General features: G+C 37.0%; 2 protein-coding genes across 4 annotated transcripts; both read right to left on the bottom strand.

Moving 5' to 3' along the window:
• Window positions 1-22,338: 22,338 nt before the first annotated feature.
• LOC114650489 (SAM domain-containing protein SAMSN-1-like) lies at window positions 22,339-107,949 on the bottom strand. 3 transcript variants are annotated; one of them, XM_051927080.1, is made up of 13 exons: window positions 107,859-107,949; window positions 105,289-105,383; window positions 103,868-103,883; window positions 95,807-95,875; window positions 87,185-87,317; window positions 85,265-85,638; window positions 71,133-71,213; window positions 65,713-65,868; window positions 50,311-50,446; window positions 43,782-43,933; window positions 42,682-42,888; window positions 30,708-30,858; window positions 22,339-24,234 (listed from the first exon to the last, which is right to left on the bottom strand). In XM_051927080.1, the coding sequence occupies exons 2-13, from the start codon at window positions 105,345-105,347 to the stop codon at window positions 24,053-24,055; spliced, it is 1,716 nt and encodes a 571-aa protein (XP_051783040.1). In that variant the 5' UTR covers window positions 105,348-105,383; window positions 107,859-107,949; the 3' UTR covers window positions 22,339-24,052. The 3 variants fall into 3 exon arrangements, with proteins under 3 accessions (XP_051783040.1, XP_051783039.1, XP_051783041.1); XM_051927079.1 differs by lacking the exon at window positions 103,868-103,883 and having other exon boundaries at window positions 107,859-107,943; XM_051927081.1 differs by lacking the exons at window positions 95,807-95,875; window positions 103,868-103,883 and having other exon boundaries at window positions 107,859-107,943.
• LOC127527555 (putative uncharacterized protein ENSP00000383407) lies at window positions 107,699-125,869 on the bottom strand. Its single transcript, XM_051926637.1, has 6 exons — window positions 125,599-125,869; window positions 122,926-123,069; window positions 116,375-116,421; window positions 109,175-109,215; window positions 107,859-107,936; window positions 107,699-107,712 (listed from the first exon to the last, which is right to left on the bottom strand). The coding sequence occupies exons 1-6, from the start codon at window positions 125,620-125,622 to the stop codon at window positions 107,699-107,701; spliced, it is 348 nt and encodes a 115-aa protein (XP_051782597.1). The 5' UTR covers window positions 125,623-125,869.
• Window positions 125,870-141,410: the final 15,541 nt, after the last annotated feature.

Below are 141,410 nucleotides of genomic sequence, written 5' to 3'. Positions count from 1 at the left end.
CTTCTTCTGATATGTGTGTTTCCTTTAATAATAATAATAATAATAATAATAATACATTTTATTTATATAGCACCTTTCCCATGCTCAAGGCACTTACAGAATATAATAAAGAACGGCAGCGTATACAGTATATAGCATTGTACAAACCAAATAAATAAATAAAGAAGATTAAGACAGTGAATTCTGAAAAAAAAAAGAAACAGACAACATAATTGATGGTCTAGCACACACACACAGGTTACATTAGCATCTTGACAGAGAAGTAAACTGAGAGAAGGGTAATAAAGTCAAATAGAGCTAAAAGCCTTCCTGAACAGATGAGTTTTGAGTTGTTTTTTAAAAGAATTCATGGAGTCAGCTGACCTGATTAATTTTGGTAGGTCATTCCAGAGTCTGGGCGCTATACAGCTGAAGGCCCTGTCACCCATGGAGTGTAGATTAGTGAGGGGCACAACAAGATTGCCAGAATCAGAGGACCTTAGTGGGCAGGCAGACACATAGTGATGGAGAAGGTCATTGATGTAGTTTGGCGCGAGGTTATTTAAGGTTTTCTAGGTTATTAGTAGGATTTTATATTCGATTCTGTAAGACACAGGGAGCCAGTGGAGACGGAGCAGGATGGGTGTTATGTGCTCGCTGCTGCTGGTTCGAGTAAGGACTCTTGCAGCTGAGTTTTGAATAAGCTGGAACTGTGATATAAGATTAGAAGGGGCACCTGCCAGTAGGGAATTACAATAATCGATGCGGGATGTGATAAAAGCATGGACAAGTTTCTCAGCGTTAGAAAAGGAGAGGAAGGAGCGAACACGGGATATGTTACGGAGGTGAAAGTAAGAAAGTTTCTTAATGTGATTTATGTGGGTGGAATAAGAGAGGGAGGAATCAAAAATGACACAAAGATTTTTTACATTAGAGGCAGGTCTGATGAGATCACCGCCAAGATAGACTGGGAAGGAGCTCATTTTATTAAGTTGCATTTTAGTCCCAATTTGCAGGAGTTCAGTTTTATTGCAATTTAATTTTAAAGAGTTCTGCTCCCTCCAGGTTTTAATTTCACTAAGGCAGGTTGTGAGCTGAGAAAGTTCTGATGAAGTTCCACTTTTAACATTGAAGTAGAGTTGAGTATCATCTGCATAAAAATGATAACCCAGTCCATAGCTACGGATAATATGGCCAAGGGGAAGCATGTAAATACAGAAAAGCAGAGGACCGAGGACAGAGCCTTGAGGGACTCCTTGTGTGACTGGCGCTGAGCTGGATCTGCTCTTGCCAAGACTAACAAACTCTTGCCTATCAGTCAGATAGGACTTGAACCACTGGAGGGCAGTGCCAGAGATACCCAGCATGTTCTCCATTCTGGACAGTAGAATGTCATGTCTTACAGTGTCAAATGTTGCACTGAGGTCTAATAGAATTAATATGCTGGTTTGTCCAGAGTCTGCTGCCATAAGCAAATCATTGGTTACCCGTAGCAGAGCAGTTTCACAGCTGTGCCGCGCCCTGAAACCAGACTGAAAGGGTTCCATCAAATTATTAGAGGTTAGGTAATTGGTGAGTTGGGAAGCTACAACACACTTAAAAACTTTTGACAGGAAAGGTAAGTGGGAAATAGGCCGGAAATTGTTAAGATTGTCAGCATCAAGACCAGACTTTTTTAACATTGGGGTTACAGAAGCAATTTTAAAAGTGAGCGGCACAGAGCCAGTGTCAACAGATGAGTTTATTATTGTTGTAACAGTCGGGATTATGGCATGAAGGCAGGATTTAAGTAGTGTGGTGGGGATGGGGTCCAGTACACAAGTAGTCGGCCTCATCTTACAAAGCAGGTTATTAACAGACACAGATGTGACTGGTGAGAACTTAGAGAAGGAGCTGGATGGAGTGGGAAAACAGGGAGAGATATAAACAGATGATGTATTTATGTTAGTTGAATTATTTAGATCGTTAATTTTGTTACGGAAAAAGTGGAGGAATTCCTCACAGACTTCAGTAGAAGAGGTAGTTGGGCCAGATGCTGGTTCAAGTAGTTTATTAACTACAGAGAACAGAACCCTTGGGTTATCATGGCCACTTTCTATTATTCTGCCATAATGGGTGTTCTTGGCAGCAGTTAGTGCTTCTCTGTAAGCTCTTTGGTGGTCAGAGAAAGCCTGGATGTGCACGGTGAGGCCAGTCTTACGTGACATTCTCTCAATGTGTTGGCCAGCTGCTTTCATAGATCGCAATTCAGAGTTATACCAAGGAGCTGAATGTTTAAAGGAAACCTCCTTATGTTTTAAAGGAGCTGTTTTATCTAATGCTGAATGAAGGGCTGAATTATAGTGGTCAACAAGACTATCTAGTGTTGGTGGAATAGGTGAAGACAGTAAAAGATCAGAAATGGATCCAGAAAGGATAGAGGGACAGATATTTTTAAGGTTTCTGTAAGAAATTTGTCGTTTACAGGTAAGAGGAGGGAAAGACAGTGAAACAGCGAAAAATACTGCTTTATGGTCAGAGAGTCCCAAATCAGTGCTGTAAATGTTGGCAACAGATAGTCCAGAAGTGCAGATCAGATCCAATATATGACAGCCAGAGTGGGTTGGAAAATCAACATGTTGTGTCAAGTCAAAACAGTCCAGTAAGGATAGGAATTCATTCCTCAGTTTAGATGTGGGGATGTCAATATGGATGTTGAAATCACCAAGAAGGATAATTCTCTGAGAGTAAGAGCTTAGGTGGGTCAAAAGTTCAATCAGATTGGATAAGAAGGATGCATTGTATTTTGGGGGACGATAAAGAACAAATTTTGTGAAATACTCACAGGTATTTTGTGGGTTTGAGGAAGAATGCATATAATGAGATGACAAGTTGTACCAAAGGACTACAATATGTTTGTGTGTAATATTTTATAATCTAGATAGATAGAGAGAATGATAGATCTGATTCAGCTTGAGCAGTTTTCTTTCCAGTGGTGGCTAGGGTTACACTGCCACCTGCTGGCCTTATTAATTAAAATACATAGCTATAAATATGCAAACCATATCACAGACCTTTGCTTCTATTTAAATAATTTTGTGTAGAACAGGGCTTGTTGCAAGTCTGCTTGTCTTCTTAAAAAATGATACATTTTCCTACTAAATATCAGTTTCCACCATGAGTATGATATGAGTGCAGTGTTTATGCTTAAATTGCTTGGTTGCTATTACAGGACTATGCATAAAACTGTGCCAAAATGCGTAAAAATAAGCGTGAAAACAATTTTAACAAGAACTCTGGAAGTTACCCAACATCACTTGGCAGTTTATGGTTAATCTAACTTTTACAGAATATTGCCAAGTTGAGATCTGAAGGTGCTCAAAGTCATACTGTCTATTACAGTACTTGGTAACTTATTCAGTGTGTTATAACAAAAAGAAAATGTACATAAATAGATTAAACTTAGCAGATCCTGTAGGTCATACCCTAAAAAGAATGTGGGTCATTGGTTAGTGCAGGGACTTGCAGGTTCAAACATACTTTATGACTCCAAGCCTTTCAATTAAGAAAAAAATTCAGAACCAATTGTATCAAAATCCTGATTTTTTTAGGCATTTTAAGTAACGGTGCCTGCTAACCGAATACAAATATAATCTGTTGGTTGGCACCTAATCTAACACTATTATTTTGGACAACTTCCCCCATCCATGGATCTTCCATGTCTTTGACTTGCTTCAAATTCAAGAAGTGTTTTTGTTTAATTGTTCCTTTAAATATGTATTTGATGTTCACTTCCATGTCATCTCTGGAGTTACAGGTCAGTCAGATGTACAAAACTCTGAAAACACCTGGCCACTGCACTATATTGCAGCTTCTAATTCCATAACACCTTGTTTAAAAGCAACAAGCAGTAAGAACTGCTTTTAAGTTATCTGAGCTTTTCTAAATAGTACAGGTCCTTAGCACTTTCTAATCTACTGCTGTCTATTGGCCTAGGAAGACATGATCAAGATTTCTGCAACAGACCCCAGGACCTTTCTGTTTTGACTCATTCCCTACATACATATAGTTATAATACCCAAACATATCTGGGAGTCATCTAGTCTGGTCTGTTAATGACATTCTCCTCTTCCTGACCTGTTCAATCTGAATTGTGACCCTGTTGACACTTTGGTTTCCTAGCAAACAACAGGTTATTTCCTTTACTTGTCTTACCTCTTTTTCTTTTTAACATGTGACATGGGAATCAAGTATAAAGTGGTGGAAAACTTCTAACAAGCTATTCACTTGTCTTTTTTATTATAAAGTTGTTAATTAAACTGATAATTTAAAGTCAAGCTTTCACTGAAAAAAAATTAATGAGAATACATGTAATATCTTAGCTATAACTAAAATATTCCGTAGATTCAATTTGATTTTGAAGACTTTTTTTCTTTTTATTTTCTGCATCAAGATGTTTTCAGTTACCTCCTTTAAAAACTAATTTAAATGATCTGTATGGCAGACTATTAAAATTTAAAAAATGATCATTGTCAGTTCAAGGGTTTACTTACACCACTTTTCCACTTTGGAAAATGCATATACTGCTACCAAACATTCTGCATTTCCACTACCCCCGAGTAGATACAAACCAAAAGTGAGAGTCCTACCTGTAACCACACGATCATTCAGGAAGTGGTCCCCGGAGGCTGAGAATGCTCTGAGACAATGTTTTGGAACTACAGACTGGGATATCCTGCAGGGATCACATAGTGAGAACATTGAGGAGGTTGTTGACTGCACTACTGACTACATCAACTTCTGTATGGACATTGTAGTTCCAGTAAGAACTGTACACTGCTATGCTAACAACAAGCCATGGATTACAAGTGACATCAAGGGCCTTTTGAACCAGAAGAAAAGAGCCTTTAAAGACAGTGATCAGCATGAGCTCAAGCGCGTGCAGAAGGAACTCCGAGTCCAGCTCAGGGCGGCGAAGGAGCAGTACAGGAGAAAGCTGGAGCAGAAGTTGCAGAACAACAGCATGAAGGAAGTGTGGGATGGGATGAAGATCATCACTGGCTGCAGCTCGAAGCGGAGTACCACCATCGAGAGAGACGTGAAGAGAGCAAACCAAATGAACATCTTCTTTAACAGGTTTGACCACCCTAACCCACTCTCACTCTCCACCCATCCTTCTGCTGATACCAACATAGGAGAGACATCCCCACCCACAATTACAGCAGCGCAAGTGAGCAGAGAGCTGAGGAGACTTCGTGCCAGCAAAGCAGCAGGTCCAGATGGAGTATCGCCACGACTGCTGAAGGTCTGTGCATCAGAGCTAGGGGGTCCTCTACAGCGCATCTTCAACCTGAGCCTGGAACAGGGGAAAGTCCCGAGGCTTTGGAAAACATCTTGCATCACCCCAGTCCCAAAGGTATCACGTCCTGGTGAGCTGAATAACTTCCGGCCTGTCGCTCTAACATCACATGTGATGAAGACCATGGAGCGGCTGCTGCTTCACCACCTGAGGCCACAGGTCCAACACGCCCTCGACCCTCTGCAGTTCGCATACCAGGAGAAGGTGGGAGCGGAAGATGCCATCATCTATATGCTACATCGATCCCTCTCCCACTTGGACAGAGGCAGTGGCGCTGTAAGAATTATGTTTCTAGACTTCTCTAGCGCCTTCAACACCATCCAACCTCTGCTCCTTAGGGACAAGCTGACAGAGATGGGAGTAGATTCATACCTGGTGGCATGGATCGTGGACTATCTTACAAACAGACCTCAGTATGTGCGTCTCGGGAATTGCAGATCTGACATTGTGGTCAGCAACACAGGAGCGCCGCAGGGGACTGTACTTTCTCTGGTCCTGTTCAGCCTATATACATCGGACTTCCAATATAACTCGGAGTCCTGCCACATGCAAAAGTTTGCTGACGACACTGCTATCGTGGGCTGCATCAGGAGTGGGCAGGAGGAGGAGTATAGAAACCTCATCAAGGACTTTGTTAAATGGTGCGACTTAAACCACCTACAACTGAACACCAGCAAAACCAAGGAACTGGTGGTGGATTTTAGGAGACCCAGGCCCCTCATGGACCCCGTGATCATCAGAGGTGACTGTGTGCAGAGGGTGAAGACTTATAAATACCTGGGAGTGCAGCTGGACGATAAATTGGACTGGACTGCCAATACTGATTCTCTGTGCAAGAAAGGACAGAGCCGCCTGTACTTCCTTAGAAGACTGGCATCCTTCAACATCTGCAGTAAGATGCTGCAGATGTTCTATCAGATGGTTGTGGTGAGTGCCCTCTTCTACGCAGTGGTGTGCTGGGGAGGCAGCATTAAGAAGAAGGATGCCTCACGCCTGGACAAACTGGTGAGGAAGGCAGGCTCTATTGTTGGCATAGAGCTGGACGGTTTGACATCCGTAGCAGAGCAACAGGCACTCAGCAGGCTCCTATCAATTATGGAGAATCCACTACATCCATTAAACAGTGTCATCTCCAGACAGAGGAGCAGTTTCAGCGACAGACTGCTGTCACTGTCCTGCTCCACTGACAGACTGAGAAGATCATTCCTCCCCCAAACTAGGCGACTCTTCAATTCCACCAGAGGGGGTAAACGTTGAACATTATTCAAGTTATTGTCTGTTTTTTACCTGCATTTTTTATTACTCTTTAATTTAATATTTTTTGCTGCTGGAGTATGTGAATTTCCCCCGGGATTAATAAAGTATCTATCTATCTATCTATCTATCTATCTATCTATCTATCTATCTATCTATCTATCTATCTATCTATCTATCTATCTATCTATCTATCTATCTATCTATCTATCTATCTATCTATCTATCTATCTATCTATCTATCTATCTATCTAGATGGTGCTGTACAAATCCCTACTGATTCACACGTATCTGACATTCTGTTGAAACAGAGTGGCTGAATTTCAAGAGAAAGCTGCACAGTTGGTTTAGGTACTCAGCACAAAACTTGAGATATGGTGGATTAAACATGAAGAAATCAATTCACCTGAAGTTCCTGGCCAATAATGTACTCCACTTTTGTTTGTCCAAATTGTTTCCATGGGAAACGTCTGTGAACTCTGCAATAAGCATGAGATCCATGAAAAAAATATGTTCTCACAATTTCATCTATTGCCAGTCCAACAACACACATATGCACAAAACACATGAAAGGGAGAGAAGAAGCACTTAGTTTGACTTTTGATGCACATTTAACTCTTTAAAAAATAGCTACAACATCAACGTACAGGGAGACAGTACATCATCAGAACAAGAGGCTTAGTATGATAGGGTTAAGAGAGGAGTTCACTGTCTGTTCTGCCAGCTCTCCAGGTGGCGTGGTGTTATGAGTCCAGCTGAAATGGATGCAAAGGATACAAAGGATACATTTTTGGAAAAGAAATATCATTCTTCAAAGTATGGTTTTTAACATGGGGAATCTAATGGGATGTATTAAATTTTCCAAGGAGGTTGCGTTAACAATGTATTATTTAAGAACGTTATTTTAATATTACTGTGATGGCATTTTGTTTGGTTATGGATGCCAATATTTTGTGGCTCTATTGCTAGATGCAACATGAGCTTGCTAAGGCCGTTTCCCCAGAAGTTGCAATTGCTGTTGTTATCTCTATGACAGTATAAAACACTGACATTTTGAATAAAGCACTGTTCAGCTTTGTTGACATTTAAAAGAAAGCTTTTCAAGTTTTCCTTTGAAAATTCTCTTTTGGAAATCTGCATATCTTTCTACTATAGGTTAGTCTTTACCCTGTGTTTTCGGTTGCTTTCAGTTCCCTTGCTGGTCCTCTCTCCTTTCCTTGTAACCCTTTCGGTGTAATAACACTTGGTTTGGAGAAATGGTCCAATGGCTGGATTGCTTGATCGATTCCAACAAGACATTACTCAGATGTTAACCCATTGTGGAAAATAGAAGGACAGCAAGCAGCACATTGTTTTAGCAGCACTTTTTGTAATCATATTCAAGTACAAGAATTGGTTCAATAAACTATATAATACCATGTTCATCTCAATTCACCTCATTTCCTTTCTTCTCTTTGTAACCAGAGCATTCTATTACTTGGTTATATAAAAGAGTCTTGTGTGGGACCTTCAGCCTTTATCTTCTTTTATAGTTTGTCCATGTATGTTTACATTTGAAAGAGTCCTTGTCTTATAGTTTATACGTTCTAGATTCTATTTCTATAAATATAAAGTGATAATTTGTCCACCCGTCCAGTGTCTGTGCACCCACCCAGGCATAATGTTGTCTGGTGTCCATGAGAGTGCAGGAATTTATGAACAAAGACAAGTGGCCAGCCTAAAATAGTAAACTGTGCATCATGTCCACAACACGGCTAAAATGTGTAATGAAGAAAGGCAACATGAACCACAAAGAAAGAGGGACATAAGGTTTAGAAAGTCTGATAAAAAGACAAAATTTACAAAGAAAGACTAATGTAATGCATATCTGTATAACACAATTGAAACAGACTGACTTACCATTAAGCTTATTTTAATAAACATGCATTTCGCTAGGCTAGTTATTAATAGTACTCGATTGTCTACTTTTATGTGTTTGTGTAAATGTTTTCCTAGTCTGTGTGTAAATAAATAGTAAAAAATAACCATTTATAGCAGAACTCATATACATGAATTTTTGAATGTATGACTGTAGCTGTATTCACTGTAAAAGTACTGGAAGAGGGTTAGGGAAATTTTTTGTGTGTATTTCTGAATGTGCTATTCTATTTAACCAAGATAACTTTTACTTATCCCTTCCAGCACATTCACAATGAAGATGATGAGATCATATGATATTTATTCTTTAATTGTATATAAGAAGTTCCTATTCAATAATAAGATATTTGTCAAAGACTATATCTAGATATTTGGGGATTTTTATATCTGTAAAGACATAGGGTGTGTTATGGATTGTATTATTTATCTGACTGTTGGTTGGTGCAAGCTGAAGTATTTCATTGTTGTATTATACAAATTATTCTAGTTTTATAAATTAAAGTTCTTCCTGATTTACTCTGTCTCATAGAGTGAACCAAGCTGTTCATATACAAGCTCCTTCAGTTCTGTTATAAGAATGGACACCCATCTTGGATTATTAGAGTGGTGATCATGACTAATATTTAATACAATTTCCTTAACAAAGTGTTTTTAGCATTCATTTTTTGTGATAGTGATCAATATGAAAGATATCATATAAGTTCAGGTAATATTACTTTTTATTTTTTATACTATTCATGATCTTGATTTTTTTTAACCAATGACTTTTTAAAGTGCCTTCCACCATTTTATGATTGTACTGACCCTTCTCTATATTTACAATCAGATTATTCTGGTACTGTTTTCCAAAGATTCTTCTTGTGATACTGAGGAGAACTGCAAAAATCATGGCTCACTATAACAAAACAATAATCCTTTAATATTTAAAGAATTTATTTGCTGAAATAAAGGCAAAAAGCAAATGTGATGCAAAAAGGCAAACCTCAGGGCCAACAAAACCAGTTCATAATACAAAATCACATCAAAAGAGAAGATGATGCACATATAAAGATATTTTCCAAAAAATAAAATCCAGATTCTGTAATTCCATTAACAACATCAATACTCTTTTGCTTGCCTCATTCATTAAGTTATCCCACTTTAAGTGTATGTGTCTTTTCTGTAATTTATGGCATATTTTTTGTCACATTTTATTTAGCGGCAATTTCATGCATAGTTCTCTCATTTGTGTGTTAAATGTCTCATCATTTTTTCAGTGGCCTAGTTATCTACATAATAGATTGCTCAGTACAAGAATGAGCAAAGATGTGGCACTTTTATTTTCCCTCCCTCCTTTTTGCTGTTTAGGCCAGGCATGTCAAACTCACTACCATTGGTGAGCCGCTTTGACTGCCATACATGCATCAGTGGGCTGCACTGTAACAAATACTATTATACAAAGTTACTGTAGCTTTCTTTCCGATACTGAAAACTTAAAAAAATGTAACACTTAAAGTTTAAAGTTTAAAGAAAAGCAGTTTATTTCCATATAACCTCTTAGCTAGGTCCTTATATTATTATATTATATTCATTATATTATATTCATTGCTTATATAGGAGTCTTACAGTGTGAGATCTATTTCTTTTGTCCCAACACTTGGCATCTCTTGTTAGTAACCAGTTCGTTAATATCAGGCTTGAAATCTTGTGCAGCTGCAACTTTTATGAGGGATGAAAGGTGCTCGATGGTAAGTCTTGAGCAATGTGGGGTTTTGGTAGCTTTCATTAACGAAAACAATTGCTCATAAAAGTAAGTGCTTCCGAACATAGACAGTACTCTCGATGCCAACTTACGGATCTGCACATACGAGGGTAGCAGGTAAGCATACAAGCCTGGCACACCAACTTCATTGTATTTTGCCTTCAGAATAGAATCTGACTGCACTTCAATCAATTCCATTTGGACCTTCTCAGGCACATTCTCAACGTTGTAAGAGTATGGTGACGTAAACAGTACAAAGTCCTGTTCGTGTGAACTGAAATCACAAAAACGCTCATTGAATTCATTGCTCAGTAATTCAAGTTGGAAAACAAATCCTCCAAAAATCAAATTTTACTTTACTATGTTTACTTCAAAGTTTATATTGTAAAAAAAAGCCAATATGCAAAAAGCCCCCTGACCTACACTAATTTTACAAACTCAAAATCACAAAAATTTGTTAATAAACAACTCACCAACTTCTCGCGTCCACTTCAGATCTTCAGCTGTAGTCTGCACTAACTGTTCATTACAATACTAGCACAAATTACATAAAACTAGAGCAAAAAAATGTGAAAATATGCAAGCTATTACTACTCGTGATGGTCAGTTCTGCCCAGTGGCCAGTCTCAGCAGCCTAGCCAGTAGTGTAGCCTGCCAGGGGTGGCTCTAGGCTCGTGGCAGCCCTGAGCAGAGAAAGAATCGATGGCTCCTTCGCCCACCAATGTCAATATGGTATCTTATGCACGGCGGATGGCCACGTCTGTTGCGGACACTGCATAGCCGCCTCGTGCTCATGACAGACTTCTATATGCGCGTGTCCACAACTTGAAAACCAAGTGGCGGCCCATGATATTCTCATTACGGCAGAATGTTATAATACTACATATAGCTTACTGCTCCGACTCGAGCGACATTAGTAAATACAGCGTACTAATTAACAAGAAACACAATGTTTTTCGGCCACATTGCCGTCAGCTGTGTCGTTATTTTCTTTTTCTGTTTTATATCTATAATAATAAAAGGCAAAGCCCTCACTGACTGACTCACTCACTGACTGACTGACTGACTGACTCATCACTAATTCTCCAACTTCCCGTGTAGGTGGAAGGCTAAAATTTGGCAGGCTCATTCCTTACAGCTTACTTACAAAAGTTAGGCAGGTTTCATTTCGAAATTCAAAGCGTAATGGTCATAACTGGAACATATTTTTTGTCCATACACTGTAATGGAGGAGGCGGAGTCACGTATCGCGTCATCACGCCTCCTACGTAATCACGTGAACTAAAAACAAGGAAGAGATTTACAGCACGAGTCACACGCGGGAACGAAGGTAAATGACGTTAATTTTTGACTGTCTTTTAATACTGTGTAAGCATACATATTAACACATGTGCAATTAAACGTGTGCATTTACGGGATGATTTCTCAGGCTTAAAAGCTCACCTTTTATCAAACGCGGGAACAAAGGTAACTGACGTTGTTCACTGTCTTTTAATACTGTGTAACCATACATATTAACACATGTGCAATTAAACGTGTGCATTTACGGGGTGATTTCTCAGGCTTAAAAGCTTGCCTTTTACTAAAAAGGTAAATGCAAAACTATTTTCAATCAGTTTATTGAAACGCTCCCGTTAAGGATTGCAATAACATATTCGCGAGATAAAAGAACGAAGTAGGGGGAAATGGAGGAACAGCCGCAAACAGCGAAGAGCAAAAAATTAATTAAACAATTGAGAACGGAGTGAGTTAAGCATACAAGCATGTTCATAAGGGAAACAAACCACGGTGTAAAACGTAAGTTTAAATAAAGTTTATAGAAACGCTCCCGCTGCGGATTGCAATAACATATTCGCGAGATAAAAGTTTAATGAGAAGACACGAGGTATAAACGAACCACACGCCGTGGCGCAACGTTAGGGGCAACAGTTTCAACCATTCTATGATCTGCTTCTCGCAACTGAAAGACGGCACATGGCGGATGTTAGCCGACTTGCTGACCGCAACGTTAGGGGCTTCAAGTATGGCGCTGACGCCACATCTCAGTGCCAACACTTTGCAGACTGTACTTAAAAGACACGCCCTCCTCACTGGACAGTTAAAAACACCAATCAAACTAACAATGACATCAAGTATTACCCAATCAAAAGTAGGAAAGGAGGCATCTTCATAAAATGCGTGTGGGATGATTTGCATGAGACGCTGCTTTAAAAAAAAAATGATTAAAAAAATACGGGATAAATCCCGTCCAGTATTGATTCAAAACGGGACGCGTAATTTCATTGTCAAACGCGGCACGATTCCGTATTTTAAAGGACGGGTGGCAACCCTACAGTGCCAGGTAACCACCCATACAATCAGATTGTGATTCAGACTAGGAATGCAATGAATGTAATTACCCCGATCTACATACAAGGCGAAAGTCTTGCAACATTCAAAGATGATGGTTTGGGATAATTAGTACTTATTAAGTACACCATGGAACATAAAAGAGCTTATGAAGCCTTGAACCGAAAAAAGCAACATCTCAGAGATCGTACAAAAAAAAAAGGAGGTAATGTCGTTTTACTCGCTGTAGATTTTACTGAAACATTACCAGTTATTCCACGAGGGAGACCAGCAGATGAACTCAACGCTTCTTTAAAATCCATGCTTCTCCCACGGTCGGTTATATGTCGCGTGTTCTCGGGTAGGTACACCAAAAAATGTATACATTCAAGCATGTAATGGGCAAAGAAAAAATGAGGTATACCCGAAGGCACTGCAGTAGTACTCAATGTAACTTTACTTCTTAAATGTTAATGTTTTACTGTTTAATAATTTATACGCTTCTTATATATTGTTCAAATTCTTTTATCAAAATACCAGTGACAGCGCAATGCACGATAACATGGAGTGAATACACCATACGCATCTGCCCACGGCCACCCTGGTGTGCGCAGATAGGAGTTGATTCTAAAATAAAATAAACATAAAAAGAGTAATACGATCATCACCCATAAAGCGGATAGCAGACGTGACGTATTATATGTGTACCACATTTCAAGTCAATAGGTGAAACAGTTTGCAAGCTACAGGTGATTTAAATATCCTGGACAGACCAACGAAAAGCCATGGTAGCAAATTATACAAGAAGATTTTACTGTTTAATTATTTATATTTATATGAAATGTGCTTCTTATATATTACTTCATATTCTCATATGATAATGATGTTAATGTTGTTTATATTGATTTCTATGTTATTGTAAGTGCATCTATGTGTGTATATGTATGTATGTATGTATCTATGTGTATGTATATATATATATATATATATATATATATATATATATATATATATATATATATATAATATATATATAAAAAATATATGTGTATATGTATATATAATATATCTGTATATGTGTGTATATGTGTGTGTATATGTGTATATGTATATATATATGACAGCAACACTCATAACAATGACAACACAATTACATTGACAATCATGTTACGTTATTTTTAAAATGTTTCCTTTACTTTTTCATAACCTCTTTAACACACTACTTCTCCGCTGCGAAGCGCGGGTATTTTGCTAGTTCAATATATATTGGCGTGGCGGCCCTGTGCAGGTGTACAGTTTGCACATGCCTAAGGCTGCCCCTGCTACCGTAATGCCATGGGAAAACGCGCTTTTGTCAAAAGGCAGAAGTAAGAAAAGTCAATATGTAACGCCGAAGATGCAGAATGATTCAATCACAAACAATAGTAATCATTTTGTAGAAGTTTAGTGCTAACTAGGATCTGTCATGTGGGCCGCACAGATTTCTGTTGTTGGGCCGCATGCGGCCCGGGGGCCGTGTGTTTGACATGCCTGGTTTAGGCCACAATTCAGTACACCAGAGAAACAAACAGAAGGACACTTTTGACGTGCTTGTGTCCATCTTCCTTTCTAATCTTTCCTTGCAACTCGCGAAGCCTTACACACTTCCAGGGCTCCTCCACTTCTGACTAACTTCCCACTCAAAGCCAGTGCCATTGTCCCAAGCAGTCCCCTATATTCATCCGCTGATATTCAGCTGTGATTGGCAGCAATTCTGGAAGTACTTATGGAGTCCACTGAGAAGAACTCAGAATGCATTGGCTTAAAGCAGTGTGATATGGGCAGAAGAAAATGCTATGGAGGTGAAGTGTCTGCACATTACTGCAAGATAGTGTTAGCATGACAAACTCAAAAACAATCAGAGATTACGTTTCCATCCTAATTCTTAAATGGTATTGTCAATTGGGAAAATGTCAATGAACCACTCCCTCCATTTGGATATGTCACTCTTTAAATATACATATATTTTTAGGCATATGCATCTGGGAGTCCCTTGACTGAGGTGAGCAATACCACTCCGGGGCAAGAGGGAGTGTCAAACTCTGATCCTGGAGGGCTGCAGGTTTTTATTCAAACCATCTTTTTAATTAATTTGTTACTAATTAATTTTTTTGCCTTAATTTTAATTAACTTGACTCAGGGCCTTAGTTTTTTGTTTTTGCTTAATTAGTAGCCAAACATTAACAAGACAAAAAAACGAACATCCACGTGACCAACTCACCTGTGCCCATCACACAATATCTGAAAATAGAGGAAGGTGGTGGTCTCAGTAAGGTTAATCTCTCAGGTCACCAAAATGCCATGGAATTAAATAACAGGTTTAATTAACAGTAAGAATCAGCTTCTCATTAAGAAATTGGTTGGAGTTTGAAGCTCCAATTTAGCTGGTCATCTGTTGGATCGTTTCATGTGTTATTTCTGTTTGGCTGTCATTAAATGAAGAAAACAATCAATTCAGAGGACTGAATCCTTAAAAACAGGGCTATTACAATGAAGGGAAAAGAAGTGAATTAGCAGTGAAAACTGGTCATTGATTAGGAAAAGGGTTAGAATTAAAACCTGCAGCCACTGCGGCCCTACAGGCCTTTAGTCTGACACCTGTGGCCTAGAGAATATGCTCAGTGAGGGCATTCCTGACCAACAATGACATTCAGAACAAGACTCACCTCTTACAGACAAACTGCCATGTAAAACAACAGAGTGTAAAGGTGCTGTTTTCATGCAGACCGGGACCTGAGCCAGAGACATATACAATAGAAAGAGAACAGTGAATGAGAAATTAGGGTTAGAGAGAGACTGAGAAACTGACCTCAGCTGTGCGTTTAAGCACCAATTTTGTTTCTTTATTTTTTGTTTGATTAAACAGGGTTCTCCCTGCTTCCAATTGCTTTCTTGCCATCAGCCACAAAGAAAACTGCAGAAACATTGCAGTAGAGTCAAGCCACTGCTCCCTGGCACTGAAACGTCTCACTGTAAAATGCCATCCTTTTTGCTTGCCATGAGAGTTTACTGTTATTTTTATTTTATTTAGGATTTAATTCTAAAGAAGCACTGAGTGTACATTACAGAGCTGCAGACCACACATCTGAGCAGTTTTATTATTGTGGCTGGACATCTTAATAATGCAAACTTGAACACAGTTCTTCCCAACTTTTATCAGCATATGAATTTTCTAACCAGGGAAGAGAAGAAACTGGACCTTGTGTTTACAAACTCTTGTGATGCCTACAAAGTCATTCCCTGTCTATATCTTTTTTGTTTTTCTATTTCTGTTTCCATTATGCTACTGTCTGTATACAGAACACTGCTTAAATGGTCCAAAGCAATTCTCGGGCAAATCCAGGAGTAGCCAGGGGCTATTTCAGCCATGTAGGAATGTTTTGATTACACTGACTGGGCCATGTTTAAAGCAGCTGCTACCTATGGCCATCAGATCAACTTAGAGGAGTATGCATCATCAATTACTAGCTACATTAACAAGTGCATAGATGATGTGACTTTCTCAAACACCAACTGAATGTGCAAATCAGAAACCATGCATGACATTGGAGGTATGTGCACTGTTAAAAGCCTGTAATGCTGCCTTCAGACCAGGTGACAAGGTAGCCCCTCAGGACAGTGAGGGCAAACCTATCATGGCTTCAAAGCAGCTAAATGAGAATATGGTCAGAAAATCAACAGCCACTTTCAGGTGGTCACTTTCAGAGACACACAGCACACGTGACAAGAAATCCATGCCATCACAAACTATAAGATCACACCACCTGTTTGCAGTGGAGATGCCTGCTTTCCAGAAGTTCTAAATAAATTCAATACATGGTTTGATGCCCTGAGTGACATACCTGCAAGGAAGTTAATCCCTTCTCAGGAAAAACGGTGCTTGTCCACTTTTGAAGTAAGAAGAACTTTGTTGTGAAATATAAACCCATGGAAAGCAGCTGGACCGGACAACATACCTGGCTGAGTGCTCAGGAAACTTGCAAGCCAGCTGACAGATATCTTTACAGACATTTCTCTGAGGTAGACAGTCATCCCTAAGTGCTTCAAAACCACCACCATCATACCCATACCAAAGAAGTCCTCCATCTCTTGCCTCAATGAATATCACCCTATAGAACTCAAAGTGCTCTCAAAGTGATTCAAGAGGCTAGTTTAGGGCCAGTTGAAAAACAGACTTCCCACATCACATGACCCTCTCCAGTTTGCATATTGCTTAAACCATTCCACTGAAGATGCAATATCGACTACTCTTTATCTGGCCCTGTCTCATGTGGATAGAAAAGACACTTAATGCTAGGATGTTTTTCATTGACTTTAGTTCAGCTTTTAATGCCATCATCCCTCAGAAGCCCATAGGAAAGATGGGTCTGCTAAGTTACGTCACTATGCTATGCAACTGAATCCTGGACTTCCTGACAGAGAGACCCCTAACAGTCTGGGTCAGAAACATCATCTCTAGTACCATCAAGCTGAGAACTGGTTCCCCCACTTCAGTCAAGTTCTGTCCACTCTGCTGATTTTACGGCTGCGTACAGCTCTAACACCAGTATTAAGTTTGCAGATGAAAAATGGTGGTGGATCTAATCAGAAATGGGGATGAGCCAGCTTAGGGAATGGAGATATGATGATTGGCAGCCTGGTGTAAGTGCAACAATCTGTCTCTTAATGTGGACAATACAAAAGATATGATCCTTGACCCCACTGCACATCAGAATTGCAGTAGAATTGGTCAAGAGCACCAAATTCCTTGATGTGCAACAGGCAGCTGACCTTACTTGGTTAATTAACACCACCCCCATAGCCATCTATCTATCTATCTATCTATCTATCTATCTATCTATCTATCTATCTATCTATCTATCTATCTATCTATCTATATCTAGTATAATATGATTCTGTATCTGTCTTGCCCTTGTCCTGTGTTTACGTATATGTTGCACCACTGTTCTGGGGAATGTTATTTCATGCTACTGCATGCTGCAATACTGTGTATGGATAGTATGACAATGAAGCCACTTGACCTGGGTTGACTTGACTTATGAATCTTATTCAGTGGTGGCTGTGTTTTACTCTTCTTTACTTTAGATAGATAGATAGATTTCAGACTTTTATTAAAGATAATAATCAGCCATGCTTTCTCAGTCAAGAAACCTGCTATTTCTGGCCTCAAATTCATTTTTATACTTATCTTAACATATAAGTTGCTTTGACACTCCTGCTGTACTAATGGACAACACCTAATGACACTTTGCCCTTTGCACTTTGTCTGGACACCCTTCAGTCAAGCCAACTCTTTATTGAGTTTTATCCATCTATGCCCCATATTCATTATGCTAATGATTACCACCTCTAAACCATGCAGTCTTATTACTTACTACTCCTCAACCCCGTCTTTGGGATCGGCTTTCAGGGTGTCAGTTCATTGGTACAGTGGTTACATGGAAGACTCAATGCATTTCAGTGCCTAACAGTATTTTAACTATCTGACAGTTTAATGCCATTCAGTGCTTAACAGTGCTTAAACTGTTGTATATTGGCGCGATTACAGTATACTTACAAATAATATAAGATGCAAAATCACAAAGTAAAACAAGTACCTAATTAAATAAGTGCTTAATCATACATTCTAATTTCTATAATACTGTACTATATTCTGATTTTCTATTATGTGATTATATATAAATATCCAGCAAATATTCATGTAGGTATATGTCCATACCTTACATTTATCTATATTGTTCTATATATTGTCATGAACACCAAGTGTGGGCTGGTGTTAAGGCTGCGATGGCTGAAGTTTCCTTACCCAGCTGGGTGGCCAGTTTAAAGGAAGGACAGGGAGACACCACTATTTGCTCCCCCAGTACAATATGTGGCAGTCCCCCTGGGCTACAGTGCTTCCATGGATACCCACAGGGCAGGTGCTGGGAATAGCAGTCCCATTAGATAGCCCTGCTGGGTGCCATGGGTACCACCAGGAGGAGCTGTAGGGCCAGATTGTCCTACTTTAAGGAACTTCTGCCTGACCCAGAAGTGCTTTCAGTGTGTAGTGCTATAACACCGGAAGTACTCCCAGGTGTGGCATAAAAGGGCTCTGATGCCACATTTCAGGGAATGAAAGTTGGGAGGCCGATGATTGCAGCTCACCTAGAGGAGTGGAAAGAGAAGAGGAAGAAAGAGAGGGAGCAAAGACAATTTTTTCTTGGTTGATTCTATTAATGATACAAAGAAATCTTGCAAAGATATTATGAAAATAAAATTCACTTACTTGAACCTGGGATTTGTGTTGGTGTGTTGGAGTGGCTCAGTGGCGCCCCCTACAGGTCACAATATACAGAAAGCTCTGTTTAAGGGTCCTTCATTGTACTTTATATGTTCATTACTGACCTTTAAAGGAAGAGAGACTCAAACAGGCTAAATAAATAAAGGGTATTGTGATGTGCCAACCTGCCAAGCCCAGAGATTACAGGTTGAAGGCACTGTGCAGATTTCTAATTTGGGGTTCATTCCAGAGGCCATTGAAGCAGAGGGGTGATGGCAGGAGCAAAAAGTGAAAGTGCCCTCAGGCATATCTAAAACATGTACTGTAATGGGTTCTCCACTCCTCAGCTTGTCACAACATTGTTATAAAGATTCACATTATTATTTAGTCGAAAACTTAATTATTTTCTGCAATGCAATCAAATAAAAAAGTAAATTCTACCAAATGGATGACTTAAAATGCACTAAAATGCATAGGATCAATATCAGTTCTAATTTAAGTTATACAAGTTAGTTCAAAAATAAGCATAAATAGTACATTTTTTATTTGAAAAAGCATTGCAAATTAACATTAATCACCCTTCTAGCTGCTGAAATCATTTTAAGGGTTGGGAACAACCTTAGACATGGCACCAAATCATCTCAGGGCACATGCATCCACATTCATTTAAACTGGGCTCTTTTAAATCATCGATCAACCTAACAGTCACATCTTTAAAACTCCACACTGTCCTGACAACACAGTGGCATACAGGTGGTGAGCAGCCTGGGAATTGAAACAAGGCCTTAGTAGCAGTGTGGCAGTAGAGCTAGCTACCACACCAACCTTATGTTTTGTATGTATTATGTATTTGATGTATTGAATGAACCCTGTTAATCCAGCATGGCTGAGAACAAAGTTGGAAGTTATAGACAAACCTGAAAAATGTAATATTTGACCCAACTGGAAAGCAGACTAAAGTAGTTCCTCATTCTGAAAGCCAGTTAATTGGTAACTTTTTTTATGCAATTTTAAAAGGAAGTCTCATAATGAAACAGGAAGTGGCTTGCTTCAGCCAACACCTTACTAATTTACACAACCTTCTAGCAAAAACCACCATGTCACATTTGTTTTGGTGGCAGAGCCTACTGTTTATACAGGAGCATGCTTAGGATTATTTAGACAGGATCAGTCCCAGAGTCCAGTATAATATGTTAAGTAGAAATTAATTATAGACAAACAGCTGTTGACCTGGTGGCAGTTCAGTTGTTTCATTATTCAATTTGCAAATTTTATCATTGTTTACCCATTGATCTGTGGCACAGGGGTGACAATTGCAGGGAAATGGGTTTTGATTTCTGGACTGGCTACTTTATGGAGTCTGCACATTCATCCCATTCATGCAATCATAATAGATTACAGCTCCATGTGAGTCAGTTATGGAAAGAGTGAGTTGAATAATGTATGTAATGATGGATTTTTCTCAGCATCTACCATTTACTGTATACAGGTGCATGGATAATGTGAACCATTTGGGCTGAATGCATTCTTTCCTTTTATGTCACAAAGAGCAAGGGGGGGATCGGGCTTCTAAATTATAACACAAAGGTGTGATCAGATAGAATCAGGTTATCCACAGAGAACATACAGTAAAAGCCGTGAAAGATGAGCTCCAGGGTGGACATCAAATGGACATTGCAATATTATCCTGAAATCCATGTATCACCAGAATTATTTCATACACCTGTCAGCCACAGCATTAAAACCACCTGTCCAATATTCTGTTGATCCCCCATGTGCCTCCAAAACAGCTCTGACCTGTCCCGGCATGGACTGCACAAGATCTCAGAAGATGACCTGTGATATCTGGCACCAAGACATTACTAGCAAAACCTTTAAGTCTTATAAGTTGTGAGGTGGGGCCTCCATGAATTGGACTTGTTTTCCCAGCACATTCCACAGAAGCTCAATCTGATCGAGATGTAGGGAATTTGGAGGCTGACTCAACACCTTGAACTCTTTGCCATGTTCCGCAAACCATTCCTGAACAATTTTTGCAGTGTGGCAGGGTACATTATTCTGCTGAAAGAGGCCAATGCCATCAGGGAATACTGTTGCCATGAAGGGATGTACATGTTCTGCAACAATCTTTCAATAGGTGGTACGTGTCAAGGTAACATCCACATGAATGCCAGAACCCACGGTTTCCCAGTAGAACATTATCCAGAGCATCACACTGCCTCTGCCAACTTGCCTTCTTCCCATAGTGCATCCTGGTGTCATCTCCTCCCCAGGTAAACAACAAATATGCACCCGGCCATCTACCATGATCTAAAAGAATGATTTACCAGAACATGCCACCTTCTTCCATTGCTCCATTGTCCAGTTCTGACCCTCACATGTTCATTGTAGACAATTTCAGCAGTGAACATGAGCACTCTAATCGGTCTACAGCTGCACAGCCCCATACACAGCAAGCTACAATGCATTGTGTGTTCCAACAGCTTTTCCTCATGGCCAGCATTTTCAGCAATTTCTGCTACAGGAGCTCTTTGGTGGGACTGGACCAGACAGGCTCTGGCTTTGCTTCCAACACGCATCAGTGAGCCTTGGACACCCATGACCCTGTCACAGTTTCACTAGTTGTCCTTTTTTAGACCACTTTTTGTAGGTACTAACCACTACATACTGGGAAGATATTACAAGACATGCTGTTTTGGAGATGCTCTGACCCATTTGTCTAGTCATAGACCCTTGTCAAAGATGCTCAGATCCTTACACTTGCCCATATTTCCTGTTTCCAACACATTACATTCAAGGACTGACTGTTAACTTGCTACCAAAAATATACAAAAAATGTCTCCCTGACTAGAAAAGTCTGCAGAGTTTATATGAACTAACAACTATATTTTATTGTTTCTTAAGTATAATACATTTTGTTAGTAATGGTTTTCATTCATTCTGAGGTTTTGGAATCTGAGGGTTTTAAATATGTCCACAAATTTACAGTGATTTTAAATAGGTCTTACTTTTTATTTTCTGCCTTGTCTTTTTGGTTGACTCTGCCTGGAATGTGTTTTGGGGTTTCCATGTGACAGTGATTGCCACAAGGGATAATCTCTTTATAGCTTCCTGTTCATATGTGGCAGCAATTGGTGTGTTGGCATTACTTGGTGGACAAGCATACTATACATTTGTTCTTCTCATTATTTAGCTTTCTAACAGGTAGGCCTGGTGTCAGGAGTTTTCTTTTGGTTTTGACCTTGCTTTTTGACTTTGACTTTTGTGTTTGCATCATCCTTTGAGTTTCTCAGTCTCTCATTTCTTGGTCTTTCCTTCCATTGCTCACAATAATCATCAGGCAAATCCAACTTGCTTCATACGTTCATGCCAAGGCCTTTTATAGGGCACTCCATTACAAAGTGCTTTATATATTCTACAGTAGCCATAGTGATCTAGATGAATACTGATCCTCATCCATCCCCATTCACCTACTATAAATATAATTTTTACACTTTATTAAAAATACGGTTACAGATATTATATACTGTATATCTAAAAATTGTACATAACACAACCACTATATACATTAAATGATCATGAAGAGATGTTTACACACAAAAAGGCCCATAATATGTCTTTAACACATTAACAGAAAAATATCTATGAAACTTATATATAACATATATTGATATATATAAAACAGACAAACTCTACTCAAGAAATAACATTAATAAATAAAGACAAATAAGAATGACAAAAAAAAAAATCAAAATTCCACCGTATTTAACAGGAAGTCAGAGTTTAGGAATACTATAATATATAGACTTCAAATACATTACACCATAACCAAATGCCACTTGCCAGAAATCAACATACCATGTGCACCGTGAGCTGATTTTACTGGAAACAACATGACACAGGCAGAAAGTGTGTGATGAAAATAATAAGGCTGATAAATATGAACTGTCTAAAGTTGTTCATGCATTGACACTTGTGTTCCTAGGTGAGCACATGACATGAAGAAAAGGCTATGTAAATGATACTAATTAATACAACAATAAATATGAAGGAAGCAGAAAGGACACATAAATGAAGGCTAAGTCACACACTTGCAAAACAATGGTTATACATTAATGATGAAGAAAATTGCAAATTAGAAATAGTATTAGAGGGCAAACATTTTGATTTAGAATTTACATCTATTATTTGCAACTATGTTTTTTACACTGTACATCTGGCTCTCCAACTGTTTAGTATGGTTCAGATTTGCAGGTACTGCTCTAAAATACATATCTGGCACAACAGAACAAATATGATATTACAGTACATTCAGCCTCAAAGGATTTCCACTCCTTTCTTTGTCTGCTAGTTCTCTTTCTGAGCCATCTAGTGCCATTCATTTGCTGAACTTGATTATTTCATAACAGTGGGTAGAAAGTAGCATCTGGTTACGGTAAACAGCAGCTCTGGACAGGAGGCCTGTCCATCACTGGGCACACACATAAACATACATGCATGCTCACTGACACAAGGCCAATTTGGAGATAACAGGCACTCTAAACCGTACGTATTTGGGATGACAGAGGAATTCGAAGTACCTGTGGAAAATCTCTTTGGACATTAGTCTTCTATGAAAATCACAGCAAAATTATAAAAGTTTCCAAGATGGACTTAAAATTCTTTCATTATATTAGCATAGATTTTACTGCTAGGATTTCTGTATTTTTTAAACCTTAAATAAATTAATACTTTTAGTAAAATAGTTACAAATAGTTTCTGCTCCAAACTATGCCTCGAAGCCATACAAAGATTCTCTAATCAGGATCAAGCCACATGCGTTGAGGGAAACATGTCTAAAATTTATAGAGTGAGATGGAAATCCAATCAGTTCTGTCGAAAAAGAATTCCTAAAAAGTTACACTTACAAAAGATACCTTACTTCTTAACTCTCCACAAATTTCACCCTGATACACCTTCAGTTTGCATTTTAAAACAAACTACTAAACTTAGGTATTTTTAATATGGATGGTTTTAAAAGGGAACAGAGATGTCAAAATCTCCAACTGAAAGATAAAGGAGGTTTGTTAAAGAATTATTTTACAAATCCATCCATGCAAATCTGAATCTAGTCCCTTCATTTGCAAATTCTGCTAAAATAAATACTCATGTCACTTTCTATCCATATTGCTCTTAAAATATAGTAAGTCTTCTTTTAATACTCTGCTGTTATCTGTGGTAGGTTGTCAGCTTCTGTGTCTTCTTTGCCTGTGTCTGAGCATTCTGTAGTAACATAACAGCCTGAATCCCTTGGACATTCGTTTGTGTGCAATTGGTCTCCTTTAAAAGTTTCTGAGGTTGTCTGAGGACTTAGATGGTGTCCACTCTCAAGGTCATCTATAAAACATAAAAAATAAACGCATTTCAGCAAGCCACATGTAACACTTGCATAGAAGAGTGGAGTGTTAACTATTTGGTTCTTAAAAATGACAAAATAATGTACAGAATAATGAGTAGAGCAGCTTAGTATTTCCCAGTTCTTCATTCGTCCAGATCTGAGCTGATAGTATTTAGAAGTTAATCTGCAAGAAATAGCTGCTAGTCTATCACAGGTGTACTCGAAAACAACAGTCATGTCAAGGGAAATTTATTTATATAGCACTTTTCACTCAGCCGTACCAGCACAGGCTCTGACCCCTCAGGACTGTATACTGTGTATTGATGAGCTTTCAAGGCTTAATTTCCATGACTCAAAGCAAATGGTCAGCCAGCATCAGCATGACCATGTCTGCTAGTATGCATTTTTTGCATTGCAGACTCAATTCTGCAGTAAGAAAGCATCACAATTCCTTCATTACAGATGCATTTTATTCTGTATTTTCATGTTACAGTATCTTTTATTAGTTCAAACATGACTCAAACAGGTTCAGACATCAGTAGCTTCAGGTTTTGATTTCAACCAACCTTTTATACAAAAATGATTTTTGAATAAAAATTTGCTTTATTAAGCATAAGGGAATATGTGTACATTTTCTAAAGTCTTTTTGGGGGAGGTAAGCCTTTGGTGAAGAGATTAATATCAAATGGATGATTCCATTTTCTTTCATTACTCGTTTTCAACATTTCCTAAAGCTTTGTACCTGTTGATAACCTCTTGCTGTGAGAAGAAAATTTTAGTTTACTAAAAATAAACTAATAGATGTTAGGTTTCCTGTTTATGACATTTCAGATGGAGAGGGCAGATAAAATCCTCTTCTCTTTCTAAAGAATGTATGTAGCCTGCCTCGTGAGAAAAAAAAAAATTGTGCACTTTATAGATCTTTTAAATGTTCCTGCACTAAAGAGGTCTGATTTTCTGGACCTACTTTTTCCACTACAAGGTCACAGGAAGTTACAGCCTAGAATCTTGTTTGCATGGAATTCTGGTCATCATAGCCTGAGCACAGCTACAGGCTGGTTTTGAGCAGCCAATAAATCTAATTTACTTGACTTTGGGATGATGGAATAAAATAAACAGCCAAATGAACATTTGGAGGGGGGTTGTACTGTAAATGTTCCACACAGATGGCATTAAGGCTGGAAATCAGACACAATTTCTGGAAAATGCAAATTAAAGGCTATATCACATTACAAAACTTTTCCAGTGTCTTTCAGTCATAGCCTTCATTTGTTTAATCTTAGGAAGCCGGAGGCAGTCAGTCAACAAAGTGCTTCTGTAAAGCCAGTTGCATAATGTGACATGCGCAGCGACTCACTCCAACTAGTTTGCAATTTTCCTTGATAAAATCAAACCTTTGATTTTTGTCTTGGGGCCAGGCTCTGTGTCTATGACAGCTGACAACCAATGAATGCTCATCTGGTAGTGAAATTCATGTAATGCAGTGGCGAATAATAAGGAACAAGGGAGCTTTGGATCTCACAAGCAGAAGAGAAGCTTGTCTCTCTGATGTCTTGTGTTTTACACACCTGATAGAATGGAAAAAGGAAAAACGACTGAGACTGCGACTGAACTCATTGTACCTGTTAACCCTTCATACAGCACTGGCTCCATCAGGTAGCGAGGGTCATCTTAACATATGGGCACAATAGGCTTTGGCTGGGGGCCCTAGGAGCATAAGCGCCCACAATGTTTCTGATGCCTATGTATGTTTCTGTTTTGCTATTAAAGTATGGGCACCAGAGCACTACTTTGCCCAGGAGCCTATGATGCTGTTAAGATGGTGCTGCTTGAGGTAGCACGCTATTAGCTGTCAGAAAAAGGGGGAAAGCACGGTTGTACTGGAAGGTCATCATTCAGTCAGTAAATGTGACATGGCCAGTGATTTTTACTCAGTTAAACTGACATGGTCCGGTGATGAGATCAGAAACTGCAGTCTGAATATATGACATACCCCATGACCAGGTGACATCAGCTTTTAAGGAGCTCAACACACTGTACCACAGTGCTGCCTCCAGTTTCTATATGAAGTTTTACTTTTAAACAGAAATGTTCAGTTTACAAATGTAAAAATTCTCTAAATGAAAAAAATTTTCAAGAATAGTTTAGGAAAGCGGAAAATAAAATATAACATTCACATAAGTTTCATTTATAACGAATAGCAGTTTTCTTTCAAGAGTGGAATATTGACCTTTAATATCTTACTTATGCGAATGGCATGGTATTTCATTTTTCTTACATAGGTACATTTGCAAAATATAGTATTTTTCAAAAATAAGTCTTTATATATGGAATGAGAATCTAGGAATGGCTCCGGGAGACTTCCTTGAACTGGTTGTGGCCCTCTGATCCCTGGATTGTGTGGATACCAAAAATGGATGGGAGGATTTCATCCCAAAGAAGCTTTGTTGGAAATCCTGGTTATATTTAGATTATCATACAGCATAGCTTCTATAAATCCTGTGACATTTTGACATATGGAATAAAAATGTGAAAGAGTAAAAATCAGACTAAGCCAGTATTCTCATTATGCACTGCAGAAGATAATCGAGCAAATGCATTTTTTTCAATTCACTCTCTGACAGAAATTATTTGGAAAGCAAGTATGAGTAATTCTGGAGTGACTATGTGTAATGTGTATGTGTGTATGTGTATGTTCTGTAGTCGACTAGTGCCTGGCCCTAAGTTGGTTAAAGATGCCTACTGCATGATATATTCATGATAAAGGTGGACTTGCAGGACAGCCACATAGAAGCTCACATTGTCTTTTTTTTGTTTGACAATTTGTGTTTAGTGAGCATTAAAACAGCAAACAGAGCCATGTGAGCAGGAAATTAGTTGACTCCCCTAATAGTAAACAGTATAGCAGGGAGCTGTTGGATATACAGGACTACTGTATGTTCTGAAGTGTGCTAAGCAGTGAGGCTCCAATGAGCCAGGATTAATAAGACTAGGGAAATGAAAATGTTTAGATAAAACCAATGAGATTCAAAGAATTTGTAGGACCACTGAAAGAGAGAAAGAAGTGTAAAAGATTCATGAAATATCACATTCTGAAACCTGTTTAATACAATTTAGGATTGTGGCGGGCCAATGCTGCTCCCAGTAGCATAAGGCAGAAAATATAGGAATCAGTGCTGGACACTGAACCATTACTGGGTTCACTCTTGTGCACACTCACATGGGACCAATTAAGAATGGGGAGTGTGGGGGGAGTATTTGGAGACAAATTCACACAAACACAGGGAGAACATGCAAACTCTACACAGATGGCCACCAGGTGTGGGATTCAAACCCAGGACACTTGATCTGGCAGCATTAACCAGTGCATCACCTTGGCAGGAAAGCAGTAAAATGAAAAGGGAAACCAGACAGAAGTTAAATATTGAAAGAAACAAATACATGAAAGAAAAAACTTGAAAGAAGTCTAAAACTATTTCAGGTTAGTTGGCAGTCAGCTTAACCAATTTATATGCCACATCCTACCGATACTGGTTAACTTCAAAATTAATTTTGCCTTACACTCACAAGTTTGGTCATTCTAAAAGTTTGTTTGGCACTATAATATTTATTAAACCTATTAAATGTTGCAGAATGTTTATAAATGAAATAGCTATTTTTGCGCATCACTCTGGACTTTCTCATACACCTTAATAATTGTTTTAATAATTGTTTGCATTTATATAGCGCTTTTCTCACTACTCAAAGCGCTCAGCAATTGCAGGTTAAGGACCTTGCTGAAGGGCCCAACAGAGCAGAATCCCTTTTGGCATTTACGGGATTTGAACCAGCAATCTTCCGATTGCCAGTGCAGATCCCTAACCTCAGAGCCACCACTCCGCCCTTCTAGTCCACATGACAATAGAATGAGACAAACTGCACTGTAAGGTCATATTCAATGACAATCACACTTGCAGAAATTTAAAATTGTTATTTAACCTGTGGGCAGCAATGTATGACTATGGTTAGTGCTACTTCAAAACAGACATGGAGTGCTGGCTTCAAATCCTACATACAATTTCATCAGTAGCTCTGAAATATGGAGGATTTGTATTATTTTTTTGATCCTGACCCAGCTGCTGTCTGTGCAGAGTTGTTACATTCTCCTGTGTGGGTTTTTCCTCCATGTACTCTGCTTTAACTTCCACATTCCCAAAGTTATATATGTTAGTTTAACTGGCAGCACTAAAATGACCCCATGTATCAGTGTATTTGTTAATGTGCAATGCCATGTACTGGAGTCCCATCCAGTACTGACACCTGCTCTACTCCTGATGCTGTCAGAATAAGCTATGGCCTATCATGATTAAGATTAAATGTTGTTCCTATTATATTATACATGTTGTTTATCTTGAGAGGATGGGATGAAATTGTATGTAAAAGAAACCAGTTCAAACACAGTAAGAATGTGCAAACAGTGCACAGATGCCTGGATTAAAACATGTACACTATAGGTCAAAAGTTTTAGAACATCTCATTTGTACTTCAAATGTAATCACATGAAATGCAATGAATGGCCTAAAATGGTGAAAAGGTACACAGTAAGATGCCAGAGGTTTCAATTTAAAGTTTAAGTTAGCAAAAATTGAGAAAAAGGAAATATAAGAATATTAACAAATGGCCTTCTTCAGGGAACAACTAATAGGTTACAACTTTCAGATGTTCTGCAGCAATTAAAGTAAATTAAGCCTTGTAAGTTGAAGCAAACAATTTGCACAAGTGTCCTAAATTCTGTTGATTACTTCTAAACCCTCTGTCTATCTCGAAGCAGAGTTACTACACCCTCTGAAGTACTTCTTGGATGATATTCCAGTGATAATGACAAGAAAATGTCAATTAGCAAATTAAATATGACAGAGCATTATTACCCTTAGAAGTGTACGCCTTTCATTTAGGGAAAAAGCACAAAAAAAAATCAAAGTGTCAGTGAGTACAATGTCTTTCACAATCAAAGGTAATTGGAAACTGGAAGAAACTCTGATAGGAAGAGCTCTGGCAGACCCAAAGTCACAACTCAATCAGAAGACAAGTTTCTGAGGGTAACCAGCTTATGTGATAGGTGCGTCACAGCACATGACTTTCAGTCACAGACCTTATTTATATAATCTTAGATAGCTGGGGGCAGTCGTGGTATGTTGATATGACCAGCAGTCATTTAATTTGACAAACCCAGCTACTCATTTCATCCAGTCTGCATTTTGTCCTGGAAAAATTTGTGTTAAGTCACAGGAGTGAGCTCTATGTGTGCGAGAGGTGAGAATCAATGAGCGCCCACCATGATGTACAACATATATAATGCAGTTAATAGGAATAAGGAACATGGGTATTTTTGACTTTGAAGACAGAAGAGGGACTTATCTCTCTGATGTCTTGTATTTTACATATCATGACAGAATGGAAAAAAGCAAAAAAGGGCCAAGATTGCAGATAAACTTGTCACACCTCTAAACCCTTTGCACAACCAGTGGTTTAGGTAGCATATTATTGAATGTCAGGAAAAGGGTTGATTTTCTGATAAAACTGGTTGTATAATCAGACACTCTCAGGTGACAAGATTGTCACATCAATTTTGACATCACCTGTGATGAGAAGTTGTTTATTGTGACATTGGAATTAGACAATTCAATCTAAAGGGGCTCATTATCAACATTTGGTGTTAACTCCTGCTTGTGTATTTGACTATTTACCTCAAAAACAAAAATGGGAATCCTGAAAGGCATTCCGTTTTTGTAGATTTCATTACAGTTAAACAGTTGATTACTCATTAATATTCTTATATCCATCCATTTGCTGAAATTACATTTTGGAACACAGGAGCCAGAGCCTATTTTGGCAACCTTGGGTGTAAGACAGGAAAGAATATTAAGCACACAAAATTGATACTTTCCATGCCAGCTTTGCAAATGTTGCACAATCATAATGTGAGTGAGTGTGTTTATGCCCTGTGATAGGCAGGTGTCCTCTTTAGGGCTGCTGGGATACGTGATGGTCTGTTGCCACCCTGCATTGAATTATGGTGATTTGAGAATGTATGTGCTTTATGCATATTTATGTGAGTGATTATGTATCTATGTTTATTGTGCACAGCATCCATCACTTTATTAATTCACCTATAGTCGCAAAGTACAACTTCTACAATGGAAAAGTGGTACCTTTGAAGTGGTGTCATTTTACTGAAACTAACTTAAAAAGAAATAACTTCATCAATCATGTTTTCAGTATGACACTTTAATAGGAAGTGGCTTTCAAAAGGATATAAAAATAAACTTTCTAACAGACAGATAGCAGGAAGGTTGGGTAACATGCTCAGAGTGCATCTAAACATTAAACTGAGTTCTTTACTTCATCTTTAAAATCATCAACAAAATCACTATAAGCCTTAGCACTGCATCCTACATCAGACATTAACTGTTTTACTCATACTTTTACTTACTTTCAATATCCCCTAGAACTTCAATTGCAGCTAGAAGTCTGGCTCGATGATCTGGATCCAAAATATTCAGTTCTATCAAATGATTCTCCCTTAAATCTTTTAAATCTTCTAGTGTCTGATAGCCATTCAGCAGGAGAGATGATTCATATTCCTGTGGAGATTAAAAATCGATTACAATTTGGGAAGTGATTTTTTTAAATTTCATTGTTTTACAGTGAATATAATTTATTATTAACTCAGTAAGTTAAAACAACACCAAATCTTGTGTGTCTTAACCTTGTGAGGGATCTTGCAATTTGCTACTTGCTGCAAAATAGCATTTGATGTTTTTATTTAAAATGTTAACTTTAGTAGACTTTCTACCTAATGCTAATTAAACATGTAAACAGGATATTTTTCAGATGTGTATTTGCAGTTACTGTATACTGTAGTTAATCAGGAATACCTTAGTATTTAGTACAAAAGGAATACAGTACAGAGTACTATCAATTGGGAATCAATTATTTTAGTTTAACTTTGAAGAATCAGATCTTAAGACATTTGCGTCATTGATAGCAGGACAGTTTATATATATATATATATATATATATATATATATATATATATATATATATATATATATATACTGTATATATTATGGACCACTGAAGCGCATACAGCCGCCCTAACCCAACACAGACAGACACAGAGCCACATGTTCAACACAGCACACACTTATTTTCAGCAGGGGAAATGCTTCTTCCTCGCTCCCTAAAGTACAGCAGCTTAAAGTATAGTCAACACTGTTCTTTTCTTTCCTTTTCTCGCCTCCACTCCTCCTCCAGCAAGCTTTGTCCTTTTTCACCCAACTCTGGCTCTCTGAATGGAGTGAGGCTGCTTCTTTTAAGATGGTCCTGGTGGGATCTTGGGTTGCAAACCTTGGGCCTCAGAACAAATGTAAACGAACTGCTGCATTTGAAGATATCGAAAAAACAGTTTTTATGTGGTTTAGTGATGCTCGTTCAAGCAACATTCCTATTAGTGGGACACTTATACAAGAAAAAGGAAAGTCACTATCTATCTCCTTGGGCCACGAAGATTTCACTGACAGCTGGGGTTGGCTAATTTGCTTTTGGGATCGTTTTGGAATATAAAATTGGAAATTACAGCCAAAGAAATCTGTGGAGAAGAATCTGCAGTTCCATTTGAAAAAGCAAATGAATGGCATGCAGGTAAAATCAGGAAAATCATATCTGCTTATGATGAGACTGGAATCTTCTACCATATGCTACAACATCGCACTTTAGCACTCAAAGGTTATCCATGCCAAGGACGAAAAAAATCTAAACAAAGGTTGACAGCTCTACTTTACCGCAATTCAGCTGGTAGCCACAAAGTTATTACTCTCATCAACGACAAGTTGACCAATCCTTGATGTTTGAAGAGCATTACATTCCTTCCCTGTGAGTATAAAGCAAACCAGCGAGCTTGGATGACTCAAGACATTTTGGGAAACTGGCTGCGACAACTTGACAAAGATATGAAGAAGAAGTAAAGGAAGATTCTGCTTCCAATTGATAACTGTGGTGCCCACAGCATATTTCCACATTTAGATAATGTTCGCATTGAGTTCTTCCCACCCAATTGCACGTCAGTACTTCAGCCATCGGATTTGGGCATCTTTCACACCCTAAAAGTGAATTATTGAAAGGAAATGCTGAGAAAAATTCTCATCAGCATAACTTGTAGACAGGAAGAGATGAAAATTAATGTGAAAGAAGCTATGTGAATGATTGCAAACACCTGGATGAAAGTTAAAGAAAGCACTATAGTGACAAATACAGAATCTCATTACTACGAAATTTTCATTACAATGAAATATTGTTTAGATCCCTGGCACTTTGTTGAATTTGACCTGTACATCACAAGAATGACGAAAAGACATTATAAAGGTTTGGGGCAGCCACCCATATAATATATCCTGACTGCAAAAAGGTATTTTTTAAGAGATGTTTACAAGACAAAGTCCAAAACAGAACTGATTAAATGAAGTCAAGATATACGTACAGTATATATATGCTGTCAAATGAACAAACCACATGCCGTGGCACAACGTTAGAGGCTTTGCCTCTGGTGCTGACATTCGAGGTTCGATTCCCCCAGAGGGGGTGCAGTGAGTGTGTATGCCTGATGAGCTCAGAATTAGGGCGAAACACGTGTCACATACTCTTTGCATTATTTGACAGTAAAACTATTTCAACCATATATATATATATATATATATATATATATATATATATATATATATATATATATATATATACAGTGGAACCTCTAGATACGAGTTTAATTCGTTCCAGCACTGAGCTTGTATAGCGAATTTCTCGTATCTAGAACAAACTTCCCCATTGAAAATAATGGAAATCCAGTTAATCCGTTCTGCACCCCAAATATATTAACATAAAAATCAATTTTCCTAACAAATAACACTGATAAATTATATATACTGTAGTCTACCTTTAATAAATAACACTGGTAAATAATATAACTGATTATTAAAAGAATCAAAACAGGTGTCCAAAGTGCAGTAGAGCATTCAATAAATCTTTAAATAAATAATCCTTAAAACAGTTGTGAAGTGGAGGTTTAAAATACACAAGAATAACAATCCTTTAACACGAGGTTAAAACGTCAAAAGGATGCCGTCTTTAAAAAACAGATGACAATCCCCGGTGCTTCTTCTCTGTTAGCGTCTCACCTGCGGGCTCTGCAACAGGCGAGACACTCTTAATGCAGCTGACCTTCTCTACACCGTCCTGCTTCAGCTGTTTGGCTCGCCTGTTCAGCTCACTGTTCAGCTACACGCGAGCCTGCACTCACTCGCCCGCCTGCCTGCCTGCGCGCGCGCACTCTCTCTCTCTCTCTCTCTCTCTCTCTCTCTATCTCTCTCTCTCTCCTCTCTTTTCTTTTACTTTTTCTCCCCCTTAACCGGCTCGCGCTTCTCTATATATGCGGGGAGGACATGGCAGCTGCAGCCCATCAGCCACAGGAACAATCATGGATGTGGGCAGTTTCCCACCTGTGCACTTAAGTGAGAAACGCAGACACCGCAGATCGCGGCTCGCAACTGCTACCACGCCCCCTTGCTAAGCCGCGAGCTATACCCACAGCCTGGCTCGTGGCTCGTTACGCGAGCCAATGCTCGTATTTAGATCTGAATTTTTCGCTCATACTTTCCTCGTATTTTGAATTTCTCGTATACAGAGGTGATCGTATCTTGAGGTTCCACTGTATATATATATATATATATATATATATATATATATATATATATATATATATATATATATATACTGTACTTCGGTTTGAAAATATACAAATGAAAATATACAGATAGACCAGTTTGAATGAATATATAAATACCAATATGTATGCGTGTGCATTTCTGAATGCTTATGTGTAAAAAGAATAAAACTAGCCATTAAACTAGAAGTTAATAAAATTGTCTCATGCGCTGGTGCAGTGGGCCCTGGGTTCCTCCTGGTGCAGGACAATGCCTAGCCTCACGTGGCCAGGGTGTGTAGGCAGTTCCTGGATGATGAAAGCGTTGATGCCATTAACTGTTCCCTTGACCTGAATCCAATTAAGAACCTCTGGGACATTATGTATCGTTGCATCCAATGCTGCCAAGTAGTGCCACAGACTGTCCAGGCTCACTAATGCCCTGATCCAGGTCTGGGAGGAGATCCCCCAGGTCACCATCCACCGTCTCATCAGAAGCATGCCCAGATGTTGTCAGGAATGCATACAGTCAACATGGGGGCCATACACACTACTTTATCACATTATGAGTTACCATGATGAAATTCATACAAGTTGGATCAGCCTGTGATTTCAATTTTTTACTTTGATTTTTAGTGTGATGTTGAATCCAGCCCTCAATGGATTGGTCATTTTTGGTTTCCTTTGACTGTTGTTACATCATTTTGTTTTCAACAAATTACACAGTATCACTCAGTAAAAATTTCCACTTGAATAGTTCATTCATTGAGATCTGATGTGTGATTTAAGTGTTCCTTTAATATTTTTCAGCAGTGTATTTTCGAACCAAGCTTTTTTTCTTGAACGGCCAGCTCATATTTTATATAAAACATGTAACTTGCATGCAAGGTCTATTTAATCCATTGATTTTCTTTTATGAAGTCACTTTTCCATTCAATAAAAGAATCACAGCCTACTCTAGTAAAAACATACATAATTCTGGAACTAAGTATGGATGGGTTGTTAGCACACTGTGCTAATTTACAATTGTCAAATGTATCTTTGATATATAGAAAGAAACTGGAGCAGTCTAACAAAGCTCATATATACATGGACATACCATTCATATTTCATATGGACAATAATTATTCTACATCACAAAGACAATGCAATTCTTTTTTCACACTTGACCTAAGTAAAGCAAACCTATAATACCTAACTAAACTGAGGGCTGTGGGGCCAAAGAAGTGGCCCAAAAGAAGATAAGTCAAAAGAAGATGAACACTGGTGTGACATGAGGTAAATTTGTAACAGGAAGTGGCATTTATTCTTCAGGCAGATGATATAAACTCTGAGCTTTAGCTTCTGGAGTTACTTTACTGGTGAAAAAATCAGCAGCCACTGTATTTATAACGTGCAACAGAAATTCATACCTTTTGTACAAAAAATGACTTGTATGGAGACAAGAAATACATAGGAGAAAATATCAAATCTAATGCAGCAAATATTGCAAAGAAATCAAAACAATACAATCAGAAGATAGTCGTTGTTACACTGACAGCAGGCTCATCTACAGCATCTGTTTAACACCCAATAGATTTACATTTACTATACTATTGAGAACACTGGTGAAAGGAGGTCTATGTTCAGCATACACTGGCTTTCCATTAGGTTTCTAAGGATATCTTGAGTACCAATGACATGAGACAGTGACACTTTCTCATTAAACACCTGTTCATTGAGGTAGGTTAGCTCAGCTCTAGAGACCTAGAAAGTGTATGTATGGCAATATTGGTGAAGTTGGATACCCTGTTGAATATATCTAAGAAATCAAAGATGACAGTACATTCCTTGTGATTGCTGTGCATTCCTCTGTTTGAAGTAGTTCCTTAAGGTAATCAATGGCTGAGACTGTTCAAAACAAATCCAACTGTCTTTTTAGCACTGCTCCAGATTAGGGTTTTTGTTATTTGTAAAAATGTTTCAGATTCTACACATTGATTAATATCTCCTATAATGGGTTAAAAGAGCAGTATAACAAATATTGATGTCAATTTATTAATGCAATATTCCAGACCCAGAATATTTAACTTTGTGCATGTTCTCAATTTGGTGGGACATGAAAGATAGTATTATAAGAGTATAAGGTCTTTGGCAGATGTAGGACATATTTCAAGGTTTACCTGACTTATGGTTTTGGATTATGTCTCACCAGCTCAACTGCAGTACAGTGTTTCTTGATGAGCTAGTTCTCCTCAGTAACAACAATGAAAAGTTGGTCATTACAATCTGAGAAGAGAAGGACTGTTTGCTTATTTTGTGAAAGGTTGCTAAAACTTAAATCCTAACACTTAATTTATCATGAGCATCCAATCATGTATTCATTTTCTGACCCTGCTTTTTTAAAGATTACAGGAAAAGTTTAAAGTTAAATAAATATAAAAATGAAATTGAGAGGGCGGCACGGTGGCGCAGTGGTAGCACTGCTGCCTCGCAGTTAGGAGGCCCGGGTTCGCTTCCCGGGTCCTCCCTGCATGGAGTTTGCATGTTCTCCCCGTGTCCGTGTCGGTTTCCTCCGGGCGCTCCAGTTTCCTCCCACAGTCCAAAAACATGCAGGTTAGGTGGATTGGCGATTCTAAATTGGCCCTAGTGTGTGCTTGGTGTGTGGGTGTGTTTGTGTGTGTCCTGTGGTGGGTTGGCACCCTGCCCAGGATTGGTTCCTGCCTTGTGCCCTGTGTTGGCTGGGATTGGCTCCGGCAGACCCCCGTGACCCTGTGTTCGGATTCAGTGGGTTGGAAAATGGATGGATGGATGGATGAAATTGAGACACCCAAATGTTTTTTGCATGATTTGTCCTAAAAGCTTTTCATATCAAGTCCCTTTACTGAATATATTTATTATCATTTTATTATATTATCATCTTATTGTATACGCTTACTTATACTTTACTAGGGGGTTTGCTCCCTGCTCACTTTGCTCGCCAACCCCTCTGGTCTGCGCTACACAGCAGCTACTTCGTATCTCTGCCGCTCGCGTTGTGAAGAGGGGGGCTGAACACACCCCAAGGAGATGCGGACGCTCCTCCGAAACCCCCTCTTAAACAGTGATACAATGGGAAACAAATACAGTTTTTTTTTACCTTCTCTTTGTTCGATCAGCTGCTGGCTTGCTGCTGCTGCCATGCTGCATGGTCTGAATCTCGTGCGGCTCTTTGAACATTTAAAAGCCTGTACAGCAGCTGTCCTACTCTTTGTCTTTTATTTCCGGCCCCTGGTGTGGTTAAATCTCTTGGTTCAAAGTCTCGTCTCGTGGGACGCGAGTTCTTGATATTTTTTAGTTTAGAATTTAAAAACAGAATAAGAATCTGAAAATCTAACACCATCACATTAAAGTTCGATAAATTCTGAAAAGAATGAATACCAAACATATATACAGTATGTCTGCGGTGGGTTGGCACCCTGCCCGGGATTGGTTCCTGCCTTGTGCCCTGTGTCGGCTGGGATTGGCTCCAGCAGACCCCCATGACACTGTGTTCGGATTCAGCGGGTTGGAAAATGGATGGATGGATGGATATACAGTATGTAGGTTTTAAAATAAGCCCGATTTAAAGTTTGATAAAAAACGTGACACAAAAACATCACATAAAATCGTTGCACTAATAGGCTTAGGATTTTATATATAGAGAGAATAAATAATACATACTACTGAACCTGTGGATGAACAATGTTAGTGCAGAGTTTGAAGGTTTCTGCCACATTTGTGCAAGTTTTCCTTCCACGTAACCCAAGAAATACATGTAACAGTAAGTTAACCAATGGTTCAAAATTGGCCTGTGTTTGTGAGTCTTGGTGGGCATAAATGGTCCTTGGGATGCACTGATGTCTTGCCCAGAGTTTGTTCCTGCTTTGTGCCCACTGATGCCATTATAGGCTCTGGTCTTCACATGTCTGGATTGTACTAATCAGGGTTGAAAATGTTATGTTTTATATTACTGACTTTGAATATTACATCCTGCATTTTTGAGTAAAAGTAGTATATGTTGTGCTTAATGATTTTAACACTTTGCATTTACTATAGAGCATGCTGTAATAAAAAACTTTTGAATTTGAATTTTTTAGGAATTTTTTTAAAGAATTTTGAAGAACTAACTGAAGATAACATTCTCATTACAGTCTGGATCAGCTGTAGGCTTGCAGATTATCTACAGTCCAACCACACAAAACATTTTTAGAGACTAATCAATCATAATAATATTTATGACACTGAATAATTTATTGATACCTTTATACTTTAGAAATTACAATGCTGTACCAATTTGCTGGCGCAAATTACACCTCTATAACCATAGTTTAAACACCCTATCTCTAGAATGATAGAAAGATGCATCCGGAGGATGTTGACAGGCTGCACATCTGTGTAACCAATAAAAGGCATACGGCGTCATGACACCTGACCAACAGACCACAGTTTCCACTTGAACAAGATGTTTTAGCTGTTGTGGAAAAGCTGCTTCTAAGCAAAAAAGTACCTACCTTTTTTTCTGTGATGTAACTGTAGGATAGCAGTTGGCGTTAAAGTGCCCACTTTACAATCATATGTAATGTTTTTCCTGTTTCTCTTGTCTCTGCACTAATTTTATTTTACATCGTTGATGAAAGAATTAAGACACAAAGCAATGTACAATAAATCCAAAAGGTAACTAGATGTCAAAAATGAGTGAGGGGTGTTTAGGCAAGGTTAGCTCAATAGCTACACAACCAAGTGACTTAACTAATCTGTCATAAACGGTGTGTTGGAGGAAATGAGCATATGTGCCACAGTATTAAACTAAATACTAATTATTTTACTATAATTTAATCTAAGAGATATAAATATGTAAGAGCACAAGGTATAATAAAGCTTTAATAAAGTTTAATAGTTTTACATTGAACAATGTGCAAATAGTAGCCTTGAGTAATCACAGTGTAATTAAAATATTCTGTATTACATATCAGAGGGTAAGGTCGTAAATACCCCACATTTACTTGTTTACGTTTTGCCGAGGTTGTGTACACTATATGGCAAAATCTATGTGGACACCCCTGAAATTATTGGGTTCAGATGATTCAGCCGTGCCCATTGTTAACAGGTGCAAAAAAATCAATTACATAGCCATACAGTCTCCATTGACAGACATTAGCAGTGCAATGGGTCATACTGAAGAGCTCAGTGACTTTAAATGTGGCATTTTCATAGGATGCCACCTTCACCACAAGTGACTAGTTTAAATTTCAGCTTGGTTACATGTGCCAAATTGTGAAGTGAAAGCATCAAGGAACAACAGCTCAGGATCAAAGTGGTAGACCATGCAAACTCAAAGAGTAAGGCCACCGACTGCTGAAGCGCACAGCATGTAAGAATTACCTATCCTCTGTTGAATCACTAACAACAGACTTCTAAATTGCCTCTGGAAACAACATCAGCACAAAAACTGTGCATTGGTAGCATCATGAAATGGTTTCCATGGACAAGGAGCTGCACATAAGCCTAAGATCACTATGTGCAATGCCAAGAGTCAACTGGAGTGTAAAGCATGCTGCTGTTGGGCTCTAGAACAGTGGAAACATGTTCAATAGAGTGACAAATCATGCTTCGCTACTTGGTGGTCCGATGGATGGATCTGGGCTTGGCAGATCCCAGGAGAATTCCACATTTCAGACTGCACAGTGCCTTCTGTAAAGTTGGGTGGAGGTGGCCTAATGATATGGGGCTGTTTTTCAGGGTTTGGGCTAGGCACATTGATTATAATGAAGGGAACTATTAATGTTACAGCATACAAAGGCATTTTAGACAACTGTGCACTTCCAACATTGTGGCAACAGTTTGGGGAATGGACCTTTTCTGTTACATCACGACTGTGCCTCTATGCACAAAGCCACGTCAATAAGCACATGGCTAGGCAAGTTTGGTGTGGAGGCCTGCACAGAGCCAACATACGGTATATACTGTACACCATCATCACAGTTAAGATTAATCAGAGATCTTTTACCAGATGTATCTATGTTGAAAGATTTGATACTTGATGAAGCATCTGTAAATTTCTTCTCCTCATGAGGAAGTATACCTATCATAGGTTATGGCATTTATTGCAAAATCAATGCCATATATTTTAAGTCAATTTTTCCTATGAAAATTGATTTAAAAGACATGGACATTATATCTTAGATAATGTTTCACCTTATGATTTATGTTTATGAACACATCTTCTAATGTAAGATGAAAATGTGGACTTAGAGTGGTTTCTAATTATAACCTTTAATTTCATATTAAATTCTTATATTAAATTCTGTACTTAAATCCTCTAATATTTTTTATTTAAACTGAATAACGTTTAATTATATATGATTTTATAAACTGGAATTTAATATCCTGGTTAGCTATATTTTACTGTAAGGAACTGTAATAATGAGGAGAGTATGGACTATTTGATTAATTCTTGAGCTAGCTGTAAACTCAATTGACAACTATGAATGCCAAAAGTATTATAATGCTGTGTTAATGTCCAATATGGATTCTTTTGTTCTTTACAGGGCTATTTTAGATGGCTCACTGTCCTTTAAAAGGATGGCTCATAATTGCTGCATAAGATGTCATTTTGTTTGTGACATTGCAGGCTTCTCGTTTTTATTAGGCGCACCTGCTGCTTGCTATGAAGCTGTTCTTTTGCATAATGAAATGCCAGCTCATACTACAGGTGACTCATCCCTGGCTAATGCTACTTCTCAGTGCCTTCATAGTATATCAGTATGTAAGTCTAGCATTATTTAAGTAAAAGTTTTCTCAAATCAGGACATGTATTATTTTGCCTGGTGGCTACAAGCTGGGCCACCATCTTTATTCTTTTTGAAGGTTATTGCAAGATTCATACAGTCATCACAAAACACATTTATTTCTGGTTGACTGGTATTTCCGGTTTATGCTATTTTGAAATGACTGACCCACCCATAATGATGACATTACTCATTATTTTGTACTTCTCTGTTAACAAAACCATTTATTTAATGAGTTACTTACTTATCAGTAGATGTCCAGTAAAAGACTGCAGCCATACACTCCTTAAGTATAACAGTATCTAAACATTTATTGCAATTCTCAGAGAATGAGACCTTAGCTAAAACATCAATGTAAATCACATATCTAATACCTACAAAATATCTTATGAAACTAGCTTGAAAGAAAGCAGCTACTCTCATCGCAGCTGCAAGGAGCAAGAACACTGAAACATTATATGAAAGTCCTCCCAGTACGTGTGGATTATCTCTGTATATATAAAATCCAACGTCTGTCAGTCTGTCCGCATTTCACAAGAGAGCCACTTAACAGATTTAGATTGGGTTTTTTTCTATAATTTGCTTGGACATTCTGGTTGATTTTGTGACTTCTGTCATCGCGCTAAGAATTACAGTTCGCTTGCAGGAGCAGTATATTCATACTAATATAAACTGACAGAGGCTGCGGGCCGAGGGGAGGGGGAAGCGTGACGTCAGGAGTGGGGAGCCGGTATACCTCTATGTTTTGTGTGTAACTTGCCTCCACTTAGATAGCGATACCTTTTTGCTATTGATTTTTAACGTTTGTCCTGTTTCACTACTCATGCGGCCAGAGCCGCGGGGTATGGCTAGTACAGTATAATTAACACTATTAATACAGTGTTATTAACAGATCTATACTACACCAGGGGTTCCCAGCCTTTTTTGTTGGCATAACATCTATAGAAGTTGAAATGTTTCAAAGTACCACCATTTTTTAAGTCTTAAATTGTTTAATGCTGAACACATACTGCCAAAAGCCAAACGTGATGTTTATATACCGAAAAAACATCCATATATTGTATTTGGGGGAAGTTAGAAAGGTACTACATCTACTTTTTTAGTGTGTCTATGTCTTTTAATTTTTTCTCATGTACATTTATTACTTCACTATGAAATGCTGGTTGGAGCTGTGGCCAGAAGAAGAGCTGACCCGGATAGCTTTGAATTTTCCCGCTTTGACAAAGCAAGAGGGAAGGAGTGTCGTGACATGATCCAGAGGGAGGTAAGAACAGCTATCAAGGAGGAAAAGACCAGAATTAAAACAGCCAGGAGTCTGGACAAGATGGGAGTATAGGAGCAACAGTCTTCTTTGATAAATTCTACAAGCAAATTGAATCATTTTATGCTTGGTTTTAATCCATATACTTACAACATTAAGGTCTTGTTTTGTTTTAGGCAAAATATTCATTTGAAACTTATTTTCAAGTAAAATAACTTTTAAATAGGCAGCACAGTGGCGCAGTGGATAGCACTGCTGCCTCGCAGTTAGGAGGCCCGGGTTCGCTTCCCGGGTCCTCCCTGCGTGGAGTTTGCATGTTCTCCCCATGTCTGATTGGTTTCCTCCAGGTGCTCTGGTTTCCCTCCCACAGTCCAAAGACATGCAGGTTAGTTGCATTGGCGATTCTGAATGTCCCTAGTGTGTGTGAGGTGTGTGTGTGTGCACACCCTGTGTTGGGCTGGCGCCCTGGCTGGGGTTTGTTTCCTGCCTTGCGCCCTGTGTTGGCAGGGATTGGCTCCAGCAAACCCCCGTGACCCTGTGTTAGGATATAGCGGGTTGGATAAAGGATGGATGGATAACTTTTAAAAATATTTTACTGAGGCATATATAGATTGAAATGTGGTAAATACAGAGGGATATTTTCTTTAAATGTCATAAAATTTACCTGTAATTCTAAACGCTTCAGTAGTTCCTGTAGAGTTTTTGGTCTTGGCCTTTTACTTCTCCTGTGTGGTCTCAGTTTTCTGGGTTCAAAATGCTCTTCTGTGAGAACATCCACATAAATAAATTTAAAACACCCAACTTTGTTGTGAAGCATGCCAGTCCATGTTCCCATTGGAGGTTTACTGATTATTTCAATGATATCACCTTTCTGCAAATAAAGGAAGAAACGTTATCTTGAAAAACTTTAAATGGGAAATACATCAAGTGTAGTTGATGAAGAAAGTAATATAGATATATATAAATATATTTTTAATGTTCAAGGTATGGCTGTCAAACACTGAGAAATTAGTCACTTAGGCAGAACAAGACCTTGGTCCTATTCCCACTCATTCACATATCCACAAGGGTTAATTTTGGGTTCACCAGTCAATTGAATCAGCATCTCTTTGAGATATGGGAGAAAAATTGGATTACCTGAAAAAAAAACATTCAGATATTCTGGAGAATGTGAAAACTCCACACAGACATTAGAAGTCAGACTTAAACCCAGGATTAGTTAAGGAGGCAGATATAGTCATTGCGCCGTATTAGGGCTAGTGATTATATTAATTTGGTAGATGAGTTTACTTAAGGCTACCTAAAAATAACTTATGTTGCAATTTTTTTTCAAAAACATATATTTTTTTTTACCACCGAAGGTCATGTTGATGAAGGGACTTGCTCAGGGTGACAGATGAATAGGAGAAAAGAATTGAAGAAGTAGTTTCATGAATTAGGGCATAAGTTCAAGTTGGATGTCGTTGTCACATGTGCAGCATATAACATGTAACATATTGCTATTGCCTTGTGCCATGAAAATATAAACGTTACTATTCAAACTTGGACCTTAGCTGGAAACCGCTGGATTCTTTTTTTCCCAAATGGCACTTTACAAAGGAAATTGAGAGACAAAGGCAAGCATCTAAGATTCAAAACCTGAGTTACTAGGCCACATTTCTATAGAAATGTGACAGATATCTATCAGTAATGCTTTTTTTTCATTTTCAAAATATAATATTTTTCCCAAAGATCAGCCCAGTATTAGGTGGCCACCCTTCATACCTTAAGTTTGAGAGAATCTGTGTCATATGGGCTGGGAATGAAGTCAGTATGAACTTTGGCTCTTCCACAGAAAGGACCAGAATACGGAACATCTTCATCCAGTCTAAGACTGTCCCTGTTACTTGACCCATCAGAACCACTGGTAACACCACCTAGATACAAAAATATTAGATTAAATTACCGGTAAATAGACTTTATTAATCCCAAGGGGAAATTTACAATGTGAATGAACAAAAAAAAAAACTATGAAAACTGAAGTAGTAAGTAAAATAAAGTAGCAAACATTAAATACTGTATGTAGTAAATATTACTTAACAACAGTAGCTGCAGTGTATTCCTTATAGCTAATTATATTGTAAATCAGCAAAGACACCCAGAAAAAAAAGAAATCAGCCAAGCACCTGTTTTTGGATGGGTCTTGTTTTTTATTAAACCATATACTGTTCACCCTTGCATTTGTCCATTCTGACTTTTTTCTTCCTCTACTTCTTTGTACTTTTTCACATATGTCAATTATGTTATTTTGACTTTTCTTAACATGATTTGACAGATGCCGGCTGGCACCATTACCCAGCCAGGATGCCTCCAAGGTGGAAAGACAGCTGGAGAGGACTTCCACGGGATACTCTCTTCCTTGAAATGTTAGTTGGCAGCCCCCTTGTGTTGCAACGCGGTCTCGGATTCCTGCAGGGCTGTGTGGGAATTACTATTTGCCAGCACAGCCCTGTTGGGATCCATGGATGCTGCAAGGGGGAGCTGTGGGAACTGCAGGAGCTGCAGAGCCCTACTTTGTGCCTCAGCCAAACCTGGGAGCAATTCCAGACCTCCTTAATGAACCACATGGAGTGCTCCTGAGTGTGGCTTAAAAAGGGGCCAGAGTTGGAGGATAATGCTGATGAGGCTCACCTGTGAAGGACAAAAGGCTCTGAAGGAAATGGATGGAATTTCACTGTATTAGTGACTTGCTGGTACCAGTCCTTGGAGACTGCTTTGGATCTGGGTGGCTTTCTATGAATAAAGGCTCTTGTTGGACTAGCTGGTGTACTTGCCTATTTGTGTCGGACTGGGGCGACAGTTGTGCCCTGGGTCATCACAATGTGTTCTTCTGAAAATTGTTTTTTGATTGCAAATCCCTTCTTTTTTGTGTGCAAACACTCTAACATACCCTAAAACACTCCAGTCTTGTACATTGGCTTTTATGAATTGTGACAGGATGAACTATACACATTCATCAACAATTAAGTAGCACTTAAGCAACTTATTTTAGTTGAACAAGTGTATCTTGCACATATCATAGGATGAAAAACAAAGACCACATACACAAAGCAATTAAACACTTTGTGCAATTAAAAGCAATTAATTCAGGTCTAAGTCTAGTCTAACTCTCTTCGTGTTTCTGTGTTCTTTAGTAATACATACAACACTCTACACTGCCAGCTGGAGGGTGTAGGATTCAAGGAGTGTGGAGTCTTACTGGGCCAACCCCAGCCCAGAAAACAATTCCCAGGCTGAAACTGAAGTATTTCAGAGCTGGGGCTTTAAAGTCCAGACAAGCTTGGAGTCTGGAGAGGAGTGAGAGGCAAAGGCTTGTCTGTCAGGAGGATGAGAGGTTGGTGGTATTTGTTTGGTTGTTGGAGTGGAACACTGGAACAGCTGCCACATGAGTTAGCCAGAGACATTCATTTGTATTAATGGGCTTAGGTTTTATTGTTTTGTTTCTGCTGTATGTTCTGTTTCTGTTTCCCTTACACATAGCTATCTATACTTATCAGTGCTGGCAAATAAATTACCTTATTTCATTACACTTCAGCCTCTCCAATGTTATTCTGGGTTCAGTTTGCTCTGTACCTGCTCCCCAAAAGTCAGCTTTTTGTTAATTTTTATTCAAAACTGTAATAATTCTGGATCTTATTACTTGTGAGACTAATGAACTGAATATTACTTTATAATAGTGAATTAATAATTTACTGTTTGATTACTTATGATTGGATTAAGACAGCCAATATAGTTTTAAAATAGCAACAATTTTGTTAAGGCCAGAACGAGTTGCACATTGTACCATACACCTAAAATAGTCTGCTTTATGAAGAACTGCACAATTATAACCAATAGTGCAAATGTTACAAATTGCTTGTGGTAAATTAAGAATAAATTGAGCCACTAATTAAATTTTTTCCTTGAGACAGATCATTGTCATTTTTTAGATTGGCAAAGTCTCTTTAGGAAAATACTCAAAAGAACTCTTGCCACGCTCAAAGCAGGGTTATTATCAAAACACTTTCACATTTTTAAAGGTTAGTTCTAGAACCCATTTGTCAGGAGCAAGCTTGTGGAATTTACAAAGTTAAATATGTATTAGCAAAGCAGGTTTTGGAAGGAATCTGCAATCTTTATGAAAGGACTTACTAAGATCAGAAATAATAAAAACCAGTATTTAAACAAATCAGCACCCTAAACACTCCTGGTGTAGCTCTTGAGAAGCAGCAGACAAACTGACGGACAGAAAAGAATGAGAAGTCAGCTGACACTTATATGGCGGAATAGCTACACATATTTGAAAGCTGTGGCAGCTGCCCATTGGCTATGAGCTAACAAGCAATGCAGATAAGCCCAGAATGAAGAACTGCAATGCAGATACCAAGGACAGGGACTAGCAACTTCATAAACACAATACTTAGCAGCTGCCAAATTGTATAAGGTCCAGGAGACTGATGTGAATACAAAATTATTGCTGCCTGGTCACATGCTATCACATGAAAATAAATTGTCTATAGCTGAGTACTCATGGGTCCTCTGAGTACACCTGTTTTCCTTCTACATTTCACAAGATGTACAGTTTCGGTTAACTGGTAATTCCAAATTATGAGTTAATTGTGGATGTGTTTGTGAGTGGCACATAAAATTGATTTTTGCCCTTCCAGGAATCCTTCCTGCTTTACACCCAGTGCTCTTGGGATATGCACTATTACCTGCAACCCTTAACTGGTAGGGTTTGCTAATGTTATGTTATATTAATATGTAAATATTCTTAATTATTCAATATTTATTACAGGCAGCAACTGCAGATAATATAGCTGCATGTGTTTTGGTATATTTTTCCTTTCTTCTTAAAACTGCTCAGATTCATCATAATTGCATGGAGGTTGTTGATGACCCAATATTTTCTCACGTTTGTTATTTATTCTTAATTGTTTTATAAAGTACCCTTTATACTTCCCCATTTTAAAATACTGACATTTTTCTTTAAAAAACAATCCCTTGTGGCTTGGACACTGTGTTTTGGGTAATACTGTGATTGAAAGTCTAGTCTTTCGAAGTTTTAGGTCTCTTGGCAACTGAAGTAAGTTCTCCTGCTAACTTCCCTGTATTGTGTTCATTTTCCCTTCCACTTTCCTAACTCTTACTGGCTTCCACATGGAGAAGTATTCTCATTGCATAAAACTGGAAAAACCACGCACCCTTTGTTTTCAATGTTTCAAATGTTACCATCAGATTGTAGGTTTAGATTACCAAGATTTAAGAACAGTATATTTAAGAACCCTTTTATTTCTCAGCGCAATAAGCATTTTAAATTCTAGCAGGTTCCCTGATGAATTATTACATTATGCTGTTAGAATTTCAATATATAGATTTGAACCCTTTTGTCTTGTTTTTCTGATTTTAACCAGTAATCTGACCTTTTGTATGTCCTTAAATATAATGTTTGCCTATTGCTTTGCAATATTTCATCTCTTGGCCTGGTGTGTTTACATCTTTCCAGCAAGATCCTCCATTACAAAGAAGCAGGAAAAGGGGAGCAGCCTTAAAAAAAAGCACAAAAAGCCCTTACTTTTCTCACTTCTAGTTTAAGCTTAATTGAACAGCCATACCCACTAAGATGCTTAGCTTCATATTTAAAAGTCAGTCTTTCAAGCCTATCTAGGCCCAGTAACTATCAGGGATGTAGAAAAGTAGAAAACCATCTGATCAAACAATGACAATTAAAATTCCTATAATATTCAAAAATGTCCTAAAGAGTTCAAAAAAAGATGTCAATACACGAATTAGTATTAAAATGTACAGTGGAAATAGATTTGTTACCAAGGCAAACCTAATATTAAATAAATCCAATAACCCACAAAGCAGGAAACAGAGATTGATAACAGGGGTCAAATGCCAGGAAATACAAACATCAAAAGAAAAGCAAAGTGAAGCAATATGAAAAAAAGCATGAATCAAAATCAACAATGCTGAAGCTGCCAAGAGAACTATGATCCTTTTACACTGCTGATGCAGCTCTACAGCTGCATAATCAGGTGGCCCTGCCCCCTTTGGCTGTATGTACAGGATGCAAAGCAAGCTAATACATAAAATCTATCTACTATGTAATAAAAAACAAAGGTCTGTGTGTCAAGTTCCTCAGAGCAATCTAATTTGTCAGTATGGCTTTGGTGTGTTCAGCCAGTTTGAAAGAAGACGTGCGTGTGTCAGTTGGACCAGGAAGGTTAAGGGCATGGGAGGCACGCTGAGAAAGTCTGCTTTAGATACGGCAAGTATAAAACAGGACAGGAGGCAAGAAAGGCAGCTTTGCGTTCAAGGCAGGAAGTGCCAGTGAAAAGACATTTACACACACGCGAAAACAGAGGAAAGACTCTGAATGTACACACAGGGCAAGAGACAGCAAATATTTTTAAATTATTCTATTACCTGTGTGCACAATTACTGAGGCTACTGTAAATATAATACAACATTATACGATAATTTAATAAAAACAATATCAAACATTTAGAACACAGCAAAACCAAAAACAGAATTAATAAAAGAATATGAAGAATTACATTTAAATAACAACAAAAAATTAACAAGAATTAAAGTTTAGTTAGTCAACAACCCTGGCCATGTCATAACACTTACACAGGCAGACTGATGCTTGCATCTTGGTTTTTAATTATGTGGTTTCGTGACTGTGTACTCATTAAAACATTATATTGCTGTTAATTGTAACATTATTTATTATTTATGATTTTTATCACAATACCATGTTTACCAATGTCACTATTTTGTGAGCCATTCAACCTGAACATCATGTTGTTTACAGTCGTCATGTTTACCACTAATTGCTATTGATGATGTTGTACCTACTGTTGTAAAACTTGGTGTCACAGTTCTACATGCATCCTAGAAATTGGAAATTAAAAAATTCCATAAATCTCATGTTTTTTTTTAAATTTTTGCCTTTGATTTGATAGTTTAGAATTTTATGATCTTCATTTTTGGAATTCATTATTGGCTCAGTAATTTTCAGTATTGATCTCCTAGTTTTGACTTTGCATGCCAAGTGACTACTTTTTTTAAGGCATTCATATATTACTATATTAACTATATTTTTCAGGACAAATCCTTATTTTGCCATGTGGGCAGAATATGTGAAAAAGCTAAGGAATTTGAATATCAGAGGGGAAAGAAAATTGTCCAGAAAGAGGCTTTTGCAATTCTTAAAGGTTTAAACAAGACCAGGTTTCACATGATAGTAAGAGTGAGCCCCGTGATAGACGTGTTTCCACCAGGGTTCTTTTCCCGCCTTGATCCTGATACCATCAGGATAGCCTCTTTGGTCCAGAGTGACCTTAAACTCGACTAAGAGAATTTGATAAATAAACAAGATTAAAAGTTGAAAGTTGTTTTACACTTGTTCTTGTTGTACTTGTGGTATAAGCAGACTTTCCTTAGTTTAGGCTGAACATGAGAAATTTGTCTAGACTATAAAAACATTTCTGTAAACATTTACAGGTATTTTTTTAGGTTTCCCTTGTACTGCAGTTGCCTAATTTTGTTAATATATATATATATAATATAATAATAATATAATATATATATGTTTACTTTATGTAATAAGGTAACATATTATACTCTTAAGAATAAACAAGAAAATTTAAGAGCATGAAGAGCAAAAACGTAAACCAAAATGCACTGAATTAATTGTGTTTTATGGTATATCAGGCTTAAATCTAAAAGACTGAAAGGGTGGCACATTCATAATTTGTTCCCTCCACAAAAGCGACATATAGCAAGCATTCAGCATTGTTCTGTGCATAGACCTAACTAATGTGGTGAATCACTCCTCCTCTTCAATCACCATGGAGTGTAATGGTATAACATTATAATACACTTAGTCACAGTCTTCCTTCTCAATGTTATCCTTGCCATTGTTCCCATCCCACACATTTTTCTGATGTGCTGTATAAGCAACATGTCTGCAGCATTTTCATTTTAAATGGTTTCCAGAGTATATTCCTTACCCATGTTAGAATATTCAACTCTTTTTTGATACTGATTTTATTACATATGATGCTGTATACATCAGTGTAACAACACTGTCACAGGAACACCAGCTGCATAGCAAACTGATCCTGACAAGTGTTGATTTATTGAAATTAACAAAACATATAAAATTATTATACTGCTATGTGGTGTTCATATTTTTCTTCCCTGTGCCTTTTCAAAAATTTTAGATATTGTTTTATATGTTAATTTCTACTTTATTACTTACTAGAGGAACTCTGTCCACTGTTGAGACTGTAGAGACTTTCCATTGATTCGCTGGGATGCAGAAAGGCTTTCTCTATAGGTGGATGGCTTTCATGGTCACTGTCTTTATGAGTACAGTCCTTTTCTCCATCGTCCGTCTGGAAAGTAAGTATCAAGAAAGACACCATTAGTTAAGGTAATGAAATAAATTAAAGTGAAAATCAATCAGTTTTTACATTAATATTTTTTCCATAATCACTATTATAAAAAATAGAAGACATGTTAATTTTGCCTTGAATATACATAGCAAAACATACCAATACAATAAAAATCAGTTAAGTTCTGTTTAGTAATTTTCTACCTTCCTGTTTTTAAAAGGGATAGGTAATAAGGCTAAATTGGCTGTTAAAAATCAATTGGTCAGCAGCCTTCTAAAATTTGACAGTTTCAGGGAAAAATTATCATTCAGAATTGGCAGTAAATATGCATGTGCATGCATTCTGTTCTGTTGTTATACAACAGCATCAGTGTTTAAAACAAATTTGCCTTATAATAAAGATTAGAATGTAGAAGTTATTGTAGAGTGAATTTATCGTCTTGGGTGTGGCATAAAAAGACAGCATTTGTCACAATCTTGTGTTCATTTTCTTCTCTCATTACCATGGAAATTATGACTTTGTACCCATTGTCATGAGACGTCAAGCAAAATGACACGTTTTATTGGCTAACTAAAAAGATTACAATACTGTATGCCAAGCTTTCAAGGCAACTCAGGCCCCTTCTTCAGGCAAGATGTGAGTTGCCGTGAAAGCTTGCATACAGTATTGTAATCTTTTTAGTTAGCCAATAAAAGATGACATTTTGCTTGACTTCTCACTACATTCATAATGGTTAACACAGTACAACACCCTAGTACTACACCCACAGTCAGCAATACACTATGATTATTTTAAGCAAGTTATAGATTGGGCTGAATTTTACAAAACCAACAAATTGTAAACTTCACACAAGTACAATCAGAGTAGCTGAGTGACCTGCGTAAATCATATACAGGTTGAGTATCTCTAATCCAAAATGCCTGGGACCAGAAATATTTTCGATATTTTTGTATTTGCATATACATAACAAAACATCTTGGGGACACCCTTGAACAAGTAGGGAAATGCAGAGCCAAGCAAGGTAAAATACGACTCACGTGTATAATAATTCATATCACTGAGCCATTATTATAATGTACATTAACACTGCAAACATATATAACCTCAGAAGTGATGAATATGATATATAGACTCAATTTTAAATCCCTTTTAAGAAGGCCAATGCCGCATATGTAGTTTATATTAACTTTCTGCTGTCACTTCTCAGGGACCTGGCTGAAAGGTCAGTAATGTCTCAGCCATCCTTCACTTCATCATGCCCACTGTTCTGGAAGTCATTAACTGACTGATGAGTCGCTACAATCAGTTTTCATATGGAGTGGGTGCACATACGTGAATCATTTTTTTGCAATTTACAACAATGTCCAGTAATTGGAGCACTTTACTGCCCTCATTGTAAAAAGGGCATCTAGCATGGATGAAACATGTTCTTCAACTACATCATTCAGACCATCAGAAGATGTCATTACCAAAAAACGCCACTTAATGCCACTTAAAAGACCAAGTTTAATCACCAGTTTTCCATTGGGTTTCTTTTACTTGTTCATACTGAAAACTGTAAGCAATCCACATTGAAAGAAAACAAGTTAATATAATCATTTAATTGGGTTTATAGGTGTATTCTCTTTGCTAGGTGAAACTATTTGCTTGTTGGCACTAGGTTTTATTTCTAAAAGATCTTGATTCCAAAGAAGTGATGATCTCTGCTAAGCACATATATTTGTGAAAATCAGATTTACCAAAACAGTTACTCTATCAAAAACATTCAGATAATTAAAAGGCAGATAAGGATAAGGTAACACAGGTTGAATGTATGCAAATCACAACTCCAGGTGTTGGACATCTGGTCACAGCATTCATAAACATATGTAATGTTATTGCTGATGTACCTCCGAGGCACCTTGATTACTATGAAGTCTCCTCATAATTAATCTGTATTCGTCCCTAGCACAAAAATGAAGAAAGAACGCTATTACAGTGACTAAACTAGGAGTCCTCTAGTGGTAGAGTTGCAGCAGAACCTTGACCTAGTTATGTTTTTCCTCACACACTTACACTTCATATTTGCAACTTTACCCCAGATCACTTATAACTCTGTGTATTGATTTTGTGGGGGCAAGGTGATCACCAGAATTGGTCCTGTCTGTTGCGACAAACACCTAAGTGGTCTATAAAAGACAGCAGTTGCCACAGCCTTGTAGCTGTGTTCTTTGACCTCTCTTTTGTCCTCATATCTGTTTCTTTGCTTAACAACTGTACATTATCTACAGTACCTTATATTTGTTTTTGTGTCTCTTTAGAGATTATATTTTTATTTTGGACTTCAGGTTTTTGAATTTTTGGATTTTACACCTTTATTTTATTCTTTTGGTCTTAGTTAAACTTTCACTGATTCTCTGATATTAATTTTTTTGGTTTTGGCCTCAGTAATTTTTCCATTGTTGAAGGATGACTTTTTAAGATTATTATTCTTAATTGTTTAGCAAATTCTATCATTATTTTCATTGTTTAGGGCTTTTATTTATCTTATTAATGGAATAAATTGTTGGTGTTTTCTATGTCTGATTTCATCAATTAATAACAAGTTAATTGACTATTTCAGAGTCACTTTTTGAGTTTAGGAGTGTTATTCATTGTTTTAATCTGCTTGTCTTGGTTAAAAAATAGCACAAAAGTCTAGCTTCATCCACCGACACTGCAAGATCACATATGAACACCTGTCTTTAATAAAGTAGCTCAAAAAGAGCAAAGCAAAACTTTGTTGAAAAAAAATAATGAAGGAATAACAAATTAAAAATCTAAAAGGAGTAGGACATAAAAGAATTAATGTCCTGAAATCAATGTGCAAAAAAATCAAAAAAAGAAAAAAAAAACCTGTGGATACATTTCTCATAGATGACAATGATTTATCAGAAAAGTTGTCTGTACTCTTTATATACCACTACCAACATACTGGTGCCTCCGAACTACCACAAGCAGGGCAATTAAATCTGTGACATCACAAAGACCTGAATATTCAAAATTATAGAAGATGACTATCTCTCTATAAAATAAGACAATTGAAAAAATAAAAAACAATCATGAAAAACATGCAAACAATTATGAAAACATGTCTAACTGCTATGCTGCTTGATTCTGAATACAGATGTCTGGCAATATTAATATATTAATGTTTTGTGGGAAAGAACACCAAGTCAGCTATTAAGAGAAACCACAAAGGAAGTAGTGGCATCTGCTCACCTCCAAATCAGCTCTTCTTTAAATCTACCATAGCTATAATCATGATTGCTGTTCAGGGATAGGCCATCAAGCTATTAAAGTATACATAAGAGTAAAGCCGGGTTTATACCTGACGCTCAGAACGCTTTATGCACAAGGCAATACATTGCAGACTGGGTCTGCTGAGATCAGAACCAAGAAGAAAAAATGCACAAGAGTGATCACCAAGGTGACAGAAGAATACTGTCATGATTTCTGCATTTGTTAACATTTTCATGGATATTTTATTATTTGCATCTCTTTCTGTTTACTATGTGCAAATAATTGCACATTTGTAATTTTATTTTGGAAGATGCAAAGAGTGTTATCCAGGTAAATTGGCTATTAGAGGAGACAATAAGTGGGGGCCCACTACTGTGATTTTTTTATACCAATCAAAATCTAAATAATATTTGTTTCCACTGACAGAAAAAATAAATAACCACAACTTACATATACCTACCTATCATACAGATAACAATACATCTTTTTACTTCTGCACTATTGAGAAACCAACTCTACCACTTAAGCTTTTCAACTGTAAGAAATGCTTCCAATATTTTACTGTATTGCCAAGACACTAGATAGACACCATTCTACCATCTCACACCAGGGTTATATATCTTTGGTTAAATATAATCTCCTGAAGACTAGTATAAATTCACTTCTTGCATCATAAGTAAAGTCAAAACCAGAGATGCCTCAGAGAAGAATTCATCTTGGAAGCCCCTATGTACTGTATAACTGCAGGAACATAACTTAATATACTGACTTCCGTATAACTGAGAGAACCCTGAGCTCTTATCAGTTCTTTACTAATCAGTTTTGTGTGTTTTCCAACTCCAGGTATAGTGAGAAGTCAAGCAAAATCACACCTTTTATTGGCTAACTAAAAAGATAACAATATGCAAGCTTTGGAAGCAACTCGGGCCCATTTTTCAGACAAGATGTAATACAGAAACTGAAGTTCTCTGTGTTTATATAGACACTAGAACAGATACAACATTGGAAAACCTTTATGTGAGACATCTTAAATGTAAAAAATTAATAGACCTCTTGTCTATGTGAGAAGAAAAATGTATGGTCAAGTATAAAAGGCATGCAACCATCCAGCGGTAGTAAGTGAGTGGTGGAACCAGTGAAGTGTTAATATGGCAAAGGAAATCATGTCTCTAAATGTCTTACAATACATCTTTAACTTGTACAAAAAAAGATCAAAATGTTTGGAAGACTTGAGGTTTATTTTACTGATGCTGAATAAAAATGAAACACAGAAAGTAATTCTGTCCAAATTACATGAACTGATTATTCATGCATTATGCCACAACTCTGCTTAAGTGAAAACTGAAATAAAGCTTTTATAAGTCTTTTTCTTTTAATTCAAATTCTGAATGCTTTTCAGAGGTTATTTGATTTTCTTTGGTTTATGAGTGCAGTGCAATCAAGTACCTTTGAGATGACTTTATTTGATATAATTAGACTGCTATATATATGAATACCCTCTATAGTAAATGTCTGTAGCCATCGATGTGTTGAAAGGTCAGGCTCCCAGACCTACCACTGATAAGTCTACCTATCTACACATTGTTCAGGATGTCAGCTCTGGTTAGCTTGGTGACAAATATCCAAACTATATTTGTGACAGACTTCAGAGCTCTTAGAATAACTTCCTGTCTTTTTATAGCATCAGCAGTTAAATCTTTGATATCTAAAATGCAATTTGATCTATGTGTGCTTCATTTCCTGGAAAAAAAAACACATACCAAAAAAAGCTATAGCTCAAATTCATTAAAAAACCAGAAATATGATTGTCAACCCATTTCATTTTAAAATACTTGTTAGGGATCTGAGCATGTTTACTTGACTTGCCATATAATGTGCATTGCTCAGTTACAGGCAACACACAAATGACAATCAATCCATATGTTTTTTCAGTCTCATGATGTATTTCCAGAAATCAACTCTACACCACACCGAATGACTGGAGATGCCAGGACATTTTTACTCACAGCTCTGTAGTTTGGAGATGACAATCAACCCAGAAGTGAGTCTGTCAAAAAATTGGTGGGGAAATAAGATTTACATGTATATGCAAGTTAGACTATGAAAGCACTATATCCTGGAATCAAACTGGCATTCAGAAATTGAGGCAGCAATTAATCAAATCAAAAGTTTGTTTATAAGTTTTTCATAAAAATGGAGAACACAAGTACTAATCAAACAATGCATTGTCTTACATAGTACATAAAAATAAAAATAGGAGTAATTTTTTTTAGAGAATACAATTGAATAAACTGAAACAAATCATTAACACATATTTTCACATTCTTTATTCAAGGTCAGTCACATAGAAACCTATCCTGGGCTATTTGTATAATAGGCAAGATGTTGCAAGGGAACTAAAACATACAGATGTCAGTTCTGGCAGGATTATGGAATAACCAATGGCATGACACTTGCACAGTGCATGAAATATTCTTTTAACAAATTACATCTTTATTTAAATTCTGCTGTAGATAGGGCTAATCTATGCTTTCTGGAGAGGGCAACATGGCAGAAAACTGGTTAACAATTCTTCAAAATTCTAAGTTTTAATTCCCATATTGGGCACTCTCTGGAGGGAATTTGCACATTTTGAAGTGGTCTTATGCTAGTTCTCCACATTCCATCCTACATCACAAACATTTTTATTAGATTAAGTAGTTTCTCGAAATTGGCTTGGCGTAAAAGAGGGCAGACATGTGCCTCAGTGCTTGTCCTGTGTTGGATTGTTACCCTGTCCAGGAGTGATTCCTGCCTTGCTAATATGTTGGATTCTCTTGAATGTCATGACCCTACATTTAACTGAGCGGGATAAGAAGACTGATAGAAAGAAGAGTACATTTAGCAAGTGCTTTTAAATGGACCTGAAAAAGGAGATGACTAGGAATTGAGTGAAGTACATGCTGTTACAGGGACTGTCCACTGTGAATACATGCAAAATCAAGAAATACAGTAGATATTTTACATGTAGTCTCTGAATTAAAACATGATCATTCAAGTGAGGAGCTAACAATGTCGTGAATCTGTATTTTTTTGGCCTGGAATTTATTTTTACAATTTGGGCATGTGGATTATTTAGTTTTCTTATTGTTATTTAAATAAGACAAATCAATTCCTAGTGATTTTCTTGGATTTATTTTTGGACTTAGTTTTTGATTAATGGTTACTGCCTGTTGATCTTTTGCTATTTTTCAGACAGCGATTTTCATCTGCTCCTTACAATGTTTCCATCTTGTGGCTGTTATTACTCACTTGTTTTCTAGCATTTTTGTGCTTTCTTAACAGAGAAACAGAAACGTAAAGCTTGAAAAGAACAGGCTGGCATGCTGACAGAATAAACCACTTTTTCAAGTGGTTCTGAATGTAGAGAAAAGCCAAGCAAAATGACACCTTTTATTGGCTAACTAGAAAGATTACAAGTGGTTCTGAATAAAGACAGAGAGATTTTACAAGCATTTAAATTTTCTACCTAGCGGGTAGAACATGAACAGATAGCAAACACTGTTTCAATAGCAGTTATCTTCAAAGTAAACTAAAAAGAATTAAAAAACAAAAATTATTTAAATGTTAAGCATTTTGATTTGATTTTTTGTTTTTCATTTTTTTAGTGCAGTCAAACTTATATTGAAAAGACAAAGGAGGAACTTGAAAATATTTCACATACAATAGGATGGTTTCTTTCCAGTCAGAAGTCTTCACAAGACTGCCAAAGAGCCTTTACATGACCGTCAAAGCACTTTGTGTACCTTCAAGGCAGTTTGCACTCAGGGTTCTTGTGTGAGCTACTAGAAAAAGTAATAAATATTTTCTACTAGACTGTTAGATTATAGTAAAATTGGAATTGTTGGGTTAATTTAGAAATCAACTAAAAATATTAAAAGTAATATTTCTTAAACACATTCATTATATATTTAATATAACCACAACTCTCCAGACATGCAGAAAGTACCTTAAACTTAATTTTTCATACTGATATAAAGGTCGGGCGGCATCAACCACAATGTGTCTTCCTGTTCGCATCTTATCACCTTGTTCATTTGAACTTCAGTTTTAGTCCCACTTCTGCACAGCATCAGCCTTTACCTAGTAATTGAAGTACTGTTAACACTATATTGGCTTACTCTAAAATATATTAAATAAATAAATTCTGCACTCTTATTTTATATCTGTGCCAGGTTCCATGTATTAAAGTCAGCAGAATTACTTTCTATTTTTTCATCTGTCCTTTCCTGAGCCAGTTTAATAGTATTTAATGTTAGAGGAGCTGGAGCCTATTCCAACAGAAGGTTTGGACAAAACACCATTGCAAGACACACACACACACACACAATCACGGCAGGCCAATGTAGTGAAGAACAAATCTTCAGAATGTGAAAAAAGCACAAACCACTGTCCTACTCTAGTACCAAATTACATTTAATTTTAAGTTAAATAATCATAGAAGAGTCAGGTTTGGATAAGTAAACTTGAGAACAATTCAGCTGTGCTGCTGAGTGCTAGCTTGAAAAAAAATGCAAAACAAAGTTTCAATACATTTTGGGAAGGGGATATACAACAGGTGAAAAAAAAAATTATAATTGTACGAGTACTCATTACAAACTCACAAAGTAGGTAGAGGAAAATAAAATACAGTTTGTGTAATCCTTCTAAGTCTAGCAACACTAAACTTACTGTGTATCTATACTATACACCATAATGTGTGGAACTTAATACTTAAGAAATATGAAAATTGATGCTTGGTTTTGGACAATACTATATTAGGAGTCAATTACTTGTGAAATCTGAAATATTAAACCTTCCTGAGTGTTAGATTTTACCAGATTCATGCTGAGCATAAACAACATATTTACTTTTTAAAACTTTCATGCCTCCAGTGAATGATTTGAGCCATAGATGACTAGGCACTTTGCCAATCAGTTTGATCTAGTTTGAGATAAGTGCAGTACTCAGCTCATTTTTAAATATTGTTAAATTTTTCACTACCTTGTTTAGTACTGTATTTTGACTGGAAGACTTCTTACTGGTTCTCTGACATTTTGGGAAATGTGTGCTACAGTATACAAAAGATTTTTAAGAATTATTTGAAAATGTGTATTTTTAAAAAAAAATTACCTGACTGATTACAGCAGTAACATTCCATTGTGGAAACAAATTACTTACCATTGAAAACTCTGCTGACATATTGCACATTAATTGATCTTTCCATCCATCCTCCTAACCTGCTTATCCAGGATAGGGTCACATGGCAGCTGTAGCTAGTCTCAGAAATCGTAGGGTGTAAGGCAAAAACAACTCCAGGACAGGGCCCCAGTTGAGAAATAACCATTTATACTAATAGTTCAGGACTTGTTAAGAGCAAACTAGTGCAGCATTCTTTTTTCTTATCAAAGGTTGTCCATGTGCTATAATTTTGTAGCAGATACACACAGAATTCTAAATGGATGGAAGAATTTTGTTTCATTTTGATTCATTACCTGTTTAAAAACCATGTAATGCCCCCATAATTTAGTACGTTTTTTAGAATACAAATTTGTAAGAATATCAAAATATAAGAACTCATGTCTTCATGGTTTTTGCTATTCTTGCACTAATATCTTCCTCCCACATCCCAAAGTAGTAGGTTAACTTTTGATTCAAAATTACAGCCATAGGTGTGCGCACAAATGAGTTCTGCAATGGACTGACCCTCTATGTTGTGGTTTGGTGTGGGTCTTGCCCCTGAATCTTGTTTGTGTGTGCTTTCGTTTTCCATTTCTTTTCTTTTTCTCAAAGTGTTTTAGCCTAATTTGGTATTTTTTATTGTGTTGTTAATTATCTTATTTTTGCTCTTTTCATGTAAAATGATGTCCTCTCTCAGGGTAATAATGTTGTTATATAATTAATTGTTTTTGGTGATGGTGAGGTGAGGCTCTTAATTAATTTACAAGCCCCAGTTGTTATAAGAGCTCTACAAGCACCTGTAGAGTTTTAATGTCCTCTTGGGATAAATAAAAAGTTATTGTATGTGTGTTATACCTGCATTGTTATCACTCTTTAATTTAATTTAATATTTTCTTTATCAGTATGCTGCTGCTGGAGTATGTGAATTTCCCCTTGGGAAAGTATCTATCTATCTATCTATCTATCTATCTATCTATCTATCTATCTATCTATCTATCTATCTATCTATCTATCTATCTATCTATCTATCTATCTATCTATCTATCTATCTATCTATCTATCTATCTATCTATCTATCTGTATTGGCAGTCCAGTCCAGTTTATGATCCAGCTTCACTCCCAGGTATTTATAGGTCTGCACCCTCTGCACACAGTCACCTCTGATGATCACGGAGTCCATGAGGGGCTTGGTCCTCCTAAAATTCAGCACCAGCTCCTTGGTGTTCAGTTGTAGGTGGTTTGAGTCGCACCATTTAACAAAGTCCTTGATTAGGTTCCTATACTCCTCCTTCCTGCCCACTCCTGATGCAGCCCATGATAGCAGTGTCGTCAGCGAACTTTTGCACGTGGCAGAACTCTGAGTTGTATTGGAAGTCCGATGTATATAGGCTGAACAAGACCAGAGAAAGTACAGTCCCCTGCGGCGCTCCTGTGTTGCTGACCACAATGTCAGACCTGCAGTTCCTGAGATGCACATACTGAGGTCTGTCTGTAAGATAGTCCACGATCCATGCTACCAAGTATGAATCTACTCCCATCTCTGCCAGCTTGTCCCTGAGGAGCAGAGGTTGGATGGTGTGGAAGGCGCTAGAGAAGTCCAGAAACATAACTCTTACTGCACCACTGCCTCTGTCCAAGTGGGAGAGGGATCGGTGTAGAATATATAGATGATACTTAATATGAGATGATTAATAAATTAATTAAATAATTAAATATTTTGATATTAAATAATTAATAAATTAATTAAATAGTAATATTTCTGCGGTGGGCTGGTGCCCTGCCTGGGGTTTGTTTCCTGCATTGTGCCCTGTGTTGGCTGGGATTGGCTCCAGCAGACCCCCGTGACCCTCTAGTTAGGATATAGCGGGTTGGATAATGGATGAATGGAAAGTTATATTTTGGATTTGTTTGAGCCAGGCTGTTAGCTGTTTCCCTGTTTTTAGGCATTGACCGTTTAGACCTTAAGTTTCAATCATAATACTCATCCAAAGTTGGTTCCTGCCTTATGTTCAGTCTTCCCAGGATAAACTACATCCCAAATGAACTGATCAAGTTCAAATCTTTGTGCTCCCCATATTTATATTTTATTTCCTGTTTTATACTAATATTACTTTGTGTCCGATGTTGTATATTTGATCTTTTTTTCTCCTTTTTCCCTTTTGTTCCATTTGAATTTCTATGAAGTGCTTTGAGCATTGGAAAGGTACCATACAAATAAAACATATTATTATTATTATTGCTATTATTATTATCAGCACAATTTCATAGACATACAGGAAGGTGCCAGCTGTCATATGCCATAACATTAGTGGTAAATTTGACTGGCATATTTCAATATGTTTCAAAGAAAAAAGCATAATAAGGGGTTCAACATTAATGATGCGCAGACATCTAATTAAAAAGAGACTTAAACGAACATATACTGTTCAGCATCTGTCACAAAAGTGCAATTAGAGAAAATATTTGGGCTCTAATGCAAAAAATTAAATTAGGTCTCCCTCAGAAAATAATAAAATGAAAATTAAATAATGTCCACCATCAATGAAACATTGTCAAGCATATACGCTGCATGAAAGGTTTAATATTCCTAATTAGGCTTGTGGGAATGATAACATCAATAATGTCTTCATTCTGATATAAAGTAGGTTAGGCCTTGTTAAACAACAACCATACATCCATTGTTAACCAAAGCCTTACTGTCTCCAGTGCAACTGCCCCACCTGCACTTCCAACAGTTACACCACTACTCCCAAGCCATCAAGTTAAGTAAAATACTGTCTCATTATGGTATAACCCTTAAAGAATAATTCAAAAGCATGCATCAATACATTTAACTGCATTTTGTACAAAGAATAACAGCAGAAGTAGACAAAGTTAACTTTTTCTTTAGGATTAAAATTAAAGTGAAGAGCATAGATATCCAGCAGGTAAGGTCATAAAAAATTGCAGATATGGCAAGAAATCATTGTGTATTTAGAAAGAGTCTCTGATTTAACTATATGAAACATTGATTTATTCAAGAATATCTGTTTGTTTTTTGAAATACTATCTTAAATATTGTAATGACACATATCATTTGCAAAAAATTGTAAATAGTTAAAGAGTAGCATTACATTACTCCAATACATAATATTCACTAACCCTTGTCAACATGTATAGATTGCAGTATGTGGTGTTTAACATTTTACAAATTACTGTGAAGGGGAATCCTGCTGGTAAAATGCTGTCAGGGCAAGGAAAACACCATGTGACAAATGACAGTCCTTCAAAAACCTTCCAAACGATACAGATAATCGTAATGCTCGAAAGATAGGAACACTACCAAATAACAAGCCAGTGCAAGAAGGCATGACTGATAATAGAAGGTAGATGCCACTAGGAGAAGAGCACCAATGCAGGGGGCAGAGAAGTAATCTGGAAAGATAAAACCTAAAAATTACCCATGATCCTCTTGTACCAAAGACACTTGTTGATCATTTTGATTTTGATGCGGTGCCTTCATAGTGCTTTGTTTCAAGAAGTTAAGTTAGCATTAAAAGTTAAGCTAAGTGCTATTTTTTCTTTAAAGTATTTAATGTTTAAGTGTTTTGCCTGCCACCTTATGTTTTGAAACGTGTTTGTGGATGTGTTCTTTTAATGCTATTAGGCCACAGGGTAAAATTGGGTGTGTGCCCCCTCAGGAAAATATACTTCAGTTTACTTTTGCTCTGCTTACCTTACCATATAGTTGTCTGCCAGGTTCCTTTTTTGTTGTAAAACATATACAGTGAAGATTTACACATAAACTAATCAATCATTTTTAATCTTTATCCTTTTTCTTGCTGTCTTATCCCTTGATAAGTTGATATTTGCCAAGCTTTTTAGATTTATTGCTCCTTTGGACTTAGATTTAATTATTTTGTTAATTAGAATGAGACTTGAATAATTTAGGCTGTTTTTCAGTCATACTCATACTTTTAAAATTGCTGATATCATCTGAGGTCCATGTGCCTTAGAACCAGAACATGGCACCTCTCATTTCAATCTATTGTCTGCTTCATCTAGTTGATCTTTCCTTACTCATAGTTCTTATCTGCTCAGGATGCATGGGGTGGAGTAATGTTATAAATAGATTATGTAAAAAACAGTGCCTTAAAATTGGCAACAATTTCACTGAAGCCAATCCCCATGATGCCCCACATTATTATTAATATTATATATTTGGAAGATGACTTTAACCAAAGACAATTTGGTTATGCTGACAGCTTGGAATGTCATGGTGGAAAAATACCTCAACAGCTTTAACCACAGTATCTAACTTAGTTTCCTTCAAGATTCTTTGAAATGTTTGTCATAATTAAGTATGTCATCATTTTCAGTTTTTAGTGTGCTGCGTTACACTCATGCACATACTATAATTGTAAATTCACTGAATCAACTTTAGTAAAACTGATTGTCACTGATGATTCTTGCAATCCTTATTGATTATTTTATGTTCTTTTTCATAAAGGTAACCATTTACAGTAAGCTGGCAAAAATCTTACATGACATACTGTATTATTATTTAATTATCAAATGTGTAAATGAACTCTAAAAGAACTTACGTTAGATTGAAAGAGCAATGGAAAATGCTAACCAAGTTAATAAAAAAAATGCATTAAAACTCCTATTACAATTTTGAAAACTACATAACAAATGTAAATATATAATATGGCCAACACCCTTTAACACTTTTAAATGTACTTGCTACCTTAAATTCAGAAAGGAAGGTTGAGTGTAAGAATATCGACCTGCTGTACTTCAGTTACTCGGCAAGTAAAAAGTGAAGCAAAGCATGAAAAAGAGAGAGAAAGACTGAAAGAGAAAGAAAGGCAAGCCTAGGAGGAAGCTAGAGAGTGTACAACTTTGAGGGGTGGTAGGGTTGACTGATCTCTTTGCAGAAGAGAGAGTAAGGTCATGGAGGAAATGCCTGAATTGGCAACAACTTTTGGCCACTAGAGACCATACAGAAGGAAAATACAACTCTCATATAAGACTCGCTGTGTGAGAAGGGCCAAAAACATTCTCAAGGACAAAACTCATACTGGAAATTCTTTGTTTGAGCTCCTCCCATCAGGAAGACACTTTAGGTCAATCTGTGTACACACAAACAGACTAAAAAATAGCTTTTTCCCATCTGCCATAAACTTTCTGAACTCTGAATCTCCTCAGTCTGAGATCATTTTTAATTGAACATATGTAATAAGCTATATTGGTAAAGTGCAATATACTAATGTAATACAATATAGAATATGTAATGTACTATGCATTAACAGGTGCAATAACAATTTATGCTGCTGTATTTTGAGCCATAATAATTTGCTCTGGTTACTTGATCACGTAACACTGTATATGACATATTTGGAATTATTTGACTTTTCTTTAAATGCACCTTGGGGCTGTCACAAAAAGTAATTTCGTTGTGTTACACAATGACAATAAAGTGCTTGAACTTGAAATATGGCACCATGCTCTCCTTTGTACAGTGGCGGTGCAGTAGGCAATGTGGGAGCTACTATAATGATCTGAATGTGATCAGAATTAAGGAAACAGAAGGCTGAAAACAAGAATTGAACTACAGAGGCTATATCAGAAAACAAAGTCTATTAACAGACAGGGAGCAGGTACCAAAAGACACAAGCCAAAAGCTGTGTGACACCATTTCCCGTAGGTGTGACCTGATTAAAGAATGTTTCAGATGACCAGTGATGGGAATGGTAATATTTAAACAATATGGACACTTTCTTGAAAGACAAGCAAATGGCAGCCCCAATGAACAACAAAAGTCCTAAGATGGCATAGAAACAAGGTCATTGTCATAATGATAGTGTGCAGAAACACCAGGAGCGTCTTAGTGGACATTTGTAATGAACAGATTTTATAGTTGAGAGAAAGAAATAGAGGATGGAAGACATAAACACATGAGAACTGTAAGGGGCAAGTCAACCAATCAGATAGACAGGGGATGAAAATCTACCTTGTCAGGCCCAAAGAAGCTGCTGTGTTTAGCTTTACTTGCTCTTATTTTTTTAATTTTTTACATACATCCTATAATTTTTTCTGTTTAATGCAGATGCCATTTTTGTTACATTTATGCTCTTTATATATTGTTCTGAGTTAGAAGGACTACCACAATGTATTGTTGGAAAAACAAAATAACATATTAAAGCTAATGTGAGAATCAGCAGATGACTGTTGGCAAACAGAAGATACCCCACCCTTATTTTAAGAAAATGTGTGAGTCACAATTATAAAATTGCCATCCAGAAGCACTGTCTTAGAAACTTGAGCTGGGGGACGTCTGCCCAAAAAATAAAATTGCCACAGACCACTCTTATCCTGTGCATGAAGCTTTTTGAAATCTACCCTATGAAAGACTAAGAGCTATATTTGCAGCAAAATTGACACAAAATATTAATTTACAAGGTTTGAATACATACAATCTCCTGTCTGTTCAACATTATACTTATATGAAATGTGGTGATTAGGCAATACAGTTATTCACCTGACGAATGATGATATTTACTGTGGCTATTGCAGATCAATTTTTTAATTTTATGATGCACTTTTTGTTTTCATATTTATATAAATATGTACCAACATATTGCATTACATTTCCTATGAATTCAGTAAACCTCAAACTATGACTAATGACCAAACCTTTTCTAGGTCAATAGTCCTTGTTTTATTTCAGCAAGTCTGATATAATACAATGCAAATGTACATTACCAAGGAAGAAGACCATATATTTCACTTTTATTACCACTTGGAAAACTGGTGAAACATACCATCTCTTCTGATAGTGCTTTGGAGTACTTCTTTCCCATCTTTTTCTTCATTGTCAAGGAAATATCTCTTATTTTTTGACTGATTCCACCAGTAGTACTGGATGTTTTGCTCAAATGCGAATCACTGCTTTCATCACCAGCCTCTCCTTCTGCAGCCTAAAAATTAATTAGAAGGCATTAATTCGCTAAAAATGACATTGAGTATCAAAGATGGGTGTATTTAGAAATTATTAAACATCATTTAACTTATTGTTAGTTGCCATAAAGAAGGTTTTTGATATTAATAAAATTAAACTACAGTATGCATAAAAAATGCTTTCAGTTTTTTCTAATTTGTATCAAAAACATTCAGCACTTAAGAGTGTAGAGGCGTATAGACCCCTATAGCCCAAAGCAGACCACCTCTGACTCAGAAATGATTATGTGCTCTGGCCGAATATAACCCAGTTATGGTTCTTAAAGCCTCTTCATGTCAAAGTCTATTTGTGCTTTGAGTTGGATGGAAAGATGGATCAAGGGAAGGAAAGGGAAGAGGCTCAAAAGAGACAGATGAGTGGGAAAGACTTGTGAGATTCTGTGTGCTTGCTCAAATTGTGCTGTTCTCTTCGTTACTTTGTGTTCTTACTGTACTGATTGTCTACTTGTAAGTGCTTTTCATGAGGCTTTTCTTCATCTATTGTAGAAATCATCTTTTAGAATATATCCAGTTTCTTTGTATTTTACTGGATGTGAAGAGAATCCAGGTGGTTACTCTTCATTCAGAGGGTAATCTAAAGAGTATATGACTGTTTTTCTCTGTCTTACAACAATTCCTGTTATTTTTTCTGAACGTTCTGAAACACTTCTCTTCCTGCAAATGACTGCAACATATCTGACTTGATCAAAGTAGAAAAGAAATAATTAAACAGGTTATGTTATGCGGGCCTGTTTATATAAATGGAAGACAGAGACCACAACTTTCATTTTGAGATACTGCCAGAAAGAAAGAAAGGCCAGAATGGTTTAAGACTATTGTGATGTTCAGGGAAGAAACTGAGCATAGATGAGAAGTCACTCTAACACCACAAAGGGAAAGCTCCACTACCAATGAATAACTCATTAGTGCTCCATTTCAATACTCTTTTTACAAAACAGATTGTTTTCAGTTTAGACACAAACTAGTCAGCAGAAAGGAACACAGGTGTGTGATGCATCCTAGCTGGAATGATAAAGTAATGGGCATATATTGCAAAATTACATCAAACCCCCAGCCTACTAGATGGCAGTAGCAGTACCCTGTTCTGATGTCCAAGCTCCTGGAAAAGCCACACGCAAAATGCAGTTGCTGCAGTACTCAGATGTTTTATGAGGATGGGGGTGACCCATAAGTCCTTCCTGGCAGAACAGAAATGAGAATGGAAATACTCCCGTGTACAGAGTTATAAAATCCTCCCTATTCTCAATCAGGGGAACTTGGAGTAGATAGAAGAGCAAAGGTAAAGGTTGTATCAGGTAGGGAACAAGAGGAAGCCAAATTACTGCGAAAGAAAAAGTTGTGAAGTGTGAAGGTGTGAACTAATGCTGAGCTTACGTGTGTACAGTATGAGGCCTCCACAGGGTGACAGTGTTCTTTCAGGGCACTGGCAAGTAAACTTTTTTGAACTTGACCAGAAGATGTGTGTAACAAAAAAAAAAAAGGTCAAGAACAAAAGGAACCCGAAGCCAAAAAGAAAGACAAAATTCAAGGTCGAGAAAAAAAATTAAGAGGTCAAAACTAAAAGTAACTTGCAAGTAGAGTTTCCACAATGCTTTTTGAGAGTTTTTGGTATTTGCAGATTGGGTAAAGAAATGAATCCCTAGCCTTCCTTTTTTTCTGCTGCATCGATTAAGCACAAGTCACAACCTCAGAGGCCACGCCCCTAGAAACATGGGGAAGCAGACCTAACAACGGGATTTCATGATGGCGGTGATTAAGGAACTAAAATATCTAAAGCATGTCAACAAACATTAAAACAACAAAGGGAAAAAGACCCCATTGTAGAACACAAAGCTCTAAACACAAGCTGTAAACATTTATATCAAAATCGGTTAACAACATTATTTGTATTATCACTAATTATTGAGCTAAAATTTACAAAAAAAAACCAGTTTTGAAATGTTCTTTCTTAGAAGAAACAATCTTCTCTTGGTGCATACACTACAAACACAAACTTTGACATAGGTGTGATCCTTACAATCACAAGAAATCTAATTGGTCAGATCTTGTGAATGACCTAGTGTTGTTGACAATTAAACAAAGTGTTCCAAGGTACAGCTAGCAAGGTTCAGCATGCAAAAATGTGCACTTGTTTAAGCTACTGCAATGAGAAATAATGGAAAACAAAGATATAAATTGGGACACCTAAATTGGGACTAATGTACAGAACTGACCTGCAATACATGGATCAGCTAGTTATCCTAGTGACGAACTTACATTGGATTATGTAAAATAGAATATGAATGGATGTATAGTCAGTAAGAAAAAAAGATACTAAAGACTCTTTTTTAGCAATCTGCTAACGTTTGGCTGGGGCATTTCAAGCAATATTATCAGCAACAGTGTTGTATATTTATCTGAAATAGGTTTTCAAGAAGTTGTGACAACTGCAATACTGATATCACCTAGTTCATACTGTTATTGGATTATAGTAACGATTAACACTTTAGGTTGTGGTTATGCCATGGTTCACACCCAAAAAATTTCATTCTAAAATAACAGAAATAAAATGAAAATCAATATTTACTCAGATTTACCTTTTAAAGTTTCATCCATTATTCAAAACCTCATCTTCTCCATTAACTATAAAAAGGCAAACCAAGTCCAAGCACCTAACCCATTTTTTCCAAATACATAACTCTGCAGCTATTTAACTTCCGTTTAAACACCATTTGTTTCAGGAAACAGTTGTGTTGCGAGAGTTTAGGAAAGAAATAAAAAATCATTGCCTTATCTGGGAACTACACAAAAAGTAGAGACATTTTGGATATCAGACAATATACTGAGGAAACATTTTTGAAGGGAAGAAACACATATTGGCTCTGCAAAGGACCAACACCCAGTATGGCAAATACCTTGTGGTTATCAGGAGGTCCCGTTAGTGCTCTGTTTTCTGAGCATTGAAATTTTACTCTGCTACTATGGAATATGCAATAAATTAGCTATGAAGTGTGCAACAAGATAGGACATGCATATCTTGACTAGCCAAATCACTTTGAACACAGGCAATCGGCAAGCATAAGCCATGCCACCTTGTACTTCTGATCAGCATGATGCAGATCAAACATTTTTCATGAGACATACACCACCTTTCTGCAAACCAGTGCTATGGCTCTACTCAGATAAGAGCATGAAAAGTATTGCCATTTCAATGCAAAGCAATGTTCTCCTGAAAATGTGAAATTGTCAGAATCATGGTATCAGCAATCTTTCTCACTTGCTGTTATCTACCAGCACAATCTTTAGCAACACTGAGACCAAGCCAAGCACTAATAGCTGAGTGGTGCTCCTACTGACACTTTTTCTATAAACCTATCTGTCCTCTTTCTCCAATCCTTTTGAGACTTTCAAATTACGTGCATTTCTTCCCTGCCTGACGGGCTAATAACACTCAATCGTCTTGCTTGGCCCAGCCTGTAAAGAGGCTGTCTGCTGGCTGATACAATACTTTCTTGCAAACCCAATAATGGGTACTCACTTATAAAACTGTAAATAATTTTTAAAGTTTTTTTTCAAGCACCCACCCTGATTTCAAGTTTTAAAGGGAATCCAAAAAGCTAATTGGGTTGTCCAAGACCTCCCGGCACATCTCATATTTCAGACCTTGCCAACAACCTATCCCAGCTACATCCTTGTTTTGAGTTTAATTCTGGTGTGATTGGCTCCAGTTTTTCCATAACACTGATTCTGTTAAGAAAATGGAGGGTTGCAACATTATGGCTACCAAAATAGAAACATTTATGGTTGTTATGAAAAGAGCTTTATTTCTTATGTTTGGAGTGGCAGAGTGACACAGTGGTCACTGCTGCTGCCATACAGCTCCAGAAGTCTTTTTAAAATTCTGGCCCTTGTTAGAATTTTTGCATTTTCACTGTGTCTCTGTGGGTTTTCCCCCACATCCCTGGGATAAATGTGTTGGGCTAACTGAAGACTTTAAATTGGCTTAATGTAAGTGGACATAAGCACATCCAGCAATGTTCTGGCATCCTATCCAGGACTTCACTCAGTACAGTGCTGCCAATGTAAAAGCCGACTCCCAGTTATCCAGAAATGGATTAAGTGGGTTTGAAAAATGCTCTGATGGATACCTTTGTTTGTGAAATACTGGTGGGGTAAAGTCCCTAAATCTAACACACAGCCTAATAAGGACCTAATTCAAAATATTTCGGTTCTGACCCTAGTATTTTCCTTTGCATGTACCATGACATTCAATTTTAGTTTGACACAAACCAAGATCATAATGAGAAAGAGCACACTTCAGCCCATAACACACTGCCTAGAGTAAAACATGCAATTTGATTAAAACATAAACACAAAACTGTGAATGCTTCATCAGCATATCAGGTCATACTGCATTGAATTCTTTGTTATATAGCTGATGATCACAATAAATTATTCTCAAAATGTGTCATATTGCACAGATCTTACTGGGAGAGTAAAAGGGTGCACTAGGGAAGGATATTGAAGTGATACCACCACCAAGCTTGTCTCTTACACCTCTAGCCAGAAAGCCTGATATTCAGAAACAGACTACAGCTCTTCCACTATTCTTTGCCCTTCTGGTTATGAGTCCTCAAAATCAAAAACTAATATAACATGGAATCAGTCTACAAGAGACTGATGAACAAGGTGCACTAGGCTTGCATAGCATATTTTAGTTATAACAATGTTTCCTTTCTTTTGCAAAACAAATATCAGGGTTTTCTGTTGTCATTCCCACCTTGTTGAACTATGTCTTGTTTTCACATACTCTGTAAAAATAGGTTGTCTGAATATATTTATGAATGCGGAAGCACAGGGCTACTTTTGCATCCTCACAGCTCTATTTGAATCTTGAACTGGGCACTGTCTATGTGCAGATTACATGTTTTTAATGTGTCTACTTTGTCATTTTATCCAGGTAATAAGTCTTCATTCATATCCCAAAGATGTCTCTAAATTGGGTGTGCACCTTGCAAAAGTCTGGGTCTGTTCTTGCCTAGTTCCCAATATTGCCAGGACAGACTCTGCTCCTATGCAGTACTGTGACTGAATAATGAGTGAATATTGTTTTTTGCAAAATTGTTTTGTTGTTCATGAATGATTAGTGTTGACAATGTCTTACTATCTGTAGTATCTAAATACAGTGTATTTTAGACTTTTTAATTAAAAACAACAAAAATGTAGAAAAGCTCAATAAACATACATTAATCTCCACATTATCCTCTGCTTTTGTTCTTGACGGATGATGTCTGAAGGCATCAAACCTTCCAAAGCTGGATGACCGCTAAAACAAGAAAAAAAAATACATATCATTTAATCAAAATATAAACAGGCCAGTGTGACATTTTTAATCCAATATGTCATTCATCATTATCAGTTTAGAAATTAGTTTTTATTCATTATGTTAACTGTGAGTTTCTTCTGTTCACTTTCAACAGCAACATTTGGGGGTGGCAAGTGGGGTGACCGTCCCAGGCCCTGTGCCTGAGTGGGCCCCGCTTTTGAGGTTGGTGTGTCTCATTCGAGCTGATTTGTCAAGTTATATTCTCCAGTTATATTTTGATAAAGTCCGCGTGTTATCTTGCAAAATATTTAGCTGAATACTGTAATGAGAAAATCCGGTGTATGTTAATGTTATTTTTATTAAATTCACATTCAAGTTTATACAGTCCACACATACCGGTAACAGCGTTTGACATAACCGGCCCCACATGGGGGTTGGTCAGCCCTAGGCCCTGCACCCCCCTAAGGCTGCCTCTGTCCACTTTCCTCCCTTATTGCAAAGATGTGCTATGAATTGACAATTTCCTGTTTGAGTGTAAATGTGGGTATGTACAAGAGTAAACCCTGAATAGTAATTATGTCTCTAAAACAGGCATAGACAACATTTACAATACAGAACTCATTGATCACTGAAGGAACAATAAAAGGGAATGAAAAATTATACTGAATTAAATATTCCTGATCAGTTTTCCTGATGCCAGTGTGCAAAATCGATCCTTTATGATTTTATCGCTGTTAGAAAAAATGAATCTTTAAACTTGATCATTTCTAATTAGGTACAATTTTTTCCAATTCTTCCTTCCCTGTTAAGGATTGAATCGGCATTATGTACAATAAGGCAGCTATCGTTAAATACAACATGTTAAGAGAACCAGATAATATATTATTTCAGTTTGAGGTAGGAGACAAGTTGTAATATATATTATACAGTTAACATTTAAAAACTGCAAAACTATAGGATTATGTTACTTTGCTGGCACCGGCACAACTTTATTGTGCCAAATTTTTTCTTTAGGAAAAACAAAACAAAAATGGACTGATATTAAATGTTCATGCAAGCGGCATAATTGTCAGATCACTACTAGCTTTCAGAAAAAATAATTAGTAAAGGAAGTTTGATTTCACCTCCATAAACTAGTTCTATCTTGGAAAAATATGTGGTTGTAAATTTGTAGCTATATTTGGATATTACAAGTAAAGACTTTGGATATCTTTTTCACATTTTATCGAAAAAGCAAAACATATTCACTAGTTAAACAAGGAGGAACAATATAGACTGAATCAACACTTTCTATTTCTGAAAAGCTTACTGTCTTCAGCAAAAAATGAACTGATGTGGATAAAATGAAACAATGTAAAAGGTTTTCACATCATATTTTCATGTAAAAGTTCAGGTTGCATCAAAGATTATAATATTCATTAAATCCTTCCCCTGGGCACTAACCCACTGCATGGTGAACACATGCATACATTAGAGCCAATTTAGCCTTACAAGTCCACCTAACCTGTATGTGTTGGGACTGAAGCATGCAGAGATGATGCATACATGGACCCAAGAAGAACATGCAAACATCATGCATGGAGTGCCTGGGATGTACACCCTTGTGTTCTTACTGCAAGAAAGCAGCACTACCACTGCACCACATTTCTTATATCAGACATACGTTTTCTGAACCTGCTCAGACCATTAATCCTACTGGGCAGCTGCTTAAAAAAGCTGCAAGACAGGGACAACCCTTGGATGTGATGCCATTCTGTTACGTTGCACATTTATTTACATAACCATACTGAGCACAGAATCTAAACTGAGGACTCAGTCATTCCCCTTGTTTTTTGTCTGCTCTCCCTTCATTTATGAGTTTCAACAAGCCCTTCTATTCACTTAAATACTACTCTCATTGCCACACTGTCCTTATCCTCACTTTGACTGCTAGCTTTGAAAGCTATCCTATAATTTAATCACTGCTGTGCTGTTCCCTGCTTTGTAGTACATATGGCAGCTTAAAACCTTCCTTTTACACTTTCTGTTATAATTTTTGTGGCATGCTTCAAGTTCCTTTTGGTATCTATCAATGTTGCATTTTAAATTGGTATTTATAATTATTTGTCGAGTTTAATTGTACTGTTCTATTTATATATTTGATAGTGTTTTGTAATCTTGGTGAAAGTCGAAGCTGTTAATTGCACTAATCTAAACTAAACAGTAAACATTGAATTTAGAGATGCCAGTTAAGCTGATCTGCACATTTTTGGATGAAACTGAGATCCTAACCATCTTTTACAGAGCAAGGTCATAGGAAAGCTGGAGCCTATCCCAGCAAGCATTAGCACAAAGGGCAGAATGTGCTAACGTCAGACTCGTGATCAGATCAGGCTGCTTATTTGCTTAGCTAATGCATTCTAGTAACTTACGGTACCTCTCTTTCTCTCTCTAGAAAACTTAGTTATCACTTCCTTCTGCTAGTGATCCCCTGCCCAAACTTGCCTCCTAAAATAGTTTCACTCAGAACTAAAGTGGTAGCACTTAAGGGGTAATGCATACAACTGCGGAACAGTGCCATCCAAGATGGTGAATTAAAATATTTAAAGTGCAGTATTTTAGTGTGTGTGACAAAGGAAGTCAAGCCCTTTTTAGTGCTAAGTAGGACATCGTTCATATATTTTTTTCTTTTGGCAGATGATACAGTATCTCAGTGACAGATTAATTCAGGATAATACACACAACAAATTTAGAATGTTTTTTTTTTTTTAATTTTATTTATTAATTTTATTGTAATCATTCCATACAAATAGATTAATTTATAACAAAAAAAAATTTTTGAAGACAAATCAAACCCCACCCCTGAGAAGGAGAGCTTAGCCAAAGGAGAATTGCTTAGGGCTTTTTAATAAGGCAACAATAAACAAAAGAAAGGAAGAAATATATATAGGTAAATAAAAAATGGAGAAGGAATTTCTCTTATTCTAAAATAATATTGATTAGATCCTGCCAGGTTTTGAAAAGATTCTGTACAGATCCTCTAACTGAGAATTTGATTTTTTCCAATTTCAAATAATATAAAACATCGGTTTCCCACTGACTTATCAGAGGAGAGTTAGGATTCTTCCAGTTTAACAAAATAAGTCTGTGTGCCAAAAATGTAGTGAATGCAATCACCGTTTGCTTGTCCTTCTCCACTTCAGGTCTGTCTGGAAGAACACCGAACACAGCTGTTAATGGGTTACAAATTTAGAATGTTTAAAATGGGGTTGATATGTACAGTACATGTAAATAGATTAAAATGAATCTAGAAGAAAAAGTAATCATTACTGTAAATTAGCCTTTTGTAAATAGTGTTATACAGTATATCAATAAATTATTTCATGCAATAAATACTCATATGGTTCTCCTTCCTTCCTTCAGATTAAATTGAAACCAGCTTTGCTATTCTTCTAAGACAGGATGAAAATCTGTAATCAACATAGACCTCATGTTTTAATTTTAAACATGGGTTGTCTATTAGGTCTAGTATAATAATACGCATCTGATCCCTTTCCCTTGCAGCAGCCTTTTCGTCTTTGGATACAACTACCTGTTTCCTGTTGGTGTCGCTTGTCGAACTGACCACTATTATATATGTTATCTTTATTTTCAATTATCAATCTCCCACCATGCAAAGTTATCAGTCATTAGCATTACAGGTATAAACCTTGTTCACATGGCCAGAACAAGTGCAAGAAAGTCACTACCACAGGGCTGTTTCTAGCATATAACGTCGGACAATAAACAGGCCAATAAGACCACCTTTCTTATTTTTATTTGATATTGTTATTATCATTTCATATTTCTTTATCCTCATTTTACATGTTTTGCCTATTTTTCAAATTTTCTAGCCCTAGCAATGACACGAACACACAGATACATTGAAACATACACACACACTTTTATTAAGTAGGATAAGCTGATTTCTGTCCAATCAGCAGTTACTCTCTGTTGGACATATTCAGCATTAACGTCTGAAAGGTACCATCTACTGGAATTAATTTTGTAGTGCAAACAATAGTAAAATGCACTGCATTTTTTATTCCAACAGATGATATATCACAATTATTTGGCTGTTACAGATCCCATACCAGATGGCATATAACAGATATAATAACTGGATTGAAAACACAGATATACAGACACCCATACAAAAAGACAATGGTATTTTTATTAAGGTGGACAATGGGTTTCTTCAAAAAAGATAATGAGGACTGTGGAAATAGAAAAAGCTTTGCAGGAGAGCTGACTAAACTGAGTAAATGGATATGGATCATTAAAATTGGTAATGGGGATGATGATGGTATGTTCTTCCTCCCAGCAGTCCTAAGCAGGAAATCCCATTATGAAAAGTTGAATGGACAAACATTGAAGGTATATTTAACATAACACATGCCAGAAACAATAAACGCAAGGCAGGAACCAGTCCTGAATTGGAGACCAACACATCACAGTGCACACTAACTCACACACATCAGCCTACCACACATACTTCTGAAATTTGAACAAGCCACGATGACAGAAGCATTAAGACACAGACACAGAGAAATAATGAAAACCTCACAAAGATTCTATAATATTTAAAAAAAATGTTAAGTTGCATTATAGTGATACATGAGAATTAATTGTGCAGTATGGTAACTGTGTGTGTTTGGTAAGTAATAAATTCATCAGTTTGGGCAGAGATCTTGCTTCATAGTTCTGTTCAGGTCAGAAACATTTCAGGAGAGTTTTTGTACTTCCCAAAGACTGTAAACTTTTTCCTTAGATTTATAATTGACTATTTATCTTGTAATTTTAAAAAGATTGCCTTTATACATTTAATATCCCTAGTATGTGTGTGTGTGTTCACCCTGTGATGGAGTGGCACCTTGCCCAGGGATTGCTCCTGCCTTGCTCCCTATGCTAGCTGGGATAGGCTCCAGCTGCCCTGTGACTCTGCCTTAGATAAGCAGGTTAGGAAACTGAATATACTTCAGCAAGTAGGTATGCATAAAAAATATTATGCATAATATTAATATAATATTATATATTAATTGATAGATTAATAAAGATATTAATATATTCTGAGGCACATGTTTTACATTTAAATTAAATTTAAAGCATTTGTAAGATCTGCTTCAGTCAAAATGTAAGGAAATTGAAAATGAAATTACACATTGATATGATTATAAACATTTCCTGTTTTAAGTTGGTTTGGTATGTCACAGTTCATATGTTTGTAAACTTTTTGTGCTACTACTTTCTGCCACTATCGAATTCCAGCTTACTCTTTACTCTTTGCTATTTAATGCTGCGTTATCTCCAGCTACAATGATTAGTTCTACTCCTTCCCCATCATAACCTCATTTTAAACCAAACGTTATTCAAATATTAGTTTACATGAGTTATAATCTTACCTTTGGCTTTTGAGTCTTTTGTTTATCTGAAACATTTGAAGATTTCCTCTGTAACATTTTTATTCCTTTTAGCAATTAGTAAATCCCCTGAAATGTGTCTGAACAGTCTAGTAGTTTAACTCACACTGGCAGTTTAAGAAAAAAGAGAAATTAACTTCCTCTGTCAAAGGAGGGTGTGGCCTCATTTGAAGTAAAAAAAAAAAAAAAAAGAAAAGATAGTAGCACAATAAAATATTAAAGGTAAAAAGGCACACTTTTGAAAATAAAAATCTTTCTGTGTAATTAGACTTTATTTCAATCAACTATTCTTGTGGACTAAACAAACACAAGACAAAATTCATTTGTCAAACACAGAAGATACAAACATACTAAATCTGATTTCATATGCAATTATTACCAAACCTTAGTAAGTCTGTGAAAATAAAAATATTGTAAAGTTAACATACAGCCTAGATCAATTTTACACAACACAAATTTGTTGTGAATTAATTAAATAAATAAAAATGTGCATTTGTATAACACTAAAACTGTACCTAAAACCATGTCATGTAGAAAAGATGACCTGCACTTCATAGTTAACATGTTAAAAGTGAACTAAGTAAAGGAACAGGAGGTAGAGAAGGTGAGCAGAATAAAATAATATCCAAGAACCTTTTATTGCCAAAAAGTATCTTATACTGTATTTTCTCATGTTTTCTTTTCAAACTCAAATGGATACCTGTTTCTTTTAAGCCCTACATTAAACCATCCATCCATTCATCAATCCCACTAAATCTAGTTTGGAGTAGATATGGTGTTTAACACCTATATTCATCATCTTATTCACGATCGTGGGGGACCGATTACAATTGTAGCAGCCTTGCTCACAAGACAGGAAGCCCATCGATCACTAGACACACGTTTAGACGCTCATACATATGGAGCTAATTTAGAGTATCTTGGATTTAGAAATAAGACGCAGACATGGGGGATCTGCAGAATCTAGCACATGCTAGGATTTAAAGTTTTAACTGTGAGCTGCATGGCAAGGCTAACTACTGCACCACCGTGCCATCTTATATTAAAAATGTTATTTATAAACTTGCACGAGAAGATCATTAATCATTATGTATTGAAGACAATAACATTATTGATGATACAATAATTTCAATGCATATACAGAATATGCAAATGCTCTAATACTAAGATGCCATTTATAATTACGTTTAGATTTTAAAATGAACAGTCATAGCAAGTGGCAACACCCTAGAACAGAGGTTTGTGAGCTTGCTGCACTGCATCTATTAGCTACATACTGATGTTATAACACAAATAAAGCTTTTGCGAATGTCTTGCCACATAGCAGTGACATAAAGACACACTTTTTTCTAAAGTATCAAAGGAGTTCTGCAACCTTAATTAAAACAAACAAAGCATTTAACAGTAACTGTATGACAGATGCACTTTGGAAGCCTCTGTTCTAAGGTGTTACCAAACATTTTTGGAATTAACATAACAGATTTGAAATTTTGATACTATCAAAGGGAACAGCATTTTCTTCCCCATTAGAAGTTTTTGTAAAAGACCTTGTTCAGGAAATGTAAACATTTACATAAAGAAACAGATTCTACCAGTGCAGTAGGTTCCCTAAATGGCAGGACGCAGTTTTGCAACTTTGCTTCCCCTGGACATTACATCACTGTTCATTACTGTCTTCACAACATCCGCTAACAGAAACTTATTGCAACTGAACCATTGGATATGTGTTTATGGAGTCTATCCCACCTCTGCTGTAATTAATATTCTGAATGTGGTGGTGCACAGGCACTCCACCCTGACCTGGTGTCTGATGCTTCGGAGATACACTCCAGTTCCCTCAATCTAACACTGGAAAAAACATTTAAAAACGGAAGGACGGACAAGCATAACGCTGTCTATTAATTATCCTTAGGTGATGAAATTAAAAAATGTCAGGATTAAAATATCTTTACTTAATTCATTTTTTAATTAATTGGTTTTAAGTATAAGCACACAGTATGTAAAGTGCTGAAAAATCGCTTTGTAAACAAAGATTTATCGCTGATGTTCATAACAGATCATCTATTTCCTTTTGTATAACAATATAGACAGCTACTGTATATATTTCAATTAGGGAACAGTAGTCAAGAGATTTTTCTATTTTTTGTAATTTTGTAATTTTTCTCTAACTTAATCCTTGAATAAAATAATAACAAACCACACCTTAGATGTGGCAGCATACAAATTATTCATTAGGGACTTAGTCATCATTTCATACTCATTATAGAAACAGAAGTCCGAGAAAAGGAAGAATCAAACCTTCACTAAGTCTTGTGCCACTCGGGCATGGTGCTCTGATGAAAGAAAAGATTCCAAAAGACCATAAAACAACAATATGTTCATAACTGGTTTGTGTTATGATCTCTAGTCGTTTTGAAATTTGTTTTTTTTAAAGATTTTGCAATGGTTTGTGCCTGTATGATTTCTAAATTTATTTTTGAGATTGTTTGTGCTCCTTTCTGTTGTCTGTTGCTTTGCGTCACACTTTGTGTCAATAAATGCTTTCCTGCTGTCACGTGCTCATGTGCATCCATCTATAGATGACGTGTCTGAGCCCATGTTATGTAAGAATAAAGAATTACAGTAATGTCTTGTCAGAACTTTGTTTAAACATTAAATGAAATACTCTTTGTAAGAAGAAAAAACTAAATAATGCTTGGTTTAAGAATTACAGGTTCACAACTCAAATTGACTCTCACGTATCCTGTGTATCATAATTTGTATTTTTGGCCAAAGTTCTGAGGAAATAACAGCACTTTGCTCATATTTATGATGATGTTGCCACTAGCTATAATTTATGTTATAAAAAAACGAAATACTATATATGTGGATATTTATGTCTACACTGGAAAAAATGAAATCTAAGCAAGTAAAAGTGTTTTGCTTATTGTAAGATATATTGACTTATCATGGAATTTATATTTAAGATTATTTAACTTATTTTATGAAATCTTGTCATGTAAATGTTGCCTACACCATTAAATAAAAGCAAAACTACTCCTGTTTTTTTGGCCTGTCCATTTTTGCAGTGTAAATATGATGGTTTTTAACAAAACACATTTTAAAGTGCATTTTAACAAATTTGCTAAAATGTACAATAGAAGGTTAATCGGCACTTCCACCTGCTTTTTTTTCAGCCTGTTCAAAATCATTATTTGAAAGGCTCTGAAATGCAGTTATCAAACTAGATGGATGATCTTTCATACAAAAATATAGAAATTTGAAGTAAGCTCATAAATTATTTAATTTTCCTTTAATTGTAGAGATCCTTTCGCTAGTTGCTAGTGAGCTTCTCTTTGTCACTGTTGAGCAACTCTAAGGTGAAAATCTGATGCCACCCAATAATTTACTGTGTGAAGACAACAGAAGTGCATTTTTCATATGTGCATACTGAGATCCAACATGCTGTGAGTTTGCTAATGTGTTGCTTTGTACTGTTCTAGTCAGGTATATATCTTAATTTCCTAAAAATTGTCACAATTCGAATTTAAAGGGATGCATTTTGTGACATTTATTTATTGCTAATAATTGTCATTAAAGATAGCCGGCATAAGATGCACTTAACAATTAACAAGTGGGTTGGAAACACAAGCCAAAAGAACCATCTCAATTGGCGAGATCCACTACATATCAGCAGGAGAGGACAAATGTTTGCAAGTTTTGCTTATCCCTTGTAAATATTTAAGTTGTTCTGTGATAGCTGCAGTTAAAGGGACTATAAAATATATATTTTAATAAATCTACTTCTCTTCACTACAGCATAACATGGATACACTTTGTGATTAACTAGCAACACCAAAACAATTTGGTCTAGCATTCTTTTTTTAGTGTAGCCCTGACATTCACTTCTAGCTATACCTTAAAGCTCACTATGGACAGCAAGAACAGTAGTATTTGAAGGTAGATTCTGTATTGATTTCCCACTAAAACAGAACTGTGCACCATAAAATCATTATATTTTGAAATTAATTTGACTTATTAACCTTGACTTTGCTGTTAATTATGATATATTAGATGACCTAAATGAAATGGTATGGAGCTGCATAAGCAGAATTCAGAAGAGACCAGACAAAATTATGTGGCTTAACCTTGCCTTTTTTAATCAGTCTGATGAAAAAATCACAATCCCAGATTATACTTCATAATCCATTTCTGATAATCCCTTCCGCTGGAAAATAAAATGCTACAGTTTGACATGTAGCAACATAAAAATCCATTAACCGCTGATTCCTTTCATTGAAATGGCCTTGGTGAAAATTCTTGAATGCATTTGTATATGCAAATAGTGTTTCATGGGAACCATGTTATGACCAGTAACTTGCTAGATTTAATACATTTAGGTTTATTTGCCTGATTTCTAGGCTTACTATAAATTATTTATGGGAAAATACATTGAGTAGGTTGCCATCAAATGCTAATCATTTTACTGCATTGAATACTGTATACTACTCAGGTTATCTTCTGTTTTTAAGATAGCATATTTAGATCAGGTAACATAATATAGATACACAATAGGATTGTATGTTACATTAAACAAGTAATCTACCCTGCTTCCATCATGTTTGAGACTTGCAGGAGATTAATGGTGAAACACAGTTATTGCCTGCAAAACCAGAAAGAATAACAGACCCCCCTACAGCCAGCCCCAAAACACTAGAGATTAAGAGTTAGAAATATGGCTGTGACTGTTCTTGGTCTGGCTACTGAGTAATGTTGGTCGTGGATGACTTGTTCATTTTTATTGCAGAAAGTTCAAGAAAGGCTAATGAAAGAACCTTGTCAAATGTCCAAGGACAACACATTTGTAGATTTCTATCTACGGGTTAAAGAAAGCTTGCAGAGATTTTGCCTGAGGAAAAACAACAATCTCTAGATGGGATTAAGGGAAACAGATGGGAGGACCAAGGGTAGAAATATATGAGGCAAAAGAGGGATATTGGTGGAGAAGATAATAACCAGGAGGTTTGAGATGGCAGGCCACAAGGAAATACGGGAGGACATACTGTATGCAAAACACAGGCAGGAAGGTGTCTGGGGTTTTGCAGGGCAGAATTAACAGCAAGAGTCTGTGGACAGTCTTATGGTGGTAGCATTTATGGAGGGTGACATCTATGCAAGTATTTAGGTTTTATATTTTGATGGTTTGAATTTTTAGATAATAAGGTTAATATTCTTAAATAGTAAATTTTAAAACCTCCTTAGCAATAGACACAAGTGTCACTCAGGCTGTAAAAACTGCTAAAAGTGTTAGTCCCGAGTGTTACTCAGGCACCTGTATAAACCCATGTTGCGCAAGACCCGAGGTTTACTCAGACGTTAAAAGTGCATTACTCAGGCAACAGCATAGGCATGTGTTGTGTAAGTGTCAGGTCCAAGAATTACCTAGCAATGGTATCGATGCGTCTTCTCCTAGCCTCATAATGGCAACTTGTAAGAAGTGAGGATGAAGTGAATCTGTCTTCAAGCAGCAAAATTGAAACGGTCAGTGAAACAGAAAGTGATTCTGGTGAATCTGAAAGTGACGCTTGCGTCACTCACACATGTGCAGTGTGCTGTTCATATTATTATTATTATTATTATTATTATTATTATTATTATACTTTCTACACTTCTCACTTTGTGCTTTTAGCATTTTGCACGCTTTACAGTAGAAGGAGGAGATTTAATAAAAATGTAATTTTTCAAGCCAAAAAATGCAACACTTTTTATGTGTTGTTTTGAGAAAAAATGTAGCACTAAGGAGGCTACGAAATGAAGGTGCAGAGTAAAAATCATGGTGACAGATCAAATACTTTGGAAGGGACTGATAAGAAGCTCTGGGAAATGTCTCATGTTGAACTGCCCTTGGGTTAGAAGTGACAGTTAATGTAAAGGAAAAATCTATAATATGGAAGGAGAGGATATAGCGGGTTGGAAAATGACTGACTGACAGGATGGAGAAGAAGTGAGAAGGATACGAGAACATTACAGACTTTGAGAACAGATCTGAGTTGGAGATCGAAGAAAAAAGGAGAAGGGTGGGGGAAGGTCAAAGCAAGACGTTAAACTTGAAATATCTGGAATCCCTCCTTATTAAAGATGTCTCCAAGAGTTACTTTGCCCCAAAGAAAAGTTAAACAACTGCCTTGAAATAACAGGGCTTGGATATAACAAATGAGAGATTGCTTTGATAAAGATTAATAATGTTTTTAGAATTAAAAGGGCCCAATTTCAAAGTTTTCAAAAATAAAACTTCAATTTCAAAATAAAATACAGTAGATGGAAAGAGGTGTCATCTACTATATTAGATTCAGTTATAAGCAAGGTTGGAGGATTGTCAAGGGTGATGGCTAGCTCCAGAATGCACAGAGAACAAATGCCCAATGGTATAATTCCTGATCTGGCACAGGTAGCCGACCTACCAGGCTGTTTATAGTGGATAAGAATGTGGTGCTTAACAGAGCAAGTTAAAGTTCTAGAATTTGCTCAAAATATTGCATTAAAGGCAGAGGAAGGGCAACTTATCACTAATAAATTAAAATAGGGAATACAGTTTATTATAATAATTATTAACATAGAATGAGATAACAGAGGAAGACAGCACTAGAAGGAAAGAGATTCTAATCTCTTTTAGATGTTTCTAAAGATTCAGTGATAATGGGAGGAACAGTGTGATGCAAAAAGATGAAATATCAATGTCCAAATATTTAAGTGGGCTAATCAGTGACATTGACTAAATGAAGAATTCAGTCAAAGAAGGGCTGATTTGGACCAATTACTGTAATTCTATATCTGTACAGTTTCCCAAAAAGAAATCTAAAGGGGCAATGCCAAGGAAGAGTATGATTTCATTGTTACTAGGATATTATGTTGTTGACTTATTATAAGTACATAGTATTTATACCATCCTTCTTAAATCCCAGGAAACAGTTCAATTATAATAATGCAACCCATCTTTTAGTTGATCCATAAAACATCAAAGCATGAAATATATGAGTAGGAAAGGAATCATGGGTTTTCTTATACATTTATTGACTGCAAAAAGCTGTGATGGAAGGAATAGGAACTCTATATACAGTAAGTGTCTATATTGTCAAATAACAAATGACATGGACCCTGTAAGTGACACTAGGTGATGTTTTGACACTCTTTTGACCCAGAGGGCCATTGACCTCTGAATCCAGAGGTGATTTTTTAGATGAACTCATTAGCAGTAGGAAAATATCAACTTTGAAAACCGGGCTGAATTTGGGCATGAGATAAACAGGCTACAGCTTAGACTCCTCAATCTGAAGAGGCCTCTGAAAATGTCAGGATTGTTTTCATTTCATAAAGCTTTACTTGCTTATTTTTAAACTTCTAAACAGGAAAACATTTCTCGCACCCCCTCAGGTGTTTTTATGCATCTTAGTGGTATTCTTGCAATGTTCAGTTGCTACATAACCATATTGTCTGGTAACCATTGCCACATAGGGCCTTCTACAGCTGCCTCACCATGTCTAAATCCCATCCTGGTAGAAAATGTAAGAGTGGGAATACTCAGTGGTAGTTTGGAAGCAGACAAAACAGTTAGTTGTTTATGTTTGTTTATTAGAAGCTGCATTTTGTTTGCTCTTACTATTCTTTTTTCTGTGTATACTCCCAATGTTGACCCTCCATGTGTGTGTTTTGTTAGTGAAAGAAGGCACCTTTTTATAGTCTTGACCTCCTTAGCATCATTCCAGTTTTTTAAAGAGGCCACGAGATTACCTCATTTTATACATTTTAAATACTGACGCAAATAGTTATGTGTTTCACACTGAATTTTAAGAACTCAATAGGCTTCAAAAGATATACAAGTGGGATGAATGTGTTCATAATATGACTCACCCATAAATGGAGAGTAATACTTTCACTATACAAAGACCTCATTCCATTGTAATAACAGTCATTTATTTATTTTTATTTATTGAATATGAAACTTCAGTCAGTCTTTTGGAGGACTTTAAGTATTTCTTCGAAACATCATATTTGATCTCGTTAAAGAGCATTAATACTGTTGCCAGATTGCCTCCTACTTTTATGTAATTTGCGTAAATGCTTTGCCTCATGGTGAAAAAGGTGGGTTAAAACCCAGGCTATACAAAATAAAGTACAAAGGAGTTCAAGACGTTTTAAATAAGTGTATCTAAATCTGCGCCTCCTCACCATTCAAACATGTCACAGTTTCTGACCCAACAAATATCTTAAAATGTATTAACACATCTACTTCTTCTGAGAACACATCAAGTAACCAGAATGTCCACTGGTGGAATCCAGTCAAGTCTTTGAATGAACTTACCAGAAATCTGAAAAGTTCAATGTGTCATAAAAAGGGCAAATCTTAATATGAGCATGTAGCACAATACAGTTAACAAAACCCATATGTACTGTAAAGGTGCTGTGTACACAAGTTGTATCAAATCATGTCTTGTATCAAATAGCAAGAATTGCCACATTTCTGAAGGCCCCTTTAAGAAAGCTTCTCCTAACAATAAAGCATAACGATGGATCCATATTCATAAATAAAACAACATCTATTTTAACAAACACATTACGATGCCTTAGTATCCTCACCTTTGAATCATAGAGGTCCATGTCAGTTGCTGAGCGTGTAAACCGTGCTGGAAACTTGTCATGTGCACAGCATTCATATTTGTCCCAGTCTTTTGACCTTGGGAGAGTGAAATCATGACCATAAACTCGATACTCAGGAATGGCTCTTCTACACGTGTGATAACCATTGCCCCAAGGAGGATGGTAGTCTACTTGGTAGTTCCATTTGGGACGATATGGTCTATCCAAGGAATTCCAGGCAAAATCTAAAGTTAGGTCAGTATTCTGGTTTTGTTTTAATGGCTCCTTGACTTGCTTCTTGTCTTGGCTTTTTGGTAACTTAATGCACGAAATCACTGGACTGTCCTCCACCATGAAGTTGTCTTGCATATGACCTTTAAAGATAAGAAGACCAGCAAATGCCTATCACTGTAGGGTATAAAAAAAATGTCTTAAATGTAGGTTTATTATCCATCTATTTATTTATCTATTATACACTATTATCACAGAGAACTGTAGCCTTCTTGGGCCTTATTAAGTGCTAGGCAGGAACCAATGCTGGACATAACACCTATGTATCTCAGGCCATGATTAATTGAGAAGTTTATGGTCACAGATACTGTACATCTTTGGGATGGAGAAGAAATTTGAGTAGCCTGAGGAAACCTTCCCAAATATAAAGACAATGTAGTAACACTACTCAAACAGTTGCCAAGTCAGTAACAGAACCCAGGTGTCTCTTTTTCAGCCCGTAAAAGTGTAGTTCCATGTCAAAAAAATAGAGTGAAGGAAATTTGGTAAATACATGAAATTTAATCAGAAATTCTCACTAATAAATGACATAAAAAACAGCTTTTTAACTGACAGAGATAAAATATTGCTGTTTTTTTAATGTGTTGGTGTCACGATTAGACCTCAAGTATGCAGGTGGCATGTCTGCTGGCAGGAAAGTAAAGAGATGACCAGATGATGAATCGACTCTAAGGAGTATCCATAATATGCAGAACAGCCAGAAACACTTAGAGATCCAGTTTTTGAGGTACGTTACAGAACAGGGGGTATAAGGAGACCAGGGGGACTACGATTAGGCCAAAGTACAGTACCAATAACCAGTGGCTCCTGAAATGGTTTGGGTTTTAACCAGAGGTGATCCCTGTTTCATGGGAAACGTGCTATGTCAATATTTTAGAGAAAATTTAGATAAACATTCACTGATGTTGGAGAGACCTGACAGGAGGTTAAACAGGAATACTTTGTGAAGTGTTTGAGTAGTACGCATGTGGAATCCCCAGTACACCCAGCAGACAGGGGCATAAGCATGTATGCTGTGAGATATCAGTTCTATATATTGTGTTTGAATTTTATTACTTTGAGTCCTATCTTTGTTGATCCTTCACTTATCAGTTTAAACATTTTTGATATTTATCTTTTGTCTCTTAATGTTACACCTTATGTGGAGAGATGACAATCTTCTCTTCTTCTCGTTTTGCTACATTTTTCTCAATAACTATTTTGAAATAATACACCTTTTGCCATAATAACAAGGCAAGAGAATATCACAAAAATTAAATTGAACTACTTTGATGTCACTAGAAACCATGTATTGGAAACAACACATTGTTGTATAAAAAGACATCTTGGAACTCAGGACAAACATATATAAATATTATAAATATTTATAATTATAAAGATACTGTATACTAGTTAGAATCTATCTGACCAATGTATATGGATGTTTATTGTTTTAATAATACAATTGAGCTCTGATTATTTAAATTTGAATATAACATAATGAAGGCACCATTATTTACACATTGAGGTATAGATAAGTGTTTTTTTATACCAATAAATGTGCATTTTTTCACAATGTAGGTCTATGAAAGGTAGGGAAAGATTCTAATTGACAAGGTATCGATAAGATTGGAGCAAGGGTTTACTTACTATTAGTACTAGAAATTAATATATTTTTCCCATCTTCTTGATTGTTCTGGTTGATTTTTCTTACACGAACAAGTTTTTGCAGTCTTTTTAGGGTACCTTTTAATTCAATTTCATCTTCTGCAGCTTCCATAATCTACAAGATAAACAGTGTCCTGAAGATAAGTGCTACTAAGCAACAAGTAATAACAGAAGTTACAGTATATCATACATTTGGGAAATTCACATGCAGTACTTAACATTATTAGTTATCAACAGTAACAGTTTTAGGTAATGCCATACCAGCAGCTAATACTTTGAGTTTAGGAAGAGGAATCCAGTAAAGAATTGGCAGTGACATGATAGTAGTACACAAAGGGGGAAGTATCCAATAAGCATTCCAGAAAAACTACATTATCTATAGAAGTCTTCAATATGTTAAGGTGGACAGGTAGATTGTGCAAAGAAGGTAAGCCTTGCTATTTTAAGATACCTCAAAGTAAGTAACACTGATACCACTAGAGTTAAAAAATTAGGAAATGGCAAAAAGCCACCTGGGTATCCAAAAACCATTCCGGAACAGCAAAGAAGCCCAGCAGTGACAGTTTATTGTGCATTACAATGGATGCAGTAGGTGGGCCAAAGATAGTAATGTAAACTACTTTTTGTGAAACTATTCTTGTGTGGTTGTAGAAGAGCAAGAGAAAGTCTTCAGTATGAAAATCTGAATCAAGAACATGAGATGAGTACAGAGTCATTCTAGTCTTTCAAATGAAGTGTTTCTTCCAGTTTTCCTGTAAGAGCAGTTTCAGAGATGCAGTTTTTCCAAGTGCACCAAGAGAATGATTTGACCTGGAGGGCTTGGCCCAGAAAGCAACTCCAACAACAGCATTTCTAGTAAAAGTAAGCAGAGATAGAGGCTTAATTGATAAGAAGGTAATGCAAGTAGAGTTTTGTAGAGACATGTTATAGCCATCGAGAGTTAAAGTAAAACTAAAGATGGCCTGCATTTTGTTAATGAATAGCAGAAATTCTAGGCATGTTACAAAAAAGTAAATCAGACAAAGGCAAAGTCAGAAATAATTAAAGTAAAGAGACTGTGTGTCATAGTTAAAGGAGCTGACTAAATTCAAAGTTGTAAACAAAGCTAGACTCAAAGCAAGAAAATTGCCACCAGAAGATTGCTCAAAAACAATATGTTTTCACTAGGTCTTTATTTTGTACACAACTTAAATGACACCACCATCTTATATAACATGACATAAATAAAAGGTTGCAGTGTAGCAAAGTTTACTTTCTCTCTGCTTTGTAAATCGCTTGCATGTGTCTCTCTGTGAATATCCACCTAGTGTTTTGTTGTTGTTAAAATAAAACACAATACAGTATTTTGATATTTGGGACTTAGCTCGTCATCATCCAGGCCTGGAGAGAGTAAATTTATAAATATAAAGAGATTAATACTGTTTTCAGATATTAATTGCTAAAATTGATAACAATCTGAAAGAGAAAATTAAGAAATTGAAAACAAATTACAGATACCCTGAAAGCATTTTTCTTAACTGAAAATGAGAACATTTTTTATTAAAATCTACATTAACTGTAATGTTTTCTTTAGTTTTTGTAACAGAAAAATACTTTTTTAGACATATTTTAAAAGTCTATAGTTATGGAATGTGTGCTATTTGTAATACATGAAAATGATTTTAAAATGTAGAATTCGCAGATAATATGAAAGAGAAACTCTAAAGAATTTTTAAGCATGGGTTAAATGAATGATACACTACTGGCAACGCAAAGCACTGCATTATTTGACACAAAAATAATCCTCTTTGTGTTTCAGACTCTAAAAGGTGAAAGCTCCTTCTGCATACTCTACTGGATTGAGGATACCATGTGGCACAAAGATTAGAAGCAAATGTTGTGATGGAGGATATTACCATCTGGATAGCATTATGAAAATGATTTCTTTTAATTTATTTAAGGAAACAAACAAACATGCCCTAACAAATGCTCTAGGAGTTACATAATGAACAGAAATAACACCTATCAAAAGAAGTGTGGGTAGATCTCTCATATGTTTCACCTAATTGTGACCATCGGTTTGAGTATTTGCTTTACTATTCTTACATGCTGTTGGATTACACTGGGTCAATATCGTGTCTAGTTTAACATAAACAAATACCTTACACCAGTCATTGCTTAGGGAGACCCAGTATTACCAATCAAAGCAAATAAGGAAATAATATAATATAATATAATCTATACTAATTAATAAAAGGCAAAGCCCTCACTAACTCACTGACTGACTGACTCATCACTAATTCTCCAACTTCCCGTGTAGGTGGAAGGCTGAAATTTGGCAGGCTCATTCCTTACAGCTTACTTACAAAAGTTAGGCAGGTTTCATTTCGAAATTCTACGTGTAATGGTCATAACTGGAACCTGTTCTTTGTCCATATACTCTAATGGAGGAGGCGGAGTCACGCCTCCTACGTAATCACTTGAACTAAAAACAAGGAAGAGATTTACAGCACGAGTCAAACGCGGGAACAAAGGTAAATGACGTTAATTTTTGAGTGTCTTTTAATACTGTGTAAGCATACATATTAACACATGTGCAATTAAACGTGTGCATTTACGGGGTGATTTCTCAGGCTTAAAAGCTCGTCTTTTCTCAAACGCGGGAAAAAACGTAAATGGCGTTAATTTTTGAGTGTCTTTTAATACTGTGTAAGCATACATATTAACACATGTGCAATTAAACGTGTGCATTTACGGGGTGATTTCTCAGGCTTAAAAGCTTGCCTTTTATTAAAAAGGTAAATGCTAACTGTTTCATTCTGAAGGGCACAAACCACGTTGGATTTTGTAATGATAGTTGATTAGTAAGGTCTATTAAGGGATACTTACAGAATGATTAGTAATGCCTGTGAATGCCGATACAAGTAGGAGAATGGGCGTGAACTAAAGAACGATTAGTAACTTGTACAGTAAATGTCTCTAAAGTCTGTCTATTAAAAAGTTATTATATCTTTCAATCCTGTGTATTGATTAAACTACGAACCTAACAAGATCACTACATGGTGTCAGAAGTGGCGGATTGGAAGAGGAATCTGAAGAAGAGGTTCAGCTTTTGAACGAGTCGCGTGTCTGTGAGTAACCCGAAAACGTGATCAGAAAGCGCTAAGACGTTCTAGCAAAAGAGAAAAAAAAATATGTTAGGATTACAGCCCCCACCAAATCTCCAGTTAAAGGGAAATGTAGCTGAAAATTGGAAAAGATTTAAACACAGATTCGAGTTGTATCTTGCTGCGATTGAAGCAGATAGGAAAAGTGAAAAAATGAAAGTGTCTATGCTTCTACATGTAATTGGCGAAAAGGCGCTAGAGGTGTATAACAATTTTCAGTTTGAAGAAGATGGAGACAATATGAAATTGAACAAAATAGTTGAAAAATTCGAAATGTATTGCAACCCAAAGCGCAATGTGACGTTTGAGCGGCACAAGTTTTTTTACATGTTTCCAGAAAAGCGGAGAAACAATAGACCAGTATGTGACGGAATTGCGTAATAGGAGCTGTTCTAAGAAGAAACCGTCAAGACATCAAAGGACCAATAACCTCTAATCAGAACACTAACACCAGCGAAACAAATATTAACGAGTAAACAAGTATAAATCAGGAAAGAACATCTCAACTGCAAACACAATTAACCAGAATATCAAAATGTCAAGTAAAACCACCAGAACGACTCATTGAGACATGTTGAGGATTAAAGGAACATTTTCAATTAAGAAATGCTGAATTCCTTTAACAGTTGTGCTTTTTATACATAGTTTGAATGCTGGATGTATGCCTGAAATGTTCTGGATAGTTCAGTTGTTTGAAGTGATAAAGAATTAAACGTGTGCATTTACGGAGTGATTTCTCAGGCTTAAAAGCTCGCTTTTTATTAAAAAGGAAAATGCAAACTGTTTTCATTCATTCATAACCACGTTAGATTTCAGCCGTTAAACGTGCAAAAATGTCGGTACACCAGATAAATAAGCGCAACATATTATCAGTTGTATTGTATGCTTACAATACATATAGAAATGTGTTAATCGTTAACTAATAGTATCAGATGGTGTTTTTCGACTCGCGCATTGATTTAAACGATTGCATGTCTTGGTGGGTTTGCATAGCTTATTGTCAATATCTTTACACCTCTTTTTAAGACTTATTGACTGAAACGGGCTTTCATGAAAAAACTTAGGGCTTTGCTACAAGATACACCCTCCACAAGTTAAGGAAGTAAAAATAAAAGGTATATATTTCTGTTTTATTTAAACCTTTTAAGTTCGTATGCATAGCCCCATTTGGCTGTTTTAGGTTTTTTTTTTTTTCTTCAGTAATATTTAATCTCCTTAAAGAAAAACGACATATGCATTTTACTTTTTTTGTATCTCTTTAGTAATATTTTAGTGTAAAAGGATAACGAGTATTTAAACCTTTTATGTTACTTTATAGTTATTTTACACAATGTTGAAAAATTAATAAGAAAGCTACATATTTTGGCAGCTGCTGCTTTAATTTTCAATGAACTGAAAAAAGCTCTCCAAGAGAAAACCTCGATGAAGAAGAAACAGTTTGCACTAAAAAGGAGAAACCCTCATTTATAAAGGTTTGCTGCAGATGACTTAACTGAAAATAAATGAATAGTTCCTAAGTGTATAATACATATTTATCTATTTAACTTATGCCTTTATTCCAGCAACTTGCAACATCTGAGGTACAATTTGTTACATTACTTTGGTTTTTTGCAGCACAGGCAGTTGAAGTGACTTCCTCAGGGTCACACAGTGGTGTCAGTACCAGGATTTGAACTGACAAGCTCCGGGTTTGCTGAAATATTACTGAAGAATGAAAAAAAAACGAAAACGGGCAAATGGGGCTATGCAAACAAATGTCCATCCATCCATTATCCAACCCGCTATATCCTAAATACATGAGCCAATCCCTGCCAACACAGGGCACAAGGCAGGAAACAAACCCCGGGCAAGGTGCCAGCCCACCGCAGGGCGCACACACCCACACACACCCACACACCAGGGACAATTTAGAATCGCCAATGCACCTAACCTGCATGTCTTTGGACTGTGGGAGGAACCCGGAGTACCCGGAGGAAACCCAGACAGACACGGGGAGAACATTCAAACTCCACGCAGGGAAGCGAACCCGGGTCTCCTAACTGGCACCTTTCACTGCACCACCATACTGCCCGCATACAAACTTAAAAGCTTTAAATAAAACAGAAATATATACCTTTATTTTTACTTCCTTAACTTGTGGAGGGTGTATCCTGTAGCAAAGCCCTAAGTTTTTTCATGAAAGCCCCTTTCAGTCAATAAGCCTTAAAAACAGGTGTAAAGCTAAACTTGCAGCACCGCTATTCAATTACACTTGCCTAACGCCTCTCCTAAGGGGACATACTGTGGGATCTGGGAATCCGTCAAAGCACCAATCACAGGCCCGATTAGAAAGCGGGAAGCTGTGATTTGTCGTCTCCCTCCCATGTAACAATCACTGCCCGTGTTACAACGCACTATGTATGTATGTATATATGTATATGTGTGTGTTTATGTATGTGTGTATATGTATGTGTATATATATGTTGATATGTGTATATGTAGATATGTATATATATGTATATATGTATATGTATATATATGTTTACATAACCTCTTTAACACACTACTTCTCCGCTGCGAAGCACGGGTATTTTGCTAGTATATATATATATATATATATATATATATATATATATATATGTGAATGTATGTATGTATGTATATATGTATGTCTATATTTATATATATATATATATGTGTATATATATATGTAGATATGTATATATTTATATGTATATATATGTACATATGTATATATATATATATATATATATATATATGTAGATATGTAAATTTGTATATGTATATATATGTATATGTGGATGTGTATATGTATGTATATATATGTATATGTAGATATGTGTATATGTAGATATGTATATATATGTATATATGTATATATATGTTTACATAACCTCTTTAACACACTACTTCTCCGCTGCGAAGCACGGGTATTTTGATAGTATAATATAATATAATATAATATAATATAATATAATATAATATAATATAATATAATATAATATAATATAATTAGGGGGTTCGCCCCCTGCTCGCCAACCCCCCCTGCCTGCGCTACACAACTGCCACTTTGCGTCTCTGCCCCTCGTGTTGTGAAGAGGGTGGCTGAACGCACCCCAAGTTAAACGTGGTCACTCCTCCGAAACCCCCTCTTAAACGGTGATACAATGGGAAACAAATAGCTTTTTTTTTACCTCCTCTTTGCTCGATCAGCTGCTGGATTGCTGCTGCTGCCGTGCCTGATCTGCATCTCGCAAGGCACTTTGAACATTTAAAAGCCTGTACAGCTGCTGTCCTACTCTTTGTCGTTTATGTCCGGCCCCGGGCGTGGTTAAATTTCTTGGCACAAAGTCTCGTCTCGCGGGACGTGAGTTGTTGATATTTTTTAATTTATAATTAAAAAAAATGGAATAAGAATCTGAAAATCTAACAACATCACATTGGCGTTTGATAAATTCTGAAAAGAATGATACCAAACATACTGTATATATGTAGGTTTTAAAATAAGCCAGATTTAAAACATGACAAAAAAGGTCACATAAAAAGGTCACATAAAATCGTTGCACAAAATTGTTGCACTTTTAGGCTTAGGATTTCATATATAATATAATATAATATAATATAATATAATATAATATAATATAATATAATATACTGCGGTGGGTTGGCACCCTACCCGGGATTGGTTCCTGCCTTGTGCCCTGTGTTGGCTGGGATTGGCTCCAGCAGACCCCCGTGACCCTGTGTTTGGATTCAGCGGGTTGGACAATGGATGGATGGATGGATAATATAATATAATATAATATAATATAATATAATATAATATAATATAATATAATATAATATAATATAATATAATATAGGAACAATGACTAATTCTGCTGCGTAACAAATCTAGCATCCTGGATGCAAATCCCAAACCTACCTGTTGTCTGTGGTTTTTCCCCCTACATTCCTAGCACAATGCTGGTTAGGTTAATCATGACTTTAAGATAGCCCCAGTGTGTGTAATATTCATAAAACACTGATAAAAGAAAACACAGCATTTTGGAAGCATTGTTCCTGGATAAAGTAGCTCAGTAAAACTAAAAAAAAAAAATCCCAGTGTTGTTGTTCACATGTGTGCTTTGGTCATCTAGTGACATCTAATTGAGGGAGACGGCAAGAGTACACAAAACTTGTCATCAATTGACAAGAACTGAACTAAAGTTATAAGTAGACATTTAGTTTTAATCAGATTAAAGTTTAGTTTAGATGTTTAAACATACAGGCAGAGTGGAAGTGCAGAGATGTTATTCCTGGGGTTTACTTGATCTGCTTGTGCATTTCTAGTTTAATCAGCATCAGTGAGTGAGTTTAACTGAGTAATATTATCTGTTTTAACAATGAATAATGTAAATGTAAAAAATTGCTTAGTCCTTCATGAAGTAAATAACATCCAACCCCTTTTTTAATGCACAATATGAGCTCCTGGATGAACACTGGCCACTGCCCCACAAGATCACACAGTTTCATAACATCATTAGCAAATAACTGAATTAAAACCAAACAGATACTGTAGTAATTGTTTTCTGTTGTTGGACTGCACTGTGTGATTTTGTTGGTACGAGCCTTGGGCTAGGTGGAGTGAGTCACCGAGCATGTCACAATAGATGACTGGCTTCACAGGAGTGTGCTACTGACTGCCCCCCGACTCGCTGAGATTATGTAAGTGAGGGCTACAATTGAAAATCACAGGAAAAGTTGTGTAATGTGACAAGGCATTAAATCAGATTAAGGGGGTGTGATATATGGCCGGCAGTTTATCCCGGCCAATACCCCCAAGCCGCCAGATGGAGCCCTCCCTGCAACGTGGAGGTGCCCCAAATTCCAGCAGGGCATCATGGACCTTGGAGTTTTCCTTCACAACCCTGCTGGATACCGTGGGGGCCGCCAGGGGACACTGAAGGGAGGCATAAGGATTTATATTTTCTGTATAACCCGGAAGTACTTCCCAGTCACGGGGACAGGGGAAATGACGTACTTCTGGGCTGAAGAAAAGAAGATTTCATCTGACCCGGAACTGGAAGACAGAAGCATTTCCGTGTCAGGGACTATAAAAAGACTCTGGGAGATCCCAGCAGTGAGCCGAGTTGGGAGGAAGGGTGACTGAGCTGCTGGGAGTGGAGGATTGATTAGTGTGTGATTTATTATTGATTTGTATTATTATTGGAGTATTGTGGAGTGGAGAGTGCTTAGTGCAGAATGTTATTATAATAATTCTGGACTTTTACCTGGTGTCTGATGTGTGGTCTGAGGGTTCAAGGGGATGACAGCGCCCCCTATCTGTCACAGGGGTTTTGATATTATTTTATGTTGTGTTATTTTCCCTATATTATATTGTATTCTACTAAGCTTTTATTTATTTGGAAGAGATACAATTTGTACTACAGAATATATTATATGGTTTTTCTCTCACCATTTCATGTGTAATTTGCCTGCTTTCAGTGCATTCCCAGGTTGGAATCCAAGGTTCATAATTCATTAGCTAAAAGAGAAGAAAAAAAAACCTTTTTACTGCTAAAACTTGAGCAGCAAATTGAAATACAAGATGAGTCAATGAGGACAATTTCTAATATTTTATTGAAAACACATAATATAACATCCAGGATTGGTGATAGGTGTCTGATATGTCCTCTCCTGCTGTTGCTTGCTTGCACACCTGGAAGAGGCCCTGTAAACATTTTTTCCCCAAAATGCAGCTAGTATGGTCAATTGCAAGTCAAAACAATTAAAGATACATATGCTCAATCAAAAACAAAATTAATCAGATAAATATCAAAACTAAATTTACAAGAGGTTAAAAATAAAAACTATCCAAGTGCATATTCCTTCCAAGTTTACCCTACTGCATCACACAGGTACAAAAATTCTATGATTAGCCTTTAAGAGGTCAGTTTCAAGGGGCAGCTTTTCAGCTATGTAGCTTTAATACCAAATACTGTATAGGACAGTATTTTGTTTATCTATGGTGGGTGTAAATTTGTCTTTGGCATTAAATGCCATAAAATAACATAGACAAGAAAAGAAAAATCTTACAAAAAATTTTAAAAAAATGCAACAATAATATATTGTGGACTGCACTGTTGCCCCTTTAAACCCAACAGACAGACACTCAGTATACAGGGTAAAAGCACTCAGAAATATTTTAATTCTCTTTTCTTCTATAAATAGTGCCCCTAAGCACCACTGCCACAACTAATACAATACAATAATCAACACAATTCTCCCTCTCTCTCTGTTTTCTCCTCCACACCTCCCAGCAAGCTTTGTCCAACTCCACCCGAGTCTGGCTCACTTGCTGCATTCCCAACTGTCCTTTAAATAGTTCTTGACCTGGAAGTGCTTCTGTTCTTCCTCCCATGTGACTTGCCAGTACTTCCAGGTCAGGTTAAGAACCCAAGTTGATTAAATCAGCCCGAAAGTAGTTTGGGGCTTCCATCCTCGTAACTTCCTAGTACTTCCGGGCTATAAGGGAAGCATGACTCCCCAGGTCCTTTCACAACACCCCAACACGGCACCCAATAGGGCTGAGAAACCGAACTCCAAGTCCCAGGATCCCCTGTGGGAATCCAGGGGACCACTACACTCCAGGCAAGCTGCTATCTAGCGTTTTGGGGGAGATAGAACTGAAAATTTATAGGGCAAAAGGGGTCTTCAGCAGTTGGCAGTATTTCTTTGTACTGAAACATAATACAGCTGATAATGATGTTTCTGTCGGCTATTATTTTGATGGCAACTTTGACAGTTATGACTAGTTCCCTGTTCAAGACTCTTGAGCAGCACAGAAACTGCACTCGTTAAAGTAGTAAATGACTTGCAGGTAAATGCAGACAGAGGTCATTTATCAGTTCTCATCCTCTTAGATCTGAGTGCCGCATTTGACACCATTGATCATAATATTCTTAGAAATCGCCTTAGTCAATGGGTGGGCCTCTCTGGCAGCGTCTTAAATTGGTTTGAAACCTACCTGGCAGGGAGAAAATTCTTTGTTAGTAGTGGTAATTACAACTCAAAGACACATGATATCCGATATGGTGTTCCACAAGGCTCTATCCTGGGTCCGCTGCTCTTCTCAATCTACATGCTTCCATTAGGTCAGATTATCTCAGGGCACAACATGAGCTACCACAACTATGCTGATGACACACAGCTGTATTTATCAATTGCACCTGATGACCCTGATTCTCTTGATTCACTAACAAAATGTCTAACTTGTATCTCAGAATGGATGAATAGTAACTTTCTCAAGTTAAATAAAGACAAAACTGAAATCTTAGTGATTGGCAATAATGGATACAATGAGGCTATTAGAAATAAACTGGATGCATTAGGATTAAAAGTCAAAACGGAGGTAAAAAGCTTAGGGGTAACTGTTGACTGTAATCTAAATTTTAAATCGCATATTAATCAGATCACTAGGACAGCATTTTTTTCACTTAAGAAACATAGCAAAAGTTAGACCTCTTATATCATTGAAAGATGCTGAGAAATTAGTTCACGCGTTTGTTTTCAGTCGACTAGATTACTGTAACGCACTCCTCTCAGGACTACCCAAAATAGACATAAATCATTTGCAACTAGTGCAGAATGCAGCTGCTAGAATCCTAACTAGGAAAAGAAAATCCGAGCACATCTCTCCAGTTTTGATGTCACTACACTGGTTACCTGTGTTATTCAGGATTGACTTTAAAATTCTGCTTATGGTTTATAAAGCCTTAAATAATCTCGCCCCATCTTATATATCGGAATGTCTGACGTCTTATATTCCAAATTGTAACCTCAGATCCTCAACTGAGTGTCTCATTAGAATTCCAAGAGCAAAACTTAAAAGAAGTGGTGAGGCTGCCTTCTGCTGTTATGCACCTAAAATCTGGAATAGCCTGCCAGTAGGAATTCGCCAGGCTAATACAGTGGAGCACTTCAAAAAACTGCTGAAAACACATTACTTTAACATGGCCTTCTCATAACTTTACTGTAATTTAAATCCTGATACTCTGTATATCCAATTCATTATAATAACTATTCATGGTGGCTTTAAAATCTGTACTAACCCCTACTCTCTCTTCTGTTTCCTTTTCCGGTGTCCTTTTGGTGGTGGCTTGCGCCACCACCATCTACTCAAAGCACCATGATGTTCCAACAATGATGGATGGATTAAAAGCCAGAAGTCTGTATGACCATCAGAATCAAGTGACTCCGTGAGAACCCTAACTACAAAGAGGACTATTTCATTTATGTTAGGTAGAATGCCCAGAAGGGATTGGGCGGTCTCGTGGCCTGGAACCACTGCAGATTTTATTTTTTTCTCTAGCTTTCTGGAGTTTTTTTTTTTTTTTTTTCTGTCCACCCTGGCCATCGGACCTTACACCTTTTCTATGTTAACTAATGTCTTATTTTAATTTCTTATTTTGTCTTTTATTTTTCTTTTCTTCATTATGTAAAGCACTTTGAGCAAAATTTTGTATGAAAATGTGCTATATAAATAAATGTTGTTGTTGTTGTACTAGCAACAAAAGTTTCACCAGTTGAAAAAGTCAACTTCCACTCATTCAAACAATCTTTCAGATCTCTGCACACTCAGGGTTTGATACTAGAAAATATTTTGCCTTCAATAAAACTGGATTAACTATATGATAATATAAAGTCTATCAACTGGAAGTAGTTCCTTGAACGAGGAGTCTGTGATATCAATGCGGTGAATTTAGGCTTATCATTACTAAAGCACTACATATTTATAAGAAGGGGGTAAATAGCATCAGGCTTTTATTTCCTGACTGGTGTTCTGATTGTGGTCTTTTATGTGACTAAAATACAGTAAAACTGTGGATTGCGAGTGTTTTACAAGATGATCAAAAATTTTTAATACATTTTAACTTGATAAATGAGCAAGGTCTTGCAATACGAGTAGTACGTATACGTTTTGTCTGCAGAGCATCAGGTGATCACAACTGGTTGTTCTCTCTCTCTCTCACTGCAGGGTTGTGGGTAATTGTCTGCCATGTTTGGTCTCAGTCGGTGTGCCTCACTCGTATAGTCAACATCCGTTCGAGCGTATACTGTTCATTATAGCATTGCGACCACGTGTGTGTATGTGTAAAGCATTTTTTAATTTTGTGTGCGAGCAATGAATCTGTTTAACATTTAATGCAATGTCACATTTCCGCGAAATCCTCAATAAGAGGCAAAAGCAACTGTCATTGGATAGGCTCCTTATGAAAGTTGCAAAAAAAGAAAAAGATTCCAGTGAGCCAACAGATAGCAGTGATTCCGTTAGTTAGAGTGAAAGTCATCCTACATAATAACCCTCCTCTTCCTCTCCCCTTTCTCCTCTTTCTCGTCTCCGTCACACCAGTGCAGGTTAATTTGTTTTATGTATTTTTACTTTATAGTTTGTATTAATCATTTTTATATGAATATTTTTGGGTTGTGAAACAAATCATCTAAGTTTCCATTATTTCTTATGGAGAAATTCGCTTTGATAAATGAGTACTTTGGATTACATGCATGTTTCCAGAACGAATTATGCTTGCAAACCAAGACACCACTGTATTTTTTATTACATTAATGCAGAATACACATGTTGTGAAAGAAATAGGTTACATATTGGTTTCAAAATGCCCCAAAACAGTGCTTATTTTGTAAACAAAAAGGTGGTGGTATGCATATGTTGCATTTGGATCAAGTTTGAGGTACTGTAACGGTACAGTATATAGTGGCCGAGAGTCCTAGTACTGTATGCTTTGTTAATTTGGTGAAATTTGAAATAGACAAAACATCAAGTGTATTGTACTGCATAATATTGTGCTTGACAGTTTAAAATTACAAACACTGAATTTCTGAAATTGATGAATATTAACGCAAGATAATAATGAACTCTACATTCTACAAAAAAGTTGTTATGTAGTTCCGCAATCAATGTTTAATTTGATTGAGTTTTAAGGAAAATTCCAAACTTTTTGCATGTTTTCATCAGATTCAGTCTTTGTAATTCGTTCTTTGCTTTGAGAATCAATGGCTGATCATCATCCTCGTAACAGCCATGAGTTAACGTATCTTACAGGATCGAAGCGTGTGAGTGGAGGGCCAACCAATCGTATGAAGAGAAGTGCAGAGACAGTGCTTGTCAGTAACGAGGCACTCATTGGAGTAATTAGATTCATTTGTGAAAACCCATGTTCAGACTCATTTCAAAAAACTGGAAGAGCATGCAAAGGAGGCTGTAGTTTTTTCGGACTGTTTTTCGATGAGGTACTGACAGAATCAGTGAATTGTGTCTCTTTCAGATAACTGTAATTTTATGGAGATGTCTCTAATATGGATGAATGTAGTACGTAACAGAACCAGTTAACGTAGAACACACAGCAATGGGTAAAAATATACAAATGTGGACAGCACAGAATTGATTATAGAATCATTTAATATGTAGTCGATGACACAACCAGTTGTCGTGGCTGTGGTGCCAGTCCACCGTATGGGTGTGTACCTTCACAAAAAATGCCATGCTCCAAAATCATAGAGCATTAAAATCATGACAACTGCTAGATCATCTGAGCATGACAACACATCCTTTAGAATGTCCTCATTAGTATCTGTGTTGTTTGGTCCCAGGTACATAACATAAAATAAAACTTGTCTGTCTACACTACTGAATTACACAGTAGGGATTGGGCATCTAGGATTGGCTCTTCACAATTCTAAAACTAGACTAAGCAGGTTCAGTAACTAGATGGGCTGATGGAAAGGGAGGTGGAGGGTTGAACTGATGGATCCAGTTCATGACCGAGTAATGATTTCATAATGTCTTGTGCATATCTGCTCAAGCATATTAACATACTGTGGTATAGCGGGTCCGCAGCATCCGAAAAAAAAGGTCGGTTTTTAAATCAGTATAGCCATGCCGTTCTCCGTGGGCGTGATTGCACGACCGCGGGGAGTTAATGAGGTGATCGGAGCGAGTCGCACCTGCACGTGTGGGTGCGTCATTCTTGTTTGCCTCATTGGCTTCCTGTGGCATGTAATTAAGGCGCTGCGCCCACGGAGGCACCCGTGGGTGTGTATATATAGACGGATGTATACGAGCGGAGGAGGATAAATCGGAGAGAGAAATTGTGGAGGAGGAAAAGGAAGGAGAAAGGTTGATGGAGAGAGAAAAGCGGATGCGGTAAAAGGTCGGAAAAACAGCAATCAGGTGGTGACGATCTGGCCACCAGGAAGGTGGAAACGCCATGAGCTGGGGCCCTGCAAAGGAGTGTTATGCTGATGCACTCTGGGGGCTAGTTCACCCCACTGAATTTGAGTGAGTGGGGTGAGCAGGAGGGGTGCCCTCCCGAAGGATCTGAGGAGTGACTGCGGGTCCGCGAAGGATCGAGGGAGGAGAGTTGACCTTGGCGGTCTGGCAGTGACATCCTGACAGGGGGCCAAGACGAAGGTTAACTGAAGGAGCTCGTGGTTGTTGGTTCTCCGTGGAGCAGAATGTGCAATGGTAGGAGGGCTGGAGAGTAAGGAGATTAACTACTGCATATATTAACCTTGTGTTTTATGGATTTATTTATTGTTGGTTTTTATCCTCACTGGCCCTTTGTTTTATGGATTTATTTATGGAACTATGGACACTGCACTTTTGCACTTTTTGATTCTTTTAATAAAAGCACGTTTTCACTTTTGGAAATATTCCCTGGCTTCATGTCAGATTTGTCCCCATTTGTCAGCTCAACTCGGTGACATTACTGACGGTGTTGGGTTCAGGGCTCCCATAAGGTCGTTGGGAGCCAGAAGAGAACACGCATCGTCACACATACCTGACCCAGGTATCATACACATACATAAGGAGACCTCCAATGATGGATTTTCAAGATATGATTTAACTGCTGTCTTCTCAGATAATGTATCCATTAATAATTTTATCACTGTTATCCTGCCAGAGGATGTCTAGGTGAAAGAGATCAAAACAGTTGCTTGCAATTTTCCACCTAACTCTTGCAAATGTTTAATCAAAATTAATGTTGAGTAATTGGACATATGACAAAATCAGAGTGTGAGAACTGGCTTTCCAGTCTTTACCACATGTTCCTAACACCAACTCTTGTCCACACATTGAGGGCTTATTTCTGTATTTTCCATATATTTTCAAAAGCACTTAAAAGGCTAGACAACATTGCTGTCTGTAATATAAAGGTTTGCACAGGGATAATTTCTTAAAACCTGTCTCTCCGGTTTCTAAAAGGTTTCACTCTGCTCCTGCACAGAAACAACTTCAGTACTGCCTACTGACACCCTCAGCACCTGTATATTAAAAGTATCATCCAGAAATTTTGCAATTTATTTTCACGTTTTTTAATTCTGTGCTATAAAGCCAGTACTGCTACAAACACCGACTGTACATCTGTCATTCACATTACCACTGCACATACACATAACAAACTGCGCAAAAGCATGAGAAGCTCCTATACAACCATTCAAATCATTTAGACTACATTATTAGAGCATAGCTGAAAAATGCACTGTACATACAGAAACTCAAAATCAACTCCAGTCAGAAATGTTACTGTGTTTAAGGTTTGAAAAGCACAATTTAAAAATGTTTGTTCTTTTTAAGAGATGCTGAGTTGGACATTTTCTGTCTATGGGCCGTATTTTGCATTTAAGGTATGGTTGTCTTCTGTTAGAGGGCTGAATTTTTCACTTCTTCACAAGGTACATACAGCAATATATGAAGCTGTCTTGGCAGCAGATGTGTTAAAGTAGCTGTAAGTTTTACATCTGATTGGTCAGCTCTTGTGTCCGTTTTTTAATAGAACTGACAGGACTGGTAAATAAACATAATGCACATATCTGCAATTAGCAGGGATACAGTATGTGTGCTAGAATAAGTACAGTGTAATGCCTGCATAAATTAACTGAACGTGAAATAGTCACATCTAAAACAAGGAAAACAAACATTTTTTTAAAAGCAAATCAAGATGCCTGATTGGGGCATCACCCTTATTGATAAATGTCCTGCTCTGCATACTCAAGAGAAAAATGTTTCAATAACTGGCTTAAGGGATTATTTCAGTTTACCCTGCTGAGCAGAGTGATTGAAATAAGTCAACAATATTTTCGACTCAGTAGATGAGAAACCTCAGGTGCATTTTCCATCACTGCCAAAAAGAAGGCAATTGAGAGAAGCAATATGGAACTGTGATCAAATGTGCTGTTTTCTGTGTCAGCCAAGTGCTATGTACATTTAATACAACTTTTCCAGAAACCATTTTATATGATCAAATAATTTGACATATAAAATACAACTAAATCAGGTCCTATGGCACTACCACAGGAGCATAAGCCTTGACTATAAAGCTTAAAATATCATGAAGTAAAAAAATTTCAAGAACACATGAGTGAAATTGACATCATAACTACTGGTAATGAGTGTGGCTTTTCCATGAGCATGGACAAAAGTAAAACATGCCTTATAGCACTGCACTTCCATACTTACTTGCAATGCACTTAGTCTGAAGCAAAAAGAGGAAAAATTATACATTAAAAAAAAACGTTGTGCCACTCTAAAGAACACCCAAAACTTAGCTCTTTATGGTAAATATTGTTAAATAAATACATCCTGGAAAATCAAAGTGCATGAACGGAAAGCGAATATAGCACCCTTGACCAAAGATAGATGGGGAGAGGCAGATCTTCCATTCAAAAACTCCATCTTGTTTGTACGTACTTATCATTTGTGCACTATTCTGATTTGTTTATCAATATTTTAGCAACACATCATGTGTTTTGGATATTGTGAGCATACAAATGGATAGATGACATACAGAATTTATGACACAAGCAACTTGAGATTTTTTTTCATGAACATTTTGATATTGTTTGCTGTTGTTCAGTATTGACCCACCCCCCCACCACCCCGTCTGACCCTCATTGACGCATGTTGCATCATAAAATTTGTGATCAACATTCTCTGTGAAAATATGAGATTGAAAATCTTTCTCAGCCATCACTACAAACAACATAGGGTAAGTAACAGATTAAAAAGACTATCCTTTTTGGGTGGAGTATTCCTTTAATATCAGCTTAAAGGCATTTTCATAAAAAAACATATGCAAAGTCAAGATTTGGGTCGATTTTAATCATTATGGCACCCACATTAACACTAAACATTGATTCAATAGTCACTGAGAAAAATATCACCATTGTTACTAAGGGTCAAAGTCATCAGTGCTACTGCCTCACAGCTTCAGCTTCAGATCCTATGTAAGCTAAATATCTTTGTGAAGACTGCACATTCTGTCACCTTCTTTGTGGATTTTTGCTGGCTACTTTCTAACAGAAAACTGAACAGATGAAATCTTACTATAGACAGCATTCTTGTTTAAAAAGAAATGTGAATTTCCCCTTGGGATTAATAAAGTATCTATCTATCTATCTATCTATCTATCTATCTATCTATCTATCTATCTATCTATCTATCTATCTATCTATCTATCTATCTATCTATCTATCTATCTATCTATCTATCTATCTATCTATCTATCTATCTATCTATCTATCTATCTATCTATCTAAAAAAATTCTGCCTCCTGTCTTTACTCACAACCTTATATACAGTACATATAATTAATTCAGAGATGCCTATCAGAATTTATTTGGACCAAGGGAGGACATTTTTAGTAATCATCTACCCAAATATGAAGATCAGGCAAACCCCAAATTAGAGAGAGCTCAGCCAGACATGAAACTGGCACCCAGTTTCTGGGAGGCTGCAATGTTCTTGCTTTGCCTACATGTCATCCTTTATAACTAGTTGCATGAACTACAAGTTTGTTTTGACAGTTACAAACTTGTTCAGGGTACTAGTGAAGATATACTTAACAAATAAATCACCCTTTTACATTCGGTATAAAATACCTGAGTATGAACTTCTTTTGCCTTCTTTTCTTTAAGAAGCTGTACCCTGTCTCCTCCATTTAAAAAGTCGGACATAAAGTAGTCTTCAACAATTTCTGAAATAAATGGAATAATTACTTTTTAAATCTTTAATACATATCATGTTGAAGATTATAGCCATTTATCCATCCATCCATTTTCTGAGCCTATTCTAATCCAGTTGAGGGTTGCATGGTGTCAAAATCTATGATTATCTCAAAATGAAATTAATAACCCATCTGTTTGAAAAGCTGTATACTTTTATATAGAAAGTAACTGGATCCAAACAAACATGAAAAGTTCTACTTTATATTTAACATATCTATTCCGATTTCAACGCTATGTGTTAGAGATCAAATTTTAAATGTAGAATCAAACCATAGAATAACTTTCCACAGGAGGATACAGAATTGAAATCAAAGAAAACTGGGAAAGACAGAAAAATCACCAATCATAAGACAAAGTGCTAAGAACAATGGATGAGCAGGTATGTAGAGCAGGTACTATTCAATATTTTTAAGAGAAAGTACAGGTAATGAATACTTTTGTTATAGCCCAAACACAGAAAGACAAAATAGTTGTGTTCAAAGAGAAATAAGAAGCGGCCTTCTTAGACAGTTTGTATAATGAAATAGCACAAATCAAGTAACGTCTTTCTTCTAGGGATTTTCAGCCAAGGTTTACCAAAAGTCAAATGGTACCCAGGGCTGGCACCACCACTAAGGTGAATTAGGCATTCACCTAGGGCTCAGATCATAAGGGATGGGAACCCAGCTGCACTGGTTAGCTCCTGAACAGTTGGTTGGCGCACTAATAAGCTTGGCCTAGGGAGCAAAATAACCTAGCACTGGCACCAATTGGTACCCTAGATGTTTTACATAAAGTAAAGAACAAAACTAAATGAAAAAACAATTATATTGTAATTATATTGTATTTTTTTCTTGCTCATTGACTAGTTTTGTGGATGAAAAAATGAAAAGAGATCATGGGTAATGGTGGCTATACATAATGGTGGAAAGAATAATAGAGACATGTTAGCAGGAGTAAGAGCAGGAATGTACAAAGCAACAACATAGCTAGAAGATTTCATCAGGACCTAGGTAGAGCCACTTTGATAACAAAGAGATGGCAGAATGTATTGGCCTTAAAACATTCACTTTAATTTCATGTGTATCAAAACCTCAGAAAGAAAGAGGTTATATCTGAAAAAGGCAATTTGGATTCCAGAAAACAAATGAAATCAGGAAATGACTTAATGGGAACTTGATATCTAAAACTTTAATCTGATTGTACTTTGTGTTTTAGATCCCCCTACTCTCACTGCCAATGAAAGCAAATACTTCATCTAGAGGCAGATCCGACCAGCATTGACAAATTTAATCAGTTGAATTCGCATTTTGTCTCATCTCTAATCAAACCTTTGATGAAAATATTTTCTCTTTCAACAACTGGTCGGCAATATTTTCAACAATGAAAGAAATTTTATTGCAATCACACCAATGAAGAAGCTGTTTTTTTGCAATGCCACTCATTGACCTTACAGTTGTATAAGACCATCTAAATATCTGTGCTGAATATTCTCCTAGTTTACCAGCCACACTTAATCTATATTCTTTACTGACAAATCCAGCTCCCATCAGCCTCTTAACTGCAACTAACTTTACAATGCCGTTTTTTGTCTTTAATATTTATGTGTTTCTACTAGATTATTTTCATGGTAAGGAGTTCAACTTTAAAAGGAAATCAATCCTGTATTTAATCTTTTATTTACTGGTGTTAAAATTAATCATTAAATCGACTGGTTGGTTCCTGCTTTACACCTAGTACTGCTGGAATGGCCTCCAACATGCTGAGAAATGGATGGATGGATGAATGCATGCTTGGCTTTGTGGCAGATGGCTGGGACCCTTGCGCGGCTGGGATGCCTCAATGATGGAAGGACCAGGGAAGAGGATATATCTACAACAATACCTCCCCCGGGTCGCAAGAGGGCAGCCTCCCTGGATTGCATCAGGACCACAAGCTTGGAGCTTGGAGGTTCAACCCTGTTGGGAGCTGTGGTCACCACCAGGGGGTGCCTGGACAGTCCCCGAGCCATAGACTGCAGCACTTCCGCCACACCAAGAAGTGCTGCCAGAAGAGGATCCAGGAACATGTGGAGTACTTCTGGGGACTATTACAGCACTTCTGCCACACTCGGGAGTGCTGCCAAGGGAAGCTCGGAGTGCACTTGGAGCACTTCCGGGTGCACTATAAAAGAGGCCGCCTCACTCCATTTCAGGAGCCGGAGTCGGGAGGTGGTGGACAGAGTTTGTGTGGAGGAGTGAATGCGGTAAAGAGAGGAGGAAAAGAAAGAAAGAGAGAGGAAGAAACTGAGGTTATTGGTGGTGATTTATGCACCGTGAGCTAAGAAAAAGAAAATGAAAGGGTGTATTTTGCACTTGTGTCTTTGTGCCTGTGTGTCTGGGGCTGATACTCCACAGCTTGTATAACATAAATTATATTACTGAAAATAAAACACAATGGACAAATTGGGACAGACAGTTGCTTACCTTCCTGAAAATGATTCTTTGCGTTATTTATGCTGCTTTCCTTTTTCCTTGAAGTCTGTCGGAAGAGATTATTGCAGTCTATACATATAAATAGAGAGATCAGAAATTACTGGATACCAGTGAAAGAATAAGGTTTTTTACTTAATGAAATTTACACAAAAATGTTTCATTTTAATTCACACTAGTACTTACAGGCAAAACTTAAATAACATGCTAAGTAATAATCATTTCATAAGACACCTAAAAATATCCCCACCAACAATACATAAGACATTTAAAAAATTTAATTTTACTTTTTAAAAAGTGTATTATTTGGTAAAAAATCTACTTTGATACTTTTAGAAACTGGATCTTTTGGATTGATTGGCTTCATTCAAAATGCAGAGTTCACAATGGCATATTAAAATAACACTGCACGCAAATATTTTTGGGGTTGCACATCACAATCTTGGATTGCAAATTGTTTTAGTAGATAACACAATAACAGTCCTCTCTGAATTTATCAATGGATGAATCTCAGTTTATCACAGTATGACAGTACTGGCCATGAACCGAGTGTATGCTGGTAAAGCTCCCACCTTAAACCTGACTTTATGTTACTAAAATACTGGTGAAATGGAGGATGCAGCGGAAAGCTACCGGGTGTAGTGGCAAGCATGATGAAGTAGTGACTTGCAAAAATTAGTAGAGCCTTTCAGTGGGCATGAAAGAAGCAATTTTATTATGTCGTGATAACCCTGCTTCCCAAAAACGGTGACATTATCTGTATATATGAGCACTTCCAGAAATTTATGAAAACATGTGGAAGTAAATTGATTTTTCAAACTAGCCAAGTACTTAAAATAATGCAACAAAAATTATAAAAATCACTGTTGATGCTATTGAAAGATACACACAAGAAAATTCTGAAAGCCACTAATTTTCATGACCCAAACAGTGCCCAGGTATGCTAGAATAACAATGACTATGTTTATTAAATTTGATTCACACATTTGCGGCTTCTGCTTCCATTTCTTGATATTGAAGTAATATGATTATTACATAGTATTCAGTATGCATCACTAAACAATGTAGAATTTCAAGAACAGTAGGAACAATTGTTCAATTAAGTTGCAATTTGATGAGTATTATGTTATATGTTATGTATACATGTTATCCTTGAAAATTAAAGTTTGTGTAAAGGTGATTTCAGTAAATTAAAATCAGTAAATATTTTAATGGTATTTATATAATGCACAACAAAAGTAGCATCTTTATACTTGAATAAAATAATGCATTGTTGTATAATTAATCACAATTCATAAAAATATACATACCAAAAGATTCATTGTGAGACGTCGACCTTGGTATTGGAGCCCTAAGAGAGTGAAAAGATAAAAGACACAAAAAACATTTTTTTATGGTAACCATTAAATAAATTGCATTTTTTATTTGGACTTGTGATAAGTGAGTGCATGTCTGTATATACCTCATCCCTTTATTAAGAGACTTAGTGAAGCCTATAGCACACATTTTGCCTATAATCCTATCCACTGGCGAGCTCTTCATATATTATCCAGGATAGTGTCTCTTGGTACTCAGTTTTCCTACTACATCTTCAAAGTTAAGTATATTAGTCTGACTTCCAAATATATACTGGAATAATATGAATAATTGCAAATCTGTGCATAAAAGTGTGCCCTATCCAGGAAGACTTATCCATGGTGCCAGGTAGGCAGCCACTCCTTTTACCAGAAACTGAATTAAGCAGTTTCATTAACTAAATAGATGGTTTGCAACAATTACCCTTAAAACAGTAATATACTTTATTATTATCATGATTATTATGATATGAAACCACAGAAATTAATTATAATTATAGCTTTACAAAACTAATTTTAAAACCATTAACTATAAAGATCATACTGTAGTTGTATGGAATAGTACTAATTATAAAAAAAAAAAACTTGAAATATTCCTATTTTGCCACAGAGAAAATCCCCAACTCCTGCTTCTAACCATATTCCAGAACTATCAGGAGCAAAGCAGTATTGCTAGAAAATAGCAGACATTTCATATTGTACACTTAAAATCTTACTGTGTTATTTTAATTGGGACACTTTTTTAGTTAGTAATCTTTAGTCTTAAAGGATTTATTATTTCTTATACAAATAACAGGAGATGCCTAGCTTAAAGGAGCCATATGATAAAAAGTAGAGAAGAGTTTATTAAATGGATAAAAGAGTTCCATTGGAAATATTCATATTAAACAGATACATGTTCATAGAAAAATATAAACCTGTAACAGAAATCAAAACTAAGATCTGACAATAACCTTCTCTATGTTCCTAAACATGTTTATAATGGAGGGCTTGCTACTTGGGGCCTCAGCCTTGACTGAACTCAGGGAAAGTCTTCTGCTTTCAACGGATAAGAGTGTTAAAAACTCTTGCAATGGAAGCAGCTTAGAAGGTTATGCTAAAGAGGATTTTGTTAATGCTTGTTTTAAAAAAAGTTAGCTTTAAAACTCAGCATGTTCATCACTTTAAGTCTTTCTAAAGTGAGGTATTGCCTACTTACTTATTCTAGCTTGTTACAAATACTATATATCATTTAGACTTGGAAGTGTTAGTAGTCATACTACTTAAATGCAAGAATATAAAAATGTATTTATATATTCATATTATTTTTGAAATATAGTACATTATGTAAAACATGAAATAGTTTTATATTTACTCTAAAGGAACCACAAAATAATTTATTTTATAAAATATGTTGGTATACATTTATCAATTTTAAAAGTTCATATTCTTTGTTTAATTCAAATTATTCTTATGAGTTTTACAGCTTGCACAGGAGAGAAATTAAAAACTTTTCTTTGCATAGCTAATGTCTTTATATAGAGTTTTTTTAATCCAACACAGTAATAAATTGTATTAAATGCACAATTTCAAATATTATGCTAGTCATTCCCCCTGCCAATATTACAACATGTTTGTCTACATCATTATCCCTCAAAAAATAGTAAAAAAGAAAAAGAAAAAAATCAGAAAAATACTTCATTCTAATTAGTCTGCTATTTTGTAAAATCTCTTAATTGACCCCCTTTAGTGAACTTTTGTTTTTTCAGTTACATAAAGAAATACCTCTTGCATCATAAAAATATTAGAACATAAGAAATTTGACAAATCCATTCAGTCCACCAAGCACATTTAGTTAACCAAGAACGAATGTATCTCAATATTGCATCAAGATACTTTAGAAAGGTTGTCAAGGTTTCTGCTTCAACAACTTAACTCAGTAGTGTGTTTCACTTTCCCATAACCCTCGGTGCAAAGAAATGCTTCCTCACTGTCATCACAAGTGCATATGTCCTTAACATGCACTGATGTCCTTTAGTTATAAATCGTTATATATCATTTTACTCAAACAAATCCCTAATAAGCAACATCTCTAGCCAAGAGAAGAAGTTACAAATAATACTAAAGTGTGAGTATCCACCCACAATAAATAGCTCTTATAGGGCCCAAGCTAGATCCAATAGTGCTAAAAACAAAAAGAAAATGAGACATTAAACAATGTGCAAGAAAGTTTCCAAAACCCTACAAGAAAACAAGGAAACATCAAACAGAAAATTAATCAAAAATCTGAAGGTTGGGTCCAGGAACTGATTGTTATAATTGTCTGGTATGTATTGTGCATCATTTCAAATTTTTTTGAGTTTCCTTTAAGCTGGAATATTAATCTTGGTGTCATTTTGGGGGTTTTATCACCTAAGTAATCAAATTCTGAAATTGGAATTTTGTTTAAAACCTCTGTTTGGAAGTTATGTATTTTTTACTGGCTTTTCTTGAGACCATTTTTGTTTTTGGGATCATATGAGCTGCAATGTTTGTTTCCATGAGGATTTCCCAAGAAGCACTGGGGTTGCACCATTGATACATCAATATAAAAATCACCCTAATATATTTAATAGCATCCAAGATTTGACCAAACCTAGCGTACTACTTACTTTGAGCTTTGATTACTGGTATTTTGAAACAGACCTCTGCCCCCTGACTACAATTTATGGCTTGAATTTTGATTTTAATATTTCTTGCTTTTTGACTTTCAGTTTTGATCCTTGCTTTGCCTTTGACACCGTTCTTTCTCCTGGCTTGTTACTCTTTAATTATTTTGACTGACTGCCCTTTTTACAGTCGGTAAGTACACTGATCATGTAAGCTGATAACCATACAATATTTCAATGTTTCCTTTTACAGAGTAAAATGTCATATGTCAAATGTCACTAAAATGTCATAGGTTAAAGCATGCAGTCGTGAATACTGTGAGTTTCAATATCATAGCAATCGTAAACACAGGGAAATAACAGAACAACAAAAATAAATGATAGAAATGCACATAAATGTGAAAGCAAAGTCATTAGACTGTAAAATCTGACAAAAGGATGAAGGAAATAAATAATCGAAAAATCTTAAATGCTAAATAATTGTCTACCAAATAAATGAAACATTTCAAGAAAATATATATTTTTAAGAAGAGGACAGTGACCATTATAGAAGATACAGCTCTGTAATTTTTAAATAAAAAATAATATAAATTCTAGAAGAGTTGTAAATATAAAACTTGTAAATGCCAATAATACCAGTTAGTTTATTTTTATCTACAGTTATGCACCTTTTATCAACAGTATTGTAAAAAAATATTTTTGGCTTCCATTTATAAATTGTGGCTAAATATGCAAGGCTGTCCAAGTAAAATTCTCTACATGTGTTATCCTTAGATTTCCGTCATGAACTATAGTATATTTATTCTAGTGGCTTCAATAGCAACTCATTTGTCAAAGTACCTAAAATAATTTTTTTTAATATATTGAAAATGTATGGATTGTGTTTTTAACAACAATTTTATGGATTATCAACAGGGAGCATTCTGTTTGAACCACTGTTTTTTAAGACTAGCTTTTTTTTTGCAATTTTCTGAATAGGTTTTTTTACATGCAACTTAGCATTTTTTACAGGTGATTCTATGATGAGTTTATGATTTTTAGAAATTCATCCAGACTGGTTTAAGACGCTTTTAAATTGGAATAAATTTTTTATACTATATTAGCTGTGTAAGCCCATGCTGTAAAAAGCAAGCGGGTCCTAAAAACTATTGAAATCATCAGAAAAAAATTGAAATGTAGAGATACCAGGTAATTGAAAGGAACTACTTTGGGCATCTCTCTCCTAGGGGGTTTCATGTTGCTGACATGCTTGCATCATTTGTGCATTAGTGGTTAAGCGACTGTCTTTCTTCGGAGGTTTCCTTTTGCCTGCGTGCTGGCCTCGCTTGTATTAACGGCTGGAGGAAAGTAAAAGGGATACTGTTTTGCTGGCCTTGCTACTGTATTAGCTGCTAAGCGAGTGACTCTTTCTTCAGAGGTTTCACTTTGCTGAAGTGTTGGCTTTGCTTGTGTACCCTCGGAGGTGGAGCCCTTACCCTGACTTCACCTCTCACTTCCGGGCCGGACAGACGCACACACTTTCATGTGTAGACGCTTATATATAAGATGTGCCAGAGCCTGCTCCTTGGAGCATATTTCCTCTAAATCTAATCATAAAAACAGTAGTGATTGAGGGTACCCCATTAAGGGTTTATAAATTACACTCCATGCATACTTGATCAGTTAACTGCTTTCTACTACAGAAAGGTCTGCTCCTTTAAACATCATTCATTCAGAAACCAACATATACAAATCAACATATACAGTATGTAGTACAGGTGAACTAAGCAACTGATCATAGTAGGATTGTTCGTGCTAAATGTGGTGATTGCAACATCTCTGAGACAGCTGCCTTCCTGGAACTTGTTTACATTACAGCTTCTAGAGTTTATAAAGAATGGGATATGAGCAGTGAAAACACCTTATTAACTGGAAGACTAAATTGAAACACCACACATACTCAATTACCAATGTTTTCAACTGTGATTTGCAGAAAGACCTCTCTTACCACATAGTGCAATGGATTTTGAAGTAGATGAGCTACAGCTAAAGATAACCATTTTTGGTTCCACACTTTCCAGCTAAGAATAGGAAAATGAGGCTTTAGAAGGCACCAAAACTAGGCGAGTGGAGACTGAAAGTGTGCTGATTGGTCTGGTAAATCTTGATTTCTTCTGCAATATGTGCATTGTAGGTCAAGGATTTTTGTAAAACAGCTTCAGTTCAGACAGGTGTTGACAGGGTAAAAAGAATAAGGAATGGTTTCCTGAAACACATTATGGCTCTTAATATCTATAGAACATCACTTGAATGACACAGTGGACCTAGGCTTTGCTGACCATAAAACTCCCTTTATAACTACCCCTTTCACACATGGATTCTTTCAGCAGGATAACATACCATACCACAAAACATGCATCATCTCAAGCTGGTTTTACATGGTGACTTAATTTTACACCAATGGCCTTTTTGGCCTCCCAGTGTGATGTGGTGGAATGTGAGGTTTGCAGCATGAGTGTTGTTATGATTGGTGTCTTTTATTAACTTTGTCTGCCTTTTATAAAGTTCTTTTGACATAGATGCATCTAAACTGAGTTTTTGACCTCAAGAAATTCAATTTTGGCACTTGCTATCTCGATTCCCAAAAGATTTGTAATTTTTTACCGTCTTCCCATGACATCATGTTAGATTCTTGACAGAGCTGCCATTTTACGAGCCTTTGCATCAGCCATTGACTAGGGCAGTGGTTACCAGACTCGGTCCTTGGAAGTTTTTGCTCCAACCAACTTTTGTTGTTAATTGGACTCCCAGACTAATTAAGTGAGGTGTTATTTCCCAGTTTCTGTTTTTTGAGATCAATGTAGAAATTATAATGTTTAAGTTTTAAATAGTATTCTTATCTTGATTTTTATTGTACTTGTCCAGGTGTTCTGGTTATTTAATCCATTATTTACTAATTAGTGTGTCTGATTCTGAAGTCGTTTCAGCCCTTTATCATTCAGTGCTCTTTGCCGAGGTGTCTGCCCTTCTTGTTGTTAATTGTCATTATTAGGATATATCAGAAGAGCACACTACACAGAAAAGGGTAAAATAATAGGATAACAACAAAAGAAAGTTAAGCATATAAAGCTGTACCAAAAATGGAAATATTTCCAAATGTATTATAAATGTAAAAGTCATACTGATGTGCTTTTCCGAATGAAGAATAAGAGAAATAAAAGACCAGTTATTCAAATGAGATCAGTTATTATCAATTATTATCAATGACTGTGAATATGGTTGGAACAAAAACCTACAGCCACAGTGGGTCCCCAGGACCCCACTTTCTTAGGGGATTTTGCACAGCATGTGACATCATTGGTGAAACTGGTTAAAGGGTCACCACATCTTTCTTATCCTACTTTGGATCAAATAAGTATTTGGTGTGCAAATTTCTACGTTTACCTTAACTTTTTTTTGACTCAACTTCTGACTTGTGACTTGTGATTTTTGTTTAGAGTTTTCTGGTTGTTTGAAAAATCTTTTGTGTTCTCCCTAGTATCGACCCTTACTTCATCTCCTGACCTCAACAATTTAAATGTTTCTCTGATTTCTGTTGAGTCAGACATGTGTCCAAAAACATCAGGAATTACTTGAATCTACTAAGTCAGCATGGATCAAAACACCAAAGATCAATTTCCAACATTTTGTTGAATTTATACTATGAAGAAAGAGGTGCTTTTCAGTACTAGATAGGTGTATCTAATCAAGTGTCTACTGGGTGCAATTCGTCATTAACAAATCAAAAAACACTTTCATTATACATAAGTTCATCCATTTTCAGAAGATTATTTTATTTATTTATTTATTTATCTATTTATTTACTGTATTTATTTTTATAGGTGTCAGAGCCTATCCTGGAAGCTTTAGGTGGTAAACAGAAACCAGTGCTTGACGAGACACGAGTCAACTCCTGGGTATATTTGGTCTCAAAATGGAACAGTTGAGATTTATCAGTTGAAGTAACTAGAATACTAGGAGAAAATACAAGATGACAAATGAAAAAGAAGAAACTCCACACAGCTAGGGGTCGAAGCAGAAATCATTTACACCCAGGTCTTTGGGCTTGTGAAGCAGTAATTCCACTTGCCCATACCACCCTATATGACATTGTATACCCATTAATTTAAGAGAGAATGAAATTAATGCTTAACACTTTCACATTCCCCAGTTGTTTTATCTTTTAAATGCAGAGCCAATTTAAATACATTACACAATCTAACACTCAGTGTGGCGTTTAATGTTTTTTAAACTAGAACATAAATAGACAGCTGACCCAAGGCTTAAAAGGGTAAAGTCCTGCTGAGAACACACACTGTGGTACAGCTGCAAGTATCTGAAAGCTTTCACTAATGGCATTATCTTTAATATGAGGTTAGTGTGTCTTAGCCCTCTTCATAAAGTACATGGGTTAGCAACAGTGCTCTAAGGGTTCTGCTATTTACAAACCTAAAAGGCTTTCGGGGATCTTTCAAATAAATGCATCACAAAAAAATAAAATTTTACAGACCTTCTTTTTTTCTTCTTTAAATCCACATTACGAGAATGCAACAATTCCTGAAATAAAGAAAGCATTATGTTATTGGTACATGGCTCTATATTATGCAATAGTCAGCAGATACCGCCCAGATTACACAGACCATCAGGGACTATGATGTACAATAGCATATATTCTTTTTTCACTGCTTCTTCTGAGGTCTTCCTAAATTATAATATTAAATCCCTTAAAATATTGAAAAGCTTCATTTATTATTGCCAGTTCTTGTCAATTGGGTTACGAAATGGTTATAAGCTGATAAAATTTAACCATATGTATGATGATCAGAGTTCTGAATTTCCTGGGGGCAAGAATAAATAGCTCCTACTCTTATGTGTGGAGAGGTCAAATAAGAAAGTGTAATTCAGAACCAAGTTAAATGTAGCACATTTAGGCCAACACTCTTTGAAAGCAAAAAGGGGGTATTGAAATTTGAATTGCCTCATCCCATCATTTTATACAATATTTTCAAGTGAAACTGCTCAGACAAAACTATAAAGTAGCTTAATTGGATATATAATTGGTTTCTAAGCAAAGTTGCCACTCCTTTGAGGACTTTTACTTAAATTCCTCTGACCACTTTCCAAAGGCTTGTAAACTGGCCAAAGCATAAAAACTCTTCAGCACACAATTCCCTTTTGCATTATTGTTGAATATTTGGTACACAAAATTGGATACACATATATGCTAGATCCAAATTTTTTGCATATTAGACTTACTTTTTACTCAACTAAATAGCCAAAAACTCCACATACTCTTCATACAAACATAAATTGCCTGGGATTTGAAATTAAAGTAAAGAAACAGGAAAAATCGAAATAATCTACAACATTCTTTGTCTTTTTAGGTGTGTTTGCATATAATGCAGATAGCACCTACTGCAATAGCCAAGTCTGTATGTCTGACCATCTGTCTGTCCACATGAAACAACTTGTCTCCCAGTGGATGGATTTAGTTCATAGTTGGAAAGTTTGTCTTCAAGAAAAAATTTCTAGACAAATTTTGATTCAGAATACAGCATGTTGTGAGCATTTTTGAAGTTTAAGAATCTTCCATTAATAAACATTGTCAAATTTGTGAACTTGTCTATTTTAAAATAAAAAAATCTAAAAATCTAAATTGTCCCTAGTGTGTGCTTGGTGTGTGGGTACGTGTGCCCTGCGGTAGGCTGGTGCCCTGCCCGGGGTTTGTTTTCTGCCTTGCACCCTATGTTGGCTGGGATTGGCTCCAGCAGACGCCCATGACCCTGTAGTTAGAATATAGTGGGTTGGAAAATGACTGACTGACTGACTGACTGATTCAGTGACACTTCACGCTACAGTGACTAAATACGTATTTCCTTTACACTAAAAACAGCTTCACAACTGCATTATCTAAAGATTAAAGATTAACAGGGACTGGACCTCGTGTTTGCCTGGGGGATTGCCAACCAGGATCCCCAGCTGTTTCATCATGTGGTGGGTGTAGCATCACGTTGTACAAGTGCATGCTTCCCATCCTGACCTGACCTGACCTGACCCAACTACTTCTCTGACACTGTAATTTATTATCAAATTGCCACAACAGTCTACTATCTATTATGTTCAGATGCAGCCTACAATTTTAGCAGGACATTTCACCACAAATTTTAACTCTACACTGTGTACTTCTTTGAAAATAGTTATGTTTAAGAAATCTGAACAATAGCCAGAGACTATCCATATCCAATAACAGCTAAGAACAGCGCATGAATCTTTTCATCACTTGTTGCAGTCTGCTATCAATGAAAGCAATTTCAGCCACATGATAATTTAAAATAGTGTTAAAACATATTTTATGTACACTACTAGTATATGTAATTACATTCTACATTGACTTATTTTTGAATACTGCATGACTCACTGTTACAAAATATGTATTAAAAAGTGTGATAAAGTCTTTAATGAAGTGAATAGAAAATTTTAAAATGCTCCAACTTTCAAAACAGCTAACCAAGTCTCTGAAAGCACCTAAATATTAGGCCATGCATACATTTTCTTACTTTTTTGTTTTTATTGCTTTTGCATTCTCCTTTTCTGTCATGTGGGGATTTCTGCAAAATGACTAGTAATTATAGTATTAGAGTACAATACACTAAAAGGTCACCTTGTTTAAGAATTATCATCTTAAACTGATTAAATTAATTGAATACAAATATTCATTAGATTGAGTAACAATGCATGCTATGCAAACATCACCCTTAGGCACTGCAATAATCTTGGGTAAACTTGAAATAAAAATGTTGCATAATTAAAAATAGCTTACAGCTTTTACTGTATAGACTTAAAGGCATTTCAACAGTGTGGCTATGTGAGTCTTAATTTCTTATGAAGAAAAAACAGAAAGCTGCCTTGCAGATCATTTCTGGGTACACTATAGAGCTATCAAATTCAAAAACCTCTCCAAGCTCACTGTGGTATTTTCCACTTATATTAATTAGAGTCACACTAATGATTCAACACCCTACCACAAAGAAACAAAGTCACAGCTCAAAGAAAAAACAAGCTAAAGCAATTCTTAAAATTGGTTCCCACAAGTCCCAGCACTGAATAACCAAGTAAATCTTTCAACCTTATCTTGTACAGTCACATCATTTTCAAGTTTTCTGTTTCCTTCCTGCGTCACTCACCTGTGTGTGTTCTCTGCTTACTCAACTTCAGAATGCTTTACAAATAAGTTTATGCATTTAGATAATGCCTTCCTAGAGTGAATACCATTTACAGTGTGACAACTTACATGTATACAGTTATAATTTATAACTGGGAGAACACAATAGTAAGGTTTACTATTACAGTTTAGTTTAGGTAGGGTAGTTGAGTCACTCAGGATTTAGATAAACTACTACAGAATTAAATACTAACAAATCATAAACATGCACCTACAGTGCATCAGTCCTGCCCAATCTTGTTTCATCAAAAATATCTGTGATTAATACTCGATACAAACTCCTGAAATAAAAAAGCAATTTATCCAGACTGGAGACAATTCATCCAGACTGGAGACTTCTGAAAAAATGGCAGTGTCAGAAACTTTCTTGCCTCAAGTCACCAACTTTCTGGAATTTGAGTGAAGGTGCCATTCTTACTTCTGATTGTACACCAACAAAGGAAGGAGAACACATACAGAAGTGACACTTGAAAATATTGTCACCTTTTAAGTTATTGACATGTATGCAATGTACTTTACTTTTAATTTTTCATCAAAAATGCATATTTATATATATATATATATATATATATATATATATATATATATATATAAAGTGAAACCCTAGGCATGTACAGCTGCCTTAACCCGACACACACAGGCAGAGACACAAGTGCAGCACACAACACCCTTTTATTCAGAGGTGGGGTAGCACTTTTTCCTCGCTCCCCAGAGTACGGCACAGTACAGTACCAAAGTACACTGTTCAGTCTTCCTGAACTTCGTCTTCCTCCTCCCAACTCTGGCTCCCTGAATGGCGTGAGGCGGCCCCTATTATGTGGGTCCTTTTAGTGCTCCAGGTGGCTCATTAGTGTTACCTGGAATCACTCCCAAGTGTGATGGAAGTTTAAGGTAAGGCTCTCCAGCTCCTCTGGCAGCTCCCACTGAACCCAACAGGGCTACATCAAACTCCAACTTCCAGCGTACCCTGTGGGAATCTATGGCTGCCCATCAAAATATTCGTACATATACACACACACACATTATATATAAAGTTTACACTACTGAGTCCAAGACAGAACTGGTGGCCAGAGGAAGGGGGAATTGTCTTCTTCTGGGCTTCGGCACCTGGCGGGATTTCCCGGGAGTGGTCTGTAAGGAACTGAGAAAGAGAGTCAGTGCACCCCTCCGCCCCCTGGTCAGATAAGTTGTTACGATTATATAAGCCCTTCAGCTGCCTCCCACTCACATGTGTGTGACAAGGCCCCTCCCTTAGCCCAGACCCGTCGTGTCAGGCGGCCTGCACCGAGAGGTCGTGTGCCCGAGAGAGGGCATCAGCATTGGCATGGAGAGAACCTTTACGATGAAAGAGCAAAAACTTGTATTGTTGTAGGTCAAGAAACCATCTCGTGACCCGCAGATTCGACTCCTTGTGAAGGGCCATCCACTGCAAAGGGGCATGATCCATCACCAGAGTGAACTCGTGGCCCAAGAGGTAGTACCTCAACTGCATAATCACCCATTTGATCGCCAAGCCTTCCCTTTCCACCGCTGCATACCTTGTCTCTCGGTCCAGCAGTTTCTGGCTCAGGACCGTTGACACTTTGGCTCAACATGGCCCCCAGGCCTATGTCTGAAGCGTCCGTCTGGAGAACAAATGGAAGAGAGAAGTTGCGGGACATTAATACTGGTGCTGAAGTAAGGGCCTGTTTTAAGTCACCGAATGCAGCTCCCATTTTTTCGGACCATAGTACATTGTTGGGAGCCCTTTTCTTCGTCAAATCAGACAAGGGTGCCATTCTCTCAAAAAACCGAGGTACAAACCGGCGGTAGTACCTGGCCAATCCGAGAAAGGCTTGGACCTGCCGCTTGGTTCGTGGATGGGGTAATTTCAAAATGGTATCTATTTTGGACCACTGTGGTCTTACAGTACCTCGAACCACCAGGTAGCCCAAATACTTAGCTTCCCTCAGTCCAAAGAAACATTTCTTGGGATTGATTCGCAGCCCGGCTTCTCCTAGTGTCCACAATACCTCTTTGACCTGCTGTATGTGTTCCTTCCGTGTACTGGAATGGATGACGACGTCATCCAGAAAGGCAGCACTATATGCATTATGGAGCTGGAGCACTTTGTCCAACAGACGCTGGAAAGTCGCAGGAACCCCTTGTAACCCGAATGGAAGGACGTGATACTGCCAGTGTCTGCTAGGGGTGCTAAATGCGGTCTTGACCTTTGCGGAATCCATTAAAGGAATCTACCAGTAGTTCTTGGTCATGTCAAGTGTGGTCAGAAACCTCTTGAAGAGGTCGTCCACGCGTGGCATGGGATAAGTATCAAACTGTGAAATCTGGTTAAGCCAATGGAAGTCATTACAAAACCTTCAGCTGCCGTACGGCTTAGAGACCAAGACAATGGGGCTGGACCAGGAACTAAAGCTCTCCTCGATCACTCCTAGTTCCAGCAATCGCTTGATTTCCAGTTACACTTCAGCTTTCTTTGCCTCCAGGAGTCTATAGGGGCGCTCTCGGACTACAGTCCCCAGCTCAGTCAGTATGTTGTGCGCAATCAGAGAGGTCCGACCCGGTTTTACACTCACCACTTCCGGGACGGACCGGATAGCTGTTTCCAGCTCCTGTCTCTGTCCTACAGTTAATTCCTCACTGAAATTAAGGGTGTCTGTCTGAGCAAAGAATGAGCAGGGCTGACCGGAGGAGAGGTCAGGGTCCCTTTCCTTCCACAGTTTCAGCAAGTTCACATGATAGATCCGCTCGCTTGGTCGACGATTAGGTTGTTTCACTAAATAGTCAACCAATCCTTTCCTCTCCTTAATTTCATAAGGGCCGAGCCAATGGGAGAGCAATTTAGAATGAGAGGTGGGGACCAATACCATGATGCGATTCCCCCAGATGGAACTCTCGGAGAATTGTGCCATGGTCATAATAGCAGGACTGTACTGCTTGCACTTCCTTCATATGACTTTTTACAATGGGTCTGATCTTTCCAAATCTATTGCATAACTGTGTGATATACTCTAGTACATTTGTCGAGGGAAGGGCCTCTCCTTCCCAGCCTTCCTTTAAAATGTCCAGAATACCCCAGGTTGTCATCCGTACAATTCAAATCATGAGAACCCCGTAGAAGCTTGTGGGACTTCCCGATAGGCAAAGAGAACGAGGGAGAGGAGTTGGTCCTGTCCCTGTTTCTTCTAGGACCGGATTCTGCCAACTACACCACTGTCACAAAAAGAGACTCCAGACATCGCAAGAGGGTTTGGGGCGGCCACCCATATATTGTAGTCCAGGCTGCAAAATGGTAGTTTGTTAGAATATTACAGGGTAGTTTACACTACTGAGTCCAAGACAGAACTGATGACCAGAGGAAGGGGAGCAGCTTTTATGGAGAGTTGACCGGAAGTGATGTCGCCCTCGGGCCGGGGACTGGAAGTGATGTTGCCCTTGGGGCGGGGACCGGAAGTGATGTCACCCTCGGGGCAGGAACTAGAAGTGATGTTGCACTCGGGGTGGGGACCGGAAGTGTCTTCTTCTGGGCTTCGGCACCTGCCAGGATTTCCCGGGAGTGGTCTGTAGAGAACTGAGAAAGAGAGTCAGTACACCACCTCCGCCCCCTGTTGGGATAAGTTGTTACGATTATATAAGCCCTTCAGCTGCCTCCCACTTGCACGTGTGTGACACTGGATACATACTACCTCATAAAAGGGAACATTTTGATCCAGATTGTAAACGTCAATGCTATATATGTTGCTTGCATCTGATATTCATATTTGTTTGTCTTTCAAGAATGAATTCTGGCACAGCCCTGCTATAAGCACATCATATAATAAATGAGACTTAATGCTTACCAATGAGATGGACTTCTCTGCCCCCTGATTTTGTAGTATCCCCCCAGTTTGTACAGCAGGGCTTGTTGGTCTGCTGCTTGCTGTATAGTCCTGAGTATCATGTGGATCTTGGACTGGTTCATAAAGACTGTCCATAGAGCCCTCCTTCAAAGAATGATTAAAATTAATCAGAATGAGTTCTCTATTTTTTAAAGTTAAGAAATTGACTAAGAGGACTGTCTTTAAAACTGTATTTTTTAAATAAGATTACAACATATTTTTTGCCCAGGAAAAGTCAGTACTGTAACATAAATCCTCATAAAAAAACAAAATCTAGTATAATAAAATTAGGCCATATGGAGACAAACTTTATGTCAGGTATCAGGAAGAATATAACTTCCACTGTAACACACTGATATCCCCACAAACCACTTTGATTGAAAGAGCTAACACTCTATTCTCTATTGAGTCTAGATCTGAGGCTTGAATGCCATACTATATATTTAGAAACAGTAGCAAGGGTCAAAAGATAGAAATTAGCAAGTAAAATTATTGCAACAGAAAGACATATCATAACACAATATGACATTCCTAAATCTGTCTAGTTCAGGGTCAGAAGCAGCCAGAAACTATCCTGTCAGCATCAGGCACAAGGCAGGGACCAAGTCCAAATGGGGCACCAGTCAATAAATTGTGGAGTCACTCACCCTGGACCATTTTACAGGAGATAAGTAACCAATCAAGCACATTTCAGAAATTTAAGAGAAAAGAAAACATACAGGCACCTGGAGAACATGGACAACCAATGTAGACCTTCACTAGGCCTAGGCAAAATACAGTTAAAGGGATAAAAACCTTAAGGAAAAGGCAACAGAACACTCCAAACATTGTGATGATAGTATATAGTGAAAGTGTTTGCCATGTGTCTAGAAAGTGAAGACCAGGAAGAACCTTCATTTCTTAGTAAACTGCTCATGTCTCCCTAATAGCTGAGAGTGCCCATTTACTATAAAGCTGTCTTCATGTTTCAGGCTGGACAAGATAGACAGACAAAGATGTATATATAAGTATGAGTATGTATGGATGTACTTCATATGGTGCATATGCTGGTTACAATTTTAAATTTAAATATTAGTACATCACTCTTAATTGCCAATTAGAAGGGCACTGCAAATAAACTGGATTGTTTTGAGATAGATAGATAGATAGATAGATAGATAGATAGATAGATAGATAGATAGATAGATAGATAGATAGATAGATAGATAGATAGATAGATAGATAGATAGAAAGTGATCATGGTGATAAGTGGCATGGAATGTGCAGGTACAGTATGTTTGTGAGCAGACCCCATAATGGAATGATAGCCTTGTGCCTGTTTCTAGCTTCCCATGATCACAAAAGAAAAAAAAATCAGTTACTCTGGCTTAGTAAATAGATGCTGGCATGGAAAGGCATTCATATGAAAAACACCGTAAGTTTTTCCCTCTTTTAAATTAAGCATTGGTTTTAAAATTTGAAACCTGGTCAACTAAAGAATACACATATTTTCAAAGAAGTATTAATTTACCTCTGGTTTACAATTTCAAGAACACTCCAAGATGGACCAGTATTGCAGTACAGGAGGATGGAGGTTAGTGTTGTCACCTCACAATCCTGGCCCAAACATGATGTCTGTATTGGTTGTATTCAATGAAGTAGATGCAGGTTAGGTTAATTAGTGATTCTAAATTGGCCATGTACGATTAAGTACACTGTTGGTGTGTGGACAATTATGCCTTTTGATAGACTGCCAGAACTGCTTTGCACCTAATGATTCTGGGATGGGCTTCAGCCCCCATAACAATAAACTGACTTGAGTGGGTATAGAACCTGGAAAAATTGCTGAAATAGTAGTATTACACTGGAAATAAAATGTGCAGCACTGGGTTTCAGTTACTATTGTCTGAATACATGATCCAAATATTCTAGTGACCTCTAAAAGAATGTGAATTTTAGTAATTTTTTATGAATTGATACCTTATGTTAAAATATGTTGCTCACCAAAAAAATATCCATTACACTTAAAAGTGATTGTTAAATGTCAAAAGTAAAGCGCTAAGTCCATTCACTCTAATGAACCAAGCATAACAATAACATAAAAAGGGCACTCAGCTAGTGTACCGAGAACCCAGAAATGACCAGTCTTTAACTCGTGATCGTATTTAGGGAACTGTCAGTACAAATATAGTCTTGCTGTTTACCCCAAGCAGATGAAAACTCAAAACTATTATGCTTTAAAGTCTTTATCCACATTGACATTATATTATTTACTTTAATAATGGTTTAATATCTGTAACATTTTAACTTAAAAATAAGGAAGAGTCTATCTATCTAAATTAACGGTTTATGTACTTGGAGAAATAACTAAAATAATACATAAAAAAATATTAATATACACAATTCTCTTTGTAGAACAAAGCTAAAGAAAAATAATATGGCAGTAATAAAATAAGAGTGCATAACACTATCCATTTGTGAGTCTCAACAGAGAGCTTCCTGATCCATATTTATTTCTCACATGAGAAGTATACAGCAGAGAAAATACCTACAAAGCTGGGCACCACATATTTCTTTGTTTGTTATGCACTACAAAGTTCCTTAAAAGAGCTGAACGTTTGTTTTATTTGGTGAGCTGAAGCCCGTTAAACTTACCAGGGAAAAGCAAAAGAGATTCATCCCGCTGCAACAATGCCTGGAACCTGCACAGACAGCCACAGTGGAGGATAGCCTGCAACAAAATGGAGCTGTTGTCTTCACAGCTGTCTTCAGCTTTCCCAGTCCAGATTAATTGAAGGCAAAATCCCTCCAGTAATCCAATAGATTTAGAGCCATTACTAGATAAGACAGACCTCTGCACAAACTGTTTCTAAATTAGACCAGATATCCACAGAAAAGCAAAATAAACAGTGTAGGCTTTTTCAAGTGTACCTATAGATAGATGTATGGAGAGTTATTTAAAGTTTAATGGTCCAGAAAAAAAAACAAACATTTTAAGGAAAGCCAATATAGCTATATTTTTTTTCTGAGTACACTTATACTTCTCCTGAAAAGATGTATGGGGCAGGTCATTTTTTTTTTGCTATCTTGATAATAGCTAAACCTTTTTTTTTTTGGCTAAAAAAATGGAATGGTGGAAAGCCACCAAGTGTGCATTAAAATGAGCCTGTCTACTTATGTTTGCAAAGAAATGAAGTACAAATTTACACTAATCACACATTCAATTAGTCAGTGTGTCTAATTTGGTGTCTGATGATTTTAGTTAAACTTTGTAGCTACCCATTCTGTAGAATCTTCAGTATTGTTACTAGTAGTTGATATGGTTGGCTTGATCTTCAGCTGTTTCTCTCATTGTCTCTCTTATTTTCATTTCATTCATAGATGCGTTCCTGAGGCAAAATGTTGTTTCAGTGTTGTGCTGGAAGTTGACAGTGGATCTATACTTATGGTACACCTTTGGCCCATAAAGAATGAGTATCAGCTACTTTCTTTGGTGCATGAAGAAAAGAGAACTGCCAAGTTAGCAATAATTTAATATGACTAGAATGAGTGGTGTACAAATGATGGGTTGCTTTCTCGAGTCTATTCAAGATGTAAACTGACATCCAGCGTGAGAGATGGTATATATTTTTGAGATTTTTCCAACTCTCTCTAACTTTACACATTTGTATTATGATTCCCTAAAATATCCATCCATCCATCCATTTTCCAACCCACTGAATCCGAACACAGGGTCACGGGGGTTTGCTGGAGCCAATCCCAGCCAAAACAGGGCACAAGGCAGGAACCAAACCCAGGCAGGGTGCCAACCCACCACAGAACACACACCCACACACCAAGCACACACTAGGGCCAATTTAGAATCGCCAATCCACCTAACCTGCATGTATTCAGACTGTGGGAGGAAACCCACGCAGACACGGGGAGAACATGCAAACTCCACGCCGGGAGGACCTGGGAAGTGAACCCAGGTCTCCTAACTGCGAGGCAGCAGCGCTACCACTGCGCCACCGTGTCGCCCTTTCCTAAAATATTGGAGGCCAAAACTGTACAAAAAAATACTAAACTCAAATGCCACAAAAAAAGTCAGTAAGAGTGTTAATTAAGAATATAACTAAGGATAATTTAAGAAAATTAAATAGAAATGTATGTTCTCAATGTTATATTTTGGCCAGGGTGTTGTCTTCTGGCTGGGGTTCATACCCATGTGTCCTTTTCGTTCATCATTGAGGCATTTATTTAGGTTAATGTCACTTTTGTTAACTGTCTATTGTATTTTCTTAGCTTGTGTTATGTTCCATGTGTTTTGTGGGTGGGCCACAAAACGGGGTGGCCACCTGCCAATCACCACCACGAACTGTACTGTGCTCTACATAACTAGAGGGTGTCCCACAGTTCTTGGGGGGGTTCATTATAAATGCGCTAGGGAGTCAGTGAGTTTTCTCTAGTTTTGCTGGACTGGTGCTATTTTCGATTTTCTGGATTGTTTTTTTTTTACCTTTTTGCTTTGTCTTTTGACCACTCTTTGGATACTGTTTTGGAACTTTGTTTGCTTTTGGATTTTCCTTTAACAGGCATTGTATGTCTTTTGTGCTCTTGGAACTTCAGAGTATGGCAGGGCATTTTTCTTGAGAAGAATACATATCTTATATATAAATGTCTATGCATGGAAATTTGTGTGTCTGTCCAGCCCGGAAGTGAGAGGTGGAGTCGGACTAAGGGTACCACCTGTGAAGATACACAAACAAGGCCAGCTCATCAGCAAAATGAAATATTCAAAGAGAGAGTCACTCACTTAGCCGCTATTACAGAAACGTGGCGAGCACATCAGAAAAACAGTATCCCTTTTACTTTAACTCCCTCCGCTAATACACAAGCGAGGTTAGCATGTTTGCAAAACGAAACTTCCGAAGAAAGAGAGTCGCTTAGCTGCTAATGCACAAACGATGCGAGCATATCAGCAAAGCGAAACTTTCCAGGAGAGAGATACCCACAGTAGTTCCTTTCAATTACCTGACATCTCTACATTTCAGTTTTTTTTCTGGTGATATCAATAGTTTCTAGGACCCCAGGCTTTTTACAGCACGGGTTTACACAGCTAGTATGTATATATAAAGAGTCTTTGTTTGCCCTTGTTACTAGCTGGGTTTGATGCTTTCTCCCTGTAGTTGGCATTTTTGGGACTACTTGATTTGGCATTATTTAGTGCTTGGCACCTAATCATTACACTCATTTAAAAAACTAAATAATTAAGCTTAAACTGAAACCAAAACAAGGAGAAGGCAAACTATAAACAAAGCACTCAAAAAGATGCAAATAGCAGACAAATAATATTATCAAGAAAGTTTAGAGATAATTGTGAAAGGAAAATTCAAAATCTTAAGGCAGAGAAAAATTTTATTACACCAAAATAAAGTACTTTAAAAGACTCCAGTGAAAACATTACGAATCCTAAACACAAGTCTCAAAGTGACAAGACCTCTGCAACATCACAAAAGTAATGTAAAGTGAGTGAAATGGGACAAAAATAAAAGTGCACAGCACACTGTTGTAGCAGGCAGGTGTCTGATATAGGCACTACTGACCGGAGCTCTTAAGAAGTTTTAATTCCCTCTGCTCTTGTAAACTGAGAACATAACTGATGTGATGGCAAGGAACCAGGAGAAAAATGTAAAACACAAAAAATGAAATGTAAAGAAGACAAAGATAAAGGATTGGAAATAAAAGTATATATATAGGGTAAAAAATGGAAGAAACCTTGGGAAAGGCAGTTCAAAGAGAGACCCCTTTCCAGGTAGGTTGAGCATGCAGTGGGTGTCAAAAAAAGGGGGTTAATACAATACACAGAACAGAACACAAGTAATCCTCAATACAACATAATAGTGCAATAGAAATATTACAAGTACAGAGCGGAATTCAACAGGAGATGATATTACATAATACGATTTGGATTTGTTCAGAGTCCTGGAGACCTCGGGCCATCAAACATCCTCCCCCAATTGGCCATTCCACAGTTGAGTCAGTGCTGGGCCAGCCAATACGATGAAAGGACCCCTTTACCTGATGATTCCTGCAATCCTCCATCAGAGGCAGTCACCCCCTATGCTTACCATGCTGGCTGAGAAGCCCATCCACCAATGTTTTCTGTGTATTGTGAGGGCCTCCCAGCTAGGTCTTCTATCATTCATTTCAGCCGGGATGACAGCCCATTCCATTGGAAAAATATACTTACTTACTCAGTCATACTAAGATAATGAATAAACTGAGAAGAACCAAGCAAGCAACACATTGCAAAGGTGGTGGACGCACGCAGTAATTCACCTTTAAAATGAATGCATTAAACCAAAATGAAAACAGGTTTTACTTTTAAGGCTAATATGGTTAGGATTATGCCAAGTGAACTATGAAAGGTAAATTATGGCTGATTTACAACTGCCACTCATTGGACTGAGGAAACACATGCCATGAGAGGCAATAGAAATAGATCTAACACAAAACAATACGTATTTATATTATGTTTAACATTCTTTGATTTTTTGAGGAACTTGTACACCTTATCAAGTTCACCCTATACATTCAGGTTAATATTAAAGCAGGATTTCCCAAATGATTGCGCAGCTTCTCTAATTGCAGCCTTCTGCACAGTCTGATAAAAAAAGGTACTTTCATGCCATTCTGCTATGTGATTTTTGTGGTCTGGCTCGCATGTGCCTGGCAAGTGCTACAGTTATTGTCAAACTCACTCCCAATTTGTGTGTTTGTTTATTTAACCTCACCAAGTTATATTCATGAGGGATTTCCCATTCTTGTCAACCAGAATCAGTTCAGAGCCAGCTGCAAATCCTCTCTTCTCTATATCTCTTCCCATCTGCAAAAATACACCGGTTTTTAATTTCATTCTGGGAAAGGGCAGAAAAAGTAAAAAGAAATGTTCATTTGAATTTCTGAATTGTGTTAATCATATCACATTCTTTTTCTTTCTTTACAAGCAAACAAAATTAGTTTAAAATATACATCACTGTTTGATTTTCATAAAATCGCTTAACTTTTCTGATTTTTCTATACGTGAGGCTGGAGTTAATTTCTGGATATGCATTAATTCTACAGTATGCTGTACTGCCATCTCTGACAAGAAAAAATTACTTGGATTCACAAATTTCTTTTATTTTATATTGACTTCTTATTGTTATTTTCCATTCATCTATCCATTATCGAACCCACTATATCCTAACACAGGGTCACAGGGGTCTGCTGGAGCCAATCCCAGACAACACAGAGCGCAAGGCAGGAACAAATCCCCAGGCAGGGTGCCAGCCCACCGCAGGGCACATACACACACACACACCAAGCACACACTAGGGACAATTTAAGATCGCCAATGCACCTAACTTGCATGTCTTTGGACTGTGGGAGGAAACCGGAGCACCAGGAGGAAGCGAACCCGGGTCTCCTTACTGCGAGACGGCATCACTACCACTGCACCACCGTGCCGCCCTTATTGTCATTTTGGGTGAACTTAATCACATCGCCAGAAGGCATGTCTTGTCCAAAATACTATGGCATCCCTACTTTATGTGCCTAAACATTACAGACTAAAATAAGCACAGGGATAGTTCTCCTCCCTCCCTATTGTTATTAGATGTAATTTTGTTATCTTCCTAAAGGTTTGCATTCAGTTCTCTGAATGTATTACATATGACTAGCTGTGCTACCAGTCTATGACGAGTACAAATCTAATTAATCAATATAGACCTCAGTGTTAACAGTTGCAGGGCACCTTGCAATTCATACATATTTGGTATGGGATTCATAAAAGCAGTGTTAATGTCGTAACGCTTAATTTACTGGAGTGACAGATGCAATGCATTTTATTACTAAAAATGTATTGGAATAACAGAGACATAGCAACAGGACAGAGACACAGAAATGTATTGTTTTATTAAGGTGGATGGTTGCTTTGGACAAAAGAGTCTGCTAAGCAAATAAATGTGAAATATAAATATAAGCAAAAATATACCATATATTGCAAATAATTTTATATAAAGACAATCCCAGAATTCTGTATTTGTAAATGTCACCAATAAATAAATAAATACAGCAAGCAGCTCAGTTATTAGGGTGTGATGAAAAAGGGAATTCAAAAGTAGCCAGCTAAATTTCAGTGATATGTAATGCATTATTCATAAAGATCAGGGGAAAAATATGTACCAGTTTATAAAACAGCTGCCAAAACAATGTGACAAGAGGGGCAACTAAGGCAGCCAGAAGCGGAAATGTGCTTCAGCTCGGGCGATTTATAGGGGGATTGGCACATGTTTAGAGTCATAGCAATATATTGAGTTGGCTGTGTGTCTGGGCAAGAACTACACGCCATGGCAACAACTGAGCACTTGGACCAAAGTTTATCTGATCCTGCCAGACAGGATTCTGAAGAAACATCTGTTTTCACTAGTTTCATACTCTGTTGTGTTCATCTGTCTGTCTGTCCTTCTTTCTTGATGTCTGTAGTGAGCCCTGTATTTAATGAAATGGGGCCAGGATGAAAGAAGTTTAGAGTTCCCCAGTTAGACTGAAATATTTAGAAATTGGCTTTCTTCAGAACCATAAACAAGCCAACACTAGATGATCACAGTCACTGCCTCAGAGTCTGCTAAAACGTCTTCCATTATTATTTTTCGGCATTGGTCTTTCTGAATTTCTTGCAGTAAATGCTGTGTGTTTGTGTGATTTGATGTGTACTTAAATCTTTCATGCATACTACAGTGAGAAAGGTTATTATACCAACATGATACTTGCTGTGTGAAAAATTCCCCAAATGATACTGAATTGTTCATTTACTTATGTTCACGAAAAATTGTTATTCATAAGCAAGTTGGACAAAAATTGTTTAGATTTATAATAATAAAGCCAAAGGCTAATAATATATGTTATTTTATTTAGTTTGAACATATGTTATTTGTATTACTGGAGATACATCAACATAGTAAAAGATTAGATTAGATTAGTTTAGCTAAACTTCATTAATCCCAAGAAGAAATTTAGACAATAGATGTCACACTTGTGCACCTTGGGGACAGCTTAAAGGCTCTGGTAGTGGTAATTCAATACTAATCCACAAGATGGCAGTGTATTCTAGCTCTTCTTCCTCCATCTACAGACTGAAAAATTGACAGCCTCTGACGTCACAGCCAGTGTCTGTCTCCCTGGTCCCACCTCTTCCTGCCTGGCCTGCACTTAACAGGAAGTGTCATCATCCTTGCCAGTCTATTATGAGACTTGTCTCCTAAGGAGATTTTTTTGCTGAAAAGCTTTTTTTTTTTTTTTTTTGTATTTACAGGTATAATACACAGTGTTTCCTGACTCTTTTTCTTTGTGTTTGTCATTTTTTATGTCGGTTATCTGCGCAAGTGGGAATTTCCAGGCCCCCATGAAACCTGGTATTTGGGAATCAATACAATTATACGTGAATTTTTTTCCAAATATTGATGATTTCAATTTAGTCCTACAATATATTTAAATTTATTTCATTTTCATTTCAATGATAGTAAAGCTGACATCATATCAATATTAGCAAAAATGCTTCAACCTATTGCTTAAGTCTTTGACTTAACTAAACCTGATTACATTTTTTTTCCATGTTGGAAAAGGATTTTAAGTATCTCAACAATCTTCATAGTACTGTATATGTGAATACTGAGTTATAGTACACAACATACACATGTTGAGTATGTTTAGCTTTGGGTGAGCGCTGGTGAGATGAGCTGTTAACTTTGTATTAATAATCGAGATTAGAATGCTTCATTTTTAATATATGGCTTAAATATATACTACACAAATGCGTGTTTAAAATGTGGCAAATGCAGACAATAAAGCTGAATTGCAAGCAGGTGTAGTTCCTCACTTCCTTAAGCCAAGATGTTATCACATATGCTAATGATTTGTTTGTAATCCTTTTGTGCACCTTTATTGACGTAAAATTGAAGCATTTATTATTTGTATTAGATGATATATAAAAATGTGTTTTGTGTGTAACAGTAGAATCTGTTAGATTGTTTTTCAAATTTATTTTAGGTGCTGTAGCTCTCATGTCAGTGTGCTTTAATATTTAAATTTACTGTATATGTAAATTACAATAAGAAATGGAGCAACATTCAGATTACATATTAGTCTCATACTGTTATGTAACAAATGTTATTATTTTGCATTAATGTATATTTATGTCTAAGAAATAGACATGGTAATCACTATTTAAGTAGTTTTTATGCTGTAAAATGTAACTTGTCTGCAGAGCTTAAATATATTCTGCAGCTTCCTTTCAGTGTGTTTCCTAATGACAGCATTCTGTAGCACACTGTTATTTCTGCTGCCATCAGCTGACTTTTCTAAGTATTACTGGTTTGCAGTGTTCTATATACTTATATTTTTCGCGACTGTTCTGTAATATTGTTTTTTTTTTGGTCTGGAGCCTCCTGACACATCAATATGAGAAAGCTCCCACATATGATATACTGTTCGACACATCTTGACGTGTAGTTATGCAAAACATTGAGCTTTTTGGGGGGTTCCCCTATTTTTAGACCTTTAGACACAAGAAAACTCATTTTTAGGCCATTTTTGGACTGTACATTGTATAGGAAATTACACCCTTATGATAAACTGTAAACTAGTAAGTGTCTTTAGCAAAAATTATTAGAAGGACTTGAAGCTGTGCATGCCACATCAACCAACCTCAGGGGTCGACACCAGGGGTTCAACACACCAGGGGTTCAACCACCAACAATTAATTAACAATGTTATGCTCTATATCCCCTTAACATTTTTCAAACGACATTTGCCATCTTTACTTTTAATTGTAAATCTTTAGACACAGAGAATTCTAAATACAGAGTTAATGATGAGTGAATCCTGCAGAATTCACTTCACCACGAGTTCATTGAAATCTCAGGAGTATTTGGAAAATTCACCCTAGTCTACAAGATGCAGTCAATGCGGAAGGAGAAACTAAACTAATTTTGAATGGCTTATAATGCTGCAATGAATTTGTTGTAATTAAATAATTAAAATCAATAAATCAAAATAAAAGAAAAAAAACAGTACTGTAACCTTGGCCAAATAATCAGTACTTAAACATGAGGAGCCAAGTAATGTGTCCTAACCTTTTCAAATTTTTCAGTAAAAATGAATTAAACGTGGTTAAGTTTCTTTGGGACTGGCAGAGATTCCTTTTTAAAGTGAATGACAGATACACTGCATAAAAAACACAAGCATCTTAATTTAGAGAGTCAAACTCAAAGTCATTTTAACTGGCGTAGAAACAAAACATAGAAATTCTCTTTAAAAGAAATTAATTTCTTTGTATTTCTTTTATAAGCTGAATAATGTAAAGCGATTAATCAACAAAAATTCACATTACAATGTCATTTGTCTTCACATTGTCAACGAGGTGTTCGACAGGAGAGGACCCTCATAGTAGCCCTCCACACTCAAAACAACATACAGGAGGCAACAATGATTGCTTTATTACACAAAAATAAATATAGAGAGGGATGAGTGCTAAGAAAATATAAGAAACAAATGAACACATTTAACAAAAAAAAATTTAAATCCTCTCTGGGCCTACTTAAACTCTTGACGAATCCCTGTTTATTAGGTGGGAAGGCCTGCCCACTTGCCCACCACAGTACCACACAGAAGCACTGAATTTATAACCTCCAGTCTCTTTCATCCTCTCCTGATGCTGGTGTTTCTGTCTTTTATCAGTTGAATGCTTATCACTGCTCCCTCTTGTTTCATCCTTCAGTTTGTTTCTAGTATAAATATAGATCCTATGACCTAGAATCAGGACTGTGTGCTGTCTAGCTCGGTTTCCTTGTTCCTAATATTCTGAATATACTGTACTCAGTTTTTAGCATCCCTGTCTTCTAACCTTTTAAGACATTCAACAACACATACTGCCCTCTAGTGGACACTGTGTTTCCAAACTGGTACATGCAGAGTTTTCCTGCTGCCTGTGTGGCCCTCTCTCTTTTCTCTAGAGGCTTTCTATTTGATTTTACTGTTCCTTGCCAGCCTAGTGGAGTCTTTGCTCAAGCAACTTATTGCTACCCATGTGTCCTGTCTTGAATGGAAGAGATAGTATTTTAAAGAAAAGGATCAAGAAACAAGATGTAACCAAAACAAAAATTCATAAGTATCGAAAATGGGAGTTCAAGCCGGTCTTTACTCTAAGAGTATTTTAAAACTAAACAAATACAAAAGAGTTTTTAGAATTTTATCTGCAAACTCAGATACCAAATGCCATGTCAACTGCTTTCACAAAATGACGGCACCCATAATGAAAACAAAATAGCATCCAAAATACAGCAAATTTTAACAATATAAAGAATAAATAATAAGATAAACCAGATAAACAGAATGCTCACGTCTTAAAAAAACTGAAGTGGTCACAAACACAGGCAAACAAACTGAAGGCAAAGAAAATTTAAAAATAGAAACAGTTATAAAACTGTGCAGTTCTCTTACAAGATCAGTTCCTCTGCTGAAATTCATTGGTCTTAGTACATGGGCACTCGCAAACTTGGAAAGGATCCTGGCTTGGATTAGCTCATCTCTTTGAAATGAATAAAATGAGCAGATGATGGTGTCTCTAAACTCAAGTGAGCAGTGTAAGAGAGTCAGTGGCATGAATGTGTTGGTGGGAGACACAGCATGGAGCAGCATGCAAAGAGTAGCGAAACACCAGATGTGACAGTGTGGGTAAGCTCCACGCTCCCACTCTTGTTTGGAAGCCTCTTGAACTTGACACCATCGATAGTCATGACTGGATGAGCTTGGCGGATGAGAACAAAACACATATATAGCAAGGTGCTCAAGTTGTTTTATTAAAAAGAATCAAAACAAAACAGTGTTCAAATTAAAGTGCAGTACAATGTCTTCAAGAAATAATTAATCCATTAAAATGAAAAAGTGCTGCTGGAGATTAAAAGTAGTTCAATAAATAATCCATTAAAAATGATGAGGTTAAAATCAGTGGCAGTACATTAAAAACGTAAGCCCCAATAATTCCCTTTAAAATTGACCTCTCCTCCCCTTATCCTGTCCAGGCCTTGCAGAAAGAGGAGATGCCTGACGACAGGTGCAGTCAACCTCCATATCGGGGCTCCATTCCCTGCCGCCCTTCCTCGGCAACCCACCGAGCTCCACACTCCACCTCTGAAAGTGCTCAGTAGGCCCCCATGGCCCTGAGGCTCACTCTCAAACACCTGTCTCACTCCATTCAGCTCCAGCACTGACTGTCTCTGCCTCTCTGTATCCCATTTCTTTTTAACCTCCTTAGTGTCTTGAGTCTACCTCTTTCAGTCACTGGCCAGTCTCTTTTCCTCTCAGTCCTCCGATCTGCCTTGTTCTACTCTCGCACTCGCGCTTCCCTGTTAAAACAGGCACAGCTATGGCGAATAGCAGTTCCGGGCGCAATTTAGGGTCAAAGGTGACCCTTCACCTGTCCAGCAAGTGTAGGGCTGTCCGCTTTCACATCACACGGGAACCGCTCTTGCCACACTACCACGCCCCCACGCAAAGACATAAAAGTGGCAATTATTTATTTAAAATGCATTCAGTACAGCCAACAAAAGACAGTATTAAAAGTATCACCATATCAAAATCGCAACACTAAATGCAGAAATGCAAATGAGTATTCGTAAAATTTCCAAAATATGTTCACAGGACAAAGTGCTAATACTTAATTAATCAATGTATTACATGATAATGATTGTTACAATGGGCTTTACGGTGGCGGAGTGGTAGCGCTGCTGCCTCGCAGTTAGGAGACCCGGGTTCGCTTCCCAGGTTCTCCCTGTATCTGTGTCTTCCTCCAGGTGCTCCGTTTTCCTCCCACAGTCCAAAGACATGCAGGTTAGGTGCATTGGCGATCTTAAATTGTCCCTAGTGTGTGCTTAGTGTGCCCTGCCTGGGGATTTGTTTCCTGCCTTGCGCCCTGGGATTGGCTCCAGCAGACCCCCGCGACCCTGTAGTTAGGATATAGCGGGTTGGATAATGGGTGGATGGATGATTGTTACAATTTCATATCAGTAAAATACACAACTTCATGCATACTTTAAGTTTCATCACAAAGAAAATCAACCAAGATCAATGAATTTCAGCAGAGTAGTGGGTCTTGTAAGTTCTGCTCATTAAGCAATTCCATCTCTCTCACTCTCTTTCTCACGCTCACACACACACAAACATACCTTGTGCATGGATGACTTCACCCCTTCTGACTCCATCCTTCAAATCCCTAGCATAACTGAAAAGTTTAGTCTGCACATGTGCCTGCATGGGCAAAGGTGTGCCTAGAATGCTGTTTGGTCAAAGGGCCTGCCCAAGCAATCTGAACACAGGCTAGTGACACCAGGCACAACGAATATTTCACATACTCCAAGGACAAACATTTTCCTAGATAAGAAACTTCTTTGAGCAAAACTTGGAAAACTGGGAAAAACTGATTATGGTGACAAAATTGAGTTTGCCTAAACATTTTAACAATATATTAAATTATTGAGGCAATTTTATTACTTATTTAATGATGGCGTAGTCCCCTACTGCAGTAAATGCAGAGATGCGAGTAATCACACCTTAACTTTCTTATGACCACCCCAAAATTTTATTTTCCTTCTATTCCATTCTTGTCTGTTCATTTTATTTAAGCAGGTATCAAACTAACTTTTCTGTGGCTTCTGAACAATTGTGTATTGTGTTGATCTCTTGGGGTATCACTCTTTTTATTCATTACTACTTTACATAATGAGAACACAGCTTTTTTGGAGCTACATTTTAGTTGTACTCTTAATAGACTGTATAGGCATAGAATTGTCATACTGTTCAGAAATTAGCATTCTTTACTAATTTCTAATTTTTTCTACTTTCTTTTCCATTTCTTCTGTGGTGGCATATTGTGGTAGAACCACTTGATCAAGGCACTGTGCAGCCACCAGTGATTCTGGCACGAAGGCAGGCGCCCCAGCTGTCTACAAGACCAACTTCATTGAATCCTCTCAGACAAAGCCTGCAAACAATGAGGAAGACCATTTATGTTAGGTGGGAGCTGGCAGGACTTTTGGCTTCAGAACCCCTGCAGATTTTGTTTTTGTTTTCCTCCATGTTAACTGAAGTTTTTATTTTTTTGTTGTTTTCTGCCATCCTAACCATCTGACCATATTACCACACTTATCCTAAGGGACTTCCATCATGATATTGTACATAAGGATGCTACTCTTCTATTAGTTATTTATCTATGTTTTATAAGATCTTATAGATTTGTTTTTTTTTCATTGTTAGTTATTCACTAATATTCCTACCTAATCTTCCTTGTTTTTACTTTTCTTGTAACATTCTCTTCGATATCTTGTAAAGCACTTTGAGTTACATTGTTTGCATGAAAATGTGCTATATAAATAAATGTAGTTTTGCTTGAGTCAAGGATAGATACTTTGTTGTGAGTGCTGCCATCATTTACATTACAGTCAGTACTGCATTCCCAGCTTGCACCCTTTACATTGTGTTACAACACACTGTGTCCACCACAACAGATCTGTAGTGCCCATGGTTTTAATCCATGAAAAATACTGGCACTTGTAGGAAAGCATGAACAAACAATGGCACAGCAATGACATCACCAAGAGAACATAAACAATCAAAACAAAAACAAAGAAAACTATACAGGATGTCAGAACAAATCAAAGACTCCAGCAAATAAATACTTGCATATTCCTGACATTAGTGGCATCAGGCCACTATGTTTTCCATAGTTTAAGTCACCACAATAAGCGAGTGTATTCTCTGGTGTTACTCTTCACTTATTAGACTTTAACTTGTCTCTTAGTATCTTTTTCCCTTTTCATGGTCTCAAATTATATTTACACTGTGTTAAATACCAAGCATTGATGTGAAATCACTGCAGCTCTGAAGATTTGCTGAAGATTTGCTCTCTGACTTTTCAATATTATATCAGTGTGTATAACTCTACTGATGGAGAAAAGGTAGTCAGTTCAAAAATAAAGAGTGAGGAACGGGAGGAAGAATGGAGTCAAAGGGAAAGTAAGATGAAAACCGTAAAAAGAATAAACATCAGAGCCAAATCGTAAACCAAAAATTGCAGTCAAAAAACATGGCTTTGTTTCAAAAAGCCAGTAATTATGAGTACATAGTCACTAGTTTTAGTCCAACATGGAGACTGTTTTGGGGTGACCTTTATACTGGTTCGCCAATGACACAGGCAGTGCAGCCTCAATGTAGCATGACGAAATCACCATGGAAACAGGTGACACAAAAGCCACAAATTGGTGGCGCCCATAGTCAAAACAGAATGGCATCGTGAAAGATGGTAAAAGAGAAGCCACTTTTAAATGGAAGCTCCAACTACAATTATACTTGTAGAATTAGATTAATTGGATGTCAAAACCACCAAAATGACGCCAAGATGATTTTTCTAGCTTCAGGCAAGCCCAAGAAAATTTAAAAAAAACTCAGATCTTAACAATAAGTGCACCACTTCCTTGTTTTTCCCTTCAACCCTCACCCTAACACTGTATTAATCAGTACTTCCATCACAATACTCAGGGAGAGTGCCGCTTCTGTTCAAAATATGAAATACTAGGGGGCTTTGCCCCCTGCTCGCTTCGCTCGCCAACCCCTGTGCCTATGCTATGCACTAGCCTCTTTGCAATTCTGTCGCTCGCGTATGGGGATGCAGTTGTACAATTTAAACAGATTTTTATTTTCATGAGAATTGTTGCATATGCATATTAGAACTATTTTACATTACAGCGAGTAATTAACCATATTAAAAAAAGAGTAAAACAAAATAATTTGAAAGTAAATTATGTTTCATGTTGTGTTAAAGATGGGCGGCACGGTGGCGCAGTGGGTAGCGCTGCTGCCTTGCAGTTGGGAGACCTGGGGACCTGGGTTTGCTTCCTGGGTCCTCCCTGCGTGGAGGTTGCATGTTCTCCCCGTGTCTGCGTGGGTTTCCACCGGGCGCTCCGGTCTCCTCCCACAGTCCAAAGACATGCAGGTTAGGTGGATTGGCGATTCTAAATTGGCCCTAGTGTGTGCTTGGTGTGTTTGTGTGTGTCCTGCGGTGGGTTGGCACCCTGCCCGGGACTGGTTCCTGCCTTGTGCCCTGTGTTGGCTGGGATTGGCTCCAGCAGACCCCCATGACCCTGTGTTCGGATTCAGCGGTTTGGAAAATGGATGGATGGATGTTATGTTAAAGTTATTTGTTGCGTAATACGATTTTCTTCTGTTTGGTTTTGAAATTAACATGTAAAAACATACATTTTTACTGTAAAACTTCAGTAAAAACTATTTTTTAAATTTAATTTTTGTCAATATCACATTGAATTTTGATTCTGTGTTTGGACTTTCATCATGACAACACAGTGTATAACTGCCCGTGATTGAATTTCGTTTCTTTCCCTCTATTAAATAAAATGAGTTTTTCAAGTGTTTGGCTCTGAGATCTATTAATTATCTTTGCAAAAGCTATTCTAACGGGAAACTGTTAACATTTTAATATGAATGGCATATCAAGATCTCCTTTGTTGTCTAATGGTATCCGCAGAAGATGTACTACATTACCTTTCTTGGATACATCCTTCTTTCTACAGTAATTTGTGCGGTGGAAGACCAGATGGTGTTCATGGTTGTAGATATTCTTTGGGATATTGTAAGTGGATGTTTTCATCTTTCACACGATCACCACCAACTGTTTCATCATAGTCTATTGATATGCATTTAACCAATTTGCCGTGTAACTGATCATCATTTTTGCCGTTAATTTGTTTGATTTCATCGTTTCTCAGTGCTAGGATTGCCCGTGTACTCATTTTTTATGTTGATAACTCTTCGTTATGAAATTCTTCAGTAAGATTTGGACATAATACATCTTTAATTGGGAACTTAATGTGAGGAAAACGTAAAAATTTATAAGAGCTGAGAGAGCAGAAACTGTGTCTGTCAAAAGCATTCACACAAATGCGAGGTGAGATTACCGTGTGCATGGTTGAGAATGGTTGAGAGGAGGCCGTGGCTTGAAAAATTCTCATGGCCAAAGTCTCATCTCATGGAACTTGAAAAAATCTTCCAAAAAGTCTCGTCATGTCGCAGGATTTTTTTTATATAATATAGAGATGTCTTAATTCCAAAAGCAGGGGTGTTATTTCCAGAACTAGTTTTCAAAATACAAAAGTGTTTCAAAAAACAGACGGGGAACATGGAGAGAGTTATTGGCACAGATCAGTTAGATTTACCCAGTTATGTCTAAATCTAAAGTGATTTAGGTTCAGTTCTCAGCAAGGTCACTTTCTGTGTGAAGTTCTCCCTGTCTTTGTGTGGCTTCTCTCCAGATAATCTGATTGGTTCCACATCCTATTGATATTTACATAAATTAAAACTGACCAAATATGGGGAAT

Source organism: Erpetoichthys calabaricus, chromosome 4, assembly GCF_900747795.2.
Source record: "Erpetoichthys calabaricus chromosome 4, fErpCal1.3, whole genome shotgun sequence".
Taxonomy (NCBI): domain Eukaryota; kingdom Metazoa; phylum Chordata; class Cladistia; order Polypteriformes; family Polypteridae; genus Erpetoichthys; species Erpetoichthys calabaricus.
This window is presented reverse-complemented; position numbering and strand designations above follow the sequence as displayed.

Bases quoted from the DNA above. Each gene is read 5' to 3' on its own strand.
- LOC114650489 (XM_051927080.1), bottom strand. From the start codon at position 105,347: ATGGAGGAGACAGGGTACAGCTTCTTAAAGAAAAGAAGGCAAAAGAAG. The intron at 87,318-95,806 runs GTGAGAGAAAAA...TTTATCTTGTAG, and splicing joins GGCAAATTACACATGAAATG to ATTATGGAAGCTGCAGAAGA. The intron at 85,639-87,184 runs GTAAGTAAACCC...TTATCTTTAAAG, and splicing joins ATTAATTTCTAGTACTAATA to GTCATATGCAAGACAACTTC.
- LOC127527555 (XM_051926637.1), bottom strand. From the start codon at position 125,622: ATGAATCTCTTTTGCTTTTCCCTG. The intron at 109,216-116,374 runs GTCTGTAAAATT...TCACTCTCTTAG, and splicing joins TTAAAGAAGAAAAAAAGAAG to GGCTCCAATACCAAGGTCGA. The intron at 107,937-109,174 runs GTATGTATATTT...TTATATGTATAG, and splicing joins GTCTCACAATGAATCTTTTG to ACTGCAATAATCTCTTCCGA.